Genomic DNA, 129,400 nt, shown 5'->3' with positions numbered 1-129,400 from the left:
ACACACGCACGCACAAAAATAAACAAATAAAATAGGAATTAAAAATGTATGTTTTGCGATAAAATAAAGTAAATAATAAATACATTAATTTTAAAAACAAACAAAAAAGGGGTTAAAACAAATCACCACAAATTATGTAGTTGTTATATATTATGATAGTTGTTATAAATTATGTACCTAAAGTACTCAATTATAAATGTCTTTTACTGACACTTTTGATTAATTTAATGCATCCTTGCTTAAAAAAAGTCTTACTGAGCCCAAACTTTTCAACAGCAGTTTATTGGTTGCATAATTCATTTATCCCCATTTTGTTTTCATATTTGCTCATGGCCACATCCATATTTAGTTCTATATGCGAAAGCACATTTATGTAATGGTAATTCAGTGGTATGGAATGATTACCATATTAATGTAGCATGCTTTGTTGGTTTGACTTTTTTTATTTTAAGCAGCTTACAAATTTGAATTCAATTAAATTTCACATTGTGCTTCTGAAAAAAACGTATTGTTCCCAAGCAGTTTTCCAGAAGAAAACCCCTCTTTCAGTTGTTTGTATAAATGTGAATAAGGACACCATGCACATATCCAAAATCTGCCATCTTGCTGTTATTATACACACAAGTACTTTTGAAGCCCTTTTTGTTTTCTCTTCCCTCTGTTATGTTTTCAGGCTTATATGTGTGTCATATGTTTTATCATGTGCCGTTCGGGGAAGCTGCACATATAGTGCTCTTAGCTTTCTCAAATCATAAGCCCGTCACATGTTGGCGTATTGGGCACGAGGTCCAGATAATCCAGCGCGCAAAAGAGGAATGAGCGTCACAGGATTACTGCAGCCTCGGGCTCTCTCTCTCTCTCTCTCTCTCTCTCTCTCTCTCTCTACAGTCTGGCTTCATCACACACAATCATTTGGTTTGTGCATTTCATCTATAATGCAAAGAGTGGCCCGTTAAAGTGTTTAGCCACTTAAAAATGTCTGAATGTATTTGTATGTGATAAGAAGTTATCCAGACTGGCTTTCATTTTATAAAAAGCTTTTCAAGGCAAATATAATAGGATTGTTAAATTTAACAAAACATTGTATTTAGACACTGGTTGTGAAATTAAATTGAGAAGTTAATTCTGATGACACTTGCTTTGATATTTTGTCTTAAATCCATGGATATTTAAGTGTTAACACGTTTTTTAAAGCCACTTTAATAGGCCCATTCACACCGATGCTGATAACGATATAGACTTGGTTCCCAAAATCGTCCTCAATATAAAAGAACAGCAGAGTTCACATCGCAGCTATAAACAATATAGCACAAAATATTTAGATATGCAGGAAATCACAATGGATGACGATTTCGATACATCTATATATGTTTAGATCTTCACAGTGAAAGGTAAAACTTCCAAAATCTCTGTAAACAATGAGTGACGTACACAAGAGATCACTTCCGGCGCTTGTGCAGACCGAAGCGCCCGCGCCCTCAGATCACTTGGACGTGGCTGTGGTTACAAGAGGTAAAAACGATATAAATACTGTTCATTTTCTCACACAAACCACTCGTTTCGTATCTTAGGCCATCAGTGTGTGCTTACATTTACGAGTCATTAAATCATGTTTAATTTGGACTTCTCTGTGCATGCTTTTTGAGGTGGTGACCATAGACCTCCATTATATGACTGACAGACAACAACGGTTTGACCTAAAAATATCAAAATTGGAAATACTGCGGAAACAAAGACACCTACGTCTTGGATGCCCTTGAGGTAAGATAAAACATACCAAAAATTAATTTCAAAGTGTACTATCCCTTTAATGACCGAATTTTCTTTTTTTGGGGTGAACTATCCCTTTAAGAGCTTGAGCATTTAAAGCGTCAGACAAAGAAACTGCATCATGCTTTAATTAAACAGAACAATATTGTCCGCCGGTGTGACGCTAATATAGTTAGTTAGTTGAAATGTAGATGTTATTAGAGGATGTTATTTCTCCTGCATCATATAGCCTGCCCAATCTCATTTCAGATTCAAAGAAGGTCGTTTTTATGGAAAGTTTTGGAGCTTCTTATACATCCAGATTTATATTTGACTGCCTACTAGTTTAAATATAACATCATTATTGGCCCGCCGTCTGACTGAAGTTGCATTTGACTTTAATGCCACAAGTGGTCAACAGAGGGCAGTGTGTGTTGAACTTTAGCCAGTCACTGGATTAAACTCAAGAGACTCACTGAATGAGGCTTTCTCTCCAGTAATTCCTCTCCTCTGTTCTTCTGTAGGCTCGTATCTTCGAGACGGGACACTTCAGAGCTCACACTGCCACTCCTGCCCTCGGCTTGTGTCTGATTCGCCTCTATATGATGAAAGATAAGCTGCAAAACACAAAACAAGTGTGTCAAATAAGACATAGTGGGAACTGCAGGTCATGAAAGGTGAAAATCAAGCTTTTAATGTTGTTTAATATCTATGTGTTGTATTTAATATGCTTTAAGACAAACCATGTGTGAATTTATAAGTCGACAGAATTTCTGAGTATTTTCTCCTTAAAACTGCAGTGAACCAAAGACAGTCTCAAAAACATGGTTTAAATCGCTGGTGTTTTTGACGTCACAAACTACTTTAACCAATCAGATCAACGTGTGATCGTCAGCGAGTGAATCTCTGAGCTGAGTTAGTGAGTGGAGGCGGGGCTCATTTGCATATTCATAGAGACATGTATACTAAATGAGCCAAGAGTGTAGAGTTACATTCAAGATATTTTAAGGAATGACAAAAAAATCAAGGAAAACACTTTTAAATGTATAATTAGTTTTTAGAGATATAATAATTGACCACAGGGGGACTTTAACTAAAGGGGCAAGACCGGGGCTAGTTGTCACACTTTCTACTATATACTATCAGTCAAAAGTATGTTTAACTTTGTATGTTTTATATATATATTTTAAAGAAATCAATACTTTTATTAAGTAAAGACGCATTAAATTGATTACAAATGACAGTAGAGACATTTATAATGTTTCTTCGACAAAAAATATGAAGCAGCACAACTTTTTTCAACATTGATAATAATCATAAAAGTTTCTTGAGCATCAAATCATCATATTAGACTGATTTTGAAGGATCATGTGACACTGAAGACTGGATTAATGATGCTGAAAATACAGCTTTAATCACAGGAATAAATTACATTTTAACAAATATTGCCATAGAAAACAGATATTTTAAATTGTAATAATTTTTCACTGTTTTTACAGTATTTTTGATCATATAAATGAAGCCTTGGTGGACAAAAAATACTCTTTCAAAAACAATCTTCAATTGTTAATTGTTCATTTATTATTTTTGTATAGACCTTGATTAGCCAGTTTAGGATGTTTGATAAGTCGGTCTCTGGAAATAGGGTTTAATTCTCCTTAAAATTAAGACCCCTTTAAACTAGGTGTTAGAAGGATTTTTTTTAATGCAACCAAAAACCATAAAGTTACTTCCCCCGAAAAGAGGAGGAAAATAATTAAATAAAATAATAAATTCTGCCACCGAGTGAGTGCTTAGACAGAAAAGCATCATCTACAGCCATCACTTATTGGTAGAAGCATTTCAGACACAGGAATCTTTATATCATCAGTGTTTCTATGGCAACAGAGATTATGTCAATGTCATTTTGAGACACCATCGAATAATTGATTTACTGTCATTTTTCTGGGTTTTGTTATATTTGTAGAAAGATAATCCCTCTCGGCACACGCCGCCCACTCACAGCATCTCCGCTGTCCTTCACTTCACAAGCGCTGAGGCTTCTGTCTTTCACACGCATAACAAGTCAAACCAGATAGCCACAATAATGAATGCAGGGAATTGGTTTTATCCATCAGGAACAGATTGGATTGTGAACATTTGCCATTTCAAATAACATAATGGAGTTGGAGTGGAGAGATCACAAAGTAAGAAGGATTGTGACGAAAACATCTTTGCACTCCTTTGTGGTTTGTTTCACGCAGCCCATCTAACTAAAGTATCTTATGATTAGTGTTATTTACAGTATAGCCTACTATTATAGTATTTATTCATATTTTGAATTAGCTTTACTTTTATGTTTTCAGTTTTCATTTAAATTTTAGTTTCGTTAGTAATTTTTTTATGCGTTTCTTTCTACTTTTTGCTTTTTTTAATCTAGAGAAAAGCTCTATTTAGCTTTAATTATTTCATTTATTTTTAGTAATTTTGGTACTTAGAAATGTTAGAAATTAGAAATGGTGCCTTCTTGGCAACAAACTCAGTTAAATAATTAAATAACACGGGGTTCTTCAGACCCTTTCTAAAACCCTAGAATTCACAGCCTTTAATGCGACTCCATCAGACTGAGTCACTCTCTCACACCAGTTCAAGCGGCTTCCCACGCGCGAGTGTTTGTGTGTTTGTGTGCGGGAAGTTAAAGAGGAATTCAAGAAGCTGATGTCCTTATGAATGACTTCTGTATTTAAATTACAAAAATTGTGTGTGTGTTGGTGTTTGTGACTCGTTTGAACTTGAGTGTTTGACGATTTTACAGTTGCTTGTCTTAATCTGTGTGTGTATTCTTGCATGTGCGTGAGGACTCAATTACACACTTGAGCCTCTGATTACTCGTCATTACGCCTTTAAGAGCGATTGGGAGGGGTTGCCATAGTAACCTGACCCCAGAAGCCTTTGAACAATTACTCTTGTACTTTCGAAGAAGCATTTAGGAAGCTTTCCAGCATCTGAGCGTAATTTATTACAAGCCTACACTCCGCGGTCTCAATCATGCTAATTCTATAATTAACAAGCATAATGTTATTAGCAGCATACCGGCGCTGTTGCTGCATCTCTGAGCGTTTGGATGAACAAGCATCGCTCAACTGAACCGACTCACTGGTGGATCACATGATTCACATTTGACAACGGTTTGGTTTTGCATGATCTTATATAGATAAATTTGTTGGTTTGATCATTTATAACTGCTTGGGTGATTAACAAAAAGTTCCAAGAGTCTTGCTTCTAAAATAAAATAATGGTGTTTTTTTTAATAGGCCTATATAAAAATTATAATATGCTTAATTCAATTGTATTTTTTGTCACACCTTTTGCATTTTTTTACACTCAAAAAAAGTTTAAAAAACAATTCCATCAAATTTAATTGAATAATCCTATAGGCTACATATTGTGAATAATAATAATAAAAAAAAAATAGAGCTAATAAAACATTTAGTAAAAATCTTAAAAAGAAAATAATAATTTCCACATAAACTAAATGGTCCATTCTCTTTTACCATTAAGATTTATAGTTGTACTTCGGAAAGTCAATTTCTGTTCAGACACATACTTTAAAGTTTTTTAAAGTACCATTATTGCTTATAGGAAAAACATAAAAAGTTAATTTAACATGCATCACAATGGGAAGCTGCATTAAATAGCATATAATAGGCTTTTAATGGCTTTACTGCTAAATTTAACGGTAAGAAAAATAAAACAAGTCATGAAACAGCAAAGATCAGACACCACGTCATAGGCCAAACATTGTTTTGGCCAACAGATGATGCAATTAATAATTGTATGAATTCTAAAATGTTTGTGACAACCTACAGCTCGACCTTTCTGCTATGGATCACCCTTCATTAATATAACCTTGTATTTCAGAGTATTTCATAGTCACAGAGCTAGTTCTTTTTACAGATACACAAATGTATATGAAAACATATATCTGCATTGCACCAGCCCTCAAAGGCTTATGGCTTCACTTTTTGCTTTTGCTGGGGAACATTTGAAAGCTGGTTATGTTTAGTGTGGGCTTAATATTCAGTCTATTGTTTATTTGTTTTTTAGATGTTTGCATATGAATATGTGAGCAGATTTTCCGCTGTAATCCATCTTTTGGTAGGCTCACTAAATGCCACAGACATTAAAGAGAAATACTAAACACTGTGAGAGAAGATTACCTGAGCTGTAGTTGGTCAAAATGATGCTAACTAACTCGCCTAAACCAGCCTAGACTAGCGTGGGAATGCACGTTCTTCCTCTCAGAAGTCTCTAGGCCTATATGTGCAATTCAGACAGATAGCTTATAAAGAGAGATTTGCGAGAAAGGCTATCTGTTTTGTGATAAACCTCACAGGAAACTGCCGGAGTGGTTTTACCTTTTTAATGGCCGTTAATCCCGCGCGCAGTTGGCGGGCACTTAATCCCGCGCGAAACCCAAAGCCACTTTGGCTAAAAAGCCCCATGCTGTAAACCTGCCACCGCTTTATCCACTCGTGCCCGCTCATATGAGGAGGATACACGGTTAGGCATCGACAAGTGTTACAAACGAGATATAAATCTGACAATCGCGTCGTTTCGGGTTTTAAACGGTCACGGGAAAACGAGCGGGAAAATGAAGCGGCGGTTGTGCGCGATCCCGCTGAGAATCTACGGTTGCCATGGTGAAAAGTGGATTAATCGAAGTGACGCTTTCAACCAGATCGAGTGGTATTCGCAACATCAAGCTGACTTGAAATAGACCCCAGAAAATAAATTTGCTGGTAAGATGAGTCACTTAATTCAAACTTTTGCTGTAGTTTATAGCATTATTGTAGCTGTATTGCATAGGTTAGCCTATGTATTTTCACGTCACATGTCTATGGAGTATTGTTACTTTCAGGCATAACTAAAAATGTGTGTGTGTGTGTGTGTGTGTGTGTGTGTGTGTGTGTGTGTGTGTGTGTGTGTGTGTGTGTGTGTCGACAGAATTTTTATTTTTTATTCATACTTTGGCAGGGCAAGTAATTAAGTTGAATTATATGTTTATTATTGGTCTTGGTAATTATCTTATATGACATCAAATTGCATTGCCTATAGCTTTAGTGAATATTATCGAAACCAACCCAATCATAACACAGTATTTTTTGGTTTATTTCACACATTAGACTACCTTTTTGGAATCCCATCACTATTCCTGCCAGTTAAAATTTAACCCTTTTTTATTTTATTGTCTCCTGAGAAAATCTGATAATGTGCATATATTAAACCTAACGTCCGTGTAACGCAAAAGAAGAAATTGAGAAAACACCCCATGGTTCTTCAAAACATCTTCTTTTATGTTACACATAAGCAAGTAAATCATTTGGAGATGAAGATGAGTAAACAATGACAAAATGCTCATTTCTGGTTGAACTATCCCTTTAATTTTGAGCAACAAAATTCAGTTCATTTTCCATCACATTATACATTCACATAGGTGTTAATTCAGCCTGTATCTGATCCTTCCAGCTTTAAATCCACTGGATTAATCAAACACCATCCCTTAGACTTTCAGTCTCGAGTACTAAAGTGCCACAAGGTGGTGGTCTTCTGCTGGTCGGTGTCTGTTTGAGGCGGGGTACCCCAAGGGACTGGTATGGGGCCCCTCACATTTTAAAAGCATTTGTGGTGCTCCCATAAATGAAGCCCCAAAACAAAATAAAAAAAAATCAACAAAAACAAAAAGATGATTGGATATTGACAACATTATCATTCAAATGCAGACACCCTGTTCAACGCCTGCGCTCGAGCTTTCAAAAACAGCAGAAAATCATCTACAATCATTTACCCCTTCAAATCTCACTTTTAAACATGCAATGATGAAATAATCAGCAGTTGTCGTTATTTAGAGGAGAAGCTCGGGTTTGCAGGTGCCACGGCCGGCTGGATGCAGCCAGTCTCGGGGTTCACGGGTGGGAGGGGTTGAGTCGCGGACTGGGATGTGTGTGCCTGATCGCGCTTCGGCAGTGTTAGTGCGTGACAAGAAGACGAGACGACACCTCAGCTGTGGCTCTCCGGTGCCCCGCCGTTTACCGGGCTACCGACCCCCAAATCTCCGACGGATCACCTGTGGGAAGCACGCGCATCATCCGTAACCTTAGTGAATGGAGGCGCGGGGCAGGTAAGAAGGACCGTCACCAAAACATCAACCTGTGCGCGGACACACACTCTCCGCGTGAGTTTGGGTCTGTGGAAGCAATGGTGTTCTGGAATTAGGAGCGCTCTCTCTCTCTCTCTCTCGCTCCCTCTCTCTCTCTCTCTCTGCAGATTATCGACCGAGCGCGAGCATCTCAGTTAAATGGGTAACAGCATGACTTATTGGGAATCAATTACGTGCTATTTCATGTGCATTGCACATGTACGCAGTTCTATGTGACTTATTGAGTATGGCATATTTGCAGTGTTAAATATGCAAGATCTATCGGACCCTTTAAAGACTGAGGTGTTGTTTATGAGATGTATTTGACTGTGAGCACATGGAGTGCTCTGGCCACTGCAGTGTGATGCGTTTCAGCACCGCGGACAGCGCGAGCTCCCGTTCACCCGGTTATCAACGGCAAGGTCGTTCGTTCTCATCCGTCCCGTTTTGAGTGGAGCTTTCTGACCAATCAGCCCGACATTTGCATTCATTTGAATGAAGTGAGCATTGAATGCCAGCATGATTTCAACGCGAATGCCTTACTGACGAGGTTTTTGATTGCAGTTTTGTTTCCCCTGCTATTGTTTCTTCTATGCCGGGGGCAAAATGATGGTTCTCTGCGATGCATTAGTTGTTTTTCCCTCCATTCAGCTCTTGCCATAATGTTTCATTCGAAAGTGAGACAGCATTTTGGTTGTGACAGAGTGCTGTCTCTCTAAAGCATGTTTTAACGAGGACCAAGGGTCCAATCTGCGGTTTGGCATGCGAAACTAGCCCTTGGATTCAGCTGAGGGAATTTTTATTTATTTATTCCGATGCCATTGCTGTGAGACTAAAAGGAGTTGCTTGTGAAAACCACAAGTCATCTTTTATTCTGAAAAATTGTCACCTCTTTTTTGGTCTCTATGTGGTCCGCACTCGGAATGAATGAGTCTGACAGCCAATGTAAGTGGTTTTGGTTTGTGTCGAGGGTTTGAAAGCTTTCTCGGTTATTCTTGACAGCCTTGTAGAGACCGACTGTTACATGCATACAGAGCACGCACTTCTTTCTTCTCTGCAGTTCTTAATGAAAGTTAGGCTACTATTAATTTCTGAGTGATTTTTTTTCCACTCAGTAAATTTTGTTAGGAAAAATTACCAAGAAATGGCAAGTAACATTGAATTAAGCATTGTCATGTAAAATAATTGTTTTATTTACAGCTTAGATATTTTTGGGGGGAGTTTCACTGCAGCACCAGAATGCAATTGAACGCTGTCATCAAATATTGAACATAAAAGTTTTAGAAGGTTGCGTGTGGTTAGTTCTAGGTTAAAGATAAATGCGTCTCTATAGCACGCATTGTGTATTATCGTGCAATTCATACACGAAAATGAGTTGAAGTTTTCGCGTGCATTTGATACGCAGTTCATTTGCGTGCAATACACACGCACTACTAAACCTACCCTAATCAACCCATCCTGTTCATGTAAAAACTAATTTTCGCGTTTAAATCGCACGACACTGCGTGCTATAGAGACGCATTTTAGTGTGTTCGGGTGGTTACTGAAACGTTTCCCCGTTCATTTGTTTTTAATTCACGTTGCACTTTTTGCACTGCGTCTGTCCTGCATTCAGTGTGCGGCCGGCCACCTTTTTGCTCGTTTTGTGCTCGTGTGTTGTTGTTGTGTGTGCATGTAATAATATTGCTGTGTCCATCTCCTCTCGTTCAAGGTTATGAGGCCCCTCATCTCACGCCGTCCCCAGCTCGAGGTTGCCACGGCAACGACCCAGCATCCGGCTCAGGGTCGCGGTGGAAGCTCTCGGACAAATGACAGCGCATTTCAAAGCAACAGGATCCCAGAGTCTCGGTGTAGTAAAACACGGAGTCAATAAGTTCATAATTCAGTCAATAATTGTCAATAAGTTCTGAGAAGGAACGAAGCAGCTGGACTGTGACTGTGCCTTTAGCACTGAAGTGTAAGTAAAAACACCCTCTGATTCACTCCAAAATGTTCCCTCTCGTCGTTTTGCTATGGCGTCTGACGTCTCTTGCGACGGCGGCCCAAACCAACGAGAGGCGCGTCGTCGCCCACATCCCCGGCGACGTCATCATCGGAGCGCTTTTCTCGGTGCACCACCAGCCACCGGCCGACAAAGTGCACGAGCGCAAATGCGGGGCGGTTCGCGAGCAGTACGGCATCCAGCGGGTCGAGGCCATGATGCACACCCTGGACCGGATCAACGCCGACCCCAAAATCCTCCCCAACGTCACGCTTGGCTGCGAGATCCGGGACTCCTGCTGGCACTCCGCCGTGGCCCTGGAGCAAAGCATCGAGTTCATACGCGACTCGCTCGTGGCCGCGGACGAAAGCGAAGAGGCCGGGGGCGGGACCAGGTGCGCGGATCCGAGCGCCACGCCCATGAAGGGCAAGAAGCCAATCGTGGGGCTGATCGGACCGGGATCCAGTTCGGTGGCCATTCAAGTGCAGAACTTACTGCAGCTGTTCAACATCCCGCAGATCGCGTACTCCGCCACCAGTATGGACCTCAGCGACAAATCACTCTACAAGTACTTCATGAGGGTCGTGCCTTCGGACGCCCAGCAGGCCAGAGCCATGGTGGACATAGTCAAGAGATACAACTGGACCTACGTATCTGCCATACACACCGAGGGTGAGTGCACATATCTATCTTTTATAATCAGTAAGTGGATTCAGAATCATTCGGCTTAAAAGTTGGAATCATTTTGACCGGTTCATTAGAAGAAACAGACCATAAAGTTGCCCTCAATAATTTAATCCCTTAAAACTCATCTTTGATACATATTTAAAAGATTTTTCCTTGAATTTTTTTGTAACGCTTAATTATCTTGATTGTATCTCTACACTCTTGCCTCATTTAGTATACGCGGCTCTATGAATATGCAAATTAGCCCCGCCTCTACTCACTTTCTCAGCTCAGCGATCCACTCGCTGATCTGATTGGTTTAGGTAGTTTGTGACGTCAGAAACACCGGCGATTTAAACCGTGCTTTGGTTCACTGCAGTTTTAAGGAGAAAATACTCAGCAATGCGGTCTACTTATGAATTTACACATGGTTTGTTTGAAAGCACATTAAAAACACCACATAGGAATATTAACAACATTAAAAACTTGATTTTCACCACAGAGGAATTATAATAGTCTTTCTTTGTGAATTGGATTCAATGACTAATTTATTGGACTTTCTGACCGATTCAATACAAGAATAGCATCATAAGAGTCATTTGATTGTGAAGTGGATTCAATGAATAATTCCGTAGAATGATTCAACTTGTCAGTCTTTTTGACCAATTCATGATAAAAATCAGGCAATAGGTGTTTGTTTTTTGTGTGAATTTGAGTTAGTGAGTAATTCATTCGGCTAATTCAACTTGTGAGTCTTTTTGATCAATTCATCAGAGGATTCGGATCATAAGAGTAATTTGTTTGTGAAGTGAATTCAGAGACCAATTCATTGAACTGATTCAACTTGTGAGTCTTCCTGACTGTTTCATTGCAAGAATAGGATCATAAGAGTCGATCTTTCTAAATCATTAGACTCATTCAAGTTGTGAGTCTTTTTGACCATTCCATTACAGGAATCAGATCATAATATTCTTGTTTGTGAAGTGAATTGAATGACTAAGGCTACTTATTTTGATTAAGTACCCAATTCACTAGAATGATTCAGCTTGTGAATCTGTTTGACCAATTCATTACAAGAAGTGGAACATACTGTAAAACCACAGAGGAATTAGCGAATAATTTATTAGACTCATTCAACTTGTGATTCCTTTTGATCAGTTCATTGGAGGAATCGGATCAGAATATTAATTCGTTTGAGAATCTGACTGATTCTTTTGCTGCCCGTCCTGGTCACGCTGTTCGTTAGACATGTCTCCTGAAAAGACATGCAATGGTTGTCTATTACATTGTGTCGCAGTATAGTGATGTTTGTATCTCATCACATTCAATTCAGACTGCAAACTCTCAACTCTGGTAAAACGTGGTTTATATTACCATGCCGGCTTTATCCTGCATCAGTGCAGTGCTGCTCACACACACACACACACACACACCCGTGCATGGTGTCTGTTTCAGAAGTGTCATCTGAATTGTGTCAGTGTGGGCTCTTTAGTGTCCGATGGGAATTGTGTGTTAAGATGTCTGAGAAGGAGTGTGTGTGTGTGGATGTGTGTAAAGAGAACGAAAGGCTCTTGAAAGTGTGAAATGGACTTTTCACCGGCTACATTCACACTGTCATTTCTCAGGATTGAAAACTGTGTTTATGTGTGTGTGTGTAATATGAGCGTGCAGCGAGACTCAAGCCTGTGTTCTCAGTGTCCCAGGAATCGATGCGACTGACCAAAGCAATATCAAGGACGGCAATGAAACTGAAAGTCTTATCACTTTTGGCCAGACCAGCGTCCAGTCGAGCCAGAGGTGTTCATCCGTCAAAACTTCATTAACCGAAAGCATATCTGACTTTTATATCTTTATATGGAGAGCAGAGTGTTTGAGCAGAGTGTTTGAGTGTGTGTGTGTGAAGTACAGCACTGACCGGATCCTATCGTCTGTTGTCTGTGATGTCACTCTGGATTAGAGACTGTGTGTTCTTGTGATGTCATCAGTCAATCAGAGTTGTCCAGATGATGTCGTTTTCACATGACGTTTACAGTCCTGCACCAGTCGAGCAACTGCTATGGAGATGAATGGGTGAGGTTTTGTAGTTAAAATGATTTTTGTTGTTGTTTCATTTAGTATCAGGTAATTTAGGCTACTTACCTTTTCTTCTTGTTCTTTTCTTTTTTTTTTTTTTTTACAGTTTAACATTTTAAGGAAATGTTTTTTTTTTAAGAAAATGTTTTCAATCTCATTTGTAGTAATATCTCGACTCTGTTCTTCTAATGATCCCGCCTTATGGCTCTGTTCTCACATCTCATATGTTTCTTTTCCTCTGTCACTCTCACACACACATACACACACACACACACACATGCACACATGTACTTCCATCCCTCACTCCACTCTCTCTCCTTTTATCCCACTGTACCCCCCCCCCCCCCCTACATCCACAAATGATCTATATGACTCCAGAGGCTTGTTTGTGTGTGTGTGTGAGGCAGTGTGTACAGGTTTATATTACATTATGATGACCAAATGTCCCTCAAGGATAGTATAACCTGAGATCTCCTTCATTGTGGGGGTCAGACAGTGGCAATGGCGTAATACACATTCTAAATTATGTTTTTATTTACTTATTTATTTATTTATTTTTGAAAATCTAGAAATGCAAAAAAGGGTTGTGTTATGGGTAGGTTTAGGGGTCGGGTTAGTGTGTGTGTGTGTGTGTGTGTGTGATGAGTAGGTTTAGTGGTGGAGTTACTGTAAGGGGATAGAAGGTATAGTTTGTGCAGTATAAAAATATTATGTCTATAAGAGTCCCCACAAAGATATCCCAAAAACTATATGTGTGTGTGTGTGTGTGTGTGTGTATGTGTAGTTCAGGGTTGTAAGCACTTTTGCAGTCTGGTCCCCAAAGTGGAGGACCTGGAATGTGTCCCGTGTTTAATTAAGATGGCAGAGAGTGTAAATCTCTCTCTCTCTCTCTCTCTCTCTCTCTCTCTCTCTCTCTCTCTCTCTCTCTCTCTCTCTGTCTGTCTCACACACACACACACATACAGGGGTTGGACAATGAAACTGAAACACTGGCCAATGTTGGAGGTTTCACATCTATATGCATGGCGGCCAATCTTCAGAGTGAAGCACGGGTGGATCAGTGATGGTTTGAGCTCCAATATCATGACAATCCTGATTGTATTTGATGGACACGACACTGCCGAGGACTACCAAACCCTTCTGGAGGATCATGAGCACCTGATGCTCATGATCATGCACCAACACACACAGCAAGACTTGTGACAGAAGGGTTTGATGAAGATGAAAGTGACGTTGAACATCTCCCATGGTCTGACAGTCACCAGATCTGAATATTATTGAGGTGTTTTGGAGGAGCGAGTCCACCAGCATCATATAGTGACCTGGACACTGTTCTGGAAGAGGAACGGCTCATAATCCCTCAGGTCACTGTGAAGGACTTCTATCTGGCATTCCCAAGATGAATTGGTGCTGTATTTGGATGCAAAATGAGGCCCTCACCATACTAACAAATGATTGTGTTGTAAAACCAGGTGTTTCAGTTTCATTGTCCAACCCCTGTAAAGAGAGAGCAGAGAAAAGAACGTGTTGTTCACCTCAAGATACTTGTTAATGACCAGACAAAACAAAGACTCACAGACTGAGTCATGCTGTAACAGATCAAGATTGTATATATCAGTGTTGTAGTACTCGAGACTCGGACTCGGTCTCGAGGCCATATTTTAATGGTCTTGGTCTTGTCATGGACTCGTGTCCATTTGGACTCGGAATTGACTCGTACTCGAACATTTTTTTTTTTTAGGACTCGAAATTATTCCCGAGTCCACTCGTGTTCAATTAAAAATATTTTTCATGATTATTAATGTATGTTAATAAAATATTTCTTTAAATTGATTGACACGCCCAGTGATTGGTGATTTTCTAGTGCGCAACTGCGCATGACAAATTGTAATAAAATTACTTTTAACACCACCTACTATGTGGCCTTTTTACCCTAAACTGATCATATTTTTTAAACTCTAAGTAAATTCAGTAAAAAAAAAAGGATTTCTCTAAGTAAATAAAAGTAAATTAGGTAATAAACCCTCACTGGTCTCGGACTCGACCGTCTCTGGTCTCGGACTCGACTCTCTATGGACTCGGTGTCGACTCGGACTCGAGTGAGGTGGTCTCGACTACAACACTGGTATATATATTTTTTAAGTTGTGTGTGTGTGTGTGTGTGTGTGTATACTTTGCGCTGTATGTTCTTTGCGAGCGTCAACGTAAAACCTTTGCGCAAGAACGCAACAGCATTAAAATATTATTTTCCTTCCATCTCATATTTTTTCCATCACACTGTCCCTTTAGGGGCTCCGTATAAAACTGTAATAAACTGAAATATTATCATAATTTATACATTAAATAATGTCATTTATTCCAGTGATCAAAGCTGAATTTCCAGCATTATTACTCCAGTCTTCTCTTCAGAGTCACATGCTCCTTCAGAAATCACTCTAATATGATGATTTGGTGCTCAAGAATTATTATCAGTGTTGAACACAGTTATGCTGCTTCATATTTTTATGAAGATATTTTATTATTCAATGATTAGAAACTTTTTAGTAATGTTTTACCGTCACTTTACTTTTCATTTCAGGATGAATTATCTCTCGATCTGTTCCAAACCTGTGTAACTTTATTTTTTCACAAAACAAGGCATTTAGAATAATGTTCACGCTGCTCAGTGTAAATCAAAAGCACCATAAAGTCCATATTTCTTGTGCACAATATTCCAAGTCGCAGTAGTTCAGTAGTTAATAGAGTTCACTTAGAATTGTCATTTGTGCAATTTGAATATGCGCATATTTAAATTGAGCACCGTTTGATCTGTTGTGAGACGTCAATGATGACGTAGTGTGTCATGCTATTGCCAGACTCCAGCAAAGCATGCTGGGAAAATGCACACAGTAGTCATGGGAAATGAAGCCATTGTGTTCGTAATCAGCATTCAGAATGTGTGTGTGTGTGTGTGTGTCTCAAAATCTGGTGGATTGTAACCTTCACTTAAGATCTCAAGGACTTCATCTCTCTTCCCACGCTTGCATCCGTCCCTCTCTGTCTGCGTCTCATTGGTTCTCTCTCTTCTCCTCTCAGGAAGAAGCAGCTGTGGAGAGAGTGATTGAAGGATGGAAGAGAGATTAGTTTAACTAAACTGGGTGGAATTTAAAAGCAGAAAAAGTGGCATGAGAGTGAGAGATTGGAGGAAAGTGAGTGAGTGAGAGAGACGGAGAGAAAGCCAAATAGTGTGATTAGGAGAATGATGGAAAAGAGAAATAGGATCAGTTCAGTTCGAGGAGCTCATCAAACACGTGCTCTCAAAACGATAGTTCACCCAAAAAAATGTTCTCAGGGGAATTTTACACAAAGGTTCTCAAATGATGTCATGTTTCTGAACGGAACCTTTATTGTTAATGAGATCGTTCATCCAAAAAATGAAAATTCTATCGGTGTGTATATTCGCCCTCATGTCATTCCATTCCTTCTTTCTTTTATGGAGCACAAAAGGGCTCAGTCGGGGTCCAATGGGGTTGATTCGTTTCTATTCTACAGAAGAAATGAAGTCATTCTCGCTTGGATGAGGAAATGATGACGAGTTTTCATTGTTGAGCGAGTTCCATTTAGAACCATGACATCATTGCAGAACCTGTCAGAAGTTCACCATTTGTTTGAGAGCTTAAAGGGATATTCACTTTGAAATTAATGTTTAGTATGTTTTAGCTTACCTCAACGAGATGCAGGTGTCTTTGTTTCCACAGTATTTTCAATTTTGATATTTTTAGGTCAAAGCGTTCTTGTCTGTCAGTTATATAATGGAGGTCTATGGTCACCACCTCAAAGAGCATGCACAGAGAAGTCCAGATTACACATGATTTAATGATTCGTAAATGTAAGTACACATTGATGGCCTAAGACACGAAACGAGCGGTTTGTGTGAGAAAACGAACAGTATTTATATCATTTTTACCTCTTGTAACCATGTGAATGTATTGAAAAGGTTATTTATCGAACTATATGGGGTTCTGTCAGGCACATCACACCTTTCCCTGAGGTTCCCATCATTTTAGGGATTTAGTTTTAGCAAATTAATTATTTTTTTTTAAATTAACTTTTCATTTGAATTCAATTTTACATTTTACAAATGAAACCGCTTGTAAATACTTTATCAGTAGAAAAAAATATATAAATAATCCATTAAATATGAAATTATTGTGCAATTTTTAATATCATCTTCTTAAATATTTCCCCCTAAATTCATATATATATATATATATGTATATATGTGTGCGGGCGCACAGGTGTGTGTGTGTGTGTGTGTGTGTGTGTGTGTGTGTGTGTGTGTACAAAGATATGTACTGTAGTAAGTCATGTTGTACAAAAATTTTTAAAATATACATATACATCAATAAATAATAATCAATAAATTCCCATGAAATAAATTGAGTATCAATAAATTCCAATGAAATAAATTGAGTATATATATATAATATTTTAATTTTATTTATTTTTTGTACTCAAATTATTTTATGGGAATTCATTTTTTTTTAAATATTTAAAACAATGATTTTACAGCATGACTGACTACATATCTTTTTAATTTTCACTGAAAAAAAAATTTCATGATTTGTAATCACAACATTTCTTCTTTTGTCAAATCGACTTAAATAATTTATGTAGTTCAGATAACATAAAACATAATATTTTGAGTTTCTAATGATTAAATCAATCTCCTTCATTGTATTAACTCAATTTTTCCATTTCAATGAACTTAAAATTTTAAGTCAACCAGGTTACTACTTCATTTTTTAAGTTAAGCCAACAATATTTTTTTTACAGTGTATATATTTTTTTATTATTATACTATGAAATTTTGTTAGTAAAATGAGCCAAATAGTCATTACAACAATGTTAAAATGCTTAAATAAGTTTATTTTATTCAAAATATAACTATTATATAAAATATATAATTCTTTTAGAGACAAACATAACCCAAACTTCCCTTGTTGAGATTTTTCATTTGAATTAAATTTTATGAATTAAACCGCTTGTAAACATACTTTATCAATAGGAGAGAAAATGAAGTAATCCATTAAATATGAAAGTATTATGCAATCTTTATTCCTTATATACAAGCGAGTCAAGAACCCCGACTGAAGCTGTCTTTCTAAGAGTGATCTGCATTATCGCAGTTATATTCTGCATCCTTCAACCTGAAGATAACAGAGGTGTTATGAAATCATCCGAAGCAAGGTTAGACTCTTGCTTCCTTGCATCTGGGAGACAGTGCATTCACACACACACACACACACACCTGCAAGCACTTGCTTATGCGCTGGAGATCGCAGGTCTCGTAAGAGAGGCGCGTCTCTTTGTTTCTCAGACTTCAGGGTGAATGAGAATATTTTGAATGATTATTAATGACAAACCGGCATGTTCTCCATGGCAACCTCTCTACCTTCTTTCACTCGGCCCTTTTCATTTGAATTGTAAACTGTGAGTTGCGTGGGTGGACGGAGTGAGCGAGAGAGACGAATAAAAGCGGGCTCGCGTTTGCGAGGAGCGCGGGAACACAACCGGTTTAACGAGACACAGAATGTGCCCTTAACAAGCCACAACAACCTTTACCAGCGACAACAATCTCACAACCTTTTCTCAATGACACATACACACACAGTGCTGCATAACACACTTGACTTTGGCTCAAAAGGACACAGTGACACTCAAGAACATACAGTCCTGCCTCGTTTAGTTGCACTGGCTCGTGTGTGTGTATGTGTGTGTGTGCATTGAACCGTCTGTCTCTTACCTCGCAAAAACTGTCAAACAAGCATAGGCCATATGTCATAATTACCATAAATAAGAGATGACAACACTGTACTTGCACGTATAGCCTACCCCAGCAAACAAATTTAGGTTCTGGGAGCGTTAGTTTTTGGTTCCCAGAACGTTCCTAGAACTTTCCGTTAAGGTTAAGGGAACGTTCCTGGAACATTCTCCTTACGTTATAAAAATTGACCTTAAAAATAACCTACATGGAACGTTCCGATAACGTTCTTGTTTGGTTCCCCAAAAATAACCTCTGGGACCATCCGGGAACGTTAGGGGAACGTTCTGTGTTTGCTTCTCTTGTTTAAAATAAATCTGCAGTGGTCGCGTGGCAAAAAGTCGTATCTCCGAAAATAAAGAGTCACAATTTTTAATTACGAGTACTAAGATCTCGAAGAGTGAATTATGTAGTTTTGACAACAAAGTCCCCCTGTAATCCCTTAAAACTCATCTTTGATCACCAAAATTACATATTTAAATTTTTTTTAACTTAAAATATCTTGAATGTAACTCTACACCCTTTCCTCATTTAGAATACGTGGTTCTATGAATATGCCAATGAGCCCCGCCTCCACTCACTCACAGCTCAGAGATCCACTCGTTGACGATCACACGTTGATCTGATTGGTTAAGGTAGTTTGTGACGTCAGAAACACCAGCGATTTAAACCGTGTCTTTGGTTCACTGCAGTTTTAAGGAGAAAATACGTATGAATTTACACATGGTTTGTCTTAAAGCACATTAAACACACCACATAGACACATAAACAGCATTAAAAACTTGATTTTCACCACAGGTGGACTTATTAAAATAGAGACAACTATAAGCGAGCCATTTCTAAATTAAAAAAATGTTAGTGTGAGCATCTCGACCGGCTCAACCAACAACTCTGACTCAATCTTTCAGGCTATCAGATCTGTTCTTCATGGTAGAGGTTGTGTTTCTTAGCGTGTGTTTCATATGCATTTCATATTTCATGCATCTCCAGGGGGTCATGGATCTGTTGCCATGCTGTTTTCACCACTACTCTCCGTTTCTGCCAAAACAAGGCAGAGTCTTGCGAGTATCACGGCCTTTCTATGTAAATGTGCCTTTGTTTTCCGTGCAGCGCCTCCTGGTTTATCATCAGACTGGTGACGGTTCAGACACCGCATAGAAGGGCCTGTATTTCATCTTGTTATAACTTTAGAAATATATTTTTAATCCTTTGTACTGTAAAAAGCTCAAAATGGAAAACAAGCTGATTGTGACTTGGCACAGCCACAAGTATCATGATTACAAGTTTTGCACACCCTTGTGTACTTGATTACATCAACAGAAAATTAGTTTGAGAGATCGGAGAAATCTATTGCATTTTCAAGAAAGCATTTTTTTTTTTGATTTGGAATAATGCGCACTGATGAATCATGCGCAATAGGAGCGGTGACATTTATTAAGTAAATTGGGTTACTTTTGATTTCATATCGTGAATACTCATTACACAAACCATTTTTAGCTGCAGTTTATTTCTTTTTCAAATGGAAAAAGGAATCGGTGATCAGGTGGGATTGAGGAAATGTGTTTTTGAATACGCCGTCTCACACCCTGAGCCGCTGTGGGCGGTTTACTGTCATCCTAACTCTGCTGATGCACTATGACATGTACAGAAACACTATTCTGATCTCTGGGGCCGTATCGTGACTTCATGATCCGTGACATATAGAGAGCCTAAGCCCCTCCCCTTCCGGTCGATCACCATGGGACCTTGTTTCGGAAAAATATTGTATGGTATTAACAAACATTTTGATCTGGTTTGAATTACAATCAATTTAAAGGTGCATTTTAAAGTAAAAAAAGTCTTAGTTTGATGTAAAATATTGAGGTATAAGACACATAAGACACTACAAACCCCAAAGGCGCACATTTTCTCTCGATGAATGAAGCTAACTTTTCTGAAGCTGACGTCTGTCGTTGTTTCTCTAGTCTTACGTTATATTACGCCTTCATGCCTGAGTGTTTTGTGCCAGACATGCTCGTTGTTTCGCTTCCTGGGAGATGTAGTTCATTGAGCGATTTTCAAATAAAACTACATGTTACTCTTCTGTTTCATGACAAACTGCGACTTTCTTGACTTTCAGAATTATCTTTTAAATTGACACACATCATATGTGTAATTCAGGGCACAGTTCAGACAGAATAAAAAGAGAAGTTGTCTCTCGCCATTGACTACCATACATATTTTTTCCGAAATAACGTCCTATGAGCCGGAAACAGAGGGGAGGGACTTAGGCTCTCTATTGGCACTGAAGTTATGACATCACTTTGTAGGCCAAAACGCGGAAGTGAGTTAGTATTTTGGCACTTCCGGTAGGTTTTTTGAATGGATTTTTGCTAAATCGCCTGAAATAAGATCTGAAAATATTTTCACGTTTTGATCTATGACAAAAAACACACCAGTTATAACCTGCTTGTGGTTTTTTAAACTTTATATAGCCTTCAAATGTATAAATTTCGGATTAACTTGTAAAGATTATCTTGATAGACAAAACGTGTAAGGGTCACAACTCTTTGTTGAACACAGATCTTATTTTTTTGCAATTTTCCAAAAGTCTATGGGAAAAATGCATAGCTATTCGATCGAGGGAACCCATGCGCCGCTAACTTCCGAGTTGTCCTACAAAGTGACGTCATCACTTCGGGACTCTATTTACAGCGTGTTTTCGCAGCGTTGAGCAATGTAGCCAATCACAGACCTCTCTGTTGAACTCTTGAACACAATGACCAATCAGAGGTGATTAAGTTAGTCAAAATCCACAATTTTTGTTTGTGTTCTGCACACTCGCAAATCCGCTCATCATAACAAAGTGTAGACACGAAATAAGAGGGTTTGAGCCATAACTACATTAACCATGTTTTCCTTATATTAAGAGTGATTATGTTTTGATACATCGTTATTTGTATTGTATCGCGAGATTTGACTAGTTTATACGCGCTGCGCATGTGTAATAATTTGAAGAAGAATAAGCCAGAAGGAAGGGTTGGTGCTAGACAGTCTTTTGACTTTGAAAAGGACCATTCATGTTTTAGGAACGTGTATAAAGTGTATAATATATATCTTAAAATAATCTGTAAACAAAAAAAGTTTTACAAGACAAGTTATAGATTCACGCATCAAATCCTTTGTGCTGAACTCTTGTGGAAATGGCATATCACTGATCGCCATTACAAAGAGATTCATTCATAATAACAGATCTTTGTGAGATCGCAGTGAACTGAGGTCAGTGACAGATTTTTACCGATTATAAATAGAGAACTCTTTACGTGTGTTTATGCCAATTAACATCCTTTTTAGCACTTTATCATAAACATACAGTACAGTATATATCATCTGCTGAAAAAAATGAAATATTTAACATGTTATGTTGGGCTAATTTAAACACTGCAAAAACATCATGAAGTGATTATAATAAATTATCATGTGTTAATTATGCTTGACAGTGCAGTTAGCATTAGTTTTAACGACGACTCATGACAGATGTTGATGTTTCTGAAATTGTTGCTTTTTTTTAAAACCTCTTTTGCTTGTTTAAAACACATTTAAGCTTCTGTAATTATTTTTATTAATGTTTTAGTTATATTTAGTACTTGTTTTTACTTGATCAAAAGTGTCTTTAAAAAAAGAAACCATAAAAAAATGCTGGGTTGTTTCAACCCAAATTTGGGTCAAATATGTACAAACCCAAATGTTGGGTTAAAAATGTAATTTAAAATTTTAATCCAACTTCAACTTTTTTATTTTTTAACCCAATTTTTAACCCAACATTTGGGTTTGTCCATATTTGACCCAAATTTGGATTGAAACAACCCAGCATTTTTTAGAGTGTCAGAGAACAAGGTAAAGAGAGATTTTAAATGCTGAAAATGAAAAAATAATGTGGCAAAACTCTGCAACCCAATTGACCTTTGGCTAAGCCACGCCCTCAAACGTGATGAGCCAATCCAAAGCCCTTTTAGGCAATAGTCTCTGGCCAATCACAGTGCGCAGCAAACCCAATACACTCGGACATTCTCTGCTTCCACATCCATTAAAATGTAGTTAGTCAATTTTCATTCGTTTTTTCTTGGTTTTTCAAATGGTGTGTCAACTTTATCAACAATCAACTTTATTAATCCCACAAGGGGCAATTAGTCCCGAAAGGCTGGGCGACGGTGTGTATTTTTTTACCCTTTCCCAAGCCACATCTCTGTTCTGTATTGTTCATAACATCTGTTTTCTATGTTGTTCCTCTTTCGATAAAAGAAGTGAAAGCAGAGTGGATGTGCTTCTGTATATTCATTGAATTGTCATGTCGTTTGAGTTCAATTTTTGGTTTGGTATTGGACAGGCTATAGTCTTCACACCTGACATCAGCATCTTTACGGAGGCGGCTATTTATTCAAGCACATCAGAGGAGAGAAACTCATTTAAAGCAAACATGCAGAGAGAGAAGTGGCCCTTAGATGGCCAGAACAGGAAGCCAAGCTGAATATTAAACCTGCAGATTATAAAATAATACCAGATGTTGTGTCGTTGTAGTTGATGTTTGTAAATCCGATGCTAGTAAAGCAAAGCTCCATTCATAAAGTGCAAAACTGCAAAAATAAGTGTTCTGAAATCTCCATGGTTACATTATCACAACATTGAGCTCATTAGCATACTGTAGGATCATTTACATATCAATGTTCAGGATCTTGAAAAGACAGTCCTGTAGTGATGAATGATGATGTATTACCGGATTATCAATAGGATTTTTCCATTGGCTTTTCCCTTAAATGACAGAAATCTGACAAAAGTCTTGAAATACAACATCTGAACAATATCTTGAGGTGTTGCAACTGTATAAGCTGAATAATTGACTCTGGTTCGTAGGGCTGGGTATTGACACAAATTTCACAATTCGATTTGATTTCAATTCACAAGCTTGCAATTCGAATCGATTTCGATTCAATATTGATTATTTTGTGTATCAGTTACAATAAATGGCAAATTTTTTCAAGGGAATCAAATCTCTTAACTAATGCTGTAAACTACACTCTAAAAAATGCTGGGTTGTTTTAACCCAACTTTGGGTCAAATATGGACTAACCCAGCCGTTGGGTTAAATTTTTACATTACATTTTTAACCCAACATTTCGGGTTTGTCCATATTTGACCCAAAATTGGGTTAAAACAACCCAGCATTGAGTGTATGGTCTATATATATAGTCTAGTTGTAGCCTATAGACTTCATTAGCCTAAAATGAAGGTAATAATGAACTGTTTTGTAGCTATACAAACACTTAAATTACACTTTTATTTATTTTTATAATAAGAAGATTGTATGAAATATAAACATTTAAATGGTGGCTGTCATAAAAACTTGCCAGATTTATTCAAATATGCATTAAATATTGAAGAACATTAAGATTATAATGCATATGTAATATGGTGTATATATTTAGCAAAATGCTCCTCTCTAGAGTTATTTTTTCTAGCTGACTAACGAGTTATTTTTTCTAGCTGACTATTTTTTCTAACTGACTAACATTAACTTTGATTACACGACAAAAGTGCCATGAAACTCCCGTTGAGGTCCACTGAAGAAAGAAAGTTATACAGGCGTTGAAAAACATAAATAATGACAAAATATTGGTGTACTTTTCTCATTAAATTCCTCTAAAGGATTCGCACACACACATGAAATGAAAACACGTCCTCTCGGTGTGTATTCGCCACGGCAATTAACCATGATGTCACACCAAATCAAAATAATAAGCGCGGATCAATTTTCCAGGCGTTCCGGATGCTCTGTGTTTGGTTTTGTGTTTATTAGGATATGAATAAAAGCTCTTTGTGTTATTGAGATCGCTGTCGTCTCCGGTGGCGTTGACCTGAGTTACACACACTCGTTCAGATTGGACTGGAAATCTGCCCAGTGTGTCTGTAAGCGCTGTTCTGTGGTCAGGTCAGGTGAGCGAGAGACAGAATCACACACTCACTTTCCGGCTCTGATGAAAGAAAAGCTTTTCACTGCTGTTAAATAACCATCCCTTTAATTCAACAGTGAATGATAAGAGTGAATGATGTGTGTGTGTGAATTAGCGTGTGTGTTCATGTTTGTATTTGAGTGTCTGTGTGTGTGTGTGTGTGTCAGTTTGTGTTTGAGTGTGTGTAAGTGTGTGTTTGTGTATTTGTATTTGAGTGTTTGTGTGTGTGTGTGCTCTCGTGTGTGTGTGAGTGTGTGAATAAGTGAGTGTGTGTGTGTGAGTGTGTGTCTGTGAGTGTTTGAGTGTGTGTGTGTCAGTTTGTTTTTGAGTGTCTGTGAGTGTTTGTGTTTGAGTGTGTGTGAGTGTGTTTGTTTATTTGTATTTTAGTGTTTGTGTGTGTGTGTGTGGGGGGGGTGAATTAGTGTGTGTGTTCATGTTTGTATTTGAGTGCTTGTGTGTGTCTGTGTGCGTCTGTCAGTGTTTGTGTTTGTGTGTGTGTGTGTGTGTCAGTTTGTTTTTGAGTGTGTTTGAGTGTGTGTTTGTGTTTGTATTTGAGTGTTTGTATTTGAGTGTTTGTGTGAGTGCTCTTGTGTGTGTGAGTGTGTAAATAAGTGAGTGTGTCATCTGTGTATGTCTGTGAGTGTTTGTGTGTGTGTGTGTCAGTTTGTTTTTGAGTGTGTGTTTGTGTGTGTGTGAGTGTGTTTGTGTATTTGTATTTTAGTGTTTGTGTGTGTGTTTGTCAGTGTTTGTGTTTGAGTGTGTGTCAGTTTGTTTTTGAGTGTATTTGAGTGTGTGTAAGTGTGTATTTGAGTGTTTGTGTGCGTGTGCTCTCGTGTGCGTGAGTGTGTGAATAAGTGAGCGTGTTTGTGTTAGTGTGTTTGTGTGTGTGCGCACGTGTCTGTGTGTGTGTGCGTGCGCGCGTGTCTGTCTGTGTATGTGTGTGCGCACACGTGTCTGCGGGCTCATTTGTGTGAGTGCTTGTGTGTGTGTGTGTGTGTGCACATTTGTGTATCCCGATTTGAATCTGCATTTGTCTTTCTCAGCGTTCTTCCTCATGAGTGTGAGCTGCTTGTCTTCCTCTCTCTGTCTCTCTACAGTCACGATAATGATTATAAGGTCTCTCTTGAACTTCCCATTCATCTCATTTGCATACACTAGACAATATGATTATAGTTGTTGTACTTCAAAATGTCACACTTAATTTGTTACTTGCTGTTTTTTGTAGTAATTTGTGAAATTTACAGCATTTTCTGAGAGAAAAAGGTAAATTACGCACCAATTTGTCTTGACTGGATTTCACCGATTTGAGTTCTTGTGTTTTTCTAAGATGTCACGGTGTGTTTTTAATGGAAACAGTGTTTTGAGTGCGTTCTGGTTGATATGGCTTGTCTTCATTTGCATATTCATCCTTTTGGGAAATGAATTAGCACCTGTTTCAAACACAAGCCTCCTCTGAACAGAACATGCACAGGCTAATTTGATTAAGTTTGAGAAGTTTATGGCATCAGATCTTTGAAAAATATTCATGAGATTAGTTTGAAACACTTCATTCATGCAAAAAAAATAAAATTCACCAAAGAAAATGTTTTGACTGAAACATTTTCAGCTTTTTTTCCCATTGACTTTCATTTAACAAATGCAGAGACATTTTTCCAAATCTCTTCTCTTGAAGAAGAAAGTGAGACGTACAGGTTTGGAACGACAAATAATGACATACACGACCGGTCAATAATAAAAAATAATAATAATAATACTTTTTTTTTCAGCAAGGATGCATTAACATGATGAAAAGTGACTAATGACATTTATAGTTTATTTAAAAATTATTTACATTTAAAGTATTTTCTTAGTATTTAAAATAAATGCTGTTCTTTTGAGCTTTCTATTCACCAAAGATTATTGAAAAATAAAATGTATGACCGTTTCAACTGTTTTCAACATTTTATCATATTAGAGTGATTTCTGAAGGATCATGACACCGAAGACTGGAGGAATGATGCTGGAAAGATCACTAAAATACATTTTACCATATATTTGTATATATATTGTAATATATATCAGTTATACTGTTTTTACGATATTTCTGATCAAATAAATGCAGCCTTGGTGAGCAGAAGACACTGTTGAACGGTAGTCGGGTCAGGTGGGGTCATTTTTATGTCAGTTTATTGCTGTCTAAGTGGGCTGTTTTTGGCGGGAATGAACTGCAGTGTGTGCCAGATGTCGATCGGCAGTCAGACGTTCGGGATTCATGAGACCAGACATTTTGCTTCATAATTGATCAACATCAACACTGTTATTTTCATGTTTCTCACAGTGAAGCTGCTTTGAAACGATCCGTAGTGTATAAAGCGCTGTGTAAATATGACTCGACTGTCCTCGATCCCCTGAACATCAGCTGCGGTCCACACACACACATCTGTGCTGAGACACAGCTGGACGTCTGTCTTCATGACCGCCTTTGAGGAAGAAGACAATGACATTGTGAATGATACTGCTTTTCAGTGTCTAGATGTATCGTGTAGCGCTCAAAACGTTTTAAAAGATCAAAAATACAGTTAAAACAGTCAAATATTATTATTATTATTTATGATTACAATGAATATATTGTAACATGTGGGTATCGTTTGAATTTGAACGATTCCGATTCCTTGTTTCGATTCCGGTTCCTAACGATTCTCAATTCCGATTCTTTTAAGAGGCAGGGTCAAAAAAGTTTAGCTTAACCTTGATAACCATCGGTCTTTCTGAAGGAAATAATCCTTTCTGAAGGAAATACTCCTTCTGTCACAAATAGGCCTACTCCTTTTGTCACAAATTTTGCATTTTGCCGAGATTTCGTTATTTTTAGAAAAGTGAAGCCACACTTTGGACCGCCGACGTAAGCGACGTTCGACTCGCGCGGTTATGCCAACACTTCCGGTAGACGCTTCTTCGTTGTTGTTGTTGTTCAGCGGTTTCTTCTTCCGCTCGGCGGACTGTGAATATCGAAACTAGGAATCGAAATTTTAACTTTTGAACGATTCCGGGAAAAACGAAAAGTTAGTCCCGGTTCCAATCGATACTCGATTCTCGATACCCAACCCTACGTAAGTGATCAAAGCTGTATTTCCAGCATCATTACTCCAGTCTTCAATGTCACATGATCCTTCAGAAATCAGTCTAAGATGATGTGACCGAGCGTTTTAGGGTTCGCCTAACACTTGGAAGTAAGAAAACAAAGTCTGTTACAATGATGATTTGATGCTCGAGAAACATTTATGATTATTAAATAGTTCTTATTTTCGTGAAAACTGTCATTTTATTATATACACTTAATCTTTGAACGGTTCAAAAGAACAGCATTTATTTGAAATATAAATATTTTGTAACATTACAAATGTATTTTAATGTATTTTAATGTATCCCTGATTATAAATATTATTAAAATATTAATTTCTTTAAAAAGAAAATCGTACTGACCCCAAACTTTTAACAATAGTATATTGTTAACTTGATTTTGTGGGTGTGCACCGAATAACTTACAATATTGCAGAAACATTTCCCTCGCCGAATGACAATGAAAATGTTTATCTCGTTGTTGCTCGTTGTTTGGATCATTTGGCATCTAAATGAAATGTGTAGGATCTGCTGTGCAAGCTTTCTCTCTGCTATTAATATAGATGAAGAAATATACAAATTGGTTTGAATCAGTTTTGTAATATTGTGATTCATTCTGAGCTGTTTGGTTTGGCTGAAGAATTTAAATTCTTAAAAAAATATGGAAAAACAATGGGAAAGCGCTTCCAGAACCCATGTATTGCTTAAAAATGATGCGAGCAAACCATTGGCTGATGGATTCCCCTCTACCTGTCAATCACTTAAGCCAGCCAATGGAATGCATTAGTGCCTGCCCCCTTTTTCAGCAGTGCTGAAGTATTCTTCCCATAGGGATTTTAAAATAGCCATGATCAACTTCGATGTGAATCATAACATTACACACTTTGATTTGAAGCAAAAAAAAAAAAAGTTTAAAAATCCAATAACGTCTTTAGTGAGGGAAAGAACTACAAACCCATGAAGCATTGCAAATACTGTAGCATAATCAAATTAAAAACGATGAAGGAATATAAAATAGTATAAAAACAATAGCTTTGTTGCAAAATGTGCATATGACTATACAAACATTTCAGTATTTTGAGAGTACGTCATTCGCTGCTTTATGCAAGTGGGCGGAGCTAATAAGCTATTTTGGCTAATAAATCTGATTGGTGTAATTTTCTGTACAGCATCATGGGTAATGTAGTTTTTCACCAGGAATGACTTTGTTAAACACGATTATTATAAAAAACTAAACCGAAACATCGATTAACAACCTCATTGCTCACAGTAGGGCCGTCTTTAAACGTTTATAATAAATTAGCGTTCAAAATCAATTTCCTCATGGAGAAAATGAACCCGAATGTTGTTGCTCAGACTTAGAGGAGGTTATGTGATTATGATGTAATACAGATTGAATAGCATTAGCATAATCACAGAGTAGGATATGTACAGTAACGTAGTGAGGAGAAACTATACCTGTGCGTGTGTGTGTGTGTGTGTGTCCCGTGGAGACGGACATGTATGTGCCATCTGCTCATGTCGAGGTTTCAGCACTAGTTCCTCACAAACCACGAACGCTAGGATTTTGATATAAAACATGGGTAAATCATAATAAATGATAGTGGTAAAGCTGAGAGAGGAAATGCGTTTTAAGAGATATATTTCTGATGATATCACCACGGGACAGTGTGGCGCGGCGGGGGATTTTTATCATCTGATGCCGTTGGATACTCCACTTGATTTAGTGCAAATACTTCACAGTAATGTAATGGGTTGAGAAAGACCTTTCACAGATAACTGCATCTGTCTCTCTCTCTCTCTTACACACGAGCAGCAGGACAGCTTTTAGGGCGTTTAGATTTAAAAGAGCCCATATTTTACACTGCTGCAGTATGTGTTTTTCACCCTGAACTCCACTTCAGTGTCAGTTGCACTCTTTCATGATCGTTTTATCTCGGAGCAATCAGAATTGATGTGGATTTTGCTGCTGTGCTTTTTATATGCAAATGAGCTCTGCTGTGATTGGCTAATCTCGTTGCATGTGAAATTAGATTAACAGTTGCGATTTCAGTTATAGCGGGTGCCATCTTTCAGAAAACAGTCACGGAGTTTTCTCTTGTGAAGAGATTTGTCACGGTGGAGTTTGTTATGATTAAAAAATGCACTAAAAAAATGAACTAGGTACTTTACATAATATATTTATATATAGTTTACTTATAATAATTGTGTTTTTTGACTTTAAATGTTTTTTTCTATTAAGGTCTATGTAATTGTGTCTCAGCTTAGCAGTACAAAATCCTAATGTGTGTCCTAAACACAAACCATTTATGTTAAGTAAAAAAATGTGTACATCCAGAGGGTGGCAGTATAGTGCGAGCCGACTGCCATTTTGCCCGAACTTAATTTTATTGTGTTCAATCTGCTTAAATCTACAAACAACTTAAATTTACTTAATCCGTTTGTGTTGGATTACATGATTGATTTGTGTTGCCTCAACTGAAACTGGGCAGTGCTTTTAGTTCCCAGCATGCTTTGCATTTGGTTGAATTAAGAGAGAATAAATAGTTATTTTATGTTTTTTTTAAAAAATTTAGAAAAGGGGAAGACTTGATTGTGTGTAATAGTGTTTAATGTTAAATTACATTGGAATTATTAAACCATTTAAATTACAGTGTGTTACCATTGTGGAGAAGAGTGGAGCATTTTGTTTGGCTGTCGACTGATTTCATTGTTTTCAATTGCTTTGAATGAAGGAGCATGTAAATCTTAGCATTCAAGATGCTAATATGTGCTTCTGCTAGCAAATAGGTAGCTAAAGTCTATTAATTTAATTAAATGTCACTGAATCAAATGAAATATAAATGGATGAATGAATATAATAAAATGCCTTTGAATCATGTCAGGAAGCCTTTAAAAAATCACGTTGAGACTACTTATATTGGGTAATTTAAAATTACATGATTCCATTATGTTGAAGTTACATGAACATATTATGTTTGTTTAACGTAATCCAGTTATGTGGAACCTGTTGACAAATTAAAATTAATTAAAGTCAACATATCATTTTTTTGAGTGAGGAAGACGAGGTCGAGAGGCAAAACTAGAGCCCCTTATACTTCTGGGCACATATGAGGTGTTTCTTCCTTCCATCTGCTTTAAGGTCTTGATTGTGGCATTTCTTTGCTATAGAGTCCAGTATTGCTATTATACTTTTGTCTTTTATGAGTTTAATGAAGAACTCTGTCTCGTCTTCTGCGGCATCTATGTCAGGTGACCTATAAATGCACCAAAAATGTTTCCATTGCGAAATATTCCTTTTTCAAACTGCCTCAAAATCCTACGGAGGCGTATTGCATTCACTTGAAGAAAAAAAATCTACTCTGTTTTTCTGAATTAACGAGTTAATTTTTCATGAGAAAATTTTTTTTGCTCTGTTTTTCTGAATTAATGAGTTAATTTTTCATGAGAAAAAAAATGTACTCCGTTTTTCTGAATTAACGAGTTAATTTTTCATGAGAAAAAAAATTGCTCTGTTTTTCTGAAATAATGAGTTAATTTTTCATGAGAAAAAAAATTTTGCTCTGTTTTTCTGAATTAACGAGTTAATTTTTCATGAGAAAATTTTTTTTGCTCTGTTTTTCTGAATTAATTAGTTAATTTTTAATGGAATTTTTTTATTTTTTTTGCTCTGTTTTTCTGAATTAATGAGTTAATTTTTAATGGAATTTTTTTTTTTGCTCTGTTTTTCTGAATTAATGAGTTAATTCAGAAAAACAGCAAAAATACATTTTCTCATGAAAAATTAACTCATTAATTCAGAAAAACAGAGCAAAAACTTTTTTTCTCAAGAAAAACTAACTCATTAATTCAGAAAAACAGAGCAAAAACTTTTTTTCTAAAGAAAAACTAACTCATTAATTCAGAAAAACAGAGCAAATTTTTTTCTCATGAAAAATTAACTCATTAATTCAGAAAAACAGAGGAAAAACTTTTTTCTCATGAAAAATTAACTCATTAATTCAGAAAAACAGAGCAAATTTTTTTCTCATGAAAAATTAACTCATTAATTCAGAAAAACAGAGGAAAAACTTTTTTCTCATGAAAAATTAACTCATTAATTCAGAAAAACAGAGCAAATTTTTTTCTCATGAAAAATTAACTCATTAATTCAGAAAAACAGAGCAATTTTTTTTAAAAAATCTAGAGTAGATTTTTTTTCTTCAAGTGAATGCAATACGCCTCCGTAAAATCCTCATTGAGCGCAAAAACTTTTTTTTTTTTTGCGATATATGGGAGTTTTTGCGAAACTGATGTCTTTTCATTATGCGTATATTTTCAATTCGCAATTTCAATTTTCGCAATTTGAACGGTATAGGCCTGATTGAAATGCGGCCAGACAGCAACATTACACTCTATAAGTGAACGTGTAAAATAAGGCCAGAATCATGAATGAAGAGCTACACATTCCTTCACCTATCGCAACGATTAAGTCCAGATTGCTGGAGCGCAGCCAGAGAGAGAGAGAGAGAGAGAGAGAGAGTCCTGATAGCATCTCTCTTCAGATCCATGTGTGTCTGTGGTAATTACAGAGAAACACACTACAGCACATGTCAACACTCACTCAGATACACAACTCTTCTACCAACACACATGCGCTCTGAAACCTGATGTATTCCTGCACTGCTTGGAAAGGCCAGCGTTTGACGTTCAGATGTTCGATTTTCTGCTGTAATATTTATTCACACTCCAGCCGGGCGAGTGCAGCACTTTGAGGTGGAGCTGTGTGTGTGTGTGTGTGTGTGTGTTTATCCGTCCATTCCCTTTGGAAATCACTAATGAGATCTCCATCATTTTTCCTACACAGCAATGCAAGACTTTTACTCAACTGATTTTTTTGAGGAAAAAGACTCTCTAGATACTAAAGTATGCGATCAGAACACACATCATTTCTCATCAAAACTGAATGACCTGTGCAATGCTAATCATATTAATTTAATGACTCTGTGCTTTAATTTAGTGTCTTTTTTATTTCTCGTAAGGATTTTTAGAATGTAAAATGTTAGTGGAATTTTTCTGGCAATATAAAGTGTATTTTTTTTATTCTGTGCTAAATTAATGTGTCATTTCTTGTTGCTAAATCAATTTTTTTCACTGTAGTTATGTCAAATTTAAGGTAACAATTAACATAACATTTTTATATTCTATTTTATTAATTTTAGATTTTTTCTTTTATTTTATCAAGGAGTCCTATTCATTTACTGTAAAGTATCACATCTGAAAACATTGGAAATTGTCAGTCCATATTTTTGTTTTATTTTATTTATATTTTTATTATATTTTATTCATCGAGGAGTCCTATTAATTTACTGTAATGTATCACATGGACTGACAATGTCCAATGTTTCCAGATATTTTATTTTATATTATTTTTATATTTATATTATAATATACATTTTATATTATATATCATTTCTTTATTGTATTCTATTTTTTCTAACATTTTTTTTTTATCGAGGAGACCTATTTATTTACTGTAAAGTATCTGAAAACATTGGAAATTGTCAGTCATATTTTTTTCTTGTATTATATAATTTCCTTTAATTTTCATTTAATTTCAAAGCTGTTTTCCTGTGGGTCATTACTTCACAGATATTTTATCTCTGTTTTGTTCCTAAAGGATATTATTATGGGACCTTGAAAAATAGACATCATTAGTTTAATCGAATGTTTTATTGTGAGTCATTTCAGTGACTGAGTAAATGATCTCGATGATGTTCAATGATCTTTGACAGGAAGTATAGGCTGTTGTCCCCTTTATGAACGGAGACTGTGTGTTTGTCAACAGTGTGTGTGTGTGTGTGCCATCTGTTCGTGTCTGCTACTCTCACTGTGAAACTAATTACAAGAATTTACACATACCCACAATATCCAGAGCCACCACATCAGAACCTGACCAAAGCTTCATTTATGTACATATCAGTGCGTGTGTGTATGTGTGTGGTTGTTTTTTGCGTATTTTATGTGTGTGAGATGAATTACCCTTTTTTAGACCTTTCCTTCCTCAAGTTAAGTGAATCCACACAGCTGAAGTCTGACATCAGTTTCAGTATTTTACACTGTAACACAATGTTCTGTTTAAATTTGCTCCAGAATATGAAAAAAAAAATTATTAAATGTTTGAGTCTCTAAACTAAAATAAATTAGCTTCAAAAATTCTTTTTATTAAAAATGTCTAGTAAATGAAGTACCTGTGCATTCTGACCGTATATATATATTCATAACGATCTGTTTTTCCCGCTCTCTAGGTAACTATGGTGAGAGTGGGATGGAGGCGTTTAAGGAGATGGCGGGAAAGGAAGGGATTTGTATCGCTCACTCGGATAAAATTTGGAGTAACGCCGGCGAGCAGAACTTCGACCGTCTGCTGGCGAAACTGCGCAAGTACCTTCCCAAAGCTCGTGTGGTGGCGTGTTTCTGTGAGGGCATGACCGTACGAAACATCCTCATGGCCATGAGGCGCCAGAACCTCGTCGGAGAGTTCCTATTGGTCGGCAGGTCAGTGGATGATGAGTGGATGCGGAAAAACACTGAGTGCGATTTTACTTGCCCTTCAACTGGAGATTAAAGATTTGTAATGCATGCATTCATTCTTCATGCAAGACTTGAATGTTGGCAATTCTCATAAAAAGTAATATTTTGAACAAAAAAAGAGTGCAGCGTGCATAAGCAATGCTTTTATCACTTGTTTCTGCTCCTTTTTTCCTGTGTTTTGATCTGGAGTTTCAGCACTCCTTCAGAAGTTGTGTAATAGCGCCCCCTACCGTATAACATTGAAAACACGGAAAGCCGCGGAGGTGAAAGAGTTAAGATGCTTTTTGGTCGATCGGATCACAAATAGATGAGGGAAACACATTTTTGTTTACATCTGGTGTTTTGATCCGTCACTTTTGTCCACTTTCAATCACTTCTGTCCTGATTTATTCAAAGGGAAGGCGGGGAAATATATGGGTTTCTTCAGATCTTTAGATCTAATGGTTGAAATGACGGTGACCTCATGCAATTTGCATATGAACACGACTGAAGATGATGGAAAAACACACGGAGAACATCAGCTTTAGTTTCTGCTCTGACAGACCCAAGATCAGCCGAATGCTGTGAGTGTGTGTTAGAAATCAGGAATGGTGAGAGAACATTGTGTTTGGTACGTTTTTCATCTTTAAACCAAACCGGGGTCTTCAGCCGACAAAGCTTATGGGCCCTATTTCAAAGATCTAAGCCGCATGGTCTAAAAGGGCCCTGTTCACTTAAACAGCTAGTGTTATTTCATGCATTTGTCAATTTTGAGATTTTTGGCCTTTTTGGCTTTTCATAAAGTGTTTTTTTTTTCTGACTAGTGGACTGGAAACATCTAAAATATTTTATTTTCAGCAACTGAAATAGACCTGAAACCTGGCCCAGATAGCAAACTGACATTGAATCAATGGGGAAATATGACATCGAAACAACGTTGATCTAACATTGTTTTGCTCATCGAATTAACGTTGAACCAACGTCAGACGCGTCATTCTTTCAAAACTAACGGAAAATCAACTTGAAATCAACGCGTTGTTTCAACGTTATGAAAGCAAACCAATTTTCGATTTTCATTTAGCTTTGAAGAATGCTGCGTCTGACGTTGGTTCAACGTTAATTCGATGAGCAAAATCAACGTTGTTTCAATGTCATGAGAGACGTTGTTTCCATGTTGATTCAATGTCAGTTTGCTGTCTGGGGGTCTAGAGTCATGTCTCGGTCGGTGTATTTCAGTTCCTTAAAATAGCAACGTGCCGACAATGCTCCTGAACACACCTCGTTTTCAGACCAGCCGCCCATGGGCGCACAGATCGGCACAAATGCATTTGCTATTTAAACCATAGGTTCCCAACAGGGGGGTCGCGTCATATTTTGAAAAAAGTTTTGAGCAACTAGCATTAAATAAAATTCCTTAACTTTTTTTTTCTGTTAAAAATGTATATAATGAGCGAGTTTATCATGAATACATTTTTCAATCCGTATATTTGTATTATCCTGCACCACTATGGTACACCTATATTGGGACTATTTTACACTGGTTCGGATCGCTGCCACTGCGGAGTAGCCCGGTACCTTCGTGACTCGTCATAGCACAGAGAGAAGTAGTTTCGGCTACAAAGTTCTTCCGAAAGACGCGTTATTCTGTTAATAAACACAAGTTATTCGTTACTCGCTATAAAAAAATAAAGCCTCACAAATAACTTGCAAGTATTGAGGCCCCATACAGCAGTCATTTAGTAATATTAGACTATTCTTTCTTTTTTGTTACCTACACACCAGTGTGAATATTTTTGTTTTGGGATTTCAAATAGGGTAATATATAGGCATCTCTTAGGCTTATGTTTTTAAATTACAAAGGGCCTACTGATGTTTTTGTCATTGTATTTTCAATATTATAGGCTATATTATTTGTGCATAAACATATCTGGTTATAGTAAACATACCGTTTGTTTGAAAACAACATATTTTGCAAGCTTACAAGAGTGATAATATCATTAAATGTGAAGAGGGGCCCTAAAATATTTTCTTGGAAAAAAGGGGGTTTCAGACAAAAAAGGTTGGGAACCACTGATTTAAACAACGTGGCTTTACAGTTTACAACTATTTTCATTGAGGAAAAACTGACAATATTGTGTCTAAAATGTAAGTCTATTAACTTGTTGTTTATAGAATTGTTGTATGAAATCGATATTCGGCAACACAGCACTTTTGCATGTGTGACGTTGTTGTAAAAAACAAGAACTTATAGAGACTTTTTTTTTTGCACCATATCTTAATTTTTGGGAATTTTTTGGAATTCTTTGTTTTATTTTGCTGGAATTTTTGCTTCAAGGATATTTGAATGCATTCGACCACAGCGTTTACATAATGAAAGCAATCGAATGTGTTTCCGACTACCTCTGGAAGTGGTGGAAAAGCTTGAAATCGTTTTAGACACATTTACACCTGTATTTAACATCGTCCACTTGTGATCCGATCGACCAAAACACATCTTAATACCAGCTGTAAACAGGGCCACGGTGATCATTATTAGTTTTGATTTGCACACACACACGTTTAACAAACTTATATGTATAAGTTTTTCTTTTCAGTTTTATTGCACTTTTTGGACATATTTCTTATTTCATCACCCATGTTTTGAGCTCCAAAATAACAAAAAACACCACAGAAGTGTCTATATCGTGAAACAAACATTTGCGTGTGTGAGAGTATCTCTGTGTGTTTGACTCTTTCAGCATCAGCTACTCAGTCCAGATGAGGAAGTTACAGTCATCATAATCCATCTTCATCATTGTCATCTTCATAACCATCATCACAATCATCATCATTGCATTATTTTCAGGTAAAATGTAGTCTCCTCTCTTTTACTCAGTTATTACTGCGTTTACTGCTTCGGTCTCAGGTCACATGGTCTAGAACCACAACAAGAGCTGACTGATGAACACACAACGGCACAGAAATTAAAGTGGTCCGCGGAACATGTGCACTCGCTTTCTGTGAGGAACAGACTGAAATTGAACTCATTTTTCACAGGAAATCTTTGAAAATAATGACAGAACTTAGTTCTATTTCTTCATCTGTGTGCGTCTCATGCATGTGTGTGTGTGACTCATATTGTACCATATGTTGTCTAGGCTAAATACTGCTCATTTACACACGGAGAGACCATCTGACCACCATGTAAAGTGACCAAACACCGTTTGCATTTTTAATTTGTTGTTTGGGCTGTAAATATGAAATTTGACAAGCAGTAACTCACAAAACAGTAAAATATGTGTTTGTTTTTCATACTTCTGTCTAAAACTAATGCCATATTTGATTTTAAGATTGAAACTTCTGTCATCATTAATTTATACCCAAATCATTTCAAACCTAGATTATTTTATTTGTTCTAAAAGCACATATTGAAAACACACAATGAAAGTCAATGGGATCCAATGTTGTTTTGGACCTGATTTACTTTTCAATTATTTACCAGAAAATTATCCGTTTTCCAGATGCTTTTATACAAAGCACCTTGAATTGCATTGATGGCATACATATTTTTATTAGTCCATGAATCCATGGGGATCAAACCTTTGACTTGTGTTGCTTGTGTCATGCTCTTCTATTTTTTAGGTACAGGAAAGCATATATTATGAAATACAGTTCATCGAAAATATACTCTTTAATAACATATAGTCATACAGGTTTGGAATAACATCACAAATTATGATAATGTTTTTTTTTTTTTTTTTTTTTTTTTTTTTTTTGTGGTGAACTCTCTTAGCCCTAGCAACCACCCAAAACACCTTGACAACACCCTTGAAATCACATAAAACACCTTAACAACACCATAGCAACCACCCAGCACACCTTAGGAATGCCCTAGCAACCTCCCAGAACACTGTAACAACCAACCACACAGAACATCTTAACAATGCCATAGCAACCACTCAAAACACCATGAAAACACCATTGAAATCACATAAAACACCTTAGCAACACAATAGCAACCACCCAGCACACCTTAGGAATGCCCTAGCAACCTCCCAGAACACTCTAGCAACCAACCACACAGAACATCTTAACAATGCCCTAGCAACCACCCAAAACACCTTGACAATACCCTAGAAACATATAAAACACCTTAGCAACACCATAGTAACCACCCAGCACACATTAGGAATGCCCTAGCAACCTCCCAGAACACCCTAACAATGCACTAGCAAGAACCCAGAACACTCTAGCAACCAACCACACAGAACATCTTAACAATGCCCTAGCAACCACCCAAAACACCTTGACAACACCCTAGAAATCACATAAAACACCTTAGCAACACCATAGCAACCACCCAGCACACATTAGGAATGCCCTAGCAACCTCCCAGAACACCCTAGCAATGCACTAGCAAGAACCCAGAACACTCTAGCAACCAACCACACAGAACATCTTAACAATGCCCTAGCAACCACCCAAAACACCTTGGCAACACCCTAAAAATCACATAAAACACCTTAGCAACACCATAGCAACCACCCAGCACACCTTAGGAATGCCCTAGCAACCTACCAGGACACACTAGCAATGCACTAGCAAAGTACCAGAACACTCTAGCAACCAACCACACAGAACATCCTAACAATGCCTTAGCAACCACCCAAAACACCTTGACAACACCCTAGAAATCACATAAAACACCTTAGCAACACCATAGCAACCACCCAGCACACATTAGGAATGCCCTAGCAACCTCCCAGAACACCCTAACAATGCACTAGCAAGAACCCAGAACACTCTAGCAACCAACCACACAGAACATCTTAACAATGCCCTAGCAACCACCCAAAACACATTGACAACACCCTAGAAATCACATAAAACACCTTAGCAACACCATAGCAACCACCCAGCACACATTAGGAATGCCCTAGCAACCTCCCAGAACACCCTAGCAATGCACTAGCAAGAACCCAGAACACTCTAGCAACCAACCACACAGAACATCTTAACAATGCCCTAGCAACCACCCAAAACACCTTGACAACACCCTAGAAATCACATAAAACACCTTAGCAACACCATAGCAACCACCCAGCACACATTAGGAATGCCCTAGCAACCTCCCAGAACACCCTAACAATGCACTAGCAAGAACCCAGAACACTCTAGCAACCAACCACACAGAACATCTTAACAATTCCCTAGCAACTACCCAAAACACCTTGACAACACCCTAGAAAACATATAAAACACCTTAGCAACACCACAGCAACCGCCCAGCACACATTAGGAATGTCCTAGCAACCTCCCAGAACACCCTAACAATGCACTAGTAAGAACCCAGAACACTTTAGCAACCAACGACACAGAACATCTTAACAATGCCCTAGCAACCACCCAAACACCTTGACAACACCCTAAAAACATATAAAACACCTTAGCAACACCATAGCAACCGCCCAGCACACATTAGGAATGTCCTAGCAACCTCCCAGAACACCCTAACAATGCACTAGCAAGAACCCAGAACACTCTAGCAACCAACCACACAAAACATCTTAACAATTCCCTAGCAACTACCCAAAACACCTTGACAACACCCTAGAAAACATATAAAACACATTAGCAACACCATAGTAACCACCCAGCACACATTTGGAATACCCTAGCAACCTCCCAGAACACCCTAACAATGCACTAGCAAGAACCCAGAACACTCTAGCAACCAACCACACAGAACATCTTATTCTTAACAATGCCCTAGCAACCACCCAAAACACCTTAGGAATGCTACCGTAAACAAACACTTTAGCAATGCCATAGCAACCAACCAGAACACATTAGCATCACCAAATGAAACATAGCATCTACTTTGATTTGGTCAATATAGGATTATATAAAATCTTGCCAAATCCTCGTTCTGCCAAAGAAGTCATTTTAGCACTAGGAACTTTGTTTCCCGGTGGAATGATATAAATCTGTGCTTCCCGACTCCTGGAAATTGCCTGAAGCTAGACGATCAGATTAGAGCTTGTCACCTGAGATACTCTTGCCATGTTCATGAGAAGTATAGGCATCGGCACAGGTCTCAGGTCAGACACACGGCAGTCTGGAAACTGCAAGCAAATCGAGCAAACTTCATGATCATTAAAGGCCCTGACAGTGTTTATGATGCGTTTCCTGTCTGCCTCCCTCTCAGGCAGGATGGGATGTTTGCGCGGTGGTCTGTGTTCCATGCGGAGGAGCTGTCAAGTCTTCGTCATCCTCCTCTTCCTCCCGGCAGTGCCAAAAGTGTGAGAGGAATATTTAACAGCTGAGAGAGAGGAAGAGCAGAGAAATCAGGACGAAAGCCAGTGAAAGACAGAGCAGCCAGCAGAGTCTTGTGCAAATTATCTAGAAAAAAACGGATATATAACAGGAGGATTTTTCACTTCAGAACAATTATTTAGCTAATTAACTACATTTAATTGCATACATCATTGTTCATTGTTAGTCTATGTTTACATGCGTTTAGTGTTGCGTCATGGATTATGTTTTATTTCTTAAATCCCTTATAATCGAATCCTACATGCATGCATGTTTTTTTAATAATTAAAATTAACATATTGAATTGGCATCCCCACTGTTAATTTCTAATATGGTTGTATATAGTTAAAGACAGACTTAAAAATGAAAAGTGTGTGTGTGTGTGTGCATGTGTGTGTGTAGATGCCCCTCTGTTAGACTGATCTAAGGCCAGAGATGAAACACTGAGGATCAAAGCGTCTCAAAGCTCAAGGTCTGTCATTTCTGGAGCACACACGCGTACGACAGAACGAAACATCTGCTCAAGAATGCACACACACTCACGCATGCATACCCACACATTTTTGGGATAGGCATAGAAACCAGAACATCACAAAGACGGTGGTTTAATAAGGAGGAATAAGCTAGAAAGCACCCAGAACACCTTAGAAATGCCTTTGCGACCACCCAGACACCTTAGTAATGCCCTAGAGACTACGCAGAACGCCTTAGCAACGCCCTAGCAACCTCCAAGAACTCCTTTGTAATGCCTAGACACCGGAACACAAAAAAAGTCTTGAGGGTAATTTAATAAGGAATAAGCTATAAAGCACCCAGAACACCTCAGAAATGCCTTAGTGACCACCCAAAATACCTTAGTAACATCACAGGGACTACCCAGAACACCTTAGCAACGCCCTAGCAACCTCCCAGAAGACCCTAATAATGCCTTAGCAAACAAACAGAACACATTCTTTACTGTGAAGCTGTTTTGAAACAATCTGTATTGTATAAAGTGCTATACAAGTAAATGTGACTTGACTTAGTAACACCCTAGCAACCACCAAGAACTCCTTAGTAATGCCTAGACACCAGAACACAAAAAAGTCTTGAGGGTAATTTACTAAGGAATAAGCTGGACACTGGACCACCCAGAATACCTTAGTAACATCACAGGGACTACCCAGAACACCTTAGCAATGCCCTAGCAACCTCCCAGAACAACTTATTAATGCCATATAGACTACCCAGAACACCTTAGCAACGCCCTAGCAACCTCCCAGAACACCTTAGTAATTCCCTAGAGACTACCCAGAACACCTTAGCAACGCCCTAGCAGCCTCCCAGAACACCTTAGTAATTCCCTAGAGACTACCCAGAACACCTTAGCAATGCCCTAGCAACCTCCCAGAACACCTTAGTAATGCCTTAGCAAACAAACAGAACACATTCTTTACTGTGAGGCTGTTTTGAAACATTCTGAGGTGTAAAAAGTTCTATACAAATAAATGTGACTTGACTTGGTAACACCCTAGCAACCACCCAGAACCCCTTAGTAATGCCCTAGCAAACCACCAAGAACACCATAGTAACATCCTAGAAAATATAGCAATTCCCTAGCAACCACCCATAGCACCTTATCAATGCCTTAGCAACCACGTAGAACAGGGGTGTCCAATCCTGGAGGGCCAACGCCCTGCATCCAGATCCAAAACACCTTTCTGGAAGTTTCTAGTGAGTCTGAAGACAGTGATTAGTGGGTTCAGGTCTGTTTAATTAGGGTTAGAGCTGAACTCTTCAGGTTATGGTCCCTCCAGGAGCAGGTTTGGACATCCCCGACCTAGAACATCTTGGTGATGCCCTAGCAACCAGCCAGAACACCTTAGCATTGTGAAAAAATTCCATTTGGTGCTGCTATTGGAGCAGGAATTGCACTCTTTTAATTGCTCATTTTTAGTAGTTTCATGCGTGTGGTCATGTTTGCCGTGGTCAAACTGTGAGGTTTCGTGGGCGGGGCTCGTTGGGATTACTAACCTGTGACAGTAGGAATATCCCAGATATCCTCTTACGCTCTTGCTGGAGGATCTCGCACTCACAAGCCCATCACACACACACCCCCACACACATCTGCCCTCGCCTCTAGCAGCCCGTAGGGTTTAAAGAGATGAAACTGGCGTGTCAGCGTTAATGGACCTGTCTCGCTGAACTCTCCCAACACTGATCTCAATGGCCCATGTGACATGCATTAGCCCCGTAGCCCCAGCATTTACCCCACAGACACACACTGAGCGCTAACTGATTAATGACAGTCCAAGTGTGTGAGTGTGTATGAGGCACGATCAACAGAACTATTCTGTTCCGTCTCGTCTCTCGTTCCTTCAGTTCTGCACTATTAGCTGGAGACAGAACAAAGTCGGAATGGCTTGTTGTCATGGCAACAGAATTGTCACCCATACCAACACCCCCCGCCAACAGTCTCAGATTTAGTCAGAGCGGGATGTGAACAGACTGAGTGAGACTTTAAAGAGAGGCTTCTGGATTTACCACGAATGTCTTGTTCTGCCGCCAGGATTCTCGCTGATGATGAACTAACACAAACTTTCACAATCATCACACATCAGTCGCTCAGAGCTGATGCGAACTGGAGGAAACGCGCGAATCACTGCACCTGGAAAATAGGAAGATGTATGTTCTGGTTAGCGTTTTAATCAGTGGATCTGCTTATCGAGCTCACTGTAATCTACATTAATCACACAACCTAATCACACAAGCAAACTGCATTGAAGCTTTTTAGGAGGGATAAAAAAGCTCTTTGAGTTTGAAAGCCATTGGTTTTGTGCCAGATCAATAAGAAATTGGATTAAATCATATATTTTTATAGAGTATATTTCATATTCGTTTATTTAATTGCTATTCAAAATATAGCATATAATGTGGTGGATGTATAGCGACTCTAAGGGTGTATTCACACCAGGAAAGTCCGATAGTTCACTTGCTTTGGTCCGGACCAAATAAATTATTATTTATTTATTTTTTGGTACGGTTTGCTTTCACACTGCTCTTTTTGCAAGTGAACCAAAATTTGTAAACCAAACCACACGTGTGCTAAGGTCGTCCATTCATTGGACAAGGATTCTCAAGGGAAATCAGGAAGTGCAAAAAAGGCTCAGCATGGAGATATTTCCATATATTTCATACTGCAATATTTGTTCTTTTACTAATTTTGTGTAAATTCTGTACAAACGCAATATGAAGAAACTATGATACAATGTCATCTATACGAAGTTGTAATTCGGATTTTGAGAAGACGACGAGTGTAACGTTTGAGTGGCTCTATAAACGCGGGGAAATACGACAACTCTCGTCTCTCGTGCATCTTTTCATTCGACCACCTTCTGGTTTTTTTTATCTCTGGGCAACATCTCAACTTTGCGTTACAAGTGGCACTGCACAGAAGACGGAGAAGGTATAACGTTTTCATTCATAGAGAGGGGCTATGTTCACTCATTCAAATAATGAGATTCTTATTGTGTACTAACAAGTGCTGTCAATTAAACGCTTGCGATTAAGTTTGTCCAGTTTAACGTAAATTAACGAATCATCATCCTTGTATTGTAACTATCCTTACATTTAATAATAATAATAATTCATTACATTTATATAGAATTTTTCTCGGCATTCGCTTTAAGGGGGAAACTCGTCAACCACCACCAAAAGGTGGTGAACTGCAAATGCTTTATGAACTGCAAATGATGTTTTTTTTTTGCATCTTTGCGCGATTAGACATTCACACACGACGCGCAGAAAGACGCGCAATTCTCTTTCGACGCAGTGCTTTCTTGCAATTGGGTCGGTTCATGTTCACACCGTAAACGAACCGTACCGAGACCACCTCTTCAGCTGGGTCTCGGTTCGGTTGTTTGGTCCGCACCCGAGTTCGATTGCTGTATTCACACCTGCCTAAAAGGTCCGCACCAAGGGGGCAAACGAACTAGAGTTCGATTCAATCGAACCAAACAAGGCAGGTGTGAATACACCCTAAGTTTGAACTGGAACATTTGCTGTTTTATCCAAATGAATCCGACTTCCTAAAGCTTCCAATGAGACAGAGTAAAGTTTCAGGAGGTGTGTATTGTAGGATGTAATGGAAGAAGACTGAGAGAGAGATGTCTGAAGGCGTTGAGTGATGTGTGTGAGTGTCAAAGTTTCCCGGCCTGCCAATCAAAGTGACAGAAACATTTGCGTGTGAGAAACCCTGTGGGTCACCAGTGTGAGCGTTGCGAATTTCTGTATTTTGGTGTGTGTTTTGAGTCAGAACCCTCCAGTAATCTGTCTTGCCAAACTTGACTGTGTGTGTGCGCGTTTGTGTGTGTGTGTGTGTCACTATGAGGGGCCGTACAAGCCAAAATGCATTCTAAGGTCACACTCATACATTCACCTTTCACATTACATTTCTACTCACACACACACATTCTCCCTTCACATACTTTTCTTTTTTGTTTGTTTTGGTATCCATTACTTCCTCTTTAAGCAGCTTTAAACAATCCTGTTGTCTTTTCAAGGACAGTTCTTACTTTTTGGAGTAAGTACACTCTAAAAAAGGTTCTTCAGTGGTTCTTCAGCGGTTCTTCAGTGTACCGCTTTTCCACCAAGGCAGAGCTGGTGCTGGTTCGGATATACTGATGTGCTCACACAAAAATCGCTGCAAAATATGCTTTCCAACAGGTTTTATCGTAGTTTTTGTCCAAGTCCATTTTCTTCCTGTTTTTGGTCGAAGTCCACAGTAGTCGATTATCGAGTTTGCGTGCGCGATCCTATTGATCTAGTTACCAATGATCGTGCACGTGAACTCGACAATTTATTACCGTGGACTTCGACCGAAAACAGGAAGAAAATGGACTTGCACGAAAAACTACGATAAAACCTGTTAGAAAGCATCTTTTGAGGCGATTTTTGTGTGAGCATATCAGTGAACACCCCAGACCACTCGGTGAGTGTCACGTCTTTGTAAACTAAAGTTTTATGCGTTTTTATGAATGATTGTTCGAGTGCACCTATGCTACCATTGTAAAGGTGTGGGGGGGGGGGGGGTGCTAACACAGAATCTAAAAATTCTTGTGACAGGAGCATCTGTCTAAAAAACAATCTTAACTATTCTATTTCGTCAGGGATGATCTTAAAACAGGGCTTTAATTGTAAAATACCGAACTTGTCCTTTAAGTAGCACCAAATCACTGCTGGTCTAGAAGTAAGAAGCGCTTACGTCAGTGGCTGGGGGCGGGGTTACCGTGACCAACAAGACGAATAGAAACTTGTGACCGCCATTTTTAAAATAGCAGCTAATCAGTGTTGTAGTACTCGAGACTCGGACTCGTCTCGGACTCGGTCTTGAGACCATATTTTAATGGTCTTGGTCTTGTCAAGGACTCGTGTCCATTTGGACTCGGAATTGACTCGTACTCGAACATATTTTTTTTAGGACTCGGAATTATTCCCGAGTCCACTCGAGTTCAATTAAAAATATTTTTCATGATTATTAATGTATGTGAATAAAATATTTCTTTAAATTGATTGACACGCCCAGTGATTGGTGATTTTCTAGTGTGCAACTGCGCATGACAAATTGTAATAAAATTACTTTTAACACCACCTACTATGTGGCCGTTTTACCCTAAACTTATCATATTTTTTAAACTCTAAGTAAATTCAGTAAAAAAAAAAGGATTTCTCTAAGTAAATAAAAGTAAATTAGGTAATCAACCCTCACTGGTCTCGGTCTCGACTCGGACTCGACTCTCTCTGGTCTCGGTGTCGACTCGGACTCGAGTGAGGTGGTCTCGACTACAACACTGCAGCTAATCATGCTAATAGCAGCTCGATTGTAATCTCCGTTAATGCAAGATATGGCGAGCTGCACGGATGTGCCGTGTTTGGTTACCAATGTAGGTTTGCAAAGCCATGAACATAAATAGTAACGCAACAACCGCCATTGTTGTTGGAAGGCTTGTTCGAGATGCATCGGGCAGCTGATCGGAGCTGCGGGAGTGTTTGGAGAGTTTACGACTCCTGCTTTTGAATCGAATCTTTTTCTATTGTTTTTTCGAATCGCTCTCGCAGTTCGAGATTCACAGTGCCGAACCATTTCCTACAAGCCTTGTGTGTTTGTGTGTGTCGCGCTAGTGTTACTAGGCAACATGAGATGTATACAGTGACGTAAGATCTGGCTCTGTGATGGCTCTCTAGTCTGTGGAAAGGCAAACCAGTTCTTTGAAAGCTCGTCAGTCGAACCAGCTCCGAACCGGCACTAGCTCTAGCTCTGAACCAACACCTGGTTCTTGTTGGTGGAAAAGGGGTATTTGGTTTTTCAGTGCTTCTCTGGGGTGGTTAAGGTGCTCTATGGCACCTCTTGTGGTTCTACATTGCACCATTTGACAAAGATAAGTGCTATATGGACCTTAAAGTGGTTCCCCTATGATTACAAGCCAATTAACCACTTTTAGTGCTTATTTAGCATCATTTTTGTTTAGAGTGTAGTAATGAACACACTGTAAAAAAATATTGATGGTTTAACTTAAAGTAAGTAACCTGGGTTGCCTTAAAATTTTAAGTTGATTGAACTGGAAAAAGTGAGTAAATACAATGAAGTAGATTCATTTAACCATCAGAAACAACTCAAAATAATAAGTTATCTCAACTAAATAAATTATTATAAAGTTGATTTGACAAAAGAAAATATGTTGTGATAACAAATCTTGTGTGTGAATCAGTGCATGAAATCAGAATGTGTTGGAATGTATTGAGCAAATGCAAAGAGAAACAGATTATTTTGTGCATGATTGAGAACTTTATCACATTCAAACTCGATGTGGATTTCTGTCAGTCTCAAGATGTGTTGATGATTCACGAAATCGAGCAGGAGTAAATACATTGGAGAATGTCTAAATGTAGTGCGGACTGCTTATGAATCCAGACAAAGAATCAGGTCTGAGAACAGTTTTGTCCTGTTGAACACACAGAAGAGGCTGTTTTTCTGGTGGCACATATCATTTGTATTTCTGTCACACGCTGTACAATCTGCAAATTCAACAAAGACGATAATTAATTAGTTTTTTGTTTCACAGTGTTGAAATAGCTGGCAGTGCGACGACTTCATGTCAAAAAGTGAAACGCTCTTTTAACTCACATTATTTATCTGATGCTGTATGGGCACAGACAATGAAACTGTGTATTCTACCAAATTTAACAATAGGCCTAGTACTGACATTAACATTTCAGTAATCAGACTATAAAGCTCAAATAACATACACTAACTCTACAAGCACTTTACTTGGCTATTTAACTTTAGAACTGTAAACGCCATCTCCAGCACGACATCCGACAGCGAACATCCGCGATAGAGAGTTCTGCTGTTCCCGAATTTACCCGAAATTGCTTGACCGTGTATTTTCCTTTTTTTAAACCGCCAGACCTGTCTTCCATTCCCACTGTACTCTCTCACACACACATATACATTATTCTCTTATATAGGCCACATATTTGGAATGTATGAGTGTGAGAGTAGAAATGCATGTATGTGAAAGGAGAAGAGTGTGAGAGTTGAAGAATGGATTTTGGCTTGTACGGCCCCTCATATTTTTCTGTCTTGTCAGATTTTACTGTCTGTGTGTGTGTGTGTGTGTGTGTGTGAGAGAGAGAGAGAGAGAGAGAGAGAGAGTCTCACCATCAGTCTCATGTGAGTGGGTCTGTTTTTGTCTTGTCAGATTTTACTGTGTGTGTGTGTGTGTGTGCAGATGGACACAGCATGAATTTTCGACCTCTTATGAATATGATCCACAGTGAGCCTAAAACACACACACACACACACCACTTAGAAGGATTTAACATTTGTTTTAAAGACCGAGAATAAAAAGATGAACAGCAAGTGAGAGTTTAACTCATACATGCTACAAACTATATTTAAAGCGATAGTTCACCCAAAAAATGAAATTCTGTCATTTATTGTCGTTCCAAATCTGTACGACTTACTTTCTTCAGTGGACCAAAAAAAATTAGATGTTTTGATTTTGATTGCTTTTTTGATTTTATTTTATTTATTTGTTTATTTTTTGGTAAATTTACAATGAAATAACCAAAAAGAAAAAGGAGTGGGTTGAAGCCGAGGCTTACATTTCCCTACCCTATTTAACCATATACCTGAAGAATCAGTATTATAAATTATCCAAAAACAGTATACACATCATAGCATCTGTACAGCAGCTCTGCAGAAAACAGTGATGTCGTCTTAGTTCAGTTCTCATCCAATAGTATCAGTGCTGTCAGATCAATAAAGTTGTTGATTATTAAGTGTCCCCAACTAAGCAAGCCAGAGGCGACAGTGGCAAGAACCCAATCTCCATCAGTGACAGAATGGAGAAAAAACCAGGCCAGTTCTCTTCAATTTCAGACACAGCGTCTGAGTTTTGTCTCTTATAGAGTTCATTCGGGAACACAACATTGCGGCAACCATCATGTGATGAGAGGCGGCTGTTGTCAATAAAAGAGAAGCTTTAATGGATCTCTTTGGTTTTCTGTCAAAATAATTAAAGACCGCCTCAAATGATTGGCCATCTCAATCCTTTGGACATTGATGAGCGTGGTGAGACTGTGAAGGCAAACCAGCCGCAAAATGTAATTTTTAAAACGTCTTTTACAACAAACAGAGCGGTGCGTGATGGAGTGCATCAAGAATGTCAAATATTGGGGACAATTTGAACATTTCTGATTAGTGGGGAGGACTTGTCCCATTCAATAGCTGGGGTTCACCCGAACGTGAAGCGAAGCGAAAAAAAAAAATCAAACAAGTGCGAAGTAGGTTTGATGCCTTTAATTCGTTTTCCATCTTTTTTCAAAAGCACCTTAAGCGAGAGTAAAAACTTTATTTTACGACCCGCAAACAACTGTGTAAGTACACTGAAATTACGGTGTACGTTTCTGTAATTTTAGTGTACTTCCGTGTAGTTATAAGGGAACAATATGTTAAGTTTGGGGTAATAAAGGGGTAACAAGCAGATATACAAGCAAAAAAATTATTTAATTAGTTAAAAAAATAACAGTTACCTATTCTGTTAATATATTGCAGGCAAAAATTGTACGTCTGTTGTTTATAAAACATATCAAATTTCTGGCAAAATATGTTCATATATATATATATATATATATATATATACTATGATGAAATTTAATTTATTGGCATTTCTTACTAGATTACTTAATATTAAGTCAAAATTTGTTTTTGCTATGATTTTAATTTAGACCTTACCATGTGGTAATTAGTACTTATCTTATCCCATTGAATTGCAATGACACTTAAATGTCAGGGCAAATATACTGTGTAATTAAAATGTTTTTTGTTTGTTTGTTTGTTTGTTTTTGATAACAGTACCTTTCTCTGTAATTATTACAGTGCAAATAGTGTTGTTTCGCATTGCTACATAGTAAGTAGTGTTTGTTACCCCCTTGTTCTGTGTATTTACTTTAATTTACTGTAAATTAAAGTGGTGCTTGATACCCCTTTATTACCCAAAACTTAACATATTGTTCCCTTATACCTACACAGAAGTACACTATAATTACAGAAACGTACATCGTAATTTCAAGGTACTTACACAGTTGTTTGCGGGTCGTAAAATAAAGTGTTACCAAACTTTTGGCGAATTAAGGGATTTTCTTTCGAAATTTGGCGTTGTAATCTCTCGTTTTTTTCAAAACGCGCTTTAAAACATGAGTGTGCACTATATACCAGATTGGGTGTCGGCCATTTTGTATTGGTGTCCGAAATTCTGAGTGAACGACATAATTCCTACTTTATACCCACAACCCATTTGAAGCACTATTTCCCAAAATCCAATACGAGCAAGCAAGTTTAAACCTCACAGCTTTCTTATTTCTGCTTTAACATCTATTTCATGCTAGTTTTAGCTTTATTTTCTACCTTTTTTTATTAATCTTTATTTGAATAAAACATATTAAAATATATAGACAATGTTAGATGGAAATATAGCTAATGTCCATGGTGGTTACAGCTCAAATCACATGAACAACAACAAAAACACAATATAGCTGCGAGCAGCGATGGCGGGCCCAAGCCGGAGGCACCGCAACCCCGGTTCCTTTAGTTACCTAAAGGCACCCGGGTGGCGGTGCCGAAGGCTTTGGCCCTTTCATGATTAAATGTTAAAGCGGCTTGCCATACTCTGTCATTTCGACTAGTCACAATTATGTTACAGATATCTTAAATGATAATACAAACTATCCAAAGTGTAACGACTAGACAGAAAGACGTTGTTGATATCTACAATGTTAATTCCGGACAGGCAAACTTAGCTTTTAAATGTTAAAAGGGCTTGCCATACAGGGACGTAGGCTCAGAGAGAGGCTCACCATATTCAGACCAAAATATCTGACTTCCTCTTGGTCCGAGCTAATGACTATGTATTAGAAAGTTGTACGGCTTGAGGAGTACAATGTATATACCGATTTTTGTAACTGTAGATAAAACTAACAACCAATGTAGTAGCACTTCTCTTTTTTTGATTGGCTGATGCGTAGCAGGGTCGACTGCTGAACTCCAGGCGAGACGCGCTTGATTCTCACGTGAGAGCGGCGCGGCCAGAGAAATTGCGTATATTAAATATATTATTAATAGTTTTTCCGCATGAGAAATACAATGTGTGACGGGAGTGTGAGACAAAAGACTGAAACGAGTGACTGTCATGCTCAATGCGTGACACACTATAAAAAAATATTTCACACTGACTCCACATTTAGGGAGGCCACAAGGGGGTCCAAGCTTGTTGTCGCAGGGGCACTGGCCCCCCCAGGCCCCCGCCTAGAACCGCCATTGCTCACACACACACACACACACACACTTTCTCTCTCTCTCAAGAAGCAAAAACATGACTGCTAAAGGTTGTATCAGCGATGGCGGGGTAACATCACTTAACATCACGAGTGCTATTCCCTTAGGCCACGCCCCCTTGTCTCCCCAAAGTATTATAAGCAATCATGCGCATCCCGTGTGCAGAATGATGCACTTGAAGCAACACCAAGTCACAGCACGCAACGCTTCACATTGAAAAGAACATAGCGAAGGGATGGTATCTATAATCTATGCTTAGTAGGGCTGCACGATTTGGGAAAATGTCATATTGCCATTATTGAGCCAATATTGCAATTGCGATTTGCGACTCCGATATAATAAAATGGTTTCATGAGTCCAACTTGCTTGGTTCTAAAGTAAAATGCACACACAGATTAATGTTTATTTCTCAACTCAAACTAAAAACAACAACAACAATAAATGATTGATAACACCTATAATGATCAATAAACCATCAACCAAACCAACATTACAGTGATTCCATCAATTGAAAGCCATCAACTTTTTAAAAAATTATTACGCTTAAAAAAAATATATAACAGCTTTTAAATTAAGTGAACTTCAAACAATCCCCACATAAACCCATAATAAAAAACATATTTACCTGTGCCCTTCCTGTCTTAACAGGTACAGAAATTGAATAAAGTTATCAAACAGTCTGCGCTGCCTGAATCATAAATTATATATATAATAATCCTTATTAAAGCTACAAAAGTTCTTTACTCAAGATCAGTGAGTAATTTTCTAATTTCCCTTTGTTCTTTTAACTTTACTGAAAGAACGCTTTATTCGCTGCTGGCCCTTTAAGAGCACCCGTTGCCGAGACGCGGATCTCACACGCGCCTCATAGCACAACTCACAACTCTCACATTTTGGCATAATTGTGTGTGCTATTGTTCGTTCAAGCTCGAAAGAGAACTGTTTATTCTGGGCTGGCACACGGTCAGTGCATGCGCATTATGCGAGTCTCATCTATTCTAATCTAGGGCACTCACAGGCAGCTTTTCACTTCTTGTCGTGCAAAATGCGAAAAGGCATTTGAACCAATAAGAGGGGGATCTTGTAACACTAGTCAAAGGATGACAAAAAAGAAGAGATGCTGCGCTAATAGCCCTACTTTGTTTATTTCATTTAAAATCGCGGCATTTTGCGTTATATAATTGCATAGGTTTGAGATCGCTATTACGACTGCGATATAATTAATCGTGCAGCACTAATGCTTAGTGTATTCTAAAGGGCAATAAACTCCACTCCAGCAAGATAGTCATTTTATGCAAATCATAGACCTTTATGCCTTATCTACAAATAAAGTATAATATTGGGAACATTGATCTTGAAGAGAGTGTCGTCGTGTTACTGTCGCAACCGAACGCGACGCGCTAATGCTGATGCATGGAGAATGACTGAGGCGAGATGACTTTCCGTTAACTTTAACTTAGAGACTAAAATATTAATTTTACCACACATTAAGCTATTGAATGACTTTAGAAGTCTTGGAATATAGTGTGAAAACTTGATTGTGCTTTACAGTTTTTTATGCCTTTAGTGGGGCTTAACAAAATAACACAATATGCAGAATGTCGGACGTCACTTATAGGCTAAACTGTTTTTATAGATAAAACTAGGCTATTTACATTCGGCAGTCATGAAAACAAATCTCAGATAACGGTTGACTAGGTAACAATGTGTAATTTTGCGCCGGAGTTCTCCTTTAACTTACATTAGCTAGCTAACTACGAACGAGCTAACCAGATAACATTAACAAATTGACAAGCACTTACTGGGCAGAATATGGCTCTTCAAATGACGAACGAAATTGGAGGTTGTCATCTGACTGTCCGCGATCTTAACGTTGCATGTCTTGCAAAGCGCTGTTCTTTTGCCATCTTGTTGTAAGAAATTCTTGAATCCAAAAGCGACGACGACCCTCGTTATCCCTCCGGCTGACATGTTGATGTGATCTGATGTAAGTGGGCGTGGTGTGCGCGTAAGGTATGAGAAGGCATGACTGATGATCTCTGATCCAGTCATGACAGCGCTATTCTCAGCCTGCGCTCCAGCTGGATCAACTTTATTTTTTTTTACATAATTTATATATTTTATATTCAAACTGAAAACATGATGTGATTAACACTCAAGTCATATTATTACATGCAAGTGTGTTTGATTTATGGACCAAATTTTTAGATCAAGTTTATGGACCAAGTTAATTTAATTAATAAACTAATTATATAAAACTATTAATGCACTACAATTAAACTGGTTATATGCCTTTACTTATAAAAAAATAAAAAACTTATTTAAAAAAATACCAGGCTTAAGGCATTTATTTTTTATGCAGGCCATACACACAGGAGTGAAATGGTTAATACCCCTCCCCCTACAAACACACACACATTCACAGACAGGCAAAGACAGCAGGCTCAGATTGAGCAAGACCACATTCAAACAAACATATCTGACTTTCTGTGGGTCCTAGCTAATGAGTGTCAATTAGAAAGTTGTCCGGCTCGAGGAGTACAATATACATACCGATTTTTGTAACTGTAGATAAAACTAACAACCCCACTTTTGTCAAAAGGTGGCGCTACTGAGCCCTCACCACGCCCGTTTCTGAAACTTTGCACGTGTCTACTGGCTAATAAATGTGATGTGTCTGTCGAGTTTCATGCAATTTAAAGCATGCTAAGGGTCTCAAAAGCATCCTAAAAGAATGGTAACGTTTGATGCGTCGCCACGGCAACAGTTTCAAAGATATCAAGAATCCATTCACAGGTCTACATCTGCCGTATGTTTACATTATACAGATGACGTTTGAAGCAAATCGGGTAAAAATAAAAGGGTGATATCAAAGCATTTTGAAAGTGACACACTTCCTGCTGCCAGTTGGTGGCGCTATAACTTTGACTCACAATAGTCACATCCATGTGATCGTCCTCTTACAGCGAACACACTGCTGAAGTTTCATCAAGATCAGTTAATGTATGCTGAAGTTATAACACACTTCCTGGTTCACGTTTCTCGCCATGATTTCGTTTCCTCGCCACGGCCAAACCGTTCGAGATATCAAAAATCCCCTCGCAAACTTTCATCCTCAATGTCTTGACTTCATGCTGACCGAGTTTTGTCGAATTTGGATCAAAGCTCTAGGAGGAGTATTTAACATTCCATTGCGAGCGTTTTACAAACAAACCTCAATAGCCGACTTCCTGTTGGGCTGGGGTAAAAAGTAAAAGCGCGAGGTATAGATGAAACTATGAGATCAACATGTGCACAGAGTTTCATATTATTACATACAAACGTGTTTGAGTTATGGACCAAGTGTTCGTACCCCGTTCCAGGGGGCGCTGACGAGCCGCCCTGCCACGCCCGGGTACCAGCTTCAGCCCGGCTCTGATGGCCGCGGGTTCTGACCCATGTGCAAAGTTTCAAGAGTTTTCGAGCACGTTAAGGGCCCCAAAAATGCCCAAAAGGTTACAAAATAATAATAATAAATAATCCTTAGGAAAACAATAGGGCCTTCGCCCTTTCAGGGCTTGGGCCCTAATTAAAAAAAGAAAGAATGGTTTTGGAATGACACATACTTTAATTTTTGGGTGATAGCTTTGCTAAACTCATTCTGACTGACTATATTTTGGTGTGTGGTGTGAGGTCTGTTGTCTTTGTGTGTGAAGGACAGCTGTGGCCAGTGTTTTGACTGGCTGTAGTAATTGCTCTCTATTTTCAGCTCTCTCTAACCGCTTGACGATCGCCCATTATCTCCTGACTCAAGCTCTCTCTCTTTCTTTATTTACTTTTCATCTCTTCTTACACCCAAACTCCTTCATGCTCTTATTCACTCCTTTGAGATCAAATTTGCTCCGATTTAACTCCTTGATACATGATCCTGGTCTAATTGGGAAATATTAATCAGTTCATGTTACTACAATAACAAAACAAGACAAAGTATTTTGGATCTGGAGAAATGTAATTTATAATTTGGGGAAAATTTAAAATGCTATTCTATTTATTCTTATAGAATTAAATATTACTATACTAATAATTATACATTTTTTATTTATATTTTTATGTAGTAATACTATTTAGTATTATTTAATTATAATATTGATCTATTTTTACATTATATTATATTGTTTTATATATTTACTTTAATCTATGAGAATGTAATTTCTAATATGAAAAAACAATAAACTATAGTCTGTGTTAATATAATAAATGTCACAGCAAAAATAGCGAGGAAACGTTAGCTTTAGGAAGGAAACGCTAGCATTAAATGGGTTAGGAATGTTGTTTTAACCCCTCGCTTTCTCTCTTTCCTCTTTTTCTCTCGTTTTGCACCCAATTAGCAGCCGAGGTAAAGACGTCACAGCATCTCACACATGACAGGAGATGAGAGGAGGTCGGGTTTGATCTGAGCTGTTCGGTCACAACACAATTCATTTGTCAGAACAGAGAGAACGATCTGATGGAGAGACGCTGGCAAACACTGACAGTGTCCTCCTGTGACTGTGTGTGTGTGTGTGTGTGTGTGTGTGTGTGTGTGTGTGTGTGTGTGTGTGTGTGTGTGTGTGTGTGTGTGTGTGTGTGTGTGTGTGTGTGATTTCTTTAACGTCACCTCATGCTGATCAGCACATGTTTGCTGTAGAAGCTTGGCGTGTCTTCATGTTGTCATGGCAGCAACGCTCCGGTTTAATTCTGCAATCGCGAGTCTGTTTGAAATGTAATATTGTATGCTAGCGTTCAAAAGTTTGGGGTCTGTAGGTTTTTTATGCGATAGGAGTCTCTTCTGCTCACCAAGGCTGCATTTATTTGATCAAAAATACAGTGAAATACTATTACAATTTAAAGGTGCTATGTGTAGTATTTCTGAGGATCTATTAACAGAAATGCAATATAAGATCCATAATTATGTTTTCAGTGGTGTATAAAGACCTTACTCAATAAACCGTTATGTTTTTATTACCTTAGAATGAGACATTTATATCTACATGACCGCGAGCACCCCCTTATGAAGGTCGACATATTGTGACGTCATGTTTCTACCGTAGCCGACAGCGAACACACAGCACTACAGAGCGCGTTTTGGCAGTACCTTGAAAAAGAAGCCGCAGAAAGCTAGAAGCGTGAGTGGTGACTTTTCCCTTGTCAGTGGTGTAAAATACGTAGTTGGATTGTTTCATGCAACTTAGTTCTTCTCCATCGCTGTGTTATGGCTTTGACAATCGGCTGATTAGTCAGTCCCTCCAGAAAAACGCGATTATGCGATCGCTGAATTCAATGCAAAATCAGCCAAAGTCCGCATATTTATGCGGGGGCCGCATTTTTTCAAACACGCCGCACTTTCGCCGCATAAATTGCCGATTTCCGTGCAAAATATGCGGGGTTTGCATAATTTCATAATCCTCGCATTTTCGTTGCAAAAAAAGTCACATGTATCTTAGCAAAAAGTTGCGTTTGCTTCACACAAGAGCAGCCATTTCCCCCTGTTTCCATGGGAACGTTATGAAGTGACGCAATTACGCGACGCCAGACAGACTCACAGAGGCGATTGACATCTCACAAATCGAACTCGTATTAACTCTCTGTCACACGTTCTACCGTCACATCGTTACTTAATAAACAACATAAGATAAAAGAATTAGCATCAAACAGAAATTAGGCGCACATATAACACTGCAGAGAGTTCAACAGGGAGCGCGCAGCTCTTAAAGGGGCCACACCTTATTTACACTCGTTACAGTCTGAAATAAAACAAGATGAGAAATTAAATATTCCCAGCACTTTCTATGATGTAGTATGCTTGCTTATCAAAGGAAGTAATAAGAAATGACTCTTACATTAGCCTAGTGAGAACAGGATGTTGGGGGAATCACTTTTTTTCTCTTTTTCATCAAACCGCAATTTTTGCAAGTTCCCTCAATTTTTGCAAATTCCTGCAATTTCATCGCATAAAATTGCATAAATATCCTGCATATTACATCGCATTTTTAAAAAAACGGGCCGCGTAATCAATCAATTTTTGCCCGCAACAATCACAAAAAAACTCTGCATTTTTCTGGAAGGACTGAATTATTATGGTAAAAGTTATATATAAATCGCAAATTTTTTCACAAATTTTTGGAAATTACCACCACAAAATCAGTCATTTTGATCGCAAAAATCACACAAAAAAATCCTGGAGGGACTGATTAGTACTATTGACTATAAAACAGTAACGTTACAGGAGTCACCAACCCGTCGACAAGTCGATCTTGGAAGCATTTTAAGTCGATTGCGAAGAGTTTTCAAAACCAGAGAAAAAAAAAAACTATATTTTTATCCATTATTATTTATTAATTTGTGTGTTGTAAATTGTGTCTACGGGATGGAATTCTGAGTTTATATCGCGATTCAGTTTATATCTCGCAATTCTGAGTTTATCTTCCGATTCTGAGTTTATCTTACGACTCACAGTTTATATCTCGCAACTTTGAGTTTATCTTACAATTCTGAATTTATCTTACGATTCGATTCTGAGTTTATCTTACGATTCAGAGTTTATACCTCGCAACTTTGAGTTTATCTTACAATTCTGAATTTATCTTACGTTTCGATTCAGAGTTTATCTTACGATTCAGAGTTTATCTTACGATTCTGAGTTTATACCTCGCAACTTTGAGTTTATCTTACAATTCTGAGTTTATCTTACGATTCGATTCTGAGTTTATCTTACGATTCAGAGTTTATACCTCGCAACTTTGAGTTTATCTTACAATTCTGAATTTATCTTACGATTCAATTCAGAGTTTATCTTACGATTCGATTAAGAGTTTATCTTACAATTCTGAGTTTATATCTCGCAATTTTGAGTTTATCTTACGATTCGATTCAGAGTTTATCTTACGATTCTGAGTTTATATCTCGCAATTCAGTGTTTATCTTACGATTCAGTGTTTATCTTACGATTCTGAGTTTATATCTCACAATTCTGAGTTTATCTTACGATTCAGAGTTTATTTTACGATTCAGAGTTTATCTTACGATTTTGGGTTTATCTCACAATTCTGAGTTTATATCTTGCAATTTTGAGTTTATTTTTACAATTCTGAGTTTATCTTACGATTCAGAGTTTATTTTACGATTCAGAGTTTATTTTACGATTTTGGGTTTATCTCACAATTCTGAGTTTATATCTTGCAATTTTGAGTTTATTTTTACAATTCTGAGTTTATCTTACGACTCAGAGTTTATCTTACAATTCTGAGTTTACTCACGTTTTTTTCTCTGATTTAAATTCGCAATTGCTACTTATAAAGTCTAAATTGTGTGATAAAAAGCCACAAATGCCCTTTAATTTCTTTTTATTCGGCCATGGAAACAAGCTTTTACAGGACGCATGATTGAGTTCACTGGGGTCTTCAAGAGAATCGGGGAACATTTGCTCTTCATTTAATCTCAGTACTCGATAAACAATCGTGATATTAGCGATCTCATGTGTGATTTTCCTTCCCTTTGAGGGCGAGGGAACGCTCTGGAGTGTTTTCTGGGACGGGTTTTTTGATGTGTTGGGGTGCAGCTGTGTGTGAAAGAGAGGATAGATATGATCCTTCACAAATAAACGAGTGCAGGCGTATCATCTGCCTGTTCATTTCCCTTCCTGACGGGACCGATGGAAACACACAGATAGTGGAAAACCCAATAAATACAGACGGAATCTAAACGGGCGGATAAATCAATAATGTCCACAGGTAGATGATGCTTATCTGCTTTTATTAATAAATGTAAGATATTTAATTCCAGCGTGGCGGACAGGAAGCTCTTTATACGCCCACACACACACACACACACACACACACACACAGAGAGAGAGAGACTGTTTGAGGTCTACATGTTGAAGAGCAGACGCCCACATGTGTGCCGCTTGTGTGAAATGTGAGGGGTCTTGTAAAGAGACTTTCATCTCACACATACACACACAATCACACTCACACACACACACACACAAACTCACAAATACACATTGACACAGATTCTCTCACAAAACTCATAATCATAAGACACGATACAGTATGTAACTGTGACTGATTTAATAAATTGAAAAAGCCGACTGTGTGTGTGTGAGGGTGTTTGTATACCAGGCTCATATGACACAAATCAGCATTATATCAGTGTTACATGATGAGTGTTATATTAATGTTTCTGCAGTGATGGGAGTTTGATTGATGAGGCGCGTCTCATTTCTAAGCACCTGCTCAAACCCGCCCAGCATATTAATAAAGACTGACATTATGAAAACACACACACACAATCTCTCTCTCAGAGACAGAAACCGCAGGTGTGACCTGTATGAGGCATTCCCCGATGGAGTAGAGAAACAGCGAATGTTTGTTTTCTTCTTGCAGACACACACTTCTCTCTGTATTACTCAATACAGCTAAACACACCTCTTCCAAAAGTTGCTGTCAGATTTATCAAACAACGATAGTTCTATCGCCATGGCAATCTGTCGTCTCGTCTCCATGACGCTGAGGCGGCGACGTCTGCGGGAAGATGCAACAGACTGAGAGCGAGAGAGAAAGAAAGAGAGAGAGAGAAAAAAAGATGGGGAGAGAGAGAGAAAGAGAGCGAGAGAGGATTAAGTTCACCTTTATTATTACAATCAAATTGCTATTACAAAAGATTTACATTTTTTTTTTTTAATGAGAGAGAAAAGAGAGACTGTTTTCAGCTGCTAGGAAGTTCAGATTCAGACCTGAATGGACCAATTGTAAAGGAGGAGATCAAAGCTTCCTCTCTTTGGGAAAACCTGACGGAGATGTGATTAAAGATCCAGTGGAATCAGAGCTGACCTGTTTTACACTCTTCTGGTGTTATTGCGCGTGATTCATTACTTCATATTTCTCAGGAGCCAGTAAAACTCCGCTGCAAATAACAATTCTTCAGGATGCTGTTTTGTCAGAGTGCATTGTGGGAAGCACAAACGGCACATTCTGCCAGTGTTTGTGTGTCGACACGGTTCAAGTTATCTCGGCCACGCAGCACTTGTTCCAGGACAGAGTGTGTTTGCGTGACGAACTGTTGTTGTCGGTCACCTCTAGATTAATCCTTCACCTTGGGATGGGACTGCGCTCCTTACCTCCCTTTCTCTCTCCCTCTCTCTCTCTCTCTCTTCACGTTTAGGGCCAGATTTTCTAACAGCTTGCTCCAACACAACCCTCTTTTGGGACTGTCAGGATTTACTAAAGACGCACAGTGAGAAATTAGCGCTGGAAAGCTGAGGACATTGTTGTTTTTGCGGCTGTATTTTTGTAACTTCTATAATTTTTTAGCCGTTTTGCCTGAAATTATCTTAAATTGCTCATTGTTGCTGTTGGTCTGAAGCTTCCAGCCATCATGCCTTCTTTGTGCCTTATTCTTGATATCCGTGTCAGTCTTTCTGAACTCCCTGAAACGCCTCTATTCGTACTTTGCAGTCACGTGACTACTATGGATGCCTGGTGGGCAACAAACAGGTATTTTCAGCGTAGAGTCCTGTAGTTCCAGGTAGAGCCAGACCGATATTATCGGCCGATATTAGGCATTTTCCATAATAACGGTATCGGCAGTTATAATGGCCGATAAATTAATATTTCAAAAATAAAATAAAAACGGATGTAACACACTTTAATCATCTCTCCTTGGCCTGTTATATTGAAAATGTATGTTTTACAATTCTATTGCTAAATTATGGCTCATCATAGACTAGCTAACCACAAAGCTAGCTAATGCCACTATCATCAGTGGAAGCCCGCTAACGTTAACATTAATGAGCTTGGAAACCACAATGATTTTTTTCTGCCTAAATAAAGTTATGATTACTGTATTTTTAACTAGCATATCTCTAGTTACAGTCAAGTTATACTTGCGAGGAGTGAACATTTAGACATAGAGAAAAAGTATCAAACGTATCTTGTGCAGAAAAGTTAGCTTTTCTTTTACACGTGTGTGAAATCCAACAATATTTAATAAAAAAAATATCGGTCGATATATCGGAATATCGGATTTTAAAACCCAAAAATATTTGTATCGGTATCGGCCTTCAAAATCCTTTATCGGTCGGGGCTCTAGTTCCAGGTCTTTCTAATAGCTATCAAGTCTGTTAGCGAGCTAGCTGCATTACTATTGACTAGGATTAACTCCAAGGTGACGGTAGTTAAATGGTGTAAACCAGACAAGGTTTTTTTTTAGATAATCGAACAGTAAATCCTCCGTAAATAATCCAGCTCTACTGTTCTCACTGAAAAAAAACATAGATATCACAAACCTCAAAACAACCTATCACACACTTTTGTTGTCGTTAGCAAAATATGACAGCTGCGTTTACACCGCCACCGGCGAGAGCGTCAAAGTGCCCAGAAGCCATTCATTCACGGCGGCGGTATGAACATACAGTTAGCCTCATAACACAAACAGCTGACTCGCCAAACCAGCTGGTGGCGTTGATTGACGAAACTCGTGTAACGTAAAGACGTGTAACGTTATGCTGTGAAGGTTGCTTATCTCATCTGGTTAGTACAACCAATCGCACAACAACTATCTGGCGTGTCGTTTACACCTCGAAACACGTGCAAAGTATGAGTTGTAGTCTTGAGTTTCTTCCGGGAACGAACACGTCGAATATTCCTCATTTAAATAATTCATTCGCAGAATAAGGGGGCGGAGCCTGATTGAGGTTGTTTGTAATGTGTCAAATCAAGGTTTTGATAATGGGGCGGGACATTTCCCAAACACACTCGAAGTGCTTGACCAATCACAACACACTGATCCAGCCGACCAATCAGAGCACAGTGTGCTTTTAGAAGGAGGGGCTTCACAGAGACAGGAACTAAACAGAGCATTACTGACAGACTGTGAAGAGAGGAGCTGCAACATGGAGAATATGGGAAAAAATAATGTGTTTTATGAACATTCAAGCTAGTAGAGCCCAAAAACAAAATCAAGACTTTGCAAAAGGGCACAATATGGCCTCTTAAAAAGAAACACCTGAGATAAAGATGGTACTGTAATAAAACAGAGAGCATAAGAGCCTACAACACAAACAATGTATCATTTTCAGTTGAGTTCCTCGGAATCCCCCATAAGCACCTACTCCTATGCTGTCGCCATGGTTACAGTCTCGGCCAATCGTGTCGCAGCCAGTTGTGAGGTCATCAGTCCCTCCACGCAGCCACACAGGGTGTCAAATGAGTTTGCCCACAATGATGCCATCTGCACTGTGTGTGTGTGCGTGTGTGTGTGTGAGCTCATTTGCACTAGTTTCATTATAAGGTGACTGTCCTTATCTGTCCCGGCTGAAGGGTGTGTGTGATTTTTCTTTTTTTGTATTAAGTTTAACCCAGGGTTGATTTCTCCAGCTGACCCGTCGGCAGGGGTGTAATCGCGTTAACAAACACACACAAGCTCAGTTACAAAACCTACCCAGACAGCATTTTCAGGCTTTATATGAGGACGTGCACGTATTCATGCTGCCTATAAAGATCACTAAAGTCACATTTCAGTTCTGATGCTCATTCGGATTTGGCTAGGAAATCATACATGCACAAAGTTTTATTTTTTAATGTGTGAATCAATGTGTTTGTTTATAACCCTTTCACATTATATATAAACTCATATCCATTTTAATGTGTGTTTTTAGCGCATGGATGTCCTGGGTCAATGATCAGTGCGTGTGTGTCTCACACACATTTACACTTCCAGATGCATCAATAATTATCAGTCTTTTAAAAATATGCCTCTAGTTGTCATGGTTACTGGGGAAACTGGCAGCGCAGACAGAGAAAAATAATGAGTCATTTGTGTTCATTTAATTGGCAATTTGTATCTACTTTGTATCGAAACTATTTAATTTGCTCAAATGTATCAGTCAGTGTGCGTTTCAGGGAGGCTTCACATCGCCGAACTGAATGTTTCAACATGACGCAGCCAAAACACACACGCGCACGCACACACTCACAGAAGGACAGACGCACACACACAACCGTGGAGTATACACACACACACACCCATGGCGTGCACACATGCACTTACACAAACAGATGCACACACACACACACACACACACCCACAGAAGGACAGACACACACACATATCAGTAGCGTACGCACACACACACACTCCCGTGGTGTGCACCCACACACACACACACACACACACACAGACAAAATCACACACAGACACTCACTCACATACAGACATACATGTATACACACACACAGCAACACTTTTTCTCATACACACAATCACACAATCTCTTTCACACACACTCACACATACACACAAACAAACTCACACACACATGCACACTCACTCACACAATCACAAACTCTCTCACACACACTCACACATACACACAAACAAACTCACACACACATGCACACTCACTCACACAATCACAAACTCTCTCACACACACACACACATACACACTCACTCACAAACACCCCCACACATACGTACACACACTCACAGACACACACACACACACACACACACGCTCATGATGACTGACAGCAGAAGATGCATGTGATCCTCCACACTGATGTTGTTGTTCTCTCTCCTCAGTGATGGGTGGGCGGACCGGTATGATGTCACTGACGGGTACGTGCGCGAGGCCGCCGGCGGGATCACGATTAAACTGCAGTCCGCGGACGTCAAGTGGTTTGACGACTACTATCTGAAACTACGTCCCGACAATAACCCACGAAATCCCTGGTTCCCCGAGTTCTGGCAGCACCGGTTCCACTGCCGGCTGAAAGGACACCCGCAGGACAACAACAAATACAACAGAACCTGCGGCAGTGAGTCCAGTCAACTCAGCTCAACTCAATTCACATTTATTTACATAAAAAGCAAAGAGTCCACATTACAATTTAGAGTGATCTGAGATCAGAGGTGACTGTCTAAGTTATGTATTTCAGAAATGTACTTATACAAAATCACAGTTTGCTAAAAATGTGAAGAGTTCAGATGCAAAAGCCTCTAAGTGCCATTTGAAACTTTCTTCTAGAATGATCATTTTTATGAAGCTTGTATTTTTAAGTTCAGTGATTTCACTTAAATCGCAATGATAATTACCTATTAATTGTTATTTAAGTGAAATTACTGAACTTAAATATACAAATTTGATAAAAATCATCATTAAAGAAGAAAATTTCAAATGGCATTTAGAGGCTTTTGCATCTGAACTCTTCATGTATTAATTTAAACAATAATAATTTAAGGCAGAAACAATGATCTTGAAGTAATGAATACGGTTTTACTCTTTTTAATACAGTAAACTACGGTTTTAATACAGTAATGAATACGGTTTTACGGTTTTACTCTTTTACAATAATAATTTAAGGCAGAAACAATGATCTTGAAGTAATGAATACTTGTTTGAGTGAATGCAATGATTAAGTGACTGCAATATAACTACGTGTGTGTGTGTGTGTGTGTGTGTGCACGATGATGACGTCTAGATGGGACAGAGTAAAGCCGTGACCTTTACGAGTACCAATAGTCTAAGAACACAGACAGGAACGAATGGTTGTGTTCTTTCATCCAGACTTCCTCCTCAGATATCACATCTTCCATTAGTCTCGCTGTCTTTATCCTGCTTGAGTTCAAAGAAACTGGAAAATCTTGGTCCTATTTAAGAAAAAAAGAAGAAAAGAGCCACCTCAACTTCCCTCTGAAACCTGAATCCAAACTGCTGCATATAAACCAACAGGAGCAACAGTTAGGAGAGAAATGATGTTTTTAATGTCAGTTCAAAGCCTCACTTTTCAATCAGAGCGTGCTGAGAGGATCAAACCGTTTTGAATGAAATTAATTTGGTGTGAAAACAAGACTTTCAACTGCAATATACAATCACAAACTGACTAAAGCCCAAAGTATGCTTCAGTTTCGACGAGCGCGTTTAGCCTTTCAAAGTACACTATACTTCATTTGGTAGCAGACAGTCGACACACAGGCTGGAAAGCTTCATCTTTGTTCAGTGTGACAACAAGATAAACATGTTTTTGTACTCTTGTCAATTAGTTAGCAGCCATTGAACATGCATTTTTGTTTTATGGAAAAAAGCAGGTTTGATATTGATAGTGGTAAAAGTAGTAGTAGTGAAAGCTGGAAACACTGAAAGAGTGTTAACAGGTATAAAGCTAAAGTCCCAAAAAGTCAAGAGTGTTGCTTTAATGAATTGAGTTGACTGAATATCTTTGATAATACACGATGGTAAAAGGTTGGAAGTTTATTTTTTTTGAACTACCACTGGTTGTGAATTGTGCGCCTTATCTTCCCCGAAAAGCTTTCCACACATTCAGATGGCAAACCACACTTTCAATAAACAAAACTAATTTATCTAGTGATGAAATGTTTTCTGTGTTCAGACAAATCTTGTGCGATGTCCTAAATTGCCTGGATAATCACACAACGTGTGCCGCGGTCCGTTTAGGACACGTCCGATGCGCAAACTAATTGACTCCTTTGAACTGATTCACTTTAATGAATGGTTAAAAAACGGATCTGTCCAACAATGAACAAACAACTTTACAATAAGTTAACATTCTATTAATATTAGTTTCTATGCGGATTTACTCCATGACAAAACCATTCTAGAATGATTCATTCTTTCCAGATAGAGCCTCAAGTCATCTGGTGAAATTGTTTTTATATCGCAATATATATCGCAGAAAAATTAAATATCGCAATGTCATTTTTAACCAATATCATGCAGCCCTAATCCTCTATGTGTTTTCTATACAGAGATATCGACATCGGTAAATATCGGTATTGGCTATAACAGCACTATTAATATCGGTTATCGGTATCGGCCACAATTTTCACATCGGTGCATCACTAGAAGGACTCCATGCCTACGCACATATATTCAAACGCACATACCTATAGAATGAACTCTTAATACGCATGTGCATGTTTTTAAAGTTTGCGTAGAGTGAACTTAAGAGTAGAGCCAGACCGATATATCGGCAGACCGATATTATCGGCCGATATTAGGCATTTTCCAAACTATCGGTATCGGCAGTAAAATGGCCGATAAATGAATATTTCAAAAATAAACTAAAAACGGATGAAACACGCTTGAACCATGTCATGAGTGTTGGAGTTGTATAGTTTGTCCACCAGAGGGCACTCTACACCGTTTCTGTTGGCAACACTCGTTGAGTTGGTCATTGCTTGAATAACAATTAAAAGAACATCCCCATCAGTTCTCTTTACTCAAATAAGCATGACAAAATTTGTGACTATCATGTCCAGTTTAAAAAAATAAAAATAAATAAAATATCGGCCGATATATCGGATTTTAAAACCCCAAAATATTTGTATCTGTATCGGCCTTCAAAATCCTTTATCGGTCGGGCTCTACTTAAGAGTTTTCTGTTAAAATGGTGGCGTACTCGCGGCCCCTAAGTTAATAACTAATGATCGTTGCGACAGAAGTGAATCGATCAAAACTAAATTTAACTGGTAAATAAGTTTATTCTAGAGCTGTCATAAAGCCAAAACAATCTGTTAGGCCGTGTGTCCACCAAAGCATTTTTCCACGCGCCTGCCGTAAATTTTCGATTGTTTTCAATGGGAGCGGCGCATTTTTTAAACGCCATGAGCGTAACGAGGCGCTGAGCATTTTTTTCATGCTAACACCATGTCCAAACTACACGCAACGCGATAAAATTCCAGCGACAGCAAGTGTGTCAATCAAAAATCACAGCCATTCAGAACAGCGTGTGGGCGGAGTCTCTCTGCGAGTGGCCCGCACTCGCATTGGAAATGGGTAAGGACATAATCAAATCAAGAAATAACATTATTAAAAATCAAGACATTAACAAAATATACTCATTGACTAATTTTGTTATGAAGTACAGTTGTATGTTTGCATAGAATTCATTTTGAACGCTATATTACATGCTTTCAAAATCTGAGGTAAATTATCCGTTATCGCTTGTGGCACAATGACCTATTTTTAACTAAAAATAAAATAATGTGTACTCATAACCAGTGAAATTTTTTCAATCTGTCAGCCGTGATGTCGCAGAAATAGGAACCGTTTCTAAATTAGAAACTTCGCGTGTCGCCGTAGCGTTTGGTTACGGGGTACCTTTTATCCCGTGTCGCGCCGTCGCGTGTAGTTGGGACACGGTGTAAAGCGCCGAGCGCCCTGCGTTTTTTACTGGTTGCCGAGAGCTGAAAATTTTTGGATAAAACGCAGCGCTCATCACTGTCACAATTTACCCACCCATCCAATCACAGTGGAGGAGGGGCGGGACTAAACCACACTGACCAACTGTCACAACATTCTTTCTGTACAACGACATCTAACTGAACAAGTGAAACAAATTATCTTCGAAATCAGTTCTAACGTAAACTGTGCTGCGGATATTCTGTATCATAGCAACGAAACGTCTCAACGCTGCCAAAACGCTCTCAAGCGCCCAAAGCACGGCATCTTCAGCAGATCATCTAGCGTTTTCAGCGGGCTACAAACGCTTTGGTGGACACACAGCCTTACTGTAATTTCCTATTGTCACTGTAAAGCCGCTTTGGAATAATCTTCATTGTTAAAAGCGCTATATAAATGAAGATGACTTGACTTTAAAACAAGAAAATGAACAGCTATACAAAAAAAACAACAACTAAGATCAAAGGCTCGCAGTGTGAACATTGCCTTACACAGCATGCAGCCTAAAACGCATCTCTGAGCCAGATAAAGACACCCTCTGAGATGGAAATATGGCTCTCTCCACGGCATGAAATCAGTTTCACAGAACATTAGCAAATTAGCACAGTTCATCATTTGACCGGCCTACAGGGTACGAGCAGGAACAGACGAGTTATCCGTCATTAACCCCAATCTCTTCCTCTCTCAGAGCGCGATTCTCTGCGGCAGCAATACGCTCAGGACACCAAGATGGGCTTCGTGATCAACGCCATCTACAGCATGGCCCACGGCCTTCACAACATGCAGAAATCCCTGTGTCCCGGTGTGGTGGGACTGTGCGACGCCATGAGGCCCATCGATGGCGCCAAGCTCCTGGACTTCCTCATGAAGACCAACTTCACCGGCGTGACCGGGGAAAACATTTACTTCGACGAGAAGGGAGATTCGCCAGGGAGGTAGGAGCTTCCTTCATTCATCCACGACCAAACCAATCAGCCGATCCAACAATTAATCAAGCGATAAATAAGATAATCAATCCATCAAGCCGACAGTTAGTCAATGGGTGGATCGATGCATCAGTCATTTTGATGAATTCACCCTTCATCTTCATTCCATTCCACTAAATCAATAGTGTGTTTGACTGCTCGTAGTTACGTGATCATGAACTTCAAGAAGATGGGCAAGGATTATTTCGACTACACAAACGTGGGCAGCTGGGACATCAGCGGTCTGCAGATCAATGACGACGAGATCTGGCCCAACAAAGAGGACATCATCAGATCGGTGTGCAGCGAACCCTGCGATAAAGGTCAAATCAAGGTTAGGAAACAGTCACTCTTCCCTAGAGTCACGTATTTATCAATTGCATTTCGCATGTGGACATGTACTGGAGTGAGAAGTACAACTCAACTGGTTTTACATTGAAAATCAAGTTGTAAGTTAGCAAAAAAACATCAAATTTAAAATCAAACATTGAAATTGAGTGGTTAATACTATACTTTACTGGATAGGCCAAACCACAATTTGAGTGATTTCTTAAATGAATTTTGATGTTTCATGATTTCTGTATCTAATAATTCCCTGCATAAAACACATCGAGGCTTAAAGCACATTTATAGTTGCATGTGAGCCTGTATTTAATGTCTGCATGATTGATTAACCTTGTGTAGTTTTACTCATTGTTTTTAGAAAGAGATCCTTACATTTGGAAACCCCAAAATTTCAACATTAATGTAATCTTAATAATAATGATATAAAGGTACATTTTGTTTACTTATTGCAACATTTACAATAAAAAATGTTTGGTTTTGTATTGTCACCACTTGAGTCACACTTGCAGGTAAAAAAAAGTTGAGAACGACTTTTGTTGTTGTTTTTAATAAAAAAGCATTAAAACATACTATAAACATAAATGCAATTATATTTACTATATAAATATTTATTATAATTTTTTTTCAAATGTTTGAAATAATATTAATTTAAAATAATGAATCATTAATAAATAAATATTATACAATACATTTAAAATAGAAGTAAATATTTTAGAAATAAATATTTAATAGTAAATAAACATATTATATAATATTTATATTTACTAAATAAATATTGAATTTTCTCAAATATTCTAAGTATAATATTATAAATGCTGCATTTAATATATTAATTAAAATATATATGTAACACGTTAACATACATATAGTTTTCAAATGTTTTAAATTAATATTAATTAAAATATTGAAGTAATGACTGAATATTATTTTAATCTTTTAATTAATATCATCCAATACATTTAAAATATTGTATATTACAAAAACATACTATAAAAGTAAATGTTTATATTTACTACATAAAAATCTACTATAGTAAAATATCATTATATTATTATTATTAAATTCTGTATTTAATATATTAATTAAAATATGTATGTGTACCTGTATATATTAATATTCATTATATATATATATATATATATATATATATATATTTATTTATAAATTTTATATATATATATATATATATATATATATATATAATATATGAATATTCTATGCAAAACTTGTCCTTTTTCCATCGCCTGAAATATCACAGCTGCGAAGCTTAAAATGGCTCACTATTATCATTTGGTGGATCATTAAAATGGCAAACCGTAAAAATTTGATTAGTTTTGCTATCCTAAATTTTACTATTTGCATGTAGCACGTTTTTTCCCCCCTGACTGCAACCTTTCAGGGTCACGACCCGTCGGCTGAGAAGCGCTGCTTTACCAGATCATGACAGCAGGTCATGTGATTCTCTCTCTCGTCTGCAGGTGATCCGTAAAGGAGAGGTCAGCTGCTGTTGGACATGCACCCCCTGTAAGGAGAACGAGTTTGTGTCGGACGAGTACACGTGTCGTGCGTGTGAGCTGGGATCTTGGCCCACACATGACCTCACCGGTGAGTCGACGAACACATGAAGGATCCGACTGATGACAATCCTGACCCCAATTCCCATGAACTCACGGCTTGTGCTCGTGCCTGTTGAGGGTTCAATAACACGTTTATCCGCCGCTATTCAGTTTAGCAAATCTAATTCTGTAAAGTGCTCAAGCCCCGGACGCACACGGATACTCTCCTTCATTTCATGGTGTGTCGTTTGGGATCCCAAATCACCACCAAAACGACTTATTTGCCAAATGCGTGTTTGCATCTCTCTTACATTGCCTATAATAGTAAGAGGAGAAATGAAAGAGAGACATTTGTGCCAAATGGATTTCAATAAATCATTTCAGGAGAAAACGAATACACACACAGTCATTGAGCTAAAAGGTTAACAGCATCAAAATCGTCCGAGTTGAACTTATCAAATCTGTCTCCCTGTGATCAGCCCACACACTTTTTACCATCTATTTATACCATCGGATGAATCATATAGCAAATATAACCAAGTACTGTATATTTTTACACTTTTTTTAATTAATGTATGCCAGAACACCCTCCTCCGTGATATTAGAGCATTGTGGGTAAGGTGGTTTCAATACATTGATATTTAAAGTAGTTTCGGCATGTCTTGATCCACAATGTCAATACTATGGAGTTGTCTGGCAATGGAAAAGTGCCATTCTTAAAGGTATAACATATTTATTTGAATAAATCTTAAAATATTTGTGCTTATAATATTTTATCTCATATAATTGAATTATGATATACTTATATTTTAGAAAATACAAATATTTGTATTGTAAATATTTATATAATAAATATAAATATTATATTCACTTATCTACTAAAATTATTATTTGTTTTCTAAAATATGTCATTAACTAGAAATTGTTCGGTCGGTAAAAGATATTGTATATTATATTAAAGGATCAGATATTTTAAACATTTTTGTTTTTAAACTAAATATAATACTGTATATGTTACTTTATGTTGAATTTTATAGTATGTTTATCATTAACTATAAAATCTTTAAAAATATATATATTTTCTAAAATATTTCATCAACCTAAAATTTTATTAGTTCATCTAAATATGAAAATTCTGTCATAATTTTCTCACCCTCAAGGTCTTCCAAACCTACACGAGTTTCTTTCTTCTGCTGAACACAAAATAACTTTCAATTTTGACGAATGTCAGTAACCAAACAGTTGGACCCCATTGACTTTCAAAGTAATGAAAATGAACAGTTTGGTTACCCATTTTCTTCAATATAGAAATTCATACAGATTGAGGGGTGAGTAAATGATAACAGAATTGACATATTTGGGGTGAACTATCCCTTCAAGTGCAAACTTGTTTTAATTCTTATCTAATAATCACAATCTTTTGGAAAAAAATCGTACAAGCTCCACTAATTGTCTTTCTCTTGACTTGTTTTAGGATGTGACCCGATCCCAGTGGAGTTTCTGAGGTGGGGTGACCCTGAGCCCATCGCAGCCGTGGTCTTCTCCTGCTTGGGTCTGATGGCCACGTTCTTCGTCACCTCCATCTTCATCATCTACCGCGACACTCCCGTGGTGAAGTCGTCCAGTCGCGAGCTGTGTTACATCATTCTGGCGGGGATCTGTATGGGATACCTCTGCACCTTCTGTCTCATCGCGAAGCCTCGCGTGATCTACTGCTACTTGCAGCGGCTGGGCATCGGCCTGTCGCCCGCCATGAGCTACTCGGCCCTCGTCACCAAAACCAATCGCATCGCTCGGATTCTGGCCGGCAGCAAAAAGAAAATCTGCACCAAGAAACCTCGTTTCATGAGCGCGTGCGCCCAGCTAGTGATCGCCTTCCTTCTCATCCTCCTGCAGTTGGGCATTATCGTGGCGCTTTTCGTGATGGAGCCTCCCGACGTCGTCCATGCTTATCCCTCGATCCGCGAGGTCAACCTCATCTGCAATACCACTAACTTAGGTGTGGTGGCGCCATTGGGCTACAACGGCCTTCTCATCATGAGCTGCACCTTCTACGCCTTCAAGACGCGCAACGTCCCGGCCAATTTTAACGAAGCGAAGTACATCGCCTTCACCATGTACACCACCTGCATCATCTGGCTGGCCTTCGTACCCATATACTTCGGCTCCAACTACAAGATCATCACCATGTGCTTCTCCGTCAGTCTGAGCGCCACCGTGGCTTTGTGTTGCATGTTTGCGCCGAAGGTTTACATCATCCTCGCTAAGCCGGAGAGGAACGTCCGCAGCGCGTTCACTACGTCGACGGTTGTGCGAATGCACGTGGGAGACGGGAAATCCTCCTCCGCGGCCAGCCGGTCCAGCAGCCTGGTCAACCTGTGGAAGAGACGAGGCTCGTCGGGAGAGACGCTCAGGTGTGTGTTCAGTTGTGCAGCACTGTAAAAAAATATTGCTGGTTTAACTTAAAAAATTAAGTAATCTGGTCGCCTTAAAATTTTAAGTTATTAAAGGAGTAGTTCACTTTTGAAAAAACTTTTGCTGTTAATTTACTCACCCCCATGTCATCCAAGATGACCATGTCTTTCTTTCTTCAGTCAAAAAGAAATGAAGGTTTTTGATAAACATTTTTTGATGATTTTTCTCCATATAATGGACTTCAATGGGAACCAGACGGTTCAAGTTCCCAAAGAAACTTTAAGTACAAACTGCAAACTTGTTCAAAGGGCTTTAAACGATTCCAGACGATGAATACGGGTCTTATCAAGCGAAACGATCGCTCGTTTTATAAATAAATAACAAAGTTTAAGTTTTATAAGCTCAAACGCTCGCCTTGCTCTATTCTGTAACGCACTCCTGTTCGAACTCGTTCATCAAACTGAACAAATCTTTTTCCGAGTCATTTAGTTCATTCGGCGAAAGAAACGAACGAATTTATTCGGAAAAAGATTTGTTCATTTTGTTGAACGAGTTCGAACAGGAGAGTCACGAACGTGCACCACAGAACAGCAAGGCGAGCGATTGATCTTATAAAACTTTGTTATTTTTTAAAAAAATGAGCGATCGTTTCGCTTGATAAGACCCTTATGTATCGTCTGGAAGCGTTTAAAGCCCTTTGAACAAGTTTGCAGTTTGTACTGAAAGTTTCTTATTTATTTACCATTTAACAGTAAATATTTTAATTGTTGTTTCAGCTCTAATGGGAAGTCTGTGACCTGGGCCCAGAATGAGTGCAGTTCCAAAGGCAGCCACCTGTGGCAGCGTCTCTCCTTCCACATCAAGAAGCGCGAAAGCAATCAGACGGCCGTGATAAAACCTTTCTCCAAAACGTCTGAGGGACGCTACTGTGGAGGCAGCGACATCAACACCGACAACAGTAACAACAAGATGCTCTACGAGGTCACCGAAGCGGAGGAGCGCTACCCCATCAGCTACCGGCCCCAGACCCCCTCGCCAATCAGCACCGTGACCCAAAGAGCGAGTATTTCTTTAGCGCAAAGCAATGACGCCCAGGTCATGAGCGTCTCCACGTACATGTGTCAGCCTCAGCATCGCGGTAACGTTTCGTGCGGCGGAAGTGCGTCGCAAGGCTCGCTAATGGAGCAGATTAGCTGCGTGGTGAACCGTTTCACCGCTAACATCAGCGAGCTCAACAGCATGATGCTCACCAGTTCTCCTCCGGGAAGCACCGCGGTTTTATCCACCAGCGCCTCTGCTCACGCACAGGATCCCTGCTGTCCTCCGGCCTACCGCCTGTCCCGAGAGATTTCCATGCCGGCCACCATGACGACCTATGCCGAAATGCAGCCCCTCCCACCGGTGGAGCCTAACGTGGGCCGCCCCGCACCCTCCTGCAATCTTTCCGGTTCATCGCGGCTCAAAACGTCACCAACGACCAGTGGGAAGGAGCCTAAAGTGGGCGTGTCCTCGGTTATGGAGTCGCCGTCCAATCAGCTTGAGCTTGAGGAACTGCTAGCGCTGACTCCGCCCTCCCCCTTCAGGGACTCCGTCGGGTCGGGAAGCGCCTCGCCAAGTTCTCCCGCTTCGGATGCCGAAATGACCGAACTTCCGCTCGTCCCGAAATACGATTGCCTGGTGCTCCGACACTACAGCCAGAGTTCGTCTTCATTATGAGGACCAGCATGGCGGACAACAGAGTGAAGAATGGAGCGTAAATAATGTCGCCGGAGACGGACACGGCTTGAGTGTGTGTGTTTACATGTTCTCACCTTCAGACCAATGCAAAACCGGGCTCCGCCGCCCCTCCAGATAAACATCAGACCTGCAGTAGTTTCTCAATCGTTCGTCTAGTTTGGCGTCCATTGGTCTGTTTTGGTAGTGGCCTTAAACAAATATGGCTTTCATCTAATTAGTGCTGTTTCTATGACTACGATATGTTGGTGTCCCCCCCCCCCCCCCAAAAAAAAGGATGTCGGCGGACGAATACACAGGGAGACCCACGGGGATGTTCCCATACATGGATATTACGAGCCTTTTTTTGCTACTTTCATCATCAAACAATGAGATTATTAAGGGCTGGAAAAAGACACGGCAGCAAAGGGAAAAGCCTGTTTAATTACACACTGCTTCGCTCGTACTGGACTGCTGGTACACTGTAATAATTAAAGAGTCCGAGGTGACGTCCCCCGATGCTTTCCGAGATTCAAACGCAATCTTTGAACAAAGTGCTTTGTTTGATGTACCACAGGACGGTGTGTGAGAGAGCAAACAGAGCGATATTCACACACATCATCATCGTCCATGACTTTCTCTTCTCCTTTTTCTCTCCATTTTCTCTTCATTCTTCCATTTTTCTACCTGCCTTTTTCAGAAACAGAGCATATATGGGTGAATCTAATGAAACCTGTCCAGATCATATTTCACCCCAAAATTCTGCTTATAGAAAAATTAAACCTATTATAGGGTCATAGGTGGTCATTTTTGAAAATAATGTCACAATGCAATGATTTTAGGCTTCATTTCTAGTGTCTATTTACACGCCTTTTTAACTCCGCCCACTGACGTTGATGCTGGATTGTCGATTAAGACGCATAAAATAACGTTTTGACACAAATCGACCCGGTTCGAATCTCCCTTTTCCCATCTCGTATCAAATCGGAAAGGCATTTATTTTCAATAAAGTGTAGAAAATATTCAAAAAGTGGAAATAAAGTGTCTAACGTGTGTTTTATAATAAAGTGTTTATCAGTTAGGGATTGGGGAAGTTGTAGGGAGGGATTGTCCCAATAAGCAATAGCCGCAACCATTTATTTATTTAGGTTTATTTATAAAATTTAATTTCAGGGTGAACTGTGACCTAGACATGTTTTCATAATAATTACCTGCATTTTTATATATATATATATATTATTATTGTTGTTGATTTAATTGTGGGACCAAACTCTGGAGCCAGATCCTGTAACACACCTTACCAAAACGTTGTGGTACCATGTTATAGTGATGGTATCAGGTGGTAATACCCTGGTACTCCCAAGAATACCATGGTACTTTTTTTATTTACTTTTTTTGTTAATGGCAAACTAGTGAGGGAAACTCTGAACATGAACTACACAGACACAAATTCAATTTTGTAAGATGGTAGTGGGTGAAGTGACATCATATCACCCCTAACAAACCAGTTCACTGTGGGTCATATCATTGATCTGTGTCAAATCAAATCATTCAGTCAACAACGTTTTGGTCCAAAGTCAACATGGAATGAAAATGTTTACTTTCTTAAAACACATTCCTGGTGTTCTTTTGAACAAATGTATCTGTGCACGACACGGTTAGTCCCTACGAAAAATAACCGAACAATGTATAAATTATGTCACATTATAAATTATGTCACATTTCATGTTGACTTTAAATGATAATTTTTTCTATCAGAAGGGCTTTTTTATGTAATCTTAAACAGCTTCTTTTCCTCTCTCTCTCTCTCTCTCTCTCTCTCTCTATCATCAGGTTTTGAATCATAAATGATATGAGTTATGTGTTCACCATGAAGCCATTCTAATCATTTTGATTGATGATTCCTATTGATTGTGTAAATATCAAGGGCATGCGAACAGCAACAAGTCTAGTAAAGTTTTAACAGTGTCTTATTGTTAAAGCTGAACAACTGCAGTCATTTTAAACGGATTACACGAGGACGAAATAACAGAAGATTTTACGAGTCTAAAGATGTCTTTTCTTACCATTCCCTTGTGTACAGAACGTGCTTAGATGAATGTGAGGCTACTCAAGTGTCTAGCAACTATATGAAAAACAAAAAGAGAAATTTACAAGTAATATTTATCTTAATAGAGCTTTTAGTGCCAAAGGGGGGAGGGAGAAGGTGTGGCGAAATGTGTGTTTTTTCGTAACATAATGATATGAATCGTTTTTATGGTGATGAGTATTCTTTTTATATAAATATATATATATTATAAATAGACCAGACTTTGGGACTCAAAGCAATACAAACCATACGCATATACAAAGCACATCGGCTTTAGAAGTTTTCTAATCAATTTGAAACTTCTTTCTGTGAATGAGAAATCTTCCTCCTTCTCTTATTTCGTCATATTTCGGGGATTCAGCCCGAATCTACATACCAGACACGTGTTTCGAAACAATTAAATCAATGCTTCTGTCTACACTAAAAACCATGGAAGCTCGTTTCCGCCTCGGAATAAAAAAAATGTGGGAAATAAAGACTTTTTTAAAGGGGACCTAATGCAAAATTCACTTTTATAAGGTGTTTGAACAGAGATGTGTGTCCTTAGAGTGTGTAAACAAGCAGTCGAATGGTAGAAATACACCCACTCCTTTTTTATAATCCCCATAAATCATAAACAGAGCAGCAACTCTTTTACATTTAAAGGGATGCACACAAAACGTCATATTACATATTGTGAAAAGGGGCATAATAGGTTCCCTTTAAGACTTTCATTCTCCCGCTATTGCTAGTTAACATCTTGCAATTCTGATGGTATTTCTACAAATTGGTCGCAAAAACAAAACAAAAAAACGTGCAATTCTGAGAGAAAAAAAGTCAGAAGATAAACTCGCAATTGCGAGAAATAAAATCAGAATTTGTGATTAAAGTTGAAATTATCTTCTTTTTTTTTCGTGGCGGGCACAAGTGTCCATAATCTGGACATCCAGGCCTATGTCAGCAGTTTTACTTTCTCCTAAAAATAAAATTATTTAATTTTATTTGAAAATACTGTGCATTTGAATGACTTGCTGTTTTGTGAATTCATTTTTGTTATATATTTAATGAAGTACTGACCAGATAACTATATGTTGTAGCAATACTTTAATATTATAATAATGAGTATGCTAAATCCATGACAGTCACTTCCAGTGTAAACAGTCTCCTAAACCGGGCACGACACGATAAAGCCATCTCTTCCGGTAAGCGTTTTTCTGCGGTGTCGCCACATCTCATTGGTCCAGAAATGCTGGCACACATAAATGTATATTAGGACTCAAATATCTCCTATGAATGTGCAGCAGATCAGATCAGTGTGTGAGCAAACACATTGTTTGTCGTTTGAAACCGATTATGATAGTGTTTGTTGGATGAACGAACTGCTGAGGTAACAACAGACGCCGTGCGCGCGCGATGCTGTTTTCCAAGTCACGATTTTCAACAGAAAGGTTTCAAAATCTCGTTAATCTCGTTTGGCTGAACCGTTTTCTCGTTATAAAATGAGAAAATACTGTGGTCAGCGTAATTCGTTCTTTCTCTTGGCTTTTGTTTACTGTGATAACATAAATCAGGGGTCGTAGCAGGCTATATTAAATCATAAAACTGTGTGTAATATTCCAGATGATATATAACACGTGTGTCATTTTGGTAATAAGCTTTAGTGTTTTTGCCACAGGTACACAGAAGCAGCCGGAGAGATTATTCAGATTTATTGTGGTACATTAGGAAACAGCTGCGGTTCGTCAGGAAAGGCTTAAATTTCACTCGGCGAGATCAAAAACATGAAGCTTGAAAGACCCGGTGAAATATTAATAAATCTACCCCTGGAAGGCGATTTCTTCATTTTTCTCTTCATTAAGTGGGTTTACGAACATGACAGATGCATTTGTAGGAGCTCTGGGTTGAATGTCAATGTTGCTGCCGATAGTAGACTCACATTGATGTTTACATTTTGCTACTTCATGATGATGATGCTTGCTGGAGTACATGAGATCTTTTATTAGTGCTATTATGTGTGAAACACAATCGTTTAGCGTTCACACAGGTTCATGACTGAAGGACGAAACCAACTCTGTGACTCCATCTCAAGTGCTAACATCTTTTTGTGTATAATTCTTTACTCTCAAGTGAGTGGTTATATTTTGTTATCTATATCTATATATTGGGACTTGTGTTTGCCGATTCTCTGATGTAGAGATTCTGTGGATTGTTGATCATCATTGACGTGGTACTGAAGATGACTTTTGTTGGCATTTGTTGATATTCCAGTTTCTTGCAGCTTTGTGGGGAAAATAAAAATGTGAGAAAATGCTTTCAGCTGTACACATTTTTTTCCCTCTTTTTCTTGACGTGGAAACCATTGTGGCGTGATATTAAATCTTTCCAGTCATTATTAAAAACATGGAATAAGTCCAACTGTCTCTGAGAATGAATGACTCTTGACTTTTCCTACTTGGAAAAGCAGAACTTAAAGGGATAGTTCACCCAAATATGAAAATTATCCCATCATTTACTCACCCATCCTAGGTGTAAATGACTTTCTTCTTTCAGACGAATCAGAGTAATATTAATAAATATCCTGGCTCTTCCACGCTTTACAATGGGAGTGAATTCAGATTTTGAAGCCCAGAAAAAGTGTGTCCATCCATCATAAAAGTAATCCTTACGGCTCCAAGGGGTTCATAAAGACCTTCTGAAGCGAAGCAATGTGTTTTTGTAAGAAAAATAATCAATGTCTTCCGTAACAGCCGTACACGAGTGACCTCTGACCTGAAGCATGGCCCATTGATGAACCCAGAAGCACAGAGGAAAGAGTGTGGCAAGAATTTGAAGTCTAAAATGAGAGTATTTAAAGAGAAAGAGTTTGTTGCCCAGCCCTATCGAGATGTAGCCTGGGTTTCGCCATGTTGATTTTATTCACGCTGCTAGGCAGCCTGGACACCATGAACTAAATTTTCGCCTGAGATAGGGAACCAATCACAGAACGGGGAGGGAGCAGCAAGACGATGATGCGTGCGACATCCATCTTTGCAGCGGACGCGAAGTTACCTTTTGATACAGCATTTGTGTATACATAAATCTCCTAATTCTCTGACCCATCGTCTTCTTCCTCGTCTAATTTTTGGTCGCTCTACATACATCATCTGGTATCACTGAACCGATTGGCTATGAGCTACGTACAGGCGCATTTGATAGACATTCGTAGCACCCAATAATGCTCTGGGCATTCGTAAACCACGCCTCAAATACGAGAAAATTAACGTAGTTTCCAGACCACGTCTCATATCGAGATGCATCGATGGTTCACGGTTCTCCAGACATGCGTACCGACGTTACCGGAAGCCAGTGATAATAGTTTATAAAGTTATAAATTGACTTTTTAAATGCATTGCTTTGCTTCAGAAGGGCTTTATTAACCCCCTGTGGCTGTATGGATAACTTTTATGATGAATGGATGTGCTTTTTCTGGGCTTTAAAATAGGTATCTGCTTTTATCAGTGCATATTATCATGCATTCACTGGGATTCGAACCCATGACCCTAAAATCGCATGCTCTCCTGTTTGAGCCACAGGGAAGCTGGTTAATTATTGTCAATAAATCAATGTTCCTATATTTTATGATAATCAAACCTGTTTAACAAACATCTAAAGAATGTGTAAAACAGTAAATGATCTTCTAATCGCGGACCGTTTTGTTTCTTTACACATCTTATGGACGACCGTCTGAGATATCGCACTTTATCTGAATCATAAGTTGGCTGTAATCCGTTATTATTGATTGAGTCTTGACTGGTTAAATACAGCGCTATTGATTAAACACTGCTATTGTATTTGTCAGTATCAGAGCTCATTCATCACACACTAGCAGAATGAAATTATCGCATTGAATTAAATTTTACAATTTACGTTTAACAATAGAAAAAATCTCCAAACTCTGAAGCAGCAACAGACTGATAAACACATGAATGAAAGTGCGTCAGTATAATTTTCCATCACTCAAACGAATGTCTTGCTCTCACCCCCACACACACACATGCCGTGACTTGTGTAGAAGTGGGCGGTAGTTTCCATTATCCAGTTTTCATTCTCTTTTAAAGACTTGGCATCATAAATACCCCTGGCTCCTCTCCTCTCATGTAGAGCCGTTCAATGCCATATAAGTTTTATATCTTACTCGGTGCCCTTGTGACCTGACAAATCCGAATTTATTTATTTTTTATTTATAAATCACAATTTATGCACGGGAAGTGGCGTAGGCCTCTTTTTTTGTGCGACGCAACGGTTATAAATGACGCCCCTGACCTTTAAATGGAAGAGTCTGGCCTTGGGGACGACTACCGCGCTACTCTATGTTTAATTTCTGCTCCAATAGTATCAACAACACTGAAGAGTAAAATACATTTTTAGCTGCTAATTTCTTCGTTATTTTGAGGATTTGTCATGCAGTAGAGGTCTTTTGCTCAAAAGCGCTACATGTGCTGCAAAAACAGCTTCCCTGGAGCTTTTCTTTCTCACTCACGATCGTATCTCAGCAACTCCAGCCCTGCATGAGACCTTTATTCTACCAGCCCAGATCATTAGCCAACAGACCAGCAGTGCACTCCATCATTTCAGCCGTGTGTTTCACTTCCAAGCTCATTTATCACCACCACACACACGGCAAACTCATGTGAGCGAGCATGTGACTGAACATATCTTAGTAACACTTTACAATACGGGTCCACTAATATGCATTAATTCATGCTTAACTAATACACAGATAATCATGAGTTAATGTATAACTAATGAAGAACTAAACCATTAATTAACGATTACTGCATCAGCAACTAATAAAGAGTCTTTATGATTAATAGATTAAGTAATACATGCATTGCTTTTAATTCAATGTGTCATTGTGTATTAATTCCTTAATAACATATTTTATTAACTTATAGTGTAAATTAATGTGTTAATTACCACAATTAGTCAAAGCTATGCACTTCAACTTCCAGTTGTCTGCTTTAATTAATCATTAGCTAATGATTTGCAAAGGCATCATTATGTTATGACTTTACTTGCTGGGGCACATCATTATTAACTAGTCATTTAGTAATTGTAGTAATTTTCACATGAATTTGCACTAACAATTAAGTAAGTAATCATGTATTAATGCATATTAGTGTACCTGTCATATTATCTGGAAGTTGAAATACAAGGCTTTGGCTCATTCTGGTAATTAACATATTAATACTATTAGTTAAAAAATGAGTTATTATGGAATTAATCCACAATTACATATTTGATTAAAAAAATTAATGTATGAACTAATACATTAACCTTACAGACTCTTAATTAGTTCCTAATGTGGTAATCATTAATGAATAGCTTAGATAATCATTACTTACACATTAATTCAGTATTATCTGTGCATTAGTTTAGCATGAATTAATGCTTATTAGTGAACCCTTATTGTAAAGTGTTACCCATATCTTCAATATACTGTATAGTACTTTGCTTACTGCACAGTATATACTATACATGTAGTATGTAAAAATAAACCAGTGTAAAAATAAACCAGTGCAGTCCAGGCAATTCGATCGCGATTAATCTCATCCTCTCAATCTCATCAAATAAAAGGTTGTTTTTTACATAATACATGTGCGTTTTCTGTGTGTATACAAATGAAACACACATGCATATATTTAAGAAAAAAATTTGTTGTTTATATGTAAAATATTGATATTTATATATAATATATATACAGTATACATGCAAATATTTCTTAAATATACATGTAGGCATATATACAAAATAATTATACACAGTACACGTATATTAGTAACCACAAACTTATTTTGCACGTGATCAATCGTTTCACAGCCCTAGTCCGATCAAATAATGTTAAAAACTCATTGCTAATATTACTTTCTCGTTCATGCAACATAATAGGAATGCATTGCATTGTGGGATACAGTCTCTGGTTATTATTTTGACAGATGCACCTTCACTATGCATACAGAAAAATGACATTAATAGACTGCATAAAATAGTAAGTGTTGGGGTGAGATGCATCTGTGTGTTTTAACACTGTACTGGAGTGACAGCAGATGCCAAGCTTATGTAATTACGTGTGGGCGAGAGCAGCGAACAGCAACACGTTTGAATTCAAGACCCCGGGATCACATGTCATTCAAACGCACACGCACCAGGAAAATGTGTGGTGATCACACTAATCACGTATAAGACCAGATCAGAAACACACACACACACACACACAGCTGTTAATTTGAAGTGCCCCCACACTTGAAGCTCCTCCAGACGAGTGTGTAATGCTGTTGCATTGGTCTTAAATGCTGCTTGCTTCTTGTTCATCTGTGTAATTTAACTTGTACTGTATGTGCTCATCTGTAACAGAAGAACATTACTGAATAATAATAACGGCTAAGTTCAAATGCATGCTAGCACACTATTTCTGCAGTATAAAGTATGCATTCTGTGCCTACATACACTGTCATTATCTACCCCTATGAGGTGCAAGTTCCCTTGCCCTTGTTAAAAATATGTACAATTTAGCATACTTTAAAAAAAAGAGTATTTATAATAGAAATAAAATAATTTAAAAGAGTAAAATGTATTGTGAACCACATGTATTGCTTTCAGCATGTTTTAGAATTTAGAAAGGAATAAAATGATTGACTACAGGGGGACTTTAATTGAGAAACGTATTGTGGTTTAAACTTAAATTAAAGTCCCCCCTGCAGTCAATCATTGTATCCCTTAAAACTCATCTTTGGTCACCAAAATGACATATTTAAACATTTTTTCCTTTTAAAAAAATTCTCCATGGCGAATATAACCCATGCCTCATTAGTATATGCGGTACATTACATCTCTTTCACCTCATTATTTGATCCGGCCACTAAAAGTTAAAGGGGTCATGAACTGGCTTTTTAAATTTTATTATATTGTTGTCTGAGGTCAACTTATGACGTTCGCTTGGTTTTTACATTCAAAAACATCCAAATGAATAAGTAATAGGCTATTTTCTCAAAAACACTGGGTTTTTATGGGCGTTTCGCACTGAAGACTTAGTAAACGCCCACTGCTGTGAGTGGATAACAGTTTTGCATATTATATTGCACGTGGGGGAAATTGTTTTGAAAACGTCCAATGTTGTAAAATGGCAACCGCAATAAAAGCTTTTATTGGACTAACAAGGACGTTTTCATATGCTATTATGTACGTATGCTAGTACTGTGATCTCTTCTATTCATTTCCCATTTTATATTTCACAGTGACAGGAAACTGCTCTGAAATCATCTTCTCATTAGTGTCACTGACACGACAACAATTTAAAACAATATTCTGGCTGACGAAACCCTAGTGCCACACCAGGACTCCAAATTAAACAGCTGTTTTAAAGTGGACACACTTCCTTCTGTTTCTCACTGTCTTCCTCCTAACACACACACACACTGGCAGTGCTGTCTAAATAGCCCAAGTGACTAATTCCTGTGCATTTGAGCCTTTCTGCGCTGTCTATTCTGGGCTGTTAGGATGGAGTGTGTGAATCAGTCGTTGTGGTAATTGCTCCTCTTTGTCTTCCCCCACCCTGCTCTGTTCTGATTGGTTAATGAGGCTCGTTAAAAGCCCCAGCTTGTTCATTCAGTAGAAGAGACAGCTGAGCTCAGAGGGGGACGTCAGATGGCCTTTTCTGTCTTAAACAGCTCCAAATTTAATCAGCCAATAGCATTTAGGAAAAATATCACTTCATACATTAAGTTTGTTTACCGCCTCATTACGTGTTTAAATGGCTCGAGGAAGCTTTCCTTCATACAGCAGCGGGGCACATTATTGTTCCCAAAGGTCAAAATGTGGGATATGCTGCTAAAAATATATTATAATGAATTATTGTGTGTGTGCTTTATGCACCCGACGGAGGGAGCCTGTTTTTTTTGTTTTGTTTTGTTTCGTTTTTTCTCATCCTACTGAAACTCTCTTGGATGTTTTCCAACCCTTGGGTGCTGAAAACTTGCATCTGATTGTTCTGGTAACTGTTCAAAGCACATGAATATTTAATAAGGCAAGCAATGACAAGTTTATGATTGGTTATCACCGTCTACAGTAGAAACTGCAACATCACTTATCAAATTGAGGAAATGAGAGTCTGTGGAAGTGCAATAAAATCAAAACATCAACTGAAGAAAAGCGGTTGCAACTCACACAACGTCTAACAACATTCATCTCAAATACAAATTTGCCATCAGAAGTAAATGCTGCTTATATGACGCTAAAGAGGTTGTTTTTTCAAAACTCCTTAAACTGACCTCAACATGACGATAATGGAGAATGTGGATTTTATATGTTAACCCAGGGTTAAGTGTTAGAAATGACATCATCATTGGAACTGATTTTTTTTTTTTACATTTTCATTTCAATAAACTTTGTAATAAGCACAAAATGTAGTGTTAGTTTTGCATAAAATGTTTTCGAAGTAGTATTAGGCCCACATCCAATGTTAGGCATGGGTGCACGATCAGATAAAGCACTTCACTAAAGAATAAACAACTTTATTTATAAATAATTATGTAGGACAAAATTTTCAACTAAAAACTGAAATCCTTTTATGCATTTTGGCCATTTATTTACACGACAACAGCTTTTGTGATACCGGAAACCAACTGGCCTGGCTGCATAATAAAGTGTTTTAGTTGTGTTTTTTTTTTTTTTTTGCGGATTGTTTTGACAATGTTGTCGCTTGAGAAAATGCTTCCGTTTTCAATACATCATTGTCGTGTAAACGTACCCTTAAGAAATGAAATGTTCAAGCAAAGAGCTGAAACTTTCATTCACAGGGCCCAAAACTGTTAGTGACCCATCAAACATTAGAAATAAGTGAGAAGTGAAACGAGTAAATCCTCTCCGACATGTCCTTTGGTTGTTTTGCTGATGAATCAGTTATAAAATCAGAAGTGTGTCAGTGAGTGGAAGTGGGTTTCAAAGGTCATGCCTTTTCACTTTACTAAAGATCGTCCTCGTAAGTCTTTGCATTTAATATAAAGATTCTTTTGTTGAAAAGATTTAAATTCAACACGAAAGTAGTGTCTAGTGTGATGACACACTTGTAGTGTGATTATTTCAGATTCAGACTGAAATAGGATTATTGTTTTTGTGTGTAAATTGTTGTGATTATGTCAGTGTCACTGTTTAATGTGCTAGACCAAATAAATGTGTTTGTTTCTTCATAGGTTTATATGTGTGTGCATGTGTTTGTATACATTTGTGATTGAGTTAATGTGTGTTTGTCATGACAGACAGTTAATTGTTATGTGTGTGTGTGTGATATAATCAAATGCGTCCGTTTGTATGATGAATTAATGGGTTTCTGTGGAAGTGATATGCCTGCGCGCGTGTGTGTCTTACTGGCATGTCACATGACTCGTGTCATATGATCATTGCTGTATAAGTTCAGTAGCACGCGGCTGGTCAACACCAACAGTTTCCAGACCTGCAGATGCGCGGAAGGACGAGAAGGAAACACACCTGTTTCTTTGCGTCCGATTATTGTTAAAAACCCCTCGCGCTGTATCGTTAAATCACGTATACCGTTATATCTGCGGTCGGGCCGTCGTAAAGATGCGCGCGCTCTCCGTTATTGTTTTGTTCGCGTTTATCGGCGGGTCCGCGGCCGATACTCCTGCAAACTGCACCTATGAGGACCTGCTGGGCACCTGGATCTTCAGTGTGTCTGATGTGGGACAGGATCGGACCATCGACTGCTCCAGCACAGGTCAGACCAGACAACTATCAGTGCGCTTTTCTCTTCAATAAGGAAGATCTTGTTTACTTTCGGTTTCATGTTGAGGGTTTTCCCTGGAAAGTCTGTATCTTTGCCCTATTGTTTTGTACACGGTATATAGTTAATATATCAGAATGGTAGTTACTTTAGCCTCTTAATTTGATATTTACCATGCTACTACTGAATCTTTACCATGATTAGACTTTGGCTAGACCTTCTTCACAGCAGCGCGCCATCTTTGATTTTTAACGAAAGCGAAGTAAAGTTGGCTTGAAGTTTGACATTAGTTTTCATTCATTGGTTTGCAGCCCAAACCAACTCAGATATACAAAACGTATACCCTTTTCATAGCACAAGGCTTAATTTCAAAAAATAAAATGTATATTAGCCGTATTAAACAATTTAAATGTATTATATTGTGATATCAAGCTAAGCCCTTTTATTGCACAGGACTGTTTTTTTGAATTAGCATTTTATGTTTATAATAATTTTGGTACTTTGAGTGTGTGAGAAACTAAATCCATGATGTAAAAACTAAGAATATTATTCCCATTATTGCACAAGGCTTGTTTAGATGATTAATGTGGTATTTTTATATTACTGAATCCATTAAACTACAACCCTGTTAGGCCTAAAGGTATCAAACCAACTTTAAATCACTCAATGTTATTGTCATATGTTCTCCACATGTAATGCTGAAAAATGAACTTGGTTGACTGTTAAACAGGGAAGCCGGTGTCAACAGTGACTGTGGACCTGCAGAAGTTGTTTCTAGCTGTGGATGATCTGGGACACACTGGCTTCTTCACACTCATCTATAACCAGGGGTTTGAAGTGGTGATCAATGACTACAAATGGTTCGGGTTTTTCAAGGTAAGCGTGATGAGACACTTTTAGTGTCAGGTGACACCACATGACTGATCAGATGACTGGGGTTTCACAACAGAAGTGAAACTGTGACCTCAGCTCTTTTGTGTTTCTGTGGTCTGCACTGCAGGATTTTACAAGCGCTATCTTTTCTTATAATTTAATGACTAGATCTGGTTGTTTTAGTATTATGACTATTATAGTGTTTAGTAATATTTTGAATTGGCTTTTAACTTTATATTTTTAATTCTAATTAGTTTAATTTAGTTTCAATTATTTGTTTTTTTTTTTTTCCATTTTAACTATGCACATGAACATATACATTTCCATATAGCAGAAAACAAGAACAAAAAAAAAGACAGCCTCTCAGTATTTCACTTTAATATTCTATAGCTCCTCTTTTCTTAGTCTTTTATTAACATCTTTCCAAGTCCACCACATATTAAGAACGATTATGTCCCTTAAAATATGTAATATTTTCCACTGACATGTTACCGTTTCTTTTCTTTTTAGCCAATGTCCTATACTTGGTGCACTTTTTTTTTATCTTGATCTAGTTTAAGTTTTACTGATTTGTGCCTTTTTGACTTTTTTATTAGTTTTTTTTTTTAAATATCTTTTAGCTTTTTCTCTATTTTAGTTTTAGTAATTTTAAAGGATGATCAAGTTCATTCTTGGCTTGAAATGCGATGCCTACAGCAATCAATCACACCACAAGAGTGTCAATGGCATTCACTGATTAAATGTCATGATAAAATGGACATAATTTGACAAATTAGACTTTGCTTCTTGAGTAACAAAACATGGCGCTTGCAATCATTGGTGGTTAATGGTTGGGTAAACATGCGTACCAGAAATTCATAGTACAAATACATATATCTTTACACGCTAGTGTCCACAAATCAAGAATTCGATCCCACGAGTTATTAATTTGTTCCCTTGTTTTAGTAAATCGTTGCCACGTAGAACTAATTATTACAACGTGGCCATTATGTAGTAAATCGAGGGAGGACATGATTTTATTGTGTGCACGATTTACTTAAAACAGGGGAATAAAATTTAATGAGAAACAAGCTGCTGATATATTTATATGTCTTGGGAACAAATTGTTAATATGATTTAAGTTTAGGTAGGATTAAGGATCTAGAGTATGGTCATGAATTAATATGTACTTTAAGTACTAATAAACCACCAATATCCTATAAATATGCAAGAACTGATAAGAATGTAAATGTGTTCCTTGAAAAGCAACTAATAGTGAGAATTGGACCCTAAATTAAAGCGTTACCTTATTGTATTTATCTCTCTGTGTGTCTAGTACACCCAGCAGGGTTCAGAGGTGACCAGTTACTGCGATCAGACGCTGCCCGGTTGGGCTCATGATGTTTTGGGGAATAACTGGGCCTGTTTTACTGGGAAGAAGGTGCAGCCCATCCCGCCCCGAATCGACCACAATCACATGCTTGGATTCGATCACCAACTGTGAGTGTTTGATTGTGTCAGCTGTGTTCGTGATTGTCTCTTATCTCGCTGTCTATCTTGATGAGATCTCATGTGACTTCATCTTCCCTGCACTGCATGAATGAATGATTGATGTTTATTGGTAACAAACATCTTATGATCTCTAGGCTCATGAAGTTGCCTTACACAAACAACATGGAGTTTGTGGATCAGATAAACTCCGTCCAGAGCCTCTGGAAAGCCACGACTTACAGTCTCCATGAGACCTTCACTATACAGGAGATGCTGAGAAGATCAGGAGGACGTGCCTCTAAGATCCCAAGGTACACACACTTTCATTGGCGCAGTCAGGTTTCTGTGTGTAACTCAATAATGGATGCCGTTAAAACTGATTTCGAGCTCAAAATATCTGAAATTTATTTAGAAGTTAGGCTTTCTCGATTTATCAATGTTAATGATGTTAATGTTTATCTGATCAAAATCTTTTAATCCATGCTGATTTCAGTTAAAGCATGAACCTCACTAAACTGACTTGGTTCCACTTGTTTCCGCCACAGAATAAAACAATTTAAAAGGTAATTGTGACTCAAGCAATTCTGACTTTTATTTTTCTTGTGAGGTATAAACTCGTAATTGCGAGTTATAAAGTCCAATTGAGGAAATAAAGACTGACTTTAAAGAATTGCGAGTTTTATATTGTGTAATTCTGAGAAGTCAGATGCAAACTCTTACTTTTTACTAAAAAAATTATTTATTTTTGTGCGTGAAACGAGCTTTCATATTACTGAATAATAATAGCTGCAAATTTTATTAAGATAAATGGTCGATTAATACTCACTCCTCACTCTGAAAAATAGACTAGAGAATAGACCTGGCCAATGTATTGTTTTTGTTTTTTGGATTGGGGTGTTTACTTAAGTTTTTTTGGGGAATTTGTTAAATTGTTTGTATGGCATAAAGTTGCTTTTACATATAAAAATCTCTCTTTCAGACGTGTCAGGCCTATGACCGTTGCTGCAGACCAGAAGATGGCGGCTGGTCTTCCAGAAAAATGGGACTGGAGAAATGTGAACGGACTTAGTTATGTCAGCCCTGTCCGCAACCAAGGTGTGTGTGTTTGTGTGAGAGGAAATACTGCAACCAAAACAGTTGCTTTAGTCAGTGTTTGATCAGAGCTGAACATGTCATTTTGTATTATAAATGTCTTCAATGCAGTGCTACAGTTGATTCAGTCCTGAGATAAACATCAATAATATGCTACTATTGATTGATCTGAAATCCTATGAGCGTGTGTTATTGACAGTGAAGCTCTTCTTACTGGAATTGCCTCACAAATGATGCTAGAAACACTACCAGGAAATTACAAGCTCTTTCTCTAATCTGTGTTTGTCTGTTTCTCATGTACTGTATATCCCCGGCAAACTTATTTTCTAGTGTTTAATATTTTATTATAAAATGTAAGTGTATGAAAAATGATTGAATTTAAGTGTCTAGAGAAGCCACCATTTCTTTTCCCCTCATAAAAAGGGCATGGATTTTTAATGACTATAATTTGTCTTATTTTTATAGTGTGATAGTTTGAATTAGCTTTTTTATATTCTGGGTTTTATTTAGTCTGTCTTAGGCATTTGACTTTTTATTTATTTAATTTTTATACACAAAACCACTGATCGCATTTTCTTCTGGTACATGCAGTAACTACATTGTTTTGTTTTTTAAACGCATCTCCATTGAGAATTAGCCTTGTATTGAGGAGCCATTTTTGGTAAGAAACATTTTGCTAGTCTTATTTTAGGCTAGTAGATGTTTTACTAGCTTTTGAATGTGAAATGTTTTGTAGTCTGAAACTGCTCCATTGGGCTGTGATTTATGAGGTGTGTTTCAACCGAACCAGGAAAAAAAATGTTGCAAAAAAAGGCTCTGCACTCAATTGGATAGACCGAATCCCGTAGGAAGGATGGCAAAACCATTTCCGATCGACAAATTCCTTGACCACGGTTCTGTTCCTCTTTTAAAATAAATCCGCTGTCTACATCTTCCATAACAGATGTGATTGCTGAATGTACACATCTAAATTGCCATTTTTTGTTGTAAACAAATTCAACCCAAGCGCCATTTGGTGATGTGGTGATTACGTTACTGTTCATCATCTGTCCATCATCATATAAAGCCGCTGTGACAATTTGGTTGGTCCATACAGCTTTGGTTCGGGCATACTTGCTTGAGCTTCACGACGGGTCGAGTCCAGACTGAACTTCCCATCCTCAAATGTTGTTGGCGGAGCTAAGTTCGTCCTGGCTAGAAGTTTTGCGGTCCTTTTGAGCAAGTTGGTCGGGTCTTGTCACTAATTTGTGTATTTTATGCCTTTTCGTAAGATATCTTTCCTTTTTTTTTTAACCTGTAGAAGCCTGTTTTGGATTTGTATCTTTCCAATTGCTCTGGGGTTTACGGTCTCATCTTCCCTAGTCCATCTTATACAAACTTCTCTCTGAAATAAGTGCGAGTGGCTGATCGGCTCTTCAGGCGCTGGTTGCCGTGTCTGTAGTGGCTCTTCCCTTTCAGAGTCCGATAGGGTCTGCCTTTTGTTAAGAGCTCCTTCAGATGCTCGGGTTACATTCGAGAAGGAAGGACGGCGGATTAAGGATGTTTCTGTAGGATGAGGAAATGAGGTTGTGAATTGTCCTTTTTCACCTGTAAATGATTTCTTTCTTTCTCAAGCTCAATGCGGCAGCTGTTACTCTTTTGCCACTATGGGAATGCTTGAAGCACGAGTCCGAATCCAGACCAACAACACCCAGCAGCCAGTGTTCAGTCCTCAGCAAGTGGTGTCCTGCTCCCAGTATTCTCAAGGTAAAAGCGTGCGTTAATGCCCGAGGCAAATATTTAATATGACCCGTATCTGTGCCGAACTAAAGAGTCTGCGTATTTGCAGTTATAAAACTGTTTGCTTTTCCAACTCCCTCAGGGTTATGGTTACACAATTCGATTGAGATCAGAATGGATTCATTGCGTAAATGTTTGACTTGGTACCCCTCCTCCTGTAGGTTTTGTAAGGAAAGAAGAAAAATCAGTAACTCTTTATTTTACAGTGTTACATTAGTTAGTGTAATTATGCAATTTAGAGATCTAATAGAAATGTCTGCTTTTAAAAAGCTTTAATGAAAATAAAACCGTTTAGTTGTGTAAAGGTTCAGGATAAATGCTTTTTCCATTTAAAGGATTAGTTCACTTTTCAAAACTTTTGTTGATAATTTACTCACCCCCATGTCATGTCAAGATGTTCATGTCTTTCTTTCTTCAGTCAAAAAGAAATTAAGATTTTTAATGAAAACGTTCCAGGATTTTTCTCCATATAATGGACTTCAGTGGGAACCAAGTTTAAGTTTTATAAGATCAAACGCTCGCCTTGCTCTGTTCTGTGGTGCACGTTCGTGATTCTCCTGTTCGAACTCGTTCAACAAAAGGAACGAATCAATTCGTTCGTTTCTTTCGCCGAATGAACCAAATGACTCGGAAAAAGATTTGTTCATTTTGATGAACGAGTTCGAACAGGAGTGCGTTACAGAACAGAGCAAGGCGAGCGTTTGTGCTTATAAAACTTAAACTTTGTTATTTATTTATAAAACGAGCGATCGTTTCGCTTGATAAGACCCTTATTCATCGTCTGGAATCGTTTAAAGCCCTTTGAACAAGTTTGCAGTTTGTACTTAAAGTTTCTTTTGGACCTTGAACCGTCCGGTTCCCACTGAAGTCCATTATATGGAGAAAAATCCTGGAACGTTTTCATTAAAAACCTTAATTTCTTTTCGACTGAAGAAAGAAAGACATGGTCATCTTGGATGACATGGGGGTGAGTAAATTATCAGCAAAAGTTTTCAAAAGTGAACTAATCCTTTAACTAAATTTAAAATTGGTAGAGGAATGAACAAACTATGTTAGAAAGGATGATTCTTCATTTTATTTATATATTTTTTTTATAGTGAATGCTTTTGTTTTTAATAATGGATATCATCCTCTAGTATTAATAGCAGTCTGTTATTTGTTATATGCCATACACATTATTGTGTAATTTGTTGCAATCGTCATAAAAGTAATTAAAAAAGACAATCATAATTGTGCATTTAAATGGATGTTTTGCCGTTCATGTTTTTGATTTCTAAGGGTTTTGTCTTCTATACAGGTTGTGATGGAGGTTTTCCATACCTGATTGGTAAATACATCCAGGACTTCGGCATTGTGGAGGAAAACTGTTTCCCGTACACCGGAGACGATTCTCCCTGCAAAGTCCCTGAGAAATGCACGCGTTACTATGCTTCCGACTATCACTACGTGGGTGGTTTTTACGGGGGATGCAGCGAGGAGGCCATGATGCTGGAGCTGGTCAAGAACGGACCCATTGGAGTGGCACTGGAGGTGTACCCCGATTTCATGAACTATAAAGAGGGCATCTACCATCACACCTTCCTCCGCGACTCCAACAATCCCTTTGAGCTGACCAATCATGCCGTGTTGTTGGTGGGGTATGGGAAGTGCCATAAGACCGGGGAGAAATACTGGATCGTGAAGAACAGCTGGGGATCCAACTGGGGCGAGAACGGGTTTTTCAGGATCCGCCGTGGAGTGGATGAGTGTGCCATTGAGAGCATTGCTGTAGCTACCACGCCAATCTCCAAACTTTAAGTGTGTGTGGATGAATTGGTCAGTTGTAACACAGTCCGTCATGTTTCAGGGCATTTTTATAATCGCAATTCTGCAGCCTAAAAAAAAAGGGAAAACGGCAACGAAGTTAAAACAAAAAAGCACCAAGTTGTTTCTTTCTCCATGACCTCCACTTGATCGGTTTGGTGATGAAAGAAGCAATGTAGAATGGTAACCTCACAGATTCCTTTTAATAGCAAACGGTGTGAAATTACAAAATCCAATAGACTTGATTCGGTCTCATTTCTCAAACATGTTAATCCAACTTCAGCCTGCTTCAAAGCGTTTTTTTTTTTTTTTGCTTCAAGGTTCTCCTCTTTGGTCTGGCTCCATGTGACCGTTAACGTCAGCTCTGTCGCTGGCCTCTGGGGAAGTTGTTCATTTATGCCTTTTACAGTCTCTTCTCTCGCCAGGCGTCCTTTTACATAACAATTGTGGAGCCACTCGGTTTCCATCCCTTCAACTCGAAGCATCTTGCTCAGATCCACATGAGAATGACTCTTCGAGCTTGAAAACCCCCCCAGATGCCATCTTCCTCTTTTCCTCTGAGCCGCCTGCATGCCTGGAAAAACTCTCGCTATGATTCAGTCTGTCATGTTTTTGTCTTGGGTCACCTGTGTTTCCAATTGTTGCCGTCAGCCGAAAACAACCCTGTCTAGAGTCTAGTTATGGCTTTAAAGTTTGCTTAATCTAAAGGCAAGACCTGTTTTGTTGCGACTGACCTGCTTGGAGAAAGAGGCCTTTTCTTTTTTTTTTTGTTCTTTTAGCGTGGATTTCCTCAATTGCTGGATCTGTGCTAGTGGAAGTTGGATGTCTTCAGGTGCTGTCACAAGCCTCAACTGCTTAAAGTGTGTTTTTAGAAAAAAAAAAGGGATTTTCGTTGATCCATGAGAGCTCTGAATGTCACATTTGCACTTTTGCACCACTGTTTTAATTGGACGAGGTCATTTTGTATTCAGAGAAAATCAAGTTGGCAATTGTCCTCGGCAAAATCCATATTTCTGATTTAATGAACAATCACTCGAATAGCAATAGACTAAAGGGATGTGCATTATACTTCGAGTCCTGTCAGGTTATTCGCCAAAAGACAAGCTGCTCAGGACTATTTTAATACTTTGCCTTTGCATCCGTGTCTGTTTCATGATCTTTAATAAAGTTTCTTTTAATGATACGTTTGGCTTCAGGTGTACTTTGTTGCCAATGCTTAATGCATGAAAATCAGACTTGTATAAATTACACCCATCAATGATCTAAAATCCAATTCAAATTGAATCTGTTCAGTATTTGAGAGGGTTTTGATTGTTTAGTATGTAATGCAATGGACATTTGCGTCAGAACTATCCGCTTGTGAAGTCTCACGTCATGCATTGCTTTTCCGGGTCCAAACGCTATATCAGATGCCAACAGCAAACTGTGCTAATATAAACGTGTGGTGTGTTGCGCTACCAAAAAATAGGACCGTAACCTTTTATCTTCAACGAAATTTCAGCTTTTTGTTAAAGATTCTTTTATGAATCATTTGGGTTTGTCGAGTCACATAGACAAACAGGAAAACAGTTTTTATCGCATCCGCTTGTCAAGGTGTTGAAGGAGTAGTTCACTTTAAAAAAAAAAAACCTTTGCTGATAATTTACTTAACCCCATGTCATCCAAGATGTCCATGTCTTTCTTCAGTCGAAAAGAAATTAAGGTTTTTGATGAAAACATTCCAGGATTTTTCTCCATATAATGGACTTTACAGTTTCAGTGCAAACTGTTGAAAAGGCTTTAAATGATTCCAGATGATGAATAAGCATCTTATCAAGCGAAACGATCACGCATTTAAAAAAAAATGTTTACGTTTTATAAGCTCGAATGGTCGCCTTGCTCTTTTCTGTGATGCGTGTTCATGACTCTCCTGTTCGAACTCCTTTATCAAAATGAATCTTTTTTTCGTGTCATTTGGTTCATGAAACTGATCGTCCTCCATGTGGTGGTAGTCAGATACTGGCCTGTCCCTCACGGGCTCGTAACCCGGATAGCACAAGGCTGTTTGATCTCCTATTAAATCTAGAAAAGACTATTTTAAAGAGTGTTTGCTCATCTGCAAGACGTCTATAGGACGGTTCCTGCAGATGTCAAATAGACATTTAGAAGATGTCTCTAAGATGTAATGATTTATGCATGTTAAACTGACATCTTCAAAACGTCTATTTGACATCTGACAGGAAACGTCCTATAGACGTCTTGCAGATGAGCAAACACTCTTAAAAATACGTCTTCCAGATGTAAGGACCTCAAATACCCTTGTGCTATCTGGGAATCGATGCCGTTAAAAGTGCTCATTTTCGTCTGTGTATATAGGACCTGCTGCTGTTGTCTATGTAGCTTCCCGGGTTTTCACGTTTTAAACGTACATTTTTTTTTTCAGTTCATCTTTAAATTTGTAATAAACAGTGTTCATGCACAGCTGTTGAGATTTTACTCTCAACTTATTCTCAATTGCGACTAGCCTCAATGATCTCTCTGAGAACACTTCTTGTTTAGACCTTAAAGGCTTGCATGAGAATTTGGTTTTGGTTTTACATGAATTATAACTTAACAGTTTACATGTACAGCTTCAACCACTCTGTTGTCTTGAATCCAAATTCGTATCTGGTAAGGAGATCCTATGTAAAATAATTTACTGTAATTGCAACCCCTTACAAAAATATTTGTAGTGCCATGTACTGAATAATTACAATATGCTGAAAAGTACTTACTATGGTACATGGCAGCAATATGCTATATTTTAGGGAAGTAGTCGGTGTAAACTTATAACAGGGCCTACACTTATGAAGAAAACTAGCCAGTCCTTGGGGGCGTAGACGGTCCTCACCCTTACAAACACTTCAGAGCTTTTTTCTTAGTGTCCACTGTCCAGTCTAACTTTAGTATAGTGACTTTTATTCGACAACTATACTTACCATTCTGAATTTCTAAGGCAGTTTTTCACCAGGCCCTCCTCGACCCCTCCATCACCTCACGTCTCTGGTCTCATGCTCGACTGAGTCACAAGTTTGAGTTTTTCTCTCCGCGGGGCGTTTCTGTTTCTTCCCTCAGAGTCTCACTGCGGATCACACGCGTCCATGTTCGGCTCCATCTCTCACAACCATGCAGAACCATCACCAGAAGGAACACCTGTATAAAATCCTGGTGATCGGGGACCTGGGTGTGGGGAAAACCAGCATCATCAAGCGCTACGTGCACCAGAACTTCTCTCCAAACTACCGCGCGACGATCGGCGTGGATTTCGCGCTCAAAGTCCTGAACATCGAGGAGGAGACCGTCCGACTGCAGCTCTGGGACATCGCCGGTAACTTTTAATTATGTTTTTAATTTAATTTAATTAAATTTTTTTTACATTTCTTTTCTTTTCTTCTGGGCCACAGTTTGTTTACAATTAATTTAAATCACACAATATAATAATATAATTTTTTATTTATTTATTATTGTAGGCTATAATGTACTGCCATAGGCTATTAATTAAAAACAATATATATTTTTTTGTATTCATGACTTGTCACTGAAAGCTGTGAAGAACTTATAAGATATCTTCTATGTTCTAAACAGAAAAAATATTTCTACACACTTAAAGGCACTTTAAGTTGTTCTAATGTTGCTATGTGGGCCTAGTGTATTCAAAAATTAGTCTAATTACGATGCCGCATTGTTTTATTGAAGTCTCTTTTGAATAGCCTAACTTTCCTCACGCGCGAGCGCGGTCATGTGTTCGCCGCTCATGTGAGGGAGATTTTCAAAAGAAGGACAACAGGAACGTCATTGTAAATAGGAAAAATGCACAGGGACATCAGACAGGAGCATGATTTGTCATTCTCGACAGAAAGTCATATGTATGTAGTTTTCATACTACATATGACTTTTCACAACATTGTTTTAAAGCAACTTTACAGAAAAAAAACATTAGGCTATGTTGACGTTTTAATCATACATCTTAAAGTTCCCCCTGGGTGTAGTCAATCATTTTATCCCTTACAACTCTAATGTGATCACCAAAATTACATATTTAAACGTTTATGCTGTGAAAATGCCACTCTACAGTAGGGATGTTCAACTCATTTTAGGTTGAGGGCTGGGGAAAAAATGTAACCATGTGCAGGCCAAATTACCTTTTTTATAGCCTTCATTAATATTAACATAAAAAAAATCCCACTGCTCTGTGATCAATGTGATCATCAGTGTTTTTTTTCCATGAAATACTCTCCATGCCTTAAAATATCTTCAATGTAACTGTAAAACTGCAGTGAACCAAGACAGTCTCAAAAACACGGTTTGAAATCGCTGGTGTTTCTTACGTCACACAATACCTTGTAACCAATCAGATCAACGTGTGATCGTCAGCGAGTGATCTCTGATTTGAGTGAGTGAGTGGAGGCGGGGCTTCAAGCTATTTTAAAGCATGAAGGAAAAATCGTTTAAATATGTCATTTTGGTGATCAAAGATGACTTTAAAGGGATAGAATTATTGACTACAGGGGACTTTAAAATGAACACCAACACGTTTTTAGATGTATTTGGGCAATTAAATGTCATTACCTAAGATCATTTATTGTAAAAACAGCATTTTATTTTCTTCTGTTGTAAATGTTAACTATTTATTTTTTTATTAAGGATTAGTTTCAAGGCTTTCTCAGTTCTGCTTCAGTGTTTCTCAGACTTCACTCCAGTAACTTCTGACACTAATCCTGAACATTGAGTCGTGGCCCAGATCAGAGCTTTAAGTTCACCGGCGTGAGGCTGGAGCTCAGTGGAGTTGATCAATATGAGCTGCTGGAATGTGCTTTTCCTCATTAATAATATCCAGGCTTTAGCTCGCACCCGTGGAAAATGGGTACAAGAATCCCAAAGTGCGGTCACATGGATTAAAGTGAGAGACTGAAATCTTCTCACATTCACCCAAGGCTTACCCTGATAATAAACATCTCATTGTTGTCTTTGTAGTCATTGAATGTGTGTATAGAAGAGTGTCTGTATCTCTCATGTGTTTCAACTCCATCGCTTCCACAGGCCAGGAGCGTTTCGGGAACATGACGCGGGTGTATTATCGAGAGGCCATGGGAGCTTTCATCGTTTTTGACGTCACTCGGCCGTCGACGTTCGAGGCTGTAACAAAATGGAAGGAGGATCTCGACGCCAAGCTGAGTTTATCCAACGGGAAACACGTGGCGGCCGTGTTGCTCGCCAACAAGTGCGATCAGGGCAGAGACGTTCTCACCAACAACGGCATCAAGATGGAGCAGTTCTGCCAGGAGAACGGCTTCGTGGGATGGTTTGAAACTTCAGCCAAGGTATGTAACGAACATCTGAAGACCCTGCTGAGTTTATTTATAGACAGCTGATAATGATATAAACACTGATTTGAGATGATTCAAGATCAATGTACACAGAGGTTAATTAGGATACTAGAAACAATATGATCTAGTTTCTATTCTGTTTGTGGTTTAATTGAAAGACTAATTTATATCACACAGCGCACGCACACTCAGACATTGTTTATTCACTGAAAATTGAAGTTCTGTTATCGTTTACAAACCCTCATGTAATTTCAAACCTGTTGGACTTTCGGACACATGGAGAAGCTTATGAATGTGCAAACTCCTTAAAAGGTTAGTTCACCCAAAAAATGAAACTCATGCCATAATTCACTCAGCCTCAGGCCATCTTAGGTGTAAATGACTTCAGCCAAACACTATCAGAGTTATATTAAAAGATATCCTGGCTCTTCCAGCCTTCATGGGAGCGAATTAACAGTTGATAAACTTATAAATATGGATGTTTTTCTTACACAAACGCATCACTTCAGAAGGCCTTTTTTAAACCCCTGGGGTCATAAGGATAACTTTTATGATGGATGGATGCACTTTTTGGGCTTCAAAATTGAAGTTACCATTCACTCCCATTATTAAGCTTGGATGAGTCCGGGTATTTTTATATAACTCTGATTGTGTTCGTCTGAAAGAAGAATGTCAAACACCAATAGGATGGCTTGAGGGTGAGTGAATTATGGGATCATTTTTGGGTGAACTAACCCTTTAAATGACAAAAAAAAAGGTTTAAAGGTGCTGTATGTAATTTTTTTTTAATGTAGTAAAGTTAACAGATATTTAGGAAACATGCTTAGTTCACATACTTGTTTCTCTGAAAAACATTTCTACAGCCAGGTATTCTGCTATGAAATGTGTTTTCTGTGTTGAAATGCGTTTTTGTTTTGGTCTGTGACTCCGCCCACTGCCACTTTAATCCAATAGTATTTCAACACCCCGGGTTGCCAGTTGGCGGAAAACACTGCGACGGAAGCCAGCAAACAAACTGCGTCAGAGATCGCAGATTCAACACAAACTAAAAAGACCCAGCATCCGACAAAAAATCTCTATGAACAGAGGCATATTAAAAGTCGCCTTCCATTGTCAATTGTGCTTTTTTCCTGTTGCATCTGGCAACCCACGTGAGCGTTGAGTCTGAGGGGGCGGGACAAACAACTCTCTCCAATATTTTGAATTTGGACTGCAGTACCCATTTCAACCAGTAGTTGTGAATATTACATACTGCACCTTTAAGTGATTAAACTAAACTAGTTTAAACGTTCATGATTGGTAAATTTTATTGAATGTTTTTGAAAGAAGTCTCTTCTGCTAACTATTTAGCATTTATGTAAAAAAAAATACAAATACAGTAAAAACAGTAATATTGTAAATATTATTATGCTACAATTTAAAATAACTCTTCTATTTGAATGTATTGTAAAATGTAATTTATTCCAGTGATCAAAGCTGAATTTCCAGCATCATTACTCCAGTCTTCAGTGTCGCATGATCCTTCAGAAATCAGTCTAATATGATGATTGGCTGCTCAAGAGAGATTAATTATTATTATCAATGTTTAGAGACCATGATGCGTTTTATTTTTCAGGATTCTTTGCCAAACAGAATATGTTCAAAAGAGCAGCATTTATTTAAAATAAAAATCTTTTGTAGAATATAACTGTCACTTTTGATTAATTTAATGTGTCCTTGCTTTAAAAAGTGAGTGAGTGAGCTGAAACGCTGTTCAATTCTTGCTTTGTGCTCCATTGATGAAAAGAAGTCTTTGGAAAGGGTCCCGGAAGGACACGAGGATGAATGATGACAGAACTTTAACTGTTGGTTTGCTGTCTGACCTTCTAGGCTTTTTTTACGGATGATTATGTGTTGCGAATCGGGTGTGAGAAGTGTGATTGTCTCATCAGAGCCGACAGTCACTCACACACTTTCTGCTGACTCACAGTCCTTCTGCTACAGTGTGTCTTGATGCCTCATGAATATTCACAAGCTAATTAATGCAGTCACAGCCGGAGACAAGGTGTGTGAAGACTCTCTCTCTTTCTCTCTCTAGGAGAATATTAATATAGATGAGGCGGCACACTGCCTGGTGAAGCACATTATATCTAATGAGAAGGATCTGCTGCAGTCCGAGGTTTCGGAAATCATCTCTCCGCAGCAGGAGCCCATCCGAGGAGGAACATGCTCGGCGTGTTTCAGGTCCTGAAGTCCTGAAATCCAGACCGGACGTCCCAGAGGAACTCTCTTCCCGTTCCCGCCTCATATCGTTCTTCTCTTCTCTCATCTCACTCATGTCTCCTCTCGTTTATCCGTGTCAGCAAAATGCCGCCACCATGTCTCGGTTTCCATGGTAACAGACTTATCGAACACTCTGCAGAGCAGAAACTGTTTCAGGAGAAAGAGGCAGCGGGGAGAATTCACGGGACGTTCCTGCTGGATCGTCAGGATGAGAAACCCCAAAGACCAGTTTGAGCATTTGAGGTTCCTTCATTTGATTCACATTTTACTGCTTAACTTTTAATTCATTATTTTCATTGTCCAACTGAAATCGGCTGAATTGGCAAAACCAGCTAATTAAAAAATTTTGCCCACTGAGCACAATATTTTGCTACTAATGAATTATGAATGCTAGTCTTAGAAATATTCATGAATATAAATATTTCTGGAGTGCGCGGATGTAATGCACTTACACGGATGATTTTAAAATGTTCTTATTTAGAATGTTTGTCATTTGTTTTAAACACTACAGTTCCGTCAACCGGCAACATTTGTTCTTTTAATTTATCGAGTTTCACATTCATATATTTTTTGATAGAGAATATGAGAGGATGTCGTGTAAATACCCTTGTACTTACCCAGTATACAGCAAAACGGTTCAGAGTTTAAGTAATTAATAAACCATATTTACTCAAGTGTTTGCGTGTTCCCTCTGCGCTTGTATTTCTGGGATTTCAATTTGGTCAATGAAATGTAAATTTGTTCATGTTCAAGGAAATGCGTTTAATTAAATTTTAGTAATAAAAAAAAAATCAAAAAGCACTTTACAACAATTTAACAAGTTTAACAAACTATTTTAAGTTTTTTAGATTCCATTTTAATTAGATTCAACAAATTATATATATATATATAAGAAATCCAGAAATTTGTGTATATTAATTTAAGCCATTTAGGCCAATAATGGTTGTACATAAACACTTAATTATCATCTGCTGTTCGGTTAAAAAAAAAATATATATATATATATTGAAAAAAAATATATATATATATATATAAATATATATATATTTGGATACAATAATGCCCATTATATTTATTAGTTTATTTATATTAAATTATATTATATAATTTATATATTGTAAATTATTTATTATTTATTAAAATATAATATTATTATATAATATTATGTATATAATAAATAATATTATTTATTATATATTTTATATATTATATTAAAACTGTGATTCAAACTGAAATTTTATGTGCAATTCAAATACAAATATTTTTGAGTGTATGTATGTACTTTGCTGGTGGTGATTGGAAAGCATGTACTGTTGTAGAGTATGAAGACTACTTCAAAATAAATACTAGAACAACATCTCTGGAACTAACTCAAATATACAAATATTTGCATTTCAAGTTGACCAAACTTACAATTATAATTTTAAGTTGAAACAAAAAGGCACACTCTAGTTTGGGATGCATTAATCCTAATCTTGCCTACTGGTTAGGATGTAGATGTCACGGCTGAAGAGGCAAAAAGTGGCAAGACAAACTTTTACAATAAATATAACTCCAACAAACTAAACTGAAAGGGACTAAATACAAACACTGATGGACAAAGATTAACCAGGTGCCACCGATGATGATTAACTAGACACAGGTGGAACTGATGATGAACTAAATGAAAGTAACCATAGAAATAGATGAGTGGCGGGAAAACAGAACAAAGGAAGACTGTGACAGTCTAGCCTTTATGAATTGGTGTTCAGCTCAGGTCTCTGTGTTTGCCTCATTTCCATTTCTCAGCTTGTATCTTGAAACCACTTTGAATTTCTGAGAATTGAAAAGAGTAGATTCATTTTCGGTCTCAATTACTGTGAGATGTTTTAGTCCATCGTTCATATTACAACCCCTTCCCTCATCAACTCTCCCTCTCTCTCGCTGGGATGTTTTAAATGAGGAGGTGAATTGATTTCTGGGTATGGTTAACATCATCCCAGACCTGTTCATCTGACAGGCTGTCACAATCCACAGGAGAATAAGGTCTTTCTGCCACAGAGGAACAGTCTTACTCTTTTCCTTTAAACGTTTTGCCCTCTTTTTATTGCCATTTTTCCTTTTCTTTTCCGTAATTAACTGAACATTTTCAGCGTTCAAAAAACTTGAAGCATCAACTGCATAGGCATAAGAAAACACTGGCTACTTTTTAGGAATGCATGTCTGTGCACATATAGCCCACGTACTGCAGAATATTATATGGTTGCAGTGTATACTGCGCACAGACACGCATATTAGCAAGCAAAAGTATATCTACACTGTAACAAGCCCTGTATCACACAATGCAATTTGTCCAGCGCTATCTCACGACCAATTCGTACGAATTCGTGTGATTAAAAAGTGGCTAATTCGTACTAATTAATTCGACCTCACTCGTACGAATTCGTACGATTTGTCTAAACCCTTGTGATGGGTAGGTTTAGGGGCGGGGTGAGGGGTAGGTCATTCGTACGAATTCATACGAATTGACTAGTTCGTAGAATATGTACAATTTAGCAAAAAATCGTACTAATTCGTACGAGTGGGGTTCTACGAATTAGCCACCTCCTAAAATTCGTACGAATTCCGGTGAGATCGGGTTGATATGTCCAACACACAGTTGTTCATACATGGCTACACTATTGACAACATTTTTGCCAGTCAAATTTCGTTAATGTGATCAAAGGAACAGACATAGAGATTCAAACATTTCTGATCGCGTGGATTTCAAATTCGCCAAATGCCTGATAAATGTTTCCAATGCTGTCGAGACCCACGGCATATGTGATTAATGTATCGGTCTTTGTCAGGTGACGTCACACTCGCGAAAAACGAAGTGTATTATGGGCGTAGCCGCCATTTGTAAGGTATCGGTGCTGGGGTATTCTGTTGTTGGAGAATTGTTTTTTCATTATTTTTTTTTCTAAATAAACCATCCTTAACACGACACTATCATCATCATCAACAGTGTTGGGTAAGTTACTCTAAAAAAGTAATTAATTACTAGTTACTAATTACCTCTTCAACAATGTAATTAGATTACTGTACTAATTACTCTCACTAAAAAAGTATTTAATTACTTTTAATTACTAATTACTTTCAAAATCCCAATTAATCTCAACCAGCTGAATAATACAAGGATAGACATCTGTTTTAATTCTTTCAAATAAATACTATAAATAATTATCCTTAAACTGACCAAGGTGAATAAGGTTATTATAAAAACATTCTTTTTAACATCAGACAATACATTTTGACGTTAAACCCACTATTTTTTGGGTCTGATCTCATTACATTTCACATTTTTTCCATACATATTTTACAATAATTCATACGAATTTGTACGAGTGCGGTCGTACCATTTAGACACCTCATAAAATGCATAGGAATCGCTGTGAGATCGGATTGATCACAATATTTACCTCAATTACATCAGAAGTAACTGTAATTTAATTACAGATAAATGAAGAGTAATACCTTACTTTACATTTTCAAGGGAAAAGTAATTAAATTACAGTAACTAATTACTTGGTAATTAGTTACACCCAACACTGATCATCAATACAGAAAACCTATCTTTGCTGTTACTAACTTTACAGCATTTATTTACATTCCTACCGAAGGATACAGTAACTTGGTGAAATGTCCGCGGGCTTTAAGAGATGTAGCCTATAATTTTTAAATTGTTCACTGGGAATGTTATATGCGTTTATACCATAAACAAGATAGTTGACAAAGCCCAAATATGAGGATGATCAGCACTCCAGCTTACTGCAGTCAGAGCTCATATATGGATCTATGTTCTGAATGGATGACAATTTCTCCAAAAAAACGGTACCTGCCATATTTAGTTTATTGCCGAGTTTATTGCAGTAAGGCATTTTCTCAGTTTTTTTTTTTTGTGCTTCTGCAGTTTTGCGAGTTATTTACTTGTTATCTCTACTCTCGTAATCTCTTCAATGCTCACAGTCAGTAGCGATACCTCAAAAATGGCGCCGCGATGACGTCACACACAACAAACCCACGTGTCTGACAAAGACCGATAGAAAGAGAGTGTGAGGAGATCAAATGACCAAATCCGGAGTAGGCTATTAGATCGTAAAACAACCATGGTGGGAATAAAGATGTAAATACACCATTTGGAGAAAGAAAGAGAACCGCTTTCAAAGAAGGACAATGACTTATAGCAGATCAAATCAGAATTGACATAGCTTGACATTTAATTAAAACAAAACGCGCGTGTGTGCATGAAAAAGAGAGAGGGACAACTGACAAATGATAATGAATTTATACAGCTGCGGTTATAAATGTTTTCACTCAATCATTCACAACGGAAGTGAAACATGCAGCATTTAAAGAGCATGCACGCAAACACATGCATGTCATGATGTTCCTCGTGCAGATATGTGTGTGATTGTTTCAGAGACACACACACATACATGCACCTGTAGACTGCAGGTCATCACTCTTCTGGAGTTTAAGCATCTTTGACAGCTGCAGTAATGAGAAAGGCCTGCACCTGTGTGAGTGTGACATCTAATGACACATACAGGACTTCAGGTAATATGAAAGACCCCCTGCAGGACAGCAGTCTAACAAAGCTCACATTTTACCCTAACGACTACTGACAGTTACATAATACATCAACCATGAGGAAGCAAATGTCTGTCAGACACACACACACACACATGTTGGTATGTGATAAGCAATAGTGGACAAAGTCATAAATGCTGCAGGTGAAATCTGACAAGACTGAACAAGACATCACATTCTTCATAAAATGAAGGTTCCTTATTGGGAGCCTTTAGATGAGCCAAAAACAACCCTGACATTGGGACATTGACTCTAAGAGCCCTGAAGGTGTCCTGTGGTTTCTGACTCCAAGACATTAAAAGCAGATCCTTCAAGTCCGGTAGGTTGAGAAATGGAGCCACTGTGGATTGAACTTGTTGCTCCAGCAAATCCCATAGAGATGCTGGATTGAGATCTGGTGACAGGGCAACACCTTGACCTCTTCATCATGTTTTCACAGAAATAAAGAAACGGCCCGTGTCTTTTAATTAAACTACATTTCTCCGGATTTGAAAGTTGGTGGAAACTGTCGGGATAATGTAAGTACATATCTAATAGAAATATATAACATTGATACGGTTATTTTTGCTATTTTTAAAGCAGAAAAAATACATATTATGCCTTTAAGCTGGACTGTAATACTATTTTCTTCTAGAAACAAACTATGTTGAATTATGTTCATGTTATCTCTGTAAAGCTGCTTTGAAACAATCTGTATTGTAAAAGGCGCTATACTGTAAACAAATGTGACTTCACCAGTTAATGGGCTCTATGCACGGCGGTATTTCCGGTGAAGGTGTAAGGATGCTCGATAACTTCCGCCGATCGTAGAGTCCAATGCAATACAGAGAATTTATATTGAATTTTATACTCCATGGTTATACTAATGAAACGTTAGTCACAAAACAGATAAAACAGACACCCCTCGTTGTGTTTATGCTTCTTTTTAAAATTATATTAAATAAACATAAATATATATAAAATTACATCTAAACGTATGAACGTTCCGTTTCAAAGACGGGAGGACAGTAAATTTTGAAGACTCTGCCATAATCCCGTTTTCCTCCGCTTTAATCTCCCCAACCGGAAACTGACGAGCATCCTTGCGTCAAATGCGGAACTTATGCGTGCATATAGACGAATCCGGCGAAACTACCGGAAGTAAGCGGGGCGCCATTACTGAGCTGTTGCTGGGTAGCGTTGCGCCATTGCCTCCTATTGTTTTAGTTGCAACTTGCGTCCACTGGAATAAACAGCTCGCGATTTACGACTGACACTAACGTTACAACGTTATCCCTTGTATAATGTCGAGTGGGTAAACAGTTTCCGTTATAAATTGTTTCAATGGTGGCAGTAAAATGTACATTTTTGAAGAGAAAACATTGTGAATACCCCTGTCTGGTGCCGTACGGTTTACAGATTTCCTGGGCGAGTACAAGACGTGGACATTCGCGTATAATAACAATTATTTAATGACATGAGTAAAAACATATAATAAATATGTGATATAGTGATCAGCAAAATCTCCTCTCTTGCTGTTTTTTTCTATTCAATTAACATGCTATGGTCATTAAATGGCTTTCCTGAGCTAAATGTAACGTTATGTGACATAATTGTTTTCCTGCTGTTATATTGACCTCTTTCCATGGTTTAAAAACACTAATTGGTCGATATTATGTATACTTTCTAGCTGTAACGTTACCTTACCCTTGCCTGTTGCAATGTGAAAATGAGATAAATAATCGACACAAATGAAAAACATGAATTTGTTTATTTAATTTCATTAATTTATTTATTTATTGTTGCCAAATGGACAGATCTTTTTATAGTTTCCTCGTTAGCAAACGTTAGCCTAGCTAGCTTGCCAAGCTATTTTCATAAATAACGTTAATCTGTAAGATCGTTTGTACCTTCATCTGTGACTGGAGGCCACTGCAGTCACAGATCAAACCAACAAGTCATTCTGCCTGGCTGTAGCTGTCATCGAGGGTGAGTTCGCGTTATCACCGAGGTTTGTTTACATATATGTCTATATGCCTGTGTAACAGCTCAGTAATGGCGTCGCCACAAGATGGCAGCCTACACAGAACGCTCGTCGGATTCGTCTATAGCCAGAGCCCGTCTAACGGAGAGCCTTGGCACTTCCTATTAGCCCCGTTGTGTATTATCTTGGTTGCAGTTCCATTAGAATTCCACTGGAGGTGATCGCGGGCGAGAGCAGAATGAATGGGAGTCTATGGGGCTAAACGGCTAAATGTGTCTCTTTCACCTGCTTGTCGTTAAATTAACATAGATTTTATTGTTGATTCCGCAAGCTCAATGTACATTATAGACCAAAAGTCGAATGAACGAGTACTAAAGTCCTTTCGATGTCTTACGTCTTAGGCCATTGATGGCAGGAACACGCTAGCATTCTGCTATTGTGTGACGACATCACAGTTTTGAACGGATTTTTAGAACAGACGTGACGTGATTTTTTTGCGCCGTGACGTAACTGTGATGTGGGCGCAAAAGTAGGCCTATACTCTTGAAACAGCGTCCTTGATAGGGTGGTGAAGGACAGATGTGGCAGCACATGTGGGCACATCTGGCCTAGTATTCTCACAGGGCATCAAACGAGTGACACCAGGAGAAAACAGGGCAGATGCCAGCGTGTCCCTCCATCAAACAGCTGTGCATCTTATAAAGCCCATATGTTGAAGACGTCTCTTCACCTCCCCAGATTTCTCTTTCATCCTCTCTCTCTCTGCAAATCCTCCTGCTCCGAGGATAACGCCTGATAACGAGTCTCCAGTCGTTTTCAGGGCTTTATTTTACTAGTGGTATTTTATCAAAGACTCGGGTCTTCTGAGATGCTCGCTTGATTTTAATCTTTCCGTCGTGGCCTGGAAAACACTATTATGCGCCGCTGGCGCCCGCACATCTCTATCACAGACAGACTTTATGGATTTGGTCTGTTTGACTATTAAAACGCTTTAATTGACTACGCAATCATTTATCTCTCTTTCTCTCGGTGAGATCCGTGATTCCTGCATGACTTAATTTGGTCAGACAAATTGATGAATTCACATTAGTAATAGACAGTGTAGTAGTGTTCACAATCATAAATACTACACTTCCATCCCGGTCATAAAAACAATCATGATAATACTGCCGAAAGACAAAAGTTAACGGAAATCCACTGATTTGCTGACTTTACACAATTACAAGTTATGTTTTCAAGTTAAAAGGCTGAACATGTCTAAGAATTAAAAGCAAACAGTAGGGCAAAGGAGCGCTTCCTGGACTTCAAAGCTAGGTACTCTTGGATGGGAAACTGTAGGCCTATATGACGAAAAGGCACACTCAAGTAGAAAAGTTAAAAAGCCTTTATTATCATGGCTTGGTCAAATTAAACATCTAAAAAACTCCAAATATCTGATAAATTAACCATCTAAAAAACTTAAACCAACAGTCCACCAATCAGAAATCTCCATCTGTCAATAGAGGTGCTCAGGTAACAGTACACAAATGGGACAGCAGATGTCATCATTACCACTACTTAACTAATTAATTAAGTACAACCCAACAAGGTGAGAAAAAAAAGATGTCTAAGAATTAACTAGTGCCTGATTTGTGGAAATATTGAAATATGATATACACAAGTTATTTAAAGTTTTTGGACATACTGGTATGATAATCCTAGGCATGAATAATAAATAAGGTTGCATTTTTCACTGTTGTCCAGCTGTATTTACACTGTTTTACCGTTGCTTTTGTTTCTAGGTTTAGTAACTTGCTGTTTTGTGACATCTGGAGTTAAAATGACATTCATACTCAAAAACGGTCCATTGAATGCTACCTTTATTGTTTACCAAATATTGAGATCTCTGTGTTCGACCAGGTTACTTTTATTATACAGATCTGTTGTCTACACACAATATCTACTGTTTTATTGATCTAAGTAAAGCAAACACTTAAACAGCGTGGCTTAATTCAGTGTTAAATTGTTTGAGTATTGCAACTAAGTCGAAATTACTTGCTTTAACTGGCCAAGATAAGTTACATATTTTCTTTGTTAATTTTACTTAACTTAAATTTGACTTAATTCCAAATGTAAAATTTACCTAAAAAATCTGTGCAAAAACTGAATTTTTTTCAGTGAATATTTACTTGAGATACATAGTTGTTCAAAAATGTGTGTGTGTGTGTTTTTTTTTAATAAAGTAATACTTTTAGGACACATTATACTGATAAAAACTGATAGTTAAAAAGTGTTAAAAAATATTTCCATTTCAAATAAATGCTTTTTTAAAACTTTCTATTCATTAAAGAATACTAATATAGAAATATAGAAAGATATAAATCATGTTTCCCACAAAAATACTGTTTTCAACATGAATAATCAGAAATGTTTCTTGATCAAATCATCTTATTAATCATCTAATAGTCACATGACCAGCAGGTAAACAAAAAAAGTGTTTTTATTTTTAATCTTTTCAGCGACTCACAGACCTGTTTTATAAAATAGTTTCACACCACTAAGTGTCTCACACAAATTACACCATAGCCTAACTGTATTGGTTACTTTACACGTTTTCTTAACCCAGAATAAGCTGAACTATTATGGTTATTGTGAAAAGTTTGACTATGTGAGGCTTAGCTACAAACGCATTTCATTTGGATAAACCAATAATAATAAGTAATTTAATGTAGATAAACTGATAAAAGCAGCGCATGTCCCTGAGGGTTCGTCCCTACGCAGCTTCAGCACGGGGGTATTTTAATTAAAAACTCAGAGATAATAAACAATCATTCACAGACTGGGGAGAAGCGGACAGCATGAAAAGCGAGTGTGTAAATGAACAGTTAATGAACTGAGGTGCAAAGCACGCCAGGCAGATGGTGAAATAAAATGCCAAATCTGCATTCAAACAATCAGTGGAATCCAGTATAAATCCTCACTGGAAACACAGGAGCACCAGGACGTTCACGAGAACGATTAAACTGAGCAGCGTTCAGTGAGAGGGACAGAAGGACAGATAGAGAGAGAGAGAGAGAGAGAGAGAGAATGAAGTATGGGCAAGGAGACAGAAAAAAACAAAATTTCTTTGACCTTTCTTGTGTTGTTTCCTCCTGCGGTTCTCATCAGTCCGGCTGGAGGACGGGCAGAGGTGATACCGTGATGGTCTGGACCCAGCTGTGTTTCTGACTTTAATAATGTGCTTCTGATTCCCCTAGTCAGGAGAAAACATCTCTCCTTGATCAGGCGATAAGTCATCTGGTCAGATCATACGAGAAAACGAAAGCATGACATCCATCTCTTGGCTTTATCAATCTCTGACAGGTTTGGTAAATCAAGACAGCACAAGTATTTGAATTTGTAAATTTGGGGGTCAGAAACAACTATCGATTGCTGGTAATTGCATGTTATGGAAGATCATATTGGGTACGATCAAATGCGTGTGCAGTGAAGGAGTGTAGTCATTACCGGCAGTTATTACAGTAATGACTCATTATATTCCCCAAATTATTGTTCACCTGAGAATGTGATGATCTATAGTTTTCATAAGCTTAAAGCAGAATTGGAGCCAAGGCACAAGACCAAACCCCCAAACCTAGACTAAGACTAATAAACACATTATTATTTTTATTCAGCAAGGATGCATTAAATTGACAGTAAACTGACAGTAAAGACATTTATAATACAAAAAGATTTATATTTCAAATAAATGTTGTTTTTTTAAACTTTCTATTCATCAAAGAATGCTAAAAATATACTGTATATGAGTTTCTACAAAAATATCAAGCAGCACAACCGTTTTTAACATTGATATTCAAAAAAGATAACACACTCATACTCAATGGCCACTTTATTAGGTACACTTGTTAATGCAAATATCTGATAAATTTCTAAATATCGAAATAAGCGCCCGCTCCCTCAGAGTATAAAGGACGTGACTGTGGTTACAAGAAGAAAAAACAATATAAATACTGTTAGTTTTCTCACACAAACCGCTCGTTTCATGTCTTAGGCCATTTACGAGTCATTAAATCATGTTTAATTTGGACTTCTCTGTGCATGCTCTTTGAGGTGGTGACCATAGACCTCCATTATATGACTGACAGACAAGAACGGTTTGACCTAAAAATATCATAATTGAAAATACTGCGGAAGACACCTACATCTTGGATGCCCTTGAGGTAAGCTACCCCATTATTGAATCTATGACACAGAGGATTAAGGCAGTTTCTAAAGGCAAAAGAGTGTTTATAGTATATATATTATATAGTATTTATAGTATGTATATATTTAGGTCAGTAAACAATGTTACGGCAGGTGAACTATCAGTAATATCATTGTTTCTATGCGTTGAAGACATTCAAATGCTTCTAAGACCAATAAGCAAATTAGTGAAACCATGTAGCTGACCTTGTATACACACTAAACCTCCGTCCTCATCGTCTGTGAGCATGTGTGTGTGTGAGAGAGATAGAGCGAGCAGTTCATTTGCAGTTCCTGTTGGTCATGCTCTGGTTTGCATATCAGATGAATCATCTTTCCGAGGTGTTGGGTCACAGTTAAATTGAACACCTTGGATCCAATTTATTCCATTAGAAAGCTTCGAGTCCAGCACTGGAATACTGACAGCCAATTTCATCTCCTCTCGAGCGTCAAGCATGAAGGGAACGTGACAAAAGAAGATGGATTTAGCCAGACAATACACACACCATTCACATGAGGTGAGTGTGGGTGCATTTCTATTTGAGCGGGTTTTTAGAGTTAAGGCCTAACAATGAAGCAGAGATTTTATGTCTCTCCTCGTCAATGGTACTTCATTCTTTCCATTCATAAATGACTTGGGATTTTAAAGGACGATGCTAAAATCTTCTCACAACACAGCGTGAGGCTTCATAAAGAGGCCGTAATTGAGGACAATGACGACACGTCAACACATCCATTACTGAGCGGCAAAAGTGCTTTGACACTCGTCTAATCCCTTCTTTTCTCCATCGCAAGTCTTTGTGTGTCCACTTCATTTTCCTTCTCCCTTTGAACAGAGACCACAGTGTAAGAAAAAGACCACTAGAGAGTCAAACACTGTTCAAACTGCCTTAGCAACCCTTACGAAAAAGAAGTATATTTCAAGTTCATTTTATGTAGTATACTTAAGTAATGTTCAAGTATATTTTTAAGTATACTAATGTCACTATGTACTAGTTGTAAACTTGTAAGTGTACTATTTTAATACCGCTTGGGACTAAATTGGCCCACTTTTAGTACATAAAAGTATATGTTTAAGTGTACTAAAGTGTAACAGTAAGTGCACAACTAGTTCATAATCTCATGTGTACTGCAAGTGAATTTATGGGTATACTAGTAGTTTACTTTTTTACTGTAATACTTATACAAGTATACTTTGAATACTTAATTATACTTTTAAGTATTTCTGGATCAAAAGATTGAGTACAAGACCAGGACAAATATACTTGCTTTTCTCTCAGTATAAGTCAAGTACACTTGTAATTTGAAGTATATTTACACAAGTGTAATTTGAAGTATATTTCTGAGAAGTACATATAGTATACTTCTGAGAAGTACAGGAAAAATAAACTGAAATTATACTTTCTTATTTTTAGTTTAAAAGAAGTATACTAATGGCACACTTCTTTTTCGTATAAGGGAAGGAAAAGGTTTGAATTATGTAGAAGTTTTAGGTGACTATAGAAATGCCACACCGCAATTAAATATTGTTTGTTTGGTTTTTTTAAAAACATCTATCATAAGTAATTTTGTGTTGAGTTGGCTCACGCAATTTATGTTTCGTTTCGCGCTTCAGAGATAAATTAGTGAGCATCAATGCAAACATTTCAGTGCCCTGGATTGATTCTCCGATTTAGACAGCCCTGATCAGTTCCCTGACTACTGACTAGGTGATTGAGACGTCACGCAGGTGAAGCCAAAGCATTAAAGTCCCCTGCTGTCTGGCTGCAGGTCATAAACCTCACCCTCTCCATGTAAACAAATGGGACGAAAGCCAAAAATCCAGTTACACTTCAAATAAGTTTTTCCCAAGATGGTTTCTGCCATTTTAGGTAGTTCTTATCACACAGACGAATGTTCAAGTGTTCGTTTTTCCATTACATTTGGTTTTAGTTGGTTAAGATGCTATAAAATGGGGTGTTATCATGATTGACAGCTGTGGCTCCAAAAAACGTAATCGGCATTGACCATTTCTGGGATATTTTTCCTTTGATTTTCTATAGCGGAAGGATGTGGAGACACGTCGTCCATCCTCTTTTTTAAAGTCCATGAGTGAAACATCTTCTGGAACAAGAAAAAATGTAGGACGGGACTTGATTTTGTCCATGTGGAATTGATTCGATCGTTGTGATTTGCTATTGCTCTGATTAGTGGCTGTGTTGAAAATCACACTCTCTTGAGTTACTACTTACTTTGTGACAACAACATCATTAGCAAAGTTTTTTGCATGTTATACTTTTCAAAGATCTGTTTAACCTGATCTGGCAAAACCAGTGACTAGTTCCTATGAATTGAAAACTGTTGGTACAAGGAGCAGAAACATGTTAATGGTTGTTACTCATTTCAAGAACCAATTGACCACATTACACTGGTGTGAACTGTTTTTTCCAACAGGTACGGCTGAACAGGAACGGCTTTATCACAAACTTTATTTAATTTACTCCTTCAACCCGCTTATTATCCTAATCCAAATGGAAAGACTGAATCCATCTTCAGAAATGAAGTAGATTTATGATTTATTAATGTCCAATTTCTGCCCACTGCACACCTACAGGACAGATCTTATAATGAGAGAGATGGAGATGGATTTTACTGTGGTGGAGAAACGGAGTAGCTTAGATGATTCTCCAGAGCCTAATACAGATTATTTATGTATATTCACTAACTTCGTCTGCCTGCCTAATAGTGCCTACTTCAACTTGTCAAGAGATGTAAGGTTTATGGGCCACAGTAAATCTGAAACCGGAAGTCTTCATAGATGGGTGGCCTGTCCCAACTGTGTTTTGCTGTCAGATTGATTAAAGGGCTGAAACGATTAATCAGTATTGTCGACAAATATTTTTGTTGTCGAGTAGTCGTTTGATCTCACGTGACCTAATGTAAGGGCGTGCAATATCGCGATTTGACCGCTACGGCGCTGTGGCGCTAGAGTGTAATGCAGCCCTTTACAGCAAATGCTGTTGCGGTAAAAGAAAAAACAGCGCGAATTACGAATCCGAACTAGCAAGGTTTGGGAAAGTTTCACAAAACTTGAAAACCAACAATGCTGTCATGCGCAATACATGTAAGGCAGAACTTGCTTTTCACGGGAGCACAACATGCATGTTGGAGCATTTAAAGAGGAAACATCCCAGTAAAACAGGAGCCGGTGAGTGTTCTCCAGCTGGAGCTAACTAACTAACTAACTAGCTAACTAACTAAAGTAAATCTCTTTATTAGATAATACAATACTACTAATAATAGTAATAATATTATCAATAATAATCTTGATCATGCTTTGGAGTCAGGGCTGTTTTTATTATTGTAACACTAACTGTATTTTGTTCCATAATCATGAAGACTTCAAAAAGGAGATGTTTAGGAAGAATAACATGGCAGTTTCTTTTTCTTTTTCATACTGTAAATTAAAAGGTGAAAGAGAACGTCTCTGTCAGCTCAATTCTCATGTAAAAAAAAAGATTGTAATTTTATATTTATAATAATGTTTTGCAGATTAATATTTTACCATTTTTGTGTCCTGAAGTAAGTGTAGTGGCCCTTTTTCTATTTCAGTTCTAAGAAAAGCAGTGGTCCTATTAAACAATGCTTAGAGAGCATGTGTGTGATTTGAGTTGGACTGAAATCTGAAAACTTAAAGAGAATGACCTGTTTATTTGGCTCAAGTTCATTTAAACAACTATTTCAAAAGCTGAACTGGTTTTCTTTTTTATATTAGGCTATAGTACGAATATGTATAACTCAATGTTTTAACTAATTGAAAAAGACGAATAACCGTTCCAGACTAAGCCGGCAAAATAATCAACGATTAGTCGACTAATCATTCTAATAATCGATTATCAAAATAATCATTTGTTGCAGCCCTACTTAAGAAAAGGTCAACAGTGTTACTTCGTGATGTATCATAAAATGCATGTAAATACCAGTCATTGCATCTGCCAGTAATGTCTTATATTTAAATGCTTCGTTTTATGATTAAAGCTCTGTGTTTTAAAATAAGGCAATACAATGACGATTTAGGAATGAACAAATAAAACTTCCTCAAAAGCCTGATAATCAAGATTGAATGATGTCTGGATAATCAAGTAAACCTACTTCAGTCCAGTAAGTATTCATAACAATATCAAAGTTTATCTTATGTTTACTTCAAACATCAAAAAACATGAGGATAATTCTGTATCAAATATGATACAGTATCTTTAGGGTTAAAAGGATCTTCACTGCATACATTTGTTCATAAACCTGTGACCTCACAGTGTCATTTGCATATTAAACACACACTATCTTCTGTTTGAGCTGATGAGGGAATGCTCCTGTTTACATTTGACATGATGATATTATCAGTCCAGGAGATGCAGGAATGATCACTGAGATCTTCACATTTCTAAACTGTTTGCCGCTATCTAAAAGATGTTTACAGTTATTTTCATTCGTTATCAGTTAACTGTGTTATGTTCATGCATTTCAATGACAGATTTAACGTTCACTTCGGTGAAGGAATTTCCAACTCTTCCACTAGTACATTTATCACACTATCATGATCATAATAATACTTTTTGGGCTGATGGTTCAGATATTTTAGAGTCACCACCACCATCAAACAACGTCAATACATCACATAAGACTTATAAAGGAAAAACAAATACTTCATGTCTCATGCACAAAAACTTCTTCCTTTGCGTAATGAAATCTGCACTAAATCCTGTTCTACTGTTTCACCATCACATGTCTACTTCTCTAAGTCATTTAGAAACGTTGAGGAAATGCTTCTCATGTTACTATTGCTTCAGGGTGAATTCCTCAGTTGCAATTCTTTTTGTATTCTAACGTCTATTATGAATAAAGGTATTGTAAATGTTTCCTGATGATAGCAGATGATTGGTCGCTGTTTTAATGTTTTTAATACTTACTGCATTGAAAATTAAACCTAAATTCACCTGTCAAAAAATGCTATTTATTTGCCTTTAAATGTTCTGGTCACATGCATTAAGAAATTATATGTTTGCACCAATTTCGTACTAAAATTCTGTATTCATTTGCTTTATGCCAGTTGTTAGGACATGGAAAGACATTTAAAATGTCACTAAAGATTTCTATTTCACGTAAATGCTGTTCTTTTGAACTTTCTATTCAGAATTCAGAAAAAAAAAATGTATCACGGTGTCCACAAAAAAGTACACACTCTAAAAAATTGCTTTTGGGTTAAAAAAAAATGTAACTACATTTTTAACCCAACGTTTGGGTTTGTCCATATTTGACCCAAAGTTGGGTTAAAACAACCCAGAATTTTTTTTCTTGAACAACAAATCTTATGATTTCTGAAGGATCATGTGAAAATTTAGCTTTGCATCGCATGAATAAACGACATTTCAACATATATTCAAATAGATAATATTTCGCAGTAGATCTTTTTTTTTATTTACATTTTGAAAATCTTACTGCGACTAGTGTTTCTGAATGGGGTGAAATATGATCTGGAAATGTCTTCTTGTTTGTGGACAGGCTTTGTGAGAATCATCCTTCGTCTCTGTTCTCTGGTCTACTGACTCATCAAGTTCTTTATTTACAATACAGATCTGACCTTTTACATTTCAGTCCTTTACAGCAGTGTTTGTTGAAGGAAGGGCTGTGTGGATGAAGGGTCCAAAATGAACTTTTTGCCACACCTGCATGTCAATGGTGGCTGAAATTAGAAACTACTGTCCTCGCCAGTATACTTTACAATTCTAACCAGCCATGAAAGTGTGATTTTATTACTGTATTCAAAGTAGGCCTACTATATTTTCTTCCAAAGACATTGTTTAGCTCATAGTTGTTTTCTTTCTGTTTTCTGCTCCCTCAAATGTGTGTTGTGCTTTCCCAGCAAACAAAAAATATGATCTAAAAAAGTTTTACCAAGGTTCCAATTAAGTTAAAACTCATTCTGAATGGAATGTTCCCTGAACGTTCAATCGTCCAGTTCTTCAAATGTTTTAAAACGTTTTCCATATTGTTCGTTAATTTTGAATGTTCTCAAATAGTAAATTTTTCGAATCAGACGAAAATGATCCAACTAGCCTATAAACCTGTCTATAAAAACGTTCCACGATAGAAAGTATTGGTGTAGTTTTGAGAACATTGGCTAGATTACTTCGAACGAACGTTCTATTGACGTTACTGCATTCATAACTTTTAAAGAACCTCGAACTTCAGCCAAAGTTTTGAAATAGTGTTGGGTTTGTGCCTCATCCTAATTTTGCAATTTAGCCTATGGTACATTTTTCACTGTCTGTGGTAAACGTTGTCATTGATCATGATTCATGACAGATATTCTCTTTGACAGTTCGTGTGTATTTGTTAAGTGCGCGTGAGCAGCTCTTCAGGTGAGGGAGGAGCTGGTTAAAGGTGAAATGAGGAAGACCTGCTTTATAAACGCACTTTACCACACACCGACGACTCGCTGACATTGTTGACAGTAGGGATAACTGGAATTTCGTATTTCTGCATTCAGGCACACACTCGCTTCCAAACACATTATAGATCGAGGAGGTTTTAAAGTCGCGCGCGATGAGCCGTTCCCCGAGGCAAGAGTTTTTGACGCAGTCCAGTATGTCAATTACAAAGAAACAGTCGAGCACAGACTCGTCCGACTCGAACCCCTGGGAGAGTTTGGGCAGCCCGACTTTTCTGTGGTCTCCCAGCTCCGGGATTCCTCTGCAGGACGGCCTGTACATGGACTCGAGGTTCCCGGTGCAGAACATGCCGATTCAGACCGATGTGGTTTGGAAACGACCAAAGGTGAGGCGAAGTTCCCGCACACACCTCCTCACTGTAAAGAGTGTTGACATATCATCGACATACTCCAAACATGCTTACCTGAACTCTTCTGCATGTCTGGGGGTTTTAGCAATGTATGGCTATAGTATTTGGACGCACTGCTTTGTTGTAAAGTTACAACACAATCTCACGACGAATTCGTACGAATTCGACGCATGATTAAAAAGTGGCTAATTCGTACGACCTCACTCACTCTCAGCAGAAAATGTTCTATATAGAACCTTAGAGGGTTCTGTCAGGTGTTTTATTTATAATATAACCTTTTAGAGATTCCTGTCATGACATTATGTTATGAATTTACTTTTAATTAAGGTTTTTTTTTTTTTAAATTAGGCAGCTAAACATACTTTACTCTCAGAAAAAAGCTGTCTCTGGGGCAGTGCATTTTTTTTTAAAGAGATACACTTTTGTTCATACCAATATGTCCCTTTAGGCAAAAAAGTGTATTTTTTGAAATGGTTTCGCCACCGTGACAGCTTTTGTACCTTTTTTTCTGAGTGTACCACAAGAAAAGATTTAAATAACCTGTTAAACATGGTGCAATAATTTAAGATATTTCTCCTTATAAAGAACCTTTTTGGCATAAATTGGGATCTACAGTATATAGACACACATTGAAACTTTTTTTCAGTGTGCACGAAATACAAAAAAAGGAGTTGGTCACTTAAGTCACACTTATTATGTCTGAATGGGATTGCATTAAAAATACAAAGCAAGTGCCATTTTTTTAAAGACAGCCGACATTCAGACATTATTTGAGTCTGTGTCTATTATTCAGCCTATTTCTCAGATCGTGCATAACTTTATGCAACATTATTCCGATGCAGAAACATCTAATGGCATTTAGCATTTGTTTTGTTGGGTCTCTCTTATTGCTGTAAGGTTTGTATAGATGCTGAAAGGCCTCAAGTAAAATGAAAATTGGGGTTTGATCAGGGTTTGAGCCAAAGATGGATTTGGGGAACCCTGTTTTAAAGTAAAATAAATTAGTAATTTAGCAGACACTTTAAAATCAGTCCCTCTGGAGCTAACTCTCCTAATCTCAAAAATGTTTTTACGCCAAACTGCTGCATATAAAAGCAAGATGTGTGAAACTAAGGGGGTGTTTCATTGAAATGTCATGGACTCGAGTATGTTTGAGTGAAGATCTGTCCAGGCTTGTGTCTGGCGAGCAGCTGCCCCCCCTTCTTCAAGGAAGAAAATGTTTAAAAATTGCATGTTTGAAATGATATTCCTCAACTGTAATATTTCTATTGCTGCTCTTCAGTTTACCTTGGTTCACCAAATAACTTTCTTCTCATAAAGATCCTTTGTAGGTTCTTCAGATTAGTGGCTTCTGGCTTCCTTTACACTTCACAAGTCCCATATATTAACATTAAGTTACAATGCGCAACACATTTGTTGAAGTTCGTTAATAAAAATACAGTTAGTTGTTAATGTTCGCTTTGGTTCGTTAAATAATAACAGATACAACTTTTGATTTTAATGATGTATATGATGAAATTAACTTAACATTGATAATAAATGATTTAGAAGTATTTTCATTGTTGGGTCATATTCACTAATGCAAACAGATGGAAACTTATTGTAAGTCTTATGTGTTACAAGAAATTCTAAAAATATTTAAAAATGACAAACTTGTAAAACTTGGAACTGTTTTTTTAAGTCATTCCAAACATCATCCATTTATGAAAGTACCCCCAACATACACACACACCACTGTCGCCAAGAGCACCATAAAATATCATAAAAGTAATCAGTTTGACTCATGCATTATATTCTAAGTGTTCTGAAGTATTATGATGCATAGCTTTATTTTATATTTACATTACAGAATCATTTTTAAGTTGATTTTAACTTTAGTACTCATTGGTTCTCATGTTTTGTAGTTGTTCACAGCTGCACAGTTTAACTATACATAAATATTGTTTGGAGTGACATGAGTAAAATTACATAATTCTGTCATTCCAAAACACATTTATAAACTCTGTGCAGTCATTCTTTTTCCTAAAAATCCTTTGATCCTAAAACGATCCTTTGTGTTTTGTCCTCTTTTTTCCAGGAGATCTGTCCGTTTCCCCAGTTTATTGTGGATGGAGCCACACGCATGGACGTCTGCCAGGGAGTTCTGAGTGAGATCTTAATCCTCAACCATTTAAACGATAAGAATTTGCATTAAGAAAACACTGGTGCTGCAGGTTTTTGCAGGTTCTCGTGTAAGCAACATGTTGTGGCACCAAAAAGCTTTAGTGTTTAGCAAATAGCTGTGATTTTGTCACCTGGTGGGTTGCAGATCTTTTCTGAGGATCACAGAAAGCTAAATAATACAGTGCAACACTTCCTATATCTTTTGTTGTTGAAGTCCCACTGTAGTGAATCATTTTATCCCTTAAAACCATAGACTGTAAAAAAAAATATGGACAAAGCGTCTGTGACGTCATCCATAGACTTTCTGAAGAACAGTTTTGTGGCCGTTTATGGGGGTATGGGCGGCACCATCTTTTGAAAATCTTGGGAAATCCTAACCCCGCCCACCTTCTGGCCAATCCATATATGGGTAAAAGGGCGGTGGACACGCCTCTTCAGCTATCTGTAACGCCACAAGATCGACTGGCAGACTAGGCTAGTTTTTACAGTCTATCACTGCTACGTTCACTGCAAAGCCTCTGAAGAACACCTTAACGTGGGACATATCAGTCTATTCTTATACATTTATTCATTTGGCAGACGCATTTACAGTGTCTCAAACGTAACCATAGGTAAAGTACCTCGGACGCTAACTTATCTGATGCGATTTAAAGCTAACTGTTGTAGTGCCACTCCCCACAAACATTGATGCTAACTACGTGAAATAGTAGTGGAATGCCACTTACCGGAAAAAAAATGTAGCGAAGTCCTCCTACAGTGTCGGTTAGTGCAGTTTATAGCAGAGCAATGTACGATATTTCAATACAAATGATCAGAAAGGATAGAGGTGGTATGATGCAATGTGTCAGATCATGGCCGAGACGTCAAATTTCAGGAATTCCACTCGATACAGTCAACCACCATGCCCTTATTTGTCATACATTTTATATCTAAATACGATCTAAACTAACGAGTTAGAAAAAAATCGCCCCCCTCACAGTTGTCAGGCACTCGGAACCTATCGAAAAATACAATAAAAGTCCATGGGACCAAACTGTAAACATATGAATTTATGCTGTGAAAACGGACATTTTAACATGGGTGTCTATTGACGTTTGCTCCCTTTTGGGACCGGCCCCTACTGGATTTTCAATGTATTGCAGTTTTTCGCACTTCCGGGAAGGCTGTTTTTTCCTTGGAAAAAATTACTTTATGCCTTAAAATAGATCGAATGTAACAATACACCCTTGCCTCATTTAGTATACGCGGTTCTATGAATATGCAAATGAGCCCCGCCTCCACTCACTCACTCAGCTCAGAGGTCCACTCGCTGTCGATCACACGTTGACCTGATTGGTTACAAGCTAGTTTGGGTTGTCAGAAACACCAGCGATTTAAAACAGTGTTTTTGGGACGTGTCATTCTACAAGTTTCTTTGTTTTGTTAAACAAAAAATAAGATATTTTAAAGAATGTTGGTAACACGGTTGACGGAAGTCATACTATGGAAGTCAATGGGGTCCGTTTAACTCAACTGTCTGGTTCTTTCAGATACATTGTTTAAAATTTCATCTTTTGTGTTCAACAGAACAAAGAAATTTGTTCAGGTTAGGAACAACTTGAGGGTGAGGAAATGATTGACAACATTTCCTTTTTGGGTGAAATATCCCTTTAAGGTCAAAAGTCATGCATCAAATCAAACTCTTCATTCTGTCACTTGGTAGAAGCTCGTCAAATTAGACAAATCCCAACGTGGGCATGTTGCATGACACCCCCATCCTCAAAATCATGAATAAAATAACACAAGATAAAAGAAAATACCACTCTAATGTCGGACATATGAAATAAGCGAGAAAAAAAGAAAAAAGTTTGAAATGAAACAGTTTATTGAAATAAAATATATATAAAAAGTGCATGTGTTTTTGGTGAGTGTCTCATATTTTATCCATCAGGCTTTTATAGCACATATGATATAGTGAGAATATGGAGATCAAATCGAGGGAGGAAAAAACAGCTCAGTTTTATTCAGAGGCCCAAACTGAGCAAAATATGCATTTTTAGCTGATATTTATATGGACAGAAAGTAAGATGAAATTATGATGTTTGTGAATCAATCAGATCTTCATAACAGTATTAACTACTACTGACATAAAATACATATTTCAGTCGTCATATCTCTGCCAACAATATGTCTTAGTAAGATTATATTTAAATGCTTATAGTTTTCAAAAGTTGCTTCAGTCCAGTTAGTGTCTATCTTGAAATATTACTAACAACAAAAAAGTTGATTTACTTTATAAAATCAGTAAAGTGACCAAAAACAACCTGAACCACCACACTGTAAAAAAAAAAAGTATTTTCAAGATTTGTTATCACAACATTTTTTCTTTTGTCAAATCAACTTAAATAATTTATTTAGTTCAGATAACTTATTATTTTGAGTTTCTGATGGTTAAATCAATCTCCTTCATTGTATTAACTCACTTTTTCCAGTTCAATCAACTTCAGGTAACTTACTTTTTTAAGTTAAACCAACACTTTTTTTTTTACAGTGCATCATTAGCTGAAGGTGGACATTTTTACAATGATACTAAATGGGCTTTTACTTCTAAAAATCAGATTGTGTGCAAATTTTGATCTAAATTTGGGTCTCAAATACATCAGTTGAGAGTGTTATTGTAGTATAGTTATTCTTTTTTCTTAATAATCAATTTAAATGTTTGATTTTTATGATTATTTCTGTTTACTTTAGCATGATTAACAATTTCGGTCCTGTGCTGTCACCGAACGTCCATGTCCTGAAGCTTTTTTACCACATAGATACTATTCAAATGATCATTTATAAGCAAATTAGAGCTAAAACTTGTTTTAACATGGTTTAAGATGCTTTAACTCTCTCTCTCTCTCAGGTGATTGTTGGTTCTTGTCTGCCGTGGCGTCTCTCTCTCTCTACCCTTCCCTTATGGATCGTGTCGTTCCCTCAGGCCAGGGTTTTCAGAAGGGCTACAACGGCTGCTTCTATTTTCAGGTGAGTGGTGTGTGTTACTGCGCTCAATAAAGCGGCTATGATGGCTCTAATGGCGTCTCTCTGTTTGTCTAGTTTTGGCAGTATGGTGAGTGGAATCGGGTGCGAGTCGACGACCGCTTGCCCACACGCAACGGTCAGCTGATCTATCTACATTCATCAAACAGAGAGGAATTCTGGAGCGCTTTGCTGGAGAAGGCTTATGCCAAGTCAGTAACACATAAAAGTGCCTTAAAGTCCCTCTGTAGACAATCATTTTAACCCCGAACTAATCTTTGATCACCAAAATTACACATTTAAACTTTTTTCCATAAAAAAACAATTTCTTCATGCCTTAAAATAGCTTGAATGTAACTCTTCGTTTAGTATACGAGTTGAGTTTGACTTTATAAAATATCTTCTTCTTAAATGGTCTGTACACTTACACAGTTCTCAATGCTTCGTTTTGCATGTACGGACCCTCATTATGTTACTGTGTTAGTGTGGGGCTATTTTGAGCCTTGTTAGTGGTATAAACTAGCGTTTCTTTTTAGTTATTATATGCTCCCATATACTAGCGTCTTCGCTAAACAGTTTTTAGAGATAAAACTCTTTACATTCAGTTATCATGAAAACAATTCCGAGAGAACGGTTAACTAGGTACCAATGTGTAATTAGACCAAAGGTTCATTTTGCGCCGGAGTTCTCCTTTAAATTTCCATCAATGGCGGGGAAAGAGTTAATAGTTTCACAAAAGTCTTAAATTTCCATCAATGGTGGGGAAATAGTAATTGTAGTTAATTGTAAATGTAAATAAAATTCACGCATCCCGAAATATTCAGCAGAAACAGAAAAAAAAATAGATCAAATAAAATAATTATTTTGGCTGAAATATTAAATCGCAAGATCAATCTTTTAGTCGATGCTGTTTTCAGTTGATGCACACTTTTTTTGTAGCGCGCCTCCCATCTAATTTTTCTCTCTTTTTTTTGCCTCCCATCTAATTTTTCTCTCTTTTTTTTGCCTCCCATCTAATTTTTCTCTCTTTTTTTTGCCTCCCATCTAATTTTTGCAATAAGCTTTCTTCTTTGTTACTTTTCATATGAAACAAATACTCAGCTGTCAAATTATGTCAATTTTGCCCAAAAAAATCAAACAATAAATACAGTTTTGTCTCTTTTTAATGTGTCGTGACAGATCGCCGTTCAGTTCCAGCGGCATGTAAACGATCTTCTCTTCTTCTTTCCTAATTATAGCACCAAATAAACATCAGACACTGTGTTGAAAGATACAGTACAACTAAATGTATCTATCCCTCACAGCCTCGCTTTCATTCGTCAAAAATTAAATATGGGACTACTCTGACTAAGATCTATTACGTCAGTCTTCGGTGTCACGTGATCCTTCAGAAAACATTAGATTTGCTGCTCAAGAAACATTTCTTATTATAGCCAATGTTTAAAACAGTCGTGGTGCTTCATATTTTTTGTAGAAACCATGATACATGATTTTCAACTTTTATTTGAAACAGAAATTTTGTAACATTATAAATATCCAAACTTTTGAACAGTATTGTTAGTGTCCAAAGTACTTTGCACATTCTGCATGTACATAAACTGCTTTTGTCTGATGCTCACAACGTCTTTTCACCTGTTTGTGAGGATGAAGGGTGGCTATAACGCTCTGAACATGGGTTTCCCTCACGAGGCGATGGTGGACATGACAGGAGGGATCACGGAGGTCTTCATGTGTGCGTCTCTCCCTCGGGCGCTGGGCACGTTCCTGCGTTCCCTGCTGGAGAAAGGAGCTCTGATCAACTGTGCTAACTCACAGGTTTACACTCTTCACATGTCTTATTTAAAGAGATATTTCATAAGAACCGCATTTATTTTGGAATAGAAATCTTGTCCCTTGTCAATGTCACTTGTACGGAGGCGTATTGCATTCACTTGAAGAAAAAAAATCTACTCTGTTTTTCTGAATTAACGAGTTAATTTTTCATGAGAAAAAAAAATTGCTCTGTTTTTCTGAATTAATGAGTTCATTTTTCATGAGAATTTTTTTTGCTCTGTTTTTCTGAATTAATGAGTTAATTTTTCATGAGAAAATGTATTTTTGCTGTTTTTCTGAATTAACTCATTAATTCAGAAAAACAGAGCAAAAAAAAAATTCCATTAAAAATTAACTCATTAATTCAGAAAAACAGAGCAAAACATTTTTTCTCATGAAAAATTAACTCGTTAATTCAGAAAAACAGAGCAAAATTTTTTTTTCTCATGAAAAATTAACTCATTAATTCAGAAAAACAGAGCAAAAAAAAATTCCATTAAAAATTAACTCGTTAATTCAGAAAAACAGGGCAAAAAAATTTTTTCTCATGAAAAATTAACTCATTAATTCAGAAAAACAGGGCAAAAAAAATTTCTCATGAAAAATTAACTCGTTAATTCAGAAAAACAGAGCAAAATTTTTTTTTCTCATGAAAAATTAACTCATTAATTCAGAAAAACAGAGCAAAAAATTTTTTCTCATGAAAAATTAACTCATTAATTCAGAAAAACAGAGCAAAAAAAAAATTCCATTAAAAATTAACTCGTTAATTCAGAAAAACAGAGCAAAATTTTTTTTTTCTTATGAAAAATTAACCCATTAATTCAGAAAAACAGGGCAAAAAAAATTCTCATGAAAAATTAACTTGCTAATTCAGAAAAACAGAGCAACAACTTTTTCTCATGAAAAATTAACTCATTAATTCAGAAAAACAGAACAAAAAAAATTCCATTAAAAATTAACTCATTAATTCAGAAAAACAGAGCAACAACTTTTTCTCATGAAAAATTAACTCATTAATTCAGAAAAACAGAACAAAAAAAATTCCATTAAAAATTAACTCATTAATTCAGAAAAACAGAGCAAAAAAAATTTTTTCTCATGAAAAATTAACTCATTAATTCAGAAAAACAGGGCAAAAAAAATTTCTCATGAAAAATTAACTCGTTAATTCAGAAAAACAGAGCAAAATTTTTTTTTCTCATGAAAAATTAACTCATTAATTCAGAAAAACAGAGCAAAAATTTTTTTCTCATGAAAAATTAACTCATTAATTCAGAAAAACAGAGCAAAAAAAAATTCCATTAAAAATTAACTCGTTAATTCAGAAAAACAGAGCAAAATTTTTTTTTTCTTATGAAAAATTAACCCATTAATTCAGAAAAACAGGGCAAAAAAAATTCTCATGAAAAATTAACTTGTTAATTCAGAAAAACAGAGCAAAAAAAATTCCATTAAAAATTTACTCATTAATTCAGAAAAACAGAGCAAAAAAAATTTTTTCTCATGAAAAATTAACTCATTAATTCAGAAAAACAGAACAAAAAAATTCCATTAAAAATTAACTCATTAATTCAGAAAAACAGAGCAAAAAAAAATTTTTCTCATGAAAAATTAACTCATTAATTCAGAAAAACAGGGCAAAAAAAATTTCTCATGAAAAATTAACTCGTTAATTCAGAAAAACAGAGCAAAATTTTTTTTTCTCATGAAAAATTAACTCATTAATTCAGAAAAACAGAGCAAAAATTTTTTTCTCATGAAAAATTAACTCATTAATTCAGAAAAACAGAGCAAAAAAAAAATTCCATTAAAAATTAACTCGTTAATTCAGAAAAACAGAGCAAATTTTTTTTTTCTTATGAAAAATTAACCCATTAATTCAGAAAAACAGGGCAAAAAAAATTTCTCATGAAAAATTAACTCGTTAATTCAGAAAAACAGAGCAACAACTTTTTCTCATGAAAAATTAACTCATTAATTCAGAAAAACAGAGCAAAAAAAAATTCCATTAAAAATTAACTCATTAATTCAGAAAAACAGAGCAAAATTTTTTTTTTCTCATGAAAAATTAACTCATTAATTCAGAAAAACAGGGCAAAAAAAAATTCCATTAAAAATTAACTCGTTAATTCAGAAAAACAGGGCAAAAAAAAATTCTCATGAAAAATTAACTCGTTAATTCAGAAAAACAGAGCAATTTTTTTTCTCATGAAAAATTAACTCGTTAATTCAGAAAAACAGAGCAACAACTTTTTCTCATGAAAAATTAACTCATTAATTCAGAAAAACAGAGCAAAAAATTTTGAATGCAATACGCCTCCGTACACTTTTGATAATGCATGCTTGCTAAAACATTTTACAAAAATCATTTGAATGGTTATGTACAAGAAATAATGAAAGAACAGAACAGATCATTTATTTATCATCTCTGCTGGAATTTATGTAAGTGCCGTTGCCATATTAAATTACTTTTTTTAATTCGTTTCATACGCCTCAAGTTACCTGTGGTTTCCAGCTTAAGGGCTTGTTACTTACAGCTCACTAATCAAAACTTGCATGTTCGAACCTGCAACCTCTCAAACAGCAGCCCACATTTTTAACATTGCATAAAGTTATAAAATCATAACAACAATGCTCACAGGAGACAGTAGAGCGAGCAAGTGTCACTTTGCCGTGTGTGCGTGTCGTCTTCTTTCTTTGTTGTGTTCTGGGTAAAAGGATCTTTCTTGAGTTCCAGGAAGGTGTTTTTTCTCTGACAGCTGTTGTTTTGTGAAGGTAATCTATTGTCGTGTCTCTTTGTCTTTGTGCAGGGTCCCCTTGAGAAGAGCAATGAGTTTGGGATTTTGTTCAGACATGCCTATTCTGTGACAGGCCTGGAGACGGTGAGGGGGAAATGCTTACCTTGATTCTCTCTCTCTTTGTCAAACCTGCTCTTGTATGTTTCATCAGTGTTTTTTAACTCTCAGAGTTCCCCCAGAGGGCGCCATCAGCTTAAAGATCTAGAATATCTCTGGAATTGCACATACTAGGGGAATACCTCAAAAAATTCTGCGATTATCCGATTCGATTCAAGGCTATATCGAGTGATTTATCGATATTTCGAAAATTTGTGCCAAGTTTACACAACCAGTTACATTTTTATCAACTCACAAATGCAACCAAAATGCATTTTTATTATTGCACACCCTCTCCCAATTAGGACATTTACAACAGAAGAGTCCATTTGCAAAAACAGAAAACTGTTCTAGTTCATTTTCATACATTTTTTAGGGCTGTCAAACGATTAATCGTGATTAATCGCATCCAAAATAAAAGTTTGTGTTTACATAATATATGTGGGTGCACTGTGTATAATTATTTTTTATATATAAATACACACACATGCTTTTATATATTTAAGAAATATTTTCATGCATATACTTTGTATAGAATTATATAAAATTTATAGTATGTATAAATATTTTATATATTAATATTTTTTTCTTAAATATACATGCATGTGTATTTGTATTTATATATATATATATATATATATATATACAAAATAATTATACACAGTGCACCCACATATATTATTATGTAAACACAAACTTTTATTTTGGATATGATTAATCATTTGACAGCCCTAATTTTTTTTATTGTGCATTCTAATTAATATCAATCATGCTGCAAGTAATAAGTAATAATAGCTTTAAAAAAATACAGGTAACTTTATAGGGACGGCCCGCGTGATGTTATGTTACATGATGATAGTTATGATGATAGTTACAAGTATAAAAAAGTATATTTTTTCGTTTTTTTTTTTTTAACAAATTAATTTACATAATACTCAGAGTTCCACTAGAGGGCGCCA

At 37.6% G+C, this 129,400-nt stretch overlaps 4 protein-coding genes across 7 annotated transcripts in view; all 4 read left to right on the top strand.

Annotated features, from left to right (window-relative positions):
* The first annotated feature begins 7,731 nt into the window (after positions 1-7,731).
* grm5b (glutamate receptor, metabotropic 5b) lies at positions 7,732-78,860 on the top strand. 2 transcript variants are annotated; one of them, XM_039660333.2, is made up of 9 exons: positions 7,732-7,909; positions 9,639-10,580; positions 33,824-34,073; positions 63,858-64,093; positions 68,165-68,411; positions 68,607-68,775; positions 70,265-70,391; positions 71,817-72,756; positions 73,534-78,860. In XM_039660333.2, the coding sequence occupies exons 2-9, from the start codon at positions 9,917-9,919 to the stop codon at positions 74,471-74,473; spliced, it is 3,573 nt and encodes a 1,190-aa protein (XP_039516267.2). In that variant the 5' UTR covers positions 7,732-7,909; positions 9,639-9,916; the 3' UTR covers positions 74,474-78,860. The 2 variants fall into 2 exon arrangements, with proteins under 2 accessions (XP_039516267.2, XP_039516268.2); XM_039660334.2 differs by lacking the exon at positions 7,732-7,909 and adding an exon at positions 8,072-8,427.
* Positions 78,861-85,972: 7,112 nt separating this feature from the next.
* On the top strand, positions 85,973-93,517 carry ctsc (cathepsin C). The gene is made up of 7 exons (XM_039660370.2): positions 85,973-86,307; positions 87,044-87,189; positions 88,502-88,665; positions 88,812-88,967; positions 89,636-89,751; positions 91,363-91,494; positions 92,825-93,517. The coding sequence occupies exons 1-7, from the start codon at positions 86,154-86,156 to the stop codon at positions 93,322-93,324; spliced, it is 1,368 nt and encodes a 455-aa protein (XP_039516304.1). The 5' UTR covers positions 85,973-86,153; the 3' UTR covers positions 93,325-93,517.
* Positions 93,518-96,379: 2,862 nt separating this feature from the next.
* On the top strand, positions 96,380-101,611 carry rab38a (RAB38a, member RAS oncogene family). The gene is made up of 3 exons (XM_039660446.2): positions 96,380-96,676; positions 98,389-98,669; positions 100,753-101,611. The coding sequence occupies exons 1-3, from the start codon at positions 96,475-96,477 to the stop codon at positions 100,903-100,905; spliced, it is 636 nt and encodes a 211-aa protein (XP_039516380.2). The 5' UTR covers positions 96,380-96,474; the 3' UTR covers positions 100,906-101,611.
* A 13,248-nt stretch (positions 101,612-114,859) lies between these two features.
* The window catches only part of LOC120470721 (calpain-9), a 28,034-nt gene continuing 13,493 nt past the window's right edge, over positions 114,860-129,400 (top strand). The window contains exons 1-6 of one of the 3 annotated variants that reach the window (XM_039660348.2): positions 114,860-114,919; positions 120,647-120,716; positions 123,620-123,738; positions 123,811-123,944; positions 125,376-125,547; positions 128,358-128,429. In XM_039660348.2, the coding sequence (XP_039516282.2) occupies positions 120,692-120,716; positions 123,620-123,738; positions 123,811-123,944; positions 125,376-125,547; positions 128,358-128,429 (522 nt within the window). In that variant the 5' untranslated portion in view covers positions 114,860-114,919; positions 120,647-120,691. Of the gene's footprint in view, positions 114,920-115,850; positions 115,873-118,184; positions 118,546-120,646; positions 120,717-123,619; positions 123,739-123,810; positions 123,945-125,375; positions 125,548-128,357; positions 128,430-129,400 lie in introns of those variants that run through there. The other 2 variants (XM_089121535.1, XM_039660345.2) reach the window with 2 other exon arrangements.

This window comes from Pimephales promelas, chromosome 16 (assembly GCF_988280905.1).
Source record: "Pimephales promelas chromosome 16, fPimPro1.hap1.1, whole genome shotgun sequence".
Classification (NCBI taxonomy): Eukaryota; Metazoa; Chordata; class Actinopteri; order Cypriniformes; family Leuciscidae; genus Pimephales; species Pimephales promelas.
This window is presented reverse-complemented; position numbering and strand designations above follow the sequence as displayed.

Coding starts and splice junctions, on each gene's coding strand:
- rab38a (XM_039660446.2), top strand. CDS start 96,475: ATGCAGAACCATCACCAGAAGGAACACCTGTATAAAATCCTGGTGATC. Junction 96,677..98,388: donor GCAGCTCTGGGACATCGCCG/GTAACTTTTAAT, acceptor TCGCTTCCACAG/GCCAGGAGCGTTTCGGGAAC. Junction 98,670..100,752: donor GGTTTGAAACTTCAGCCAAG/GTATGTAACGAA, acceptor TTCTCTCTCTAG/GAGAATATTAATATAGATGA.
- grm5b (XM_039660333.2), top strand. CDS start 9,917: ATGTTCCCTCTCGTCGTTTTGCTATGGCGTCTGACGTCTCTTGCGACG. Junction 68,412..68,606: donor AAGGGAGATTCGCCAGGGAG/GTAGGAGCTTCC, acceptor GACTGCTCGTAG/TTACGTGATCATGAACTTCA. Junction 68,776..70,264: donor GCGATAAAGGTCAAATCAAG/GTTAGGAAACAG, acceptor TCTCGTCTGCAG/GTGATCCGTAAAGGAGAGGT.
- ctsc (XM_039660370.2), top strand. CDS start 86,154: ATGCGCGCGCTCTCCGTTATTGTTTTGTTCGCGTTTATCGGCGGGTCC. Junction 86,308..87,043: donor CATCGACTGCTCCAGCACAG/GTCAGACCAGAC, acceptor ACTGTTAAACAG/GGAAGCCGGTGTCAACAGTG. Junction 88,666..88,811: donor CTTGGATTCGATCACCAACT/GTGAGTGTTTGA, acceptor TATGATCTCTAG/GCTCATGAAGTTGCCTTACA.